Source organism: Phoenix dactylifera, chromosome 4, assembly GCF_051530095.1.
Source record: "Phoenix dactylifera cultivar Ajwa chromosome 4, Ajwa_hap1_PhDact_Kaust_v1.1, whole genome shotgun sequence".
Lineage (NCBI taxonomy): Eukaryota > Viridiplantae > Streptophyta > Magnoliopsida > Arecales > Arecaceae > Phoenix > Phoenix dactylifera.
The window spans coordinates 53,315,892-53,422,272 of NC_143193.1; the positions used below are offsets into that span (position 1 = coordinate 53,315,892).

At 40.1% G+C, this 106,381-nt stretch overlaps 10 protein-coding genes and 2 pseudogenes across 40 annotated transcripts; 5 read left to right on the forward strand and 7 right to left on the reverse strand.

Moving 5' to 3' along the window:
• Window positions 1-5,894: 5,894 nt before the first annotated feature.
• LOC103714310 (uncharacterized) lies at window positions 5,895-7,433 on the forward strand. The gene has a single exon (XM_008801516.5). The coding sequence runs from the start codon at window positions 6,351-6,353 to the stop codon at window positions 6,939-6,941; it is 591 nt and encodes a 196-aa protein (XP_008799738.4). The 5' UTR covers window positions 5,895-6,350; the 3' UTR covers window positions 6,942-7,433.
• A 7,777-nt stretch (window positions 7,434-15,210) lies between these two features.
• On the reverse strand, window positions 15,211-16,459 carry LOC103714309 (transcription repressor OFP13 pseudogene; annotated as a pseudogene). The gene has a single exon (XR_015977441.2). The product of XR_015977441.2 is annotated as a transcription repressor OFP13 pseudogene (transcript).
• A 5,342-nt stretch (window positions 16,460-21,801) lies between these two features.
• On the forward strand, window positions 21,802-29,798 carry LOC103714267 (mitochondrial-processing peptidase subunit alpha-like). 3 transcript variants are annotated; one of them, XM_039133277.3, is made up of 13 exons: window positions 21,802-21,948; window positions 23,791-24,051; window positions 24,465-24,761; window positions 24,851-25,018; window positions 25,137-25,304; window positions 25,407-25,487; window positions 25,607-25,673; window positions 26,073-26,170; window positions 28,826-28,898; window positions 28,997-29,067; window positions 29,156-29,205; window positions 29,304-29,416; window positions 29,518-29,798. In XM_039133277.3, exons 1-13 carry the CDS (start codon window positions 21,913-21,915, stop codon window positions 29,571-29,573), a joined length of 1,539 nt encoding a protein of 512 aa, XP_038989205.2. In that variant the 5' UTR covers window positions 21,802-21,912; the 3' UTR covers window positions 29,574-29,798. The 3 variants fall into 3 exon arrangements, with proteins under 3 accessions (XP_038989205.2, XP_038989206.2, XP_088576723.2); XM_088720597.2 differs by having other exon boundaries at window positions 21,897-21,948; window positions 24,484-24,761; XM_039133278.3 differs by lacking the exon at window positions 23,791-24,051 and having other exon boundaries at window positions 21,865-21,948.
• A 3,019-nt stretch (window positions 29,799-32,817) lies between these two features.
• LOC103714266 (putative CCR4-associated factor 1 homolog 11 pseudogene) lies at window positions 32,818-34,180 on the reverse strand (annotated as a pseudogene). The gene has a single exon (XR_015977442.2). The product of XR_015977442.2 is annotated as a putative CCR4-associated factor 1 homolog 11 pseudogene (transcript).
• Window positions 34,181-35,127: 947 nt separating this feature from the next.
• Window positions 35,128-40,895, reverse strand: LOC103714265 (ubiquitin-conjugating enzyme E2 variant 1D-like). Of its 2 annotated transcripts, XM_008801457.6 has the most exons (5): window positions 40,730-40,895; window positions 39,612-39,751; window positions 38,511-38,636; window positions 37,269-37,395; window positions 35,128-36,914 (listed from the first exon to the last, which is right to left on the reverse strand). In XM_008801457.6, the coding sequence occupies exons 1-5, from the start codon at window positions 40,761-40,763 to the stop codon at window positions 36,910-36,912; spliced, it is 432 nt and encodes a 143-aa protein (XP_008799679.1). In that variant the 5' UTR covers window positions 40,764-40,895; the 3' UTR covers window positions 35,128-36,909. The 2 variants fall into 2 exon arrangements, with proteins under 2 accessions (XP_008799679.1, XP_008799678.1); XM_008801456.6 differs by lacking the exon at window positions 35,128-36,914 and having other exon boundaries at window positions 37,068-37,395.
• LOC103714264 (uncharacterized) lies at window positions 40,882-48,900 on the forward strand. 12 transcript variants are annotated; one of them, XR_016400387.1, is made up of 5 exons: window positions 41,066-41,205; window positions 41,343-41,438; window positions 44,436-45,676; window positions 45,767-46,600; window positions 48,455-48,900. XR_016400387.1 is itself a non-coding variant. In XM_089930290.1 (5 exons), the coding sequence occupies exons 3-5, from the start codon at window positions 41,574-41,576 to the stop codon at window positions 46,458-46,460; spliced, it is 1,953 nt and encodes a 650-aa protein (XP_089786416.1). In that variant the 5' UTR covers window positions 41,066-41,205; window positions 41,343-41,438; window positions 41,534-41,573; the 3' UTR covers window positions 46,461-48,340. The 12 variants fall into 12 exon arrangements, 6 of the variants coding, with proteins under 6 accessions (XP_038989208.3, XP_088576708.2, XP_089786416.1 ...); XR_016400382.1 differs by lacking the exon at window positions 48,455-48,900 and adding exons at window positions 41,534-41,585; window positions 47,744-48,340 and having other exon boundaries at window positions 44,436-46,600; XR_016400386.1 differs by lacking the exon at window positions 48,455-48,900 and adding an exon at window positions 47,744-48,340 and having other exon boundaries at window positions 45,761-46,600.
• An 885-nt stretch (window positions 48,901-49,785) lies between these two features.
• Window positions 49,786-50,793, reverse strand: LOC103699976 (uncharacterized). Its single transcript, XM_008781961.6, has 2 exons — window positions 50,505-50,793; window positions 49,786-50,392 (listed from the first exon to the last, which is right to left on the reverse strand). The coding sequence occupies exons 1-2, from the start codon at window positions 50,703-50,705 to the stop codon at window positions 50,003-50,005; spliced, it is 591 nt and encodes a 196-aa protein (XP_008780183.4). The 5' UTR covers window positions 50,706-50,793; the 3' UTR covers window positions 49,786-50,002.
• Window positions 50,794-65,344: 14,551 nt separating this feature from the next.
• LOC103714263 (Pentatricopeptide repeat (PPR-like) superfamily protein) lies at window positions 65,345-68,196 on the reverse strand. The gene has a single exon (XM_008801453.5). The coding sequence runs from the start codon at window positions 68,066-68,068 to the stop codon at window positions 66,407-66,409; it is 1,662 nt and encodes a 553-aa protein (XP_008799675.3). The 5' UTR covers window positions 68,069-68,196; the 3' UTR covers window positions 65,345-66,406.
• Window positions 68,197-72,776: 4,580 nt separating this feature from the next.
• LOC103714306 (uncharacterized) lies at window positions 72,777-76,877 on the forward strand. Its single transcript, XM_008801512.6, has 10 exons — window positions 72,777-73,343; window positions 73,817-74,003; window positions 74,106-74,239; window positions 74,870-74,982; window positions 75,180-75,297; window positions 75,565-75,723; window positions 75,838-75,993; window positions 76,092-76,171; window positions 76,292-76,341; window positions 76,485-76,877. The coding sequence occupies exons 1-10, from the start codon at window positions 72,960-72,962 to the stop codon at window positions 76,613-76,615; spliced, it is 1,512 nt and encodes a 503-aa protein (XP_008799734.5). The 5' UTR covers window positions 72,777-72,959; the 3' UTR covers window positions 76,616-76,877.
• Window positions 76,878-85,917: 9,040 nt separating this feature from the next.
• LOC103714261 (B3 domain-containing protein Os11g0156000-like) lies at window positions 85,918-86,936 on the forward strand. 2 transcript variants are annotated; one of them, XM_008801452.6, is made up of 3 exons: window positions 85,918-86,494; window positions 86,578-86,773; window positions 86,879-86,936. In XM_008801452.6, exons 1-2 carry the CDS (start codon window positions 85,918-85,920, stop codon window positions 86,757-86,759), a joined length of 759 nt encoding a protein of 252 aa, XP_008799674.1. In that variant the 3' UTR covers window positions 86,760-86,773; window positions 86,879-86,936. The 2 variants fall into 2 exon arrangements, with proteins under 2 accessions (XP_008799674.1, XP_038989212.1); XM_039133284.3 differs by having other exon boundaries at window positions 86,578-86,936.
• Window positions 86,937-90,550: 3,614 nt separating this feature from the next.
• On the reverse strand, window positions 90,551-96,833 carry LOC103714260 (Pentatricopeptide repeat (PPR) superfamily protein). Of its 14 annotated transcripts, XM_088720611.2 has the most exons (7): window positions 96,593-96,833; window positions 95,852-95,916; window positions 95,650-95,745; window positions 95,453-95,539; window positions 93,383-93,451; window positions 93,146-93,254; window positions 90,551-93,000 (listed from the first exon to the last, which is right to left on the reverse strand). In XM_088720611.2, exon 7 carries the CDS (start codon window positions 92,713-92,715, stop codon window positions 90,775-90,777), a length of 1,941 nt encoding a protein of 646 aa, XP_088576737.2. In that variant the 5' UTR covers window positions 92,716-93,000; window positions 93,146-93,254; window positions 93,383-93,451; window positions 95,453-95,539; window positions 95,650-95,745; window positions 95,852-95,916; window positions 96,593-96,833; the 3' UTR covers window positions 90,551-90,774. The 14 variants fall into 14 exon arrangements, with proteins under 14 accessions (XP_088576737.2, XP_088576738.2, XP_088576728.2 ...); XM_088720612.2 differs by lacking the exon at window positions 95,453-95,539 and having other exon boundaries at window positions 90,551-92,994; XM_088720602.2 differs by lacking the exon at window positions 95,852-95,916 and having other exon boundaries at window positions 90,715-93,000.
• Window positions 96,834-100,678: 3,845 nt separating this feature from the next.
• On the reverse strand, window positions 100,679-105,793 carry LOC103714259 (cationic amino acid transporter 6, chloroplastic-like). The gene is made up of 5 exons (XM_008801446.6): window positions 105,168-105,793; window positions 104,390-104,612; window positions 103,393-103,744; window positions 102,088-102,319; window positions 100,679-101,484 (listed from the first exon to the last, which is right to left on the reverse strand). The coding sequence occupies exons 1-5, from the start codon at window positions 105,577-105,579 to the stop codon at window positions 100,919-100,921; spliced, it is 1,785 nt and encodes a 594-aa protein (XP_008799668.3). The 5' UTR covers window positions 105,580-105,793; the 3' UTR covers window positions 100,679-100,918.
• Between the last annotated feature and the right edge of the window lie 588 nt (window positions 105,794-106,381).

Sequence of the window (106,381 nt, forward strand, 5' to 3'; positions counted from 1 at the left end):
AATCCTTTCCAACCCTCTCTACCTTAAAAAGTCTCGTCTCGTCTCCTCTCCTCTCATTCAAAAGGGTCCCCACCAAGCCTGGCCAATGAAAAATTAACACGTCAGCTACAAAAGCTGTGTGTCGTATGAGACCTGCTAGTGAATCTTGGACCGAGGTTGCTTGCCACGGAAGCCACCGACACGATTCAAATCCGCGCTCTATAAATGGGAGGGGCGCGCGCATGGTTCCATCTCTGGTCATCTTGCGTTCCCTGCCTCCCCCTCTCTCCCCTGTTTTTGGGGACCTCACTCCCTTCTTCCAACAAGCTCGTTTTCCTCTCCGTATGTTTCCAATGCAAGAAGCTCAGATCGCGAGATTTTTGGGCTTGTTCTTCCCACCTTGGATCGCTGGATCTCCGATCGGAGCACCATCGGCATAGAGATCGTGCGAGGTTCTGCTCGGGCTTAGGGTTTCTTCGATGGAGGAGGTATGGCGATCTCCCGATTCCAAGCCCGATCTTGATAGTTTCTTATTTCTGCTACCAATCTCGATTAATCACTCCGCTATGTTCTTTTTCTTGGCATTCCTCTGAGAGTTCTGTAGAAATCTAGGGTTTCCTACCTCGATTCGTGCTTCATTCACTAATCTTTCCATCGGAAATAGACATCTACGAATATCATATTCCAGATCCTTGTTGCCTTGGGATGGATCGGAGTTATTGTTGTTAAAAATCTTTGTCTCTTTTTCTTATTCCACAGGTCGTCTGCTTCAAGCTGAACGACATGAATCCAAACAAGATGGATGCCGTCAATCCGTCTAAGGACCTGGCTCCTTTCACCTGCACCAGAGGCGAAACCGGCGCTTTCCTCTTCGACGAAGACGAGCTTCGAGAGATGGAGGACGAGGAAACCGATGAGATGAGCACCGATGAAAGGGGTCTCGCCGAGGCCATCTGGAACGACGACGGTGTTGAGTTCGTCTTTCTGGCCAAGACCATCTTTGGTAAGGCCTTGACTAAAGCCGATCCGAACGACGACAACGCCAGAGATGAAGAAACCCTGAACCCTAGCTATGCTGCCAGACTCCTTCATCTGGCTTGCAAGCTCGACTCGGTGGAATGCGCTCGAGTCCATTAGTTTCTGCAAATTTCATCACATATTTTTATTTTTTTAAAAAAAATAGCAATCCCGACGCTTTAAAGCGTCGGCCAAAATACATTTGCCGACGCTTTAAAGCGTCGGCGAAAACGCAAAACTGGATTGGGCTTTATCGACGCTTTAAAGCGTCGGCAAAAACCGCTTTCCCGACGCTTTAAAGCGTCGGCGAAAACGCAAACTGGATTGGGCTTTATCGACGCTTTAAAGCGTCGGGAAAGCCGTTTTTGCCGACGCTTTCATTAGCGTCAGCAAATCCCTGTTTTTGCCGACGCTTTCTCTTAGCGTCGGCAAAAACCGGACCCACGCCCACCTGCCCGACGTCTGACCCACGCTTTGGGTCGCGTGGGCTGGGAATTCGCCGACGCTTATAAGCGTCGGTAGAGACAAAAAAAAGCGCCGGGAGTTATTCCTTCTTTTGTAGTGAAAGAGATGACTTTATATTTCTGTTCCATCACATTTAGTACATCTCAGCAGTTATATATAGTATACAAAAAAAAATAATTATACGATCTCTAAAATCACCGTAACATGCATGTTCATTTTAAGTTTGGCTTTGTTTTTTCTACTACTGCAACTAGTTTCATGATAATAACAGTGCAGCGAATACTTGACTGCACTGTGCTGTTATTCTTCTCTCCCTGCCTTCTTATGATTCTTGTTGGACTGTTCATGACTGGAAAGTAGCATCATTTCTGGTAATTGATTCTGGCATTGGTAGGTGGTGCTTTGGCAAACAACAGCAGTGTACTACTGGCGGAGGAACTCTTCATTTGAATCTTTCAATTGAAACAAGTTATTTTGGACTGATCATAGCACAAAATCATAGGGTGGAATACACAATACAATACTGATATTTGATGGGAGTGAAGAAAGATTCTGAAATCTGCTACTTTTTCCAAGGGATGAACTGAAGCTCGCAAGATATTAAGGTTAGACAACCAATGGATGCATTGAATCTTGGGCTTATCACTCCACTTTTTTTCGAAAGGTGGCCCCTTAGTTTGACCAGTCATGGTCAATGGTCTACTCCTTCTATTAATGAAATGATGCTGCCTGGGACATGTTTAATAACAGACTAACTCAGGAGTCTGTCATTGGTATGAAACTTCGGTTTTCGAAGTTTTCAACCATGGTTTTGTGCTTGTACCTGATGATTTCTGTCATTCTATTTGTGTATAAAAGCTTGTGGATAACATCATGTATGTCCTACTGATTTTTCAAATTTATTATCAACTCTATTACATGAATTGTTCTTTCATGGTTAATTATATTTATAGTACAAACACTCATGATGGTGTTGGATCAACATTTTAAGCCATTATTTTCTCAGCAAGATGTGTTTAAAAAAAATATTTTCCCCAATTTCGCTATCTTTTGTCTTATTTTTCAGAGTAGGCGCTACCATTGTAGTATGACTCTCACTAGAATTTTCTGGAGATGGCCTTTGTTTAGTGAATGGAAAACCATGGCTACAACCAAGACTTCAGAGGCTGAGACCATCAAGATAGCTCTCAGCTCAAGCACAGAATATCACCAAATAAGAATGTAGCTGATAACATCATAAATTTTTAACTATGGCTTGTCTATTCGTGGCGCTGTTAATTTAGTGATGTTGGGTAATATCATAGGTTCTGATCATTTCGTTTGCAACCACACAGTCAACACGCAACTGGTTTTGTTCTATATAGAACTTGATCGGGTTAGTCGCGGCAGCTGCGTCGTTATGGCTAGATAGATGCTAAAAGGCGGAAGCAATTTAGATCATATCGTGCATTTGCTAAGCAGTTCTGATTTCCATCCAAAGAATTGAATATGAATAAGATTCTATATTAAGTGGCGCTTGGTTTCTGTTTTATGTCAGCAAGCAATGATGGCCGGATGTGTAGCCAAGGCAAATAATGCTATAAGATGCTTAAAGTAAAGGTTTTGCTAATCGTCCTTATAATGAGATTTCATGCATCTTCTTCAAAAATATAATGAGATTTCATTATACAAGGTTATTATATTGTCAGCCACCTCTCAGATTGGTACTGAGCCTGCTCTTCTGGCTGAACTTTAAAGCTAGTTGCGACACTCCATTTGGGGTGAGATAAGTGGGCCACAAATTATATACCAAGTTGGTCAATCTGTTCTCCAAGGTAATAATCATCTTGAAATCTGTTTCATTTTTTTTGGGGGGGAGGACTCTTAAAATCTTTTGTCTGATTGAAGAAAAGCTGCTACCTAAGGTATTCAGACATTTCACCTGTGGTGCTTGCATCATTCATAACTTACCCTACTACTCTTACTGTGTTTTGGTATGAAAGAAATAAAATGAATTCGGTCATTTTACATCATTCATGACTTACCCTCCACTTGGTGCTGCTGGTTGGTTGGAATTGATCCTAACAAAAGGGAACACCAATTCTGAATTTGGTTCCAAAACCGGTGGACTTGCTGTATTGCGGTGAACAAGATTGTGGGAAGCATCGGCATAGTCATGGCTGTCTTAACTCTAACCACTCCATTGTCTGCTGTGCTCCCAACGGCTACTCAACTATAAGGCAGCTAATATGATTGCTGAAGCTGTTCAAAAGTTCAAACTACGTACACTCGAGTTATGATTATGCTTAATGTCTGCATTCAGCTTATAAGTAGTAAATGGTGTGTCTCATAAAAAGGCCCAAGCCTGGACCAGGCATGGGGCCATTCTGGTGTTGTTTCAAGACCTTTGTGTTGTAATTAGGAAAGATAGCTCTTTTAGGTCTGCAAAAACATAAAATACATGTCCCATGGTCATTAATTTCCTTTGTTTAGTGACCAAGTGTTGCTCGAAATGATTTCCATCCTCAAAAACTTGGACCGAGATAATTATAGTGCGATCCTATTGGATCTGGCTGGGCCATTTGGCACCTTACCGAGCCCAAGTGCCAAAAACTCCTCACATTATTGGATTCTTGTTTATTGGATTTTAGAATAAACCTACAACAATCCAGAACCTCACTCAAAAAGACTAGCAAAAAGATATTTTTTCGATTCCTTAGTCCTGCTTAAGTATCCAAGATCTCTCCAACGAATAACCGATGTGGGATTAAACACTCCTGTTCAAGCTCTGACGTACTCATCAGACTAAGAATTTAAATTTATTCAAATCTAATCATAAGTACTATGATCGGCTCGCGGTCAGCCTTAATGAGCCTATGCTGCAGCCTCTCCTATTCCACATGGGTCATAGGTTGAGTCTATTCTGATACCATTTGTCATAATCCATGATATTTTCTAAAAAAACTAGTTCGAAAGTATTTTTTTGAATTTCTTAGTCTTGTATAAGTATCCACGAACTCCTTGGTGAACAACCGAGTCGATTAAACACATGGTATCTCAAGGCTCAAGGAGGTCCACCGAGTAGACCATCTCGTTATGACTGCCGCTGTGGATAAGGTGCTTCCCTCGTGAACACCCCTGCTCTAATTAAACCATTAATGCTTCTATTCCACCATTCAACGCTTCTATTTTTTACTGCAGAATTGCCAGAGAATTTAATCTCTTCCTCCCAGGAAGCCCATGAATGAAATGATACCGATTTAGACACATCCCCATTTCAACCAGCTATTCCTAGAACACCCAATATCCTCCTTATGATAACAAGTACTGATCACGCTTACAGTTAACAATCACATGTAATGCACCATATACACCTAATTTATATCCTATGAGCATGTAAACTACTGCTTTATTATATAGAATATTCTGTCACAGATAATGTGTCTCTTAAATTATCAACATGGTCTTCATAGGCTGCAAATCTTGATCACAGATGACGTGTTGGAAAATAAAGTCCCACATGACGTCTGGTATATGCATTGTAAGCAGCTTTGGATCCATAGATTTATACTTCAACTCTCTGAATAACATGAGGTTTTCAGTGTAATAGCGTGTACTCATCTGTAGTAAATAAGCCATTATTCTCTCAGGCTATACCAGCCGCAAATTTTATATCCTAACAACTCCATGAAGACTTAAAACCAGAAGCTGCATGTAGCTTTCTACCTTTCACGTAGCTTTCTACGATTCTTTCTCATTAAATTTCACATTACGCAATCAATTCCAGTGCGCCCCCTGCCAGCTGTGAAACTGTGATCTCTTTTGAATATTTTCCATGAATCTACTCATGAGTTAGTAGGTCTGTACATTGCCAGAGATATGACTTGACTCATTTAATTAGAAATTTAATAGAAAGACAAATCTTTATCATATATTGCTCGAACTTTGTGCATGGAGAGAAGTAGTTTGCTTCTATACTATTATTTCTTCACAAAAACACCAACACAAAACAATAATTCTCAAACCATCACTAACACATGCAATACACACGTACATAAAACCAAATTTCAAACCATGCATTTAATGACCAATTTCATATTACATGCACTAGCAGGCACCTATTCCAAAAACAGCCAAAACTTTAGGATGTATTTAAATATGCCTACGGTATTTAGCTACAAATTTTATAGGAATCAAATTTATTGGTCTATTTAGCTAGGATTTTTTAAAAGCACATCCAAATTTAGCCTAGACCCTAAAATTTGAGCCATAGATGAAGATTTTTTTTTCTTCTACAGAATTTGGACTAGATAAAATATAGTTGATACATGATCATACTTAAACGAATAGTTTAATCCCTATAGAAATAGCCAAATAGATTCTTAGTGCCCATAATATCCCCGCTGGTTCAAGCAAGCATGGCATGTAGGTCACCTAAGTTCACATGTGGCCAATTAATTTCAAGCCCCTCCTTGCCTCCTCTTCAGTGCTAAAATGCCAATACCCCCTCCACAAGACAACCAAACCTCCTTTCCTTCCAAACTCAAAAGCCACAGCCTCTCAACTCTCAACCCAACCTCACTTTCCTTTGCCTCCCTCCGATTACTCTCTCTCTCTCTCTCTCTCTCTCTCTGAGGTCCATCTACCTCTTTATCTCAACGCTCTCCCACTCTCGTTCCTTGTTACCCCATAACCCGTTCTACCAAAAACCTCCCCTGTTCTCTTTCCCTTCATCGCCAAAATCTCTCTTTTCCTTACCAAAATCCAATCTTTCTCTCCTCAAAGAGACCACAGAGACCCATACTTCGCTCATCCAACCAAAAGTCGTCATTTTTCTCTCCTCTCACCTCTCTTTGGCCCTCCCCTGTCTCCCTTGCCCATAAAAATCCCACCCTTTTGCGTCCATATCAATGTCTTCCAGCCGGAGAAGGTTCGTTGTGAGTCATCCGGTGGTGGTAGATATCGGCTGCGGCTGCCGGCGGCCAAAGCTCTCGTCTTTCTTCTCCTCCTCGTTGCCAAAATTCCGTCTCTCCAAATCCTCTGACCCCTTCTCCCCTTCCACCACCACCACCACCGTCTCCACCAACTCCCTCTGGGACACCAGCCTCACCGCCACCACCGCCTCGTCCCCCATGACGTTGTCGCCGTCGCTGCCGCCGTACTCCGCCGCTGAGAGCACGAAGCGGCGGCCGAAGAAGAAGACGGTGAAGGCGAAGAAGAAGGGGGTGGTGGAGGAGAGCGTGGTGGTGGTGAAGGAGTCGTCGGACCCTTATCTCGACTTCCGGGACTCCATGCTCCAGATGATCGTGGAGATGGAGATCTACGCGTGGGACGACCTCCGCGACCTCCTCCACCGCTTCCTCGCCCTCAACTCCCCTTCGCACCACCACCTCATCCTCCAAGCCTTCTTCGAGATCTGGACCGGCGTCTTCTCCGCCCCGCCATCCTCCTCCTCCGCCGCCGCCGCCTCCAGTTGCCGGCCCAGCCGCCGGCGGCGGTGACCGCACTCCTGCCCGCGCCTCCCGGCTCGTGACTCGGTCGCGGGAGCTAGTAAACGTGGAAAAAATTAAAAAAAAGACACTGGAGAGATCCTGCCACCACCTGGTGCCACGTGGATCGGAGCCCGGTGGGCCCGGATGTGGCCTGTGGGATAATCTCACAGGTGGTGTTAGGATCTCGAATCAGTTTTTTTTTTCCCTTAAAGCTACTAATGTGAGGAAGTTCTGAAGTTATTATAGGTAGGGGTTATTGAATGCTAGGTTTTTTTGAATGTTAGGACTGTGAAGGGTAATGTTGGGAGTGTTGGTTGTGTGTTTTGATGGGTGGGGTTTTAATGACATGCTGTGGGGTTGGAAGTGTGGATGAGTTTTTTTTTTAATTCTTGTACAACTTCCAACATTCACATTTACTGCAACCTTTTGCTTTCTATATGACAAGCTATCTATGGTTGAGGTTTTAATGAATGAGACATGGTTTCATGATATCTTTCAGTAGATCCATCTGCTTTTGCTTTCTCCAATATCATCTAATCTAATCTCTTTCTGGCTCTCTACAATGTGATCATAGCTGATGAGTGCGATGAAGCATGGATGGCTCGGTTTCATCCTTGTTTGATCAAAGATATTTTATGTTACCGAAATAATTTGATCAACTTACTTCTAAAACAATATGCTATTATCATTTCTCTTCCTTGAATTGGGAAGTAAATGAGCTACAGCTTGTCTGTCGAAGATTATTGGAGTAATTATGAAGTCGTTAATAATGGAGAGTTAGCTAGGTATATACATGGCCATCCATGGCATGCATAAAAACTTTTATGTTATAAAATTGGAGATTGCTCTTCATTTTACAGGTGATTGTTGAAATTGAACTTGTCCCACGGGTCACACCTCTCTGTGACCATCAAATATTCCAGACAACCAAAGTTCTGAGCTCTGTTTCTTGGACAACCAAAGATCTGAGCTCTGTTTCTTGATAGTGCATCTTAAAAATCTGGGCCTGAATAATTATACTGCCTTTTTTTTTTCTTGAGAGAGATATTGTGGATGTCAAATAGTTTATGGTCATAGCAAAGACAAAATTGGGATTTGAGTAGCCAAGGGTTCTAGCAAAAGAAAGAGAAAGTCATCATGATTGTCTTGCACCATGACAAATTCCATTACCACTGTCAACTACCTTATTCTTGTTAAGAAGAAGATAATGTTTTTCTCTTTTTTGAGCAATACCCAGATTTTGAAACCTAAACCTAGACAACAAACTTAAGAAAATATATTTGCATAATATTTATACCCATAGATAAAAGCACGATATGAAATCTTCTAGTCATTTCAAAAGAGAATGATAAGATAGATATAGTAGTACTATTGATCTTGATATTCCAAAGTGGGGATACCACCACCAAGTTTCAAACCTTGGATCTCTGAGGTTTGAGATGAATGCCCAGTAGCTAAGACATACCAGGCCAGTACCTCAAAATTATTCTCTTGTTATAAAACACTTTTAAATTGATTGCATATATAGAGACACTTAATGAGTCAATATCCAGCATGAATCCTATTGAAATATAGCAATGAAATTATTGCTTATTTTTTTCATTGATGTACAATATGTTCCAATAGCTATCTCATCCTAAATTGCTTGAAATTGTCATGAATCCTGCATTGTTGCAACTGTTTGGCAGCCTGAAACAAGATATGCAGTTATTTCCATTGCCAATTTCTCTCTGCTATAATAATGTTAGTGGATGACAAAAATACTAGTCAAATTATCAGAGTATAAAATTATATCAATCTACATCCTCTTTGTTGTAGGTTGATAGGTAGTCAGTCTTCATCAATTCTATCCTCTCACCTTATTCATTGAATTATACCCAAGCCTCACCTCTCATCAGATCAAGCACTCATTTTTGCATCACACATAGCTCTCACGTATTATGTGAATGCGAAGCAAAGCAGCGGCGGTGGAATTTGGCTTGAGAAATTTTTGGTTATTATCCTAGTCTCCTACAATAATTATTTATCTATCTTAGTCGCTAGGTAAGATTGGTTCAAGCCTCTAAAAAAAGTAACAGAAATAGTGAGGGCTTCAACCAAGCTACCGACCATTTTGATAAACTCCGACACGATTCATGTGCATACCTAATCCAAGAGAACAAATTGTAAACAACAAAAAAAAGCTTAGTGTTACAAGTAATCACCATTGTATGCCTGTACGATTGTTATCTTTAGTCCATTATTAAAAGAAAGATGAAAGCTAGTTTTAGTTGAGTTAGGTCGTAAAGATTAAGTTAATTTTAGTGTCACAAGTAATCGCCAAGACCCACTTAACGGCAATAACTTATTATAGCATACAATAAGTCGTGCCAACTGCGCCCTATCTTGGCTCGCATCCTTTGATTTGGTATTATGCTGAGAAGTATAATTTTCTCCCATTAAAATCATAATTCGAGCTCCAAGATCTTAATTAGAACTCTACTATTACAAATGACGATCGCATAAAATTCCATGGATCAAGATGGCTGGCGTCTTCTTTTGACACGGCTGGTTGTACTCATATGCGTTTAGTATAAGCAACTGGTCTGGATGCATGATTCGGAGCAGTTCCATCGGCGAATGAGCTTGGACTCGATATGGTGAGCCCACGAGTCGGAGCAGTTCCACCATCATTTGATGGTCGAGATCAAAGCATCTGATGCTGCCACTGCCACCTTGGTCAGCCATTGCGATTTACGACTTGCAGAGGGCCCGTTGGCAAAGTGTCTTCTTTATATCACAAGATATGGTCATGGGCTGTACGGAGTCCCCACTTCATTTTCTCAGCAAGCCTGGACACGGCAAGCTATTAACAACACTCCTTCCCCACTAAATCGAATACATTAAATTAAACTAAACATGATTAATTAAAAATAGGAAAATCGGCGGAAGAAACTATAATATTAATCATATCCATTCAGTTAGCAGTACTATTTGTCTCTCTGTAAATATAGACATCAATAAACAATACTCTTTCACTTTGAAGGTTTATGCACATAGGGCGGAAACGACACCTAACTACCATTTTATAATAATTATATATGGATTCTTATCAAGTTTCCGATAACTCCGTTGGAATGGAGTCGGATTTTTTGTAGGATCCAATTTTTTATCATATCGAACTCGGATATACCTATATTTGAATCCAAAAATCTAATAACCCAAACACATATAAACAAATTTTATACATAGTACATATATAGGAATATAAATAAAATTGGTTTCATGACTTGTGTTATTTCGTTTTTTTCGTATTTGGATTTATACATTTTTCTCATTCATGCTTGCCACAAACTCTTGCTCGCAACTATTTCGGCTCCAAAATCCTAACAGATACTTAGAATTTGATTATGTTTCAATCAAACCAAATACAAATAATAATTTATATATATATATATATATATATATATATATATATATATTTTTGCGAAAACCAATCATTCAATTTCCATGCCATGGTTCTTTTCTACCATAATCTATACATAAATATATACATGAGTACGTACATACATATATATTTAGCCGGACTACTAAATCATATGCTATATTGAACCTAAAAGAACTCGAATATGATTTAAGATCTGACTATTAATTGAGTCCGAATGTGAGTTTGAAACTTACTCATTTTTATTGCTTGGAATCTGAATCCAATCTCATATTCTTTTATCGATTTTGGATGCAGATACAACATGGATTGGTCTCAAATCAAACCTATTTATAGCCTAGTTATGGGATCATAAGAGGATGCGGTTGATCCACAATATTTGCCGCCTTCTAGGTGAATGTACTGCATTCAGGACTACTCATATGTATAGAGAGGCCAACTGTGCTACGGACTGAGTGGCCTCCTATGCGCTTTATTATTCCGAAGGTGTTATCTGGAATAGTTACAACTTTGTCCCATCTACTCTGCATTGTCTGCTTATTTTTGACTTCATGGGCTATACGCACACCCCTTGTGTGTGAGATGCCGATATACTGAAAAAAAAAAAAAAAACCTAAGCGTCGTTAAGGTTCCGTATACAACGAAAATGAAGTATCTTCATTTTTTTTGTTGGAATGTGATGCAGGATAGACTTTGTGATGATTCATATTCAAAGTTTTGCTCGCATTGCACCTAAAAGCATTACATCTTGTCCCTGCGGACGAATTTTATTCCCACCTCACAGTTGATACATAAATTGCATGCCCGAATGGCTCGTAACTGGAAATGTTTGGTTGATGCGTTTGAACTTTAACTTATCCCACTATGTAATAAATGAAAAATTCATCCCTTGTACATGTTTAGAATATGATATTTAAGGTCCCTCACTTAAATATCGTATAGATAATAAAACAACTTGTGTCACTCGCTTTGGAAATTCACTAGCAGTACTTGCCGGCACATAAAGTTCTTCAACTTAGTTTGTCACGGTGCTCTCAAATCCATTGTAGAATTAAACTCTCAAGGGTTGAGGGCTCCACTTGAGATAGCAACATGTTTGCAGAGCACATTTATTGCACATATCAAGACTCTACCATATGAAAAACCTTACTGCTAATCAGCACCTTTTGTTTTGCTCTCCCTGCTCTTAGAATTCACTGAAGGTCCCCCAGTTGCATGTAGTTAAATTTTAGCTTTGAACTCAAACACCATGATTGAGTGATTGACAACAGGAGGTAGGTAGTTCTAGACCACTCTCTCCGAACTAAACAATGAGGACTTGTTAGGCTCGTGAGACGAGAAAGAAGAAGAGTATGGTCAACGGAAAAAAAAAAAAAAGAAGCTTCATATTTGATTAGAGCTTTCAATGTAGAGAGATGGAAACCCATCATCTGAAAATTTGGATAATTTTTTTTCAAAAAATATCCTCAAGCTTTTAGATAGAATGTGATAAGTTTTTTCTTTACTAAAGATATAATAGGTACTTTATATAACTTTCTTGAAAAAGTAAATGCTCAATCAAACATAAGCCACTCTAAGATATTGTCACTTTTTTATGATCAACCAAATATTTAAAATTATTTTTTTGATGCATCATATATCCAACCATCAGCTTCTCACAAATCAAACAGGTCTAAATAGTGATGACTTATATTACAATTCATAAAGACAACCTCATTTCGACATTGTAGTTAAGTCCTGTTGGTCCATGGAGAAAGCGACCGACGACCTTCCGACACAAGTTGCTTGGTTGCATTAGTTTCCTTGTGTGTAACGCAATATGCTACAAGGTGAATGCAGACAAACAATCCAGTAGATGCATCAATTTTTTCTAAATTACTTCCTCAAGAGATAGCCATTCCTCCAACTTCCGGACGATTTGTATCTCATGGTCATGTGCCTCAATCCATTGCAGGCATTCTACGCAAAAAGCTAGCCAAGGGCCCCATTCTTTTGACGCCATCAGAGAAGGACCCTAGCCATCAACTGAGTGGGGCCAGATGAGGGAACTAGCTTTTGGTCATGGGTCCCACACGCGATGAAACCGCTATAAATGTCCACTTCTAGGTGCTCGTCCGACCCGTCCCAATCCCATGACCTTCGTGGCCAGTTCAAGTTTAATGAAGAAGCCATTGGAGAGCCGTGACACTGGCAGGGTCTTTGAAGAACTCACGGATTGTAATTGGGGACCGGGAAACTGGACCAGCCACAGGACCCACCTGCTCACCAACAAGGACCTCGTGAGCCAGCCCGAGTTCTTCACCTCGCAGCTCCTGACTGATCTACTGCTTGCATTGTTGCATTACATCACGACAAACCTATGGACCATAGTAGAATTAATTGGACATGTCACGTAATATAAGCATATTAGACATTAGATATATAAAATGTACTAGCTTAAGAAGACCTAGCAGGCTTTCAGTATTCACGTTTCGAACCTGTGACACTGCTAGTGCCGGTCCGGACGAGAAAGCCAGAGTTTGATATTGCATAAGTTGATAGTGGTAAAATCATATCATTCCAAGAAATTCATGAAGCTGACTTGCAGTAATTCGGGCGATTTTTTTTTTTACGGTTATATTTTTTAGGAGAAAAATGGAAGCATCAATATCTGTTAAATAAATAATATGACAGTTTATCTCAACCTAGACAACTCGAATGGAGCCGGATTTATTTGACCCGCAATGGATCTAAGATGGCATGGGTAACAATAAAATTTATCTTACACTGGACTCACATATATGTATCTCTTCACAAATTTCCTTCTCAAAGCAAAAAAGATTAAAAAAAAAATTGAACGGAAAAAATAATTTTTGTAATTTTTTTATGACCCATTCCGTCGAACCTGCCTTGTCTAACTCTATCCATCCCACCGTGCTTTATTATTCCGACTTAATATAAGTATAGGACAGGTAAGGATAATGACCTATTTGACCCGTTGCTATCTCTAATTTTGGTAAAAAAGTCGTGCAGCAAATGTTAAGCTATATCCCTGAGCAGCTGATCAGCACTCGGGGTGAAGCATTTGGCGGCAATGTAGGCCTACTAGAATACAATTAGATCATCTGGAACACCTGAGAATCATTGGGACACACCTCTAAAGCACCAGACGACTGTAGTAATGAAGAAATAAATGCTTGTGGCATTAGTAAGAACTTGTAGTTTAGTGGGAAGTTACTGTTTAAGAAAGCAGCACACAGATTGACTGAATAAAAAAAAACTTAAGCAAGGTTAACATTGGAGGATTCTTATTGTCAATCTTAATTAAAATGTCATGGAGTTTATGTTTCTGGAAGTCCAATGCATTAGGATACCAAAAATGTCAGATCTTGTAAACAACAATACCCTCAAATCCATATGGCATTTAAGTTTAAAACTTTTGGAAAGTGCAGGTAAGGGGGGAAAAAAAAAAGAAAATCAAAGTCTTGGGAGCAAGCAATTACAGTCCTCTTAAAACAATCTGATGACCACCTTGATCACAACACCAACAATTGCAGCAAGGGAAAGTCTTCTACAAACAAATTCCATGTATAAACCCTTGCAACATGACTCATTGAGGCCTATCCTCTCATCTGATCAGTAGAATAGTCATCAGATGGCTGCCACCATCTTCCTTGGGCACTGAAAAATGGGTCAAGAAGAGGTTAACCCGAGGAGTATTAATTACGAAGGAAGCAAGTGGTGCATGCAGCATGCTTTGCTATGCGTGCCACTGACTGAAAAAAGACACCCAAGACGCCCGGTTTAGAAGCTTCGCCTCAAAACCCAACAAATATGAGAATCTTGCACGGCCACCAAAAAAGAGTTTGGGTTGACGCATTTGATCCTTTTCTAATGAATTAAGCGTTGGGTGTCCGCACGCACAAACAAGTGTTCGCACGTGCTAGCTTTGCCAAGTTGTGTACAATGGATAAGCTTTGTGAAAACTTGGCTCAACTAACCCATCATCCTATGTCTGGCGATTAACTAACTCATCTTTGCGGAAACTTTAACCCCTTCGTTAAGACCATGATTAGTTTATTGTGAATAGGTTTTCCCTACAGCAACAGCTTTGGCTTCTCTGCTTGGAGATTTCTTTGACAGGGACATGAACAGGAGAACCATGTTGCTTAGAATTTGGGCAGAGGGAGAAAGGACAAGAAAAATATAAATTCCCTGGCTATGTACATGACAAGATAAATAATGAAGGAGGTTGTTGAGCTTGCAAGTGGAGACCTAGGCTAATTGGCTAACTATGGGATGGTAGACTAGAAATGTGATACATCTGGACTAATTATATTCGAAGTTATTCATACTCTATGTTGAATTAATTAAGAATCACTTCTTCATTGTCTCTCAGAAACTTTGAGTGATTAAAGATTATATAATTATTAGAATAGTTTTTCATAGATGATAGTAATTATAGGATTAAGAAATATTTCTCTTTTAACTGATGACTTATATGGGAGGAACAGAACAAGATAAAGACGACTGTAGGATGTGACGAGATGCTTCATGGAAGCATCACGTCTCTAAGCTGTGCTAATTCTCGTCGCGAAGCGTTGAGCTGAAGGAAGTGTCCAAATTATTCACCAAAAAGGAGGAAATATCCAATTTATTGATGGCGACGCTCTATCTCGTGCTTATAGAATTATTTAGGTGCATGTGACATGATTAGCCACCACTGTTTCGACTTATGGGCCTCCACTTGATAGAAAGGGACACTGCTGGCTCCTTATACTGACAAAAAACAAAACAAAACAAAGAAAAAAGCCGTTGAAGAAGAGATAGAGAAGCCTCATTTTGATTGCCTTCAGTCGATTACATAACATCATCTTTCATGCCCTTCCAAAGAACCGATCTTATTGCTCCAATGTGTGTATCCAAGAAAAAATCATGTAGTTCCAACTAAAAACCATATTGCTTTGAAGCTATGCTTCTAAATTTTATCAACATTAACCATCTTCACATTTGTCCTATCAAACAACAACAAAAAAAGTATCTTAAATCTTTCATTGCACTCCTGCGAGCATGCCTCAGATGTGCGAGCGAGAGAGAGAGATCGAGAACTCTTAACCATATATAGGTTTACTAGCATATATATAAGCCTACAAGTGTACATTGAGATGAAATATTATAACTAGCAAAAAAAAAAAAAAAAAAATGAAAAGGATCCATGTCGTTCATTGGATCAGAAGAACTCAGCAGGACTCACTTCCCTCCTCTTCCACCTCCTTAATTTGAGAAGACATGGAAGATGATGAAGAAGAGGAAGGAGGGGAGGCAAGGCCTACAAGCAAATCGACAAAGGCCCCTACTATATACCCATGAGTCTTCTTACCATTGACCCTTAGATACCATAGCAAGAGCTCCTCAAGGCACTCCCAGTCCTTGAGCCCATGAGCCACCACCATCTCCTCCATGGACACTCGGAAGTCTTTGTACGGGTCCTCCGACTCCATGGCAAGCGCGATGCTCTCCTTGAACGGGAACGCACCGTCCTTGGCCTCCTCCAGTATCGAGCTCGTGTCGCCGGGCTTGAAGAAGAGCCTGTCCGACCGGAGCCCCCGTATGACCGACTCCAATGAGCCGACACCCCCCGACTCCTCCGACGCCGTCGAGAAGCTTGCCGACTCCTCCGATGAGTGGGTGAAGCATGATTCGGCCGAGTCCAAGTAGACCGAGTTCACAGTCTTGTAGATGTTGTCGCCATCCGCCGCTCGGAAGGAGATAGTCTTCGGATGCTTACAAGAAGGCCAAGGCCATGAATAAGAAGGAGAGGGAAAAGAAGAGACATAAGGAGAGGTCCTTGATTTGTCCCTTGGTTTGAAGAAGAGAGAGGTGAAGCCTAGCTTTCTTCCCATTTGGTTTCTTTCCCTAGCTACTGGTGTTTGGGAACGGGGATAGAAGAAGGAGAGGTAGGTTTTAAATTCTTGATCTGGAGCCGTGTGGCTTTTGGTATGGCATTAATGGAGGGTGGGATAATAGCGTTGCTTGGTCTCCTTGGTCTCCTTTTTAAACCAAGGATGGGGTAAGGGAACATGAGAGGGAAGGGAAGGGTGGTGGGGGCACTCATGTGGGCATTAACTATAGGGTGTGAGACCTCGACAGTATTAAATACACATTGAATAGTACTTGCCAATGGAGAGGAGTTTAAAAACAGCACATATTCTAACTTTCGTTTTTTTCAATTAATATATTTATTATTATTTCTACTATTTGTGTCCTGGTCCCTTCGACTCGCAGGAGCATGCATTGATGCATGCACAAGTTATATATCCATCATGCTCGGGCAATCCATCACTCTCTTCTAAACTTTTTTTTTTTTTTTTCTTGTAATGTAAGTAGAAGCATTTCACTGGCAAATTTTTTTGAGTCTTTATGTATTTAAAGTTCTTTAATTTGTCATCTTGACAGACAGCATCACTTTTTTCCTCTTCACTCTAAAGTTCACTTCTGATGGTTTTTTGTATTACCTTTCTAATATTAGTGACCTTAGATACATAATACTGCAAAATAATAAAAGAATTTTATCAACCGAATTAACTAACTTTCTTACAAATAGTTTGCTATTTTAAGATATTACTAGCATATAACCTGCATGATGTGCAAGATGTAGTTTTCTCTCCTTTTTGAAAAAAATTATTTTGAAAATGCATATCTATCGATATAGTGAAATAATATATTATAATAAAAAAAGATCATAATCCTACCTTTAGATAGAAAAGTATTGCATCTTGGAGGTATTTAAATGCAATATAGTGGGACCACTAGTGACCGTACTTTTATTTTTAAGTAAGATCATGATGATCAAAATATAGTTGAAATTAATAAATATTAGTATAGTCTAATGACCCCCAATGGATATGGAAAGGGTATAGTACAAATAAAAATATTTTTTTATTAATAACATCATTAATTTTGTGATTAATTTAGTAAACTAATAAAAAATTCTCTATTTAATGTGACTTAATAAGCTAATAAGCTTCTTATCGGTGATATTATTTTATTATATTTTAATATAGAATTATATTAAATAAAAGTTTTATTTATTATCCGAAATAAAGAGCTCTATTAAAAATGCTATTAATATGAGCATCCATATGACAAATGAAGAGCTATGCAATAATGGAGCCTCAATTTTAATAGATATATAAATGCCACAAAAATTAATAAAGGAGGATATGGATAGGGCATAGTACTAGTAAAAATATTTTTTTTATTAATATCATCATTTATTTCTCTATCAATTAATTGGTAATGATAATAATTCTTTTTATTTAATATTTAATAAGCTAATAAGCTTCTCATATTATATTATTATATTTAATATGTAACTGTGTTAAATGAGAGTCCTATTTATTATCCAAAATAAAGTGCTTTATTAATAATGTTACTAATAAGAACATCCATGTGGTAAATGGGGAGCTCTACAAAAGCCAAGACTCCATTTTATTAATTTCTATATTAAATTATTAATTTAGTAATGTGAATAAAAATTATTTATTTAATATGGTTAAATAAGCTAATAAGTTTCTTCTCAATAATATTTATGTTATTTTAACAAAGAACCATATTAAATAGAATTCCTATTTTTTATCCAAAATAAAAATCTCTATTAATAATGATATTAATATGCATGTCCACATGGTGAATGGAGAGTTCTACACAAGCATATCCTTCATTTTAGTATGATTTGAGAATTTTTAACAAAGAAAGAATTAGTAAAAAATAGAATATATATATATATATATATATATATATATATATATATATATATATATATATATATATATATATATATATATATATATATATATATATTGGCTTTGATACGAAGTAAGAGATTCACGAGAGTTCCATGAAAGGTCACATCCAACTTCTCATGACATTCAAGCAAAAGACCAGTCAATCCTCTGAAGAAGATATCTAGAAGGCCAATATACACACGTCTGTTATTTGCACTCATCACACAACTAACTGATGGTAGAGTAATGGCGAAGCTTAGCTAACCACTGAGTCCTTTATACTCAAGAAGGCTATGTGTCTACTACGCTCATTAATTACCATTTGATCATCGCTTAAATGTCTGTGGTCTTTTGATTGCTGAAACTCAAACTGAATTCTTACTTGAAGGCATTACAATCTCAAGCCTGAGTTGTTAAGCTTGGTGAGTTAGGCTTCTGAAATATAGTTAAATTTCTAATATTATCACGTATCCAAAAAATGATAATAAAATTAAAAAAATATATAAAAAACATTATCAATTTCTTGCAATGGTTCTCCTTTTCCTTCTAAATAATAAGAAAGTTTTAATATATACAGATACCTTTAAAACACCCAACACTGATGCAGCATTATAGTAATTATTTAGACAACATATTTTTATCTCCCGCTGCTAAATGTCTTAAGAAGATATACGATATAAAACTCTAATTAATCATAGCTTTACAAAAAAAAAAAGAAAAGAAGAAGACTGGAACAAATCAAATGATTCGAACTTGTCTCCACAGTATGCATCTCCTGTGGACCATGTCATCTTATGATAACCCGAAGGCATCTTTCACGTATCCAATGGCACAAGGTCTACCCACCACTCATATTTGATGGGATCATGAGCTTTGAAAACATCAAAAATCGCGTGTTTCAGCCTGTAACAAGTAATTAGGAAGCATCGAGGTAATCCTAAATTGGTTTTAGATTTCTTTAAAGAATGAGTGAGATGCTTACTCCAAATTTCTTGTCCTTCGTTCTCCCCCAAAATATGAAAGAAAGGTTACAGAAAATACACCATTATGTTGTGCTACTTAGCTTATTACTTCCAAAATGTCTGCCATACTCCATAAATTCACATAGTTTTCACCTACAGAAAGGCGTTTTGGAGGTGTTTGTTAGTTTACAACAAGCTAATTAAGACTAGAGTTAGTATTGGTGCTTCCTCCTCTGTGGACAACCAGTACTGGCTATTGGCTAACCTTTTTTTTTTTCTATGTTAGGGCGAGTAAGGAGCAAATAATTCAAGGTGCCTCCATGATATGCCTCTCAAATGGAAGTTGTTACATGTTTGATTTTGTCGGTATAGAAGTGAACAGTATGATCCTAAGATGGGGAAGGTGCAGCTCAAATACTTCAATCAATCACATGCAAAGTTGACCATTGTGTTTTAATATAACCCTTGTCTGTGGATACCTATCTGTCCTCTTTCCAACTTGTAACATTCCTCAAGTCATTTGTGTACCATTCATTTTTTTTTTAATTAACAGGCGATGAATTCTTGTTACTTCTTAGAAATCAATACCAAAAGCTAGAAGGGAAGCGGATCCGATTAACTGATTCCAATCCAAACCTATTTGGACTTGGACTAAACTCATGAATTGGCTTCGAATCCTGAAATCTTGATCAAATGTATTCTCAACCCGGTCGATGTGGGGGTGCTTTAAATAGATACGGATGACATAAACTTGGCTAGACCCCGATGAGCTTGTCACATATAGGCTCTGTCTGCTCATTCTTGATTTGAATTAGCATCATATCCGCATGTAATTAGGCTATTTCATTGGTCTTATGTGTGTAGATTAAGCTTGTTATTAACAAATTTCTTTTGAGGAAGTGGAGTATTAGTTGGGACTCCACTCTTGATAGCTAGGGAAAATTTTTCTGATAAAATTTCCACAGGTGTTTCTTGGATTTGAGCAGGATTAATTATGTCAGGCATCAAGAAAAATTCTGCTACGATTCAAGATGGTATAGTTTAGGACACCATTAAGGACGGTTCGGCGGCACAGCTTAGGTCTAATTATTCTTATTTTTGTTAACAGGTCAGGTCCAACTTAGAGAAAATTTCGCAAAGTTGAGAATGGACATGACTCACCAGATGGATGCAAATTTGGTCTAGTTCAGGGGTGGTCTAGTGGAGAATGTATTGTATCCATTGTATAGTCCACCAACTCATTAGCTAAACCATTGAAAGGATACAAATATGCACAACTATCATCTAATTAGAAAGAAAGGAGGTTCTTCGAGAATAGTAAAGCAGCTTACAATTTGATGATGATGCTTCAATTGATTTGCAATGTTCTTGCTCTCTGATTCATCAATTTATATAATATCGAGCTCGTAACTGCAAATAATGGATGTTATTGTCATTTGTTTAAGAGTAAGAAACACTAAAAGATATGCTAGCATCCGACAACTAGCTTTGTTCTTCGAGGTGTTTAGTTAGGGTGCATGGACTCTACATCATAGGTTCTGACCATGTGCTTGTCTTAATAACCTTAATCTAAGGATCGAGTGTCTTTTTTTATTATTTATTTTTTCAACAAAAAAACTAGAACATGGCACATATGATACACATATTATTTTTATCTTTAAATAAAAAATAAAGTAATAAATGCTAGAAGAAGGACTTGAATTTTTAACCTTATAGTTAAAATATGGCATAGGGAGAGGGTAGGGGAAGAAACACAGACCGTCAAATACATCTTATTCATTAAAGAGTCCATGTTATGTAGTAATATCGGTTAACATTTAAGCATCAATTAGAATATAGAAGAAATTATTAGGGCCATTGAGCCCAATTGCCTCATAGATTGCTAGGCTAAACTCATTACATCTCTCTCTCTCTCTCTCTCTCTCTCTATCAAATGCATTTTTTCTTTGTGTGTAAACTGTGAATGTAGTTTATGTACCTTCTCTTTCATGTTTCCATTTATTCAACAAGAATGATTTTAAATAAGCATCAAATTGTTAAATTCTCGAAGTAAATCATCCTAATTACCAATTCAGTCCTTGATCAAAGGATCAAATATAAATACGTCTAACCATAGGATGGATGATGAATTTTGGAAAACAAAATCAATTTGGTAAAACAAAATCTGAACCTTGAATTAGACTGTACCATAACTAAGGATACATATTGCATTAAGGTCAGGACGGGCGTATAAACTTTACTTGAGATAAAATTTTACTCAAATGAGTAAAACTTGAGCTTGAGTTAAAATTCTTTTTTCATAATAAAAATGAAATATGTGCATGAAATATTCTTACTCCTTCAGCCTTGGTTGTGTAATTTCAGTTCTACTTTATTGATTTCATGTGATTAGAAGGACAATTTCTAAGACAACCACTAATTGCTAGTCATACTCTAAGCAGAATTTAATTATATTTATACTATTATATATATAGTTATATACACCTAAGCTAAATGTACATACTGGGCTCAAGCCCAGTTCCTAGCCGGGCCGGCCATTCCTAGCCCAAGCTCAACCCAATCCAAGAGAACACCGACCTGATATGCGGACACTGGCGATCTGCCTCCAGGGTGGATGGATGGAAAAACGGACGGTAGATCAAGCTTTCGCTCCAAAATGTTTATGCGGAACATCTGGATCTCATATATAAAATAATTCAATTCACCTGTTGCGGCATAAGGGTATATTGGTCTTTTAATTAAGGAGGTGGCATCACTGTAATTTTACCTTTCCCTCGACTTCTAAAACCCTCTCCGAAGTCCCAAGGAGATTAGGGTTTTGGTGGAAAATGTTTCCATCTTCGAATCGCTTTCTTCTTCGAAAGGTGAGCTTTCCCGCCGCCGAATCCTAGCCCTACCCTTTGTTCTCTTTTTACGTAATTTTTTTCTTTCTTTATTTGGTTATAATATTTTCAGAAATCATGATCTTGTTGGGATTCTTGTCCTTTTTTTTTCGATTTTTTCGTCTGTTTTATTGTTAAAAGAAATTCGAAAGGTGCTATCTTGCTGTTTAAGTTGTTTTTTTTTTTAATTTGCGGATTTTCTTGGGTGTTTAGGAAAGAATGTTCGTAGTTCTGCCAAGATTGTGGTGAGATTTGTGGGAAGGTATTGGGGAATTCTTCCTTCCATGCCCTAACAAAATACTTAACTTTTAAGACAATTAGTACTCTAGGTTAACAAATATTTTCAAATACTCTTGATGGAGATATAGAAATAAAGGTACGAAAAGGTGTCACCTATGATGCAAGCGAGTTGGTATTTGGTATTGCCTTAAAGGAATAGAGAGATACATGTTCTTCAAGCATAAGATAGTCCAGCCTGATTTTTGGGGGAGAGCTGTCTAGAACGCATAAAACATATCTACATTGATTAAATATATTAGCAATGCAGGCTGGAAAGTGTGATAAAATGATATCAAATTAATGTTCATGGACTGGAATAGAAATGGTCAATATGCTTGATAATGATAGCAGCTTGACGATTATACTCGACAATGCGGATTTTAGGCGGTTAAGGTGGCATGGGTTGAGTTGCTCTTCTCGGAAGCATATTTAAAATGTCTTTGTTTTGTCTTTGGTGAAGGTTCATGCACTTAAATGAATAACCATCTTTATGAGTCTCATCTCTGAGGTGTTAAAGGGTGGAATGTTGCAAAAATAAACGTTCGTTATGCATTGAAGATGGAACACTTGCAGTTTGTGCTAGGTGGGATACCTTATCCAAGGTTGTCGAACTCGGTTCTAGTATTGACCTTTGGCAAAGCCTAGGTGGAAGACAGTTAGGGCTCTGAGGTGGTGGTTAATGACTAGATGCTAATGGGCTAAATAATAATGATATTAGGTTTGCTTGTTTGGTAAAACCTGGCTGGTGGCGTGGTTCCCTTGTATCGTTTTGGAGCAGTAGGTCTATTTCTCCCAGACCAGTCTGTGATATAGAAAGGGGTACTGGCAGAGGTGCAAAGAGATAGAAAAAGACTGCTAAGAAAAGGAACTTCAAAAATGGAGCCTGTGATAGTTTATTGCATATCATATTCTGTTTGCATATATCTACAGTTGTATTATTAGCTACATTTTATTGATTATGATAATCTTTGTATTGCAGTGTGCTATGACTTGCATATTTATGGAAAACAATACCTTTTATCTCTGTCTCTTGAATTCTGTTCTATTTCCCATCAATATCTTTAGCTCCTTACTCATTGATGATGATGTGTACTCTTTCCAAGGACAGTCAGAAACTTGGTTAATTGCAGCTGTTCTTGGATATATAGATACATACACATGCATAAGTAAATACACATCTATGTATGTTAGTTATGTCCAAACGGTCGGTATGGTTATAGTCCTTACTGAACATCTTGTCCAGTTCATTACTTGAAAATGGCATTGGTGCACTTTTTAACCATGTAATGAATTCTTGAGTGTCAAAATGTTAGTAACAAGGTTCGCAGTACCGGTGCATATTGCCTCGTATCAGGCATACCGTACCATATCGGTACCAAAGCGAGCATACTAACATTGTGCCTGTATGGTACCAGTATGCAGTCCGATACCGAGATGGCGAACGTTGATTACTAACTTACGCATCATCTATTTTCAAATGAACATCAGTCTATTATATGGTTTTTAACTTACCTTTTCCTTACCTTTTCTTTCTTTCAATTGTAGCTCCTCGAGAATGGGAGTCATTGCAGGACGCACATCAATATGCAACCCCAGAGGATCTGGGTTCATGATGTTGCATCTCGATATTTGTCAGATAAGCCCCTTTCCTGGTCTGAAGGGAGCTATGTGAAGCACCTACCTCCACTTTTTCATCCCCTAGCTGGTCTCAAGCTTCCCCCCTTCCTCCCAGACTCCTTGGAAAGATATCCAACAAAGATCACAACACTTCCAAATGGTCTAAAGATTGCTTCTGAAGATGCACCGGTAAATATATTTCCCTCCCTGTTCTGTTGGTCAGATATGTTCAACCTTCTCAGGAAAATGGGAAACATAGTCCAGCTTGGCTATATCCAATCAAATCATTTGATCTTTTTGCTAACCCTATGACCAAAGCCTAGCTTGACCTTGGTTTTAATTCTATCAACCTTTCAAGAAAAGTTTCCTTGACTTAGTTTGTATTATTACCTGGTTAAATCCATTTCAAGAAGGGGTTCAGTGATTGGGAAATTTTTTTTAATGCAAACTTTATTCATTCTTTTTACCCCCACATCATTTCTAAAGCATATATGCTTGTGTTTTTTAGTTTACAAGCGTACTGCCTTCACAAAGTTCTTGGTGTACATAAGTTTTGGTTTTAGTCCAGATATGTGGATTCTCCTAAGTTTGCCGCATGACAGGGGCCTGCTGCTTGTTTAGGGATATATGTTGATTCAGGTTCTATATATGAAACTGAGGAATCGATTGGTGTTACCCATCTTTTGGAAAGATTGGCATTTAAAAGCACAAAAAATCGTAGCCACATGTGCATTGTGCATGATGTGGAGGTGACAGGAGGCAATGTGGGCGCATCTGCCTCACGTGAGCAGATGGGGTACAGTTATGACACTTTAAAGGCCTACCTGCAGGGGGCAGTTGAGTTACTCATTGACTGTGTTAGGAACCCTCTGTTTCTTGATAGCGAGGTAGAAGAGCAGGTCAGTATGATATTGGTATGCTTTGTTTGTCATGTCTGTTTCCTTGGTTCTGCATGATCTTGTTTTGGCCTTTTTCATTTGATTTGCAGTTGACTAAAGTTAATGGCGAAATAGGAGAAATCGCAAAGGATCCTCCGCAGTTTCTTCTGGAATCACTTCACCTTGCTGGTTATTCTGGTGCACTAGGAAACCCGTTAATGGCCCCTGAGGCAGCTTTAAAGAGAATCAATGGATCTATTATTGGGAAGTTTTATTACGTAAGCCTTTTCAGAGCCTCTTTGAAGCTAGTCAAGTTAATTCATTAAACCGCAATACCAAAACAGCTATACAGATGTGATCATGTGTACAAGTAATCGAAGATTATTCATTGGACAGGAAAACTATACTGCCGATCGCATGGTTTTGGCAGCATTTGGGGTGGATCATGAGCACTTGTTATCTATTGCAGAACCTCTGTTGCATGACTTACCAAAAGGACTTCCAGTGGAGGTGCCAAAGTCTACCTATACTGGTGGTGATTTTAGGCAGAAAGTAGACTCGGAGGTAATAGAACTTTCTGCTTATGCTGTGTTTTTTCCTTCCTCCCGCTCCCTCCCCCTCTTGTTTACTTTTAGACCTCTCTGATCTGCCTTCTCGTTGTAGTAGAAGACTCATGTGGCATTAGCTTTCGAAGTTCCAGGGGGCTGGCATCAAGACAAAGATGCAACAGTCCTGACTGTTCTGCAGGTATTGAAATGATTAAGATGGAGATGATCATGTTTTTTTGGCATCATTGAAGAAGCTCCAATGCCTTCTACTTTCTTTTTCCCCCCTTAACTTATGTGAATAACAATAATCTGTATCAGACTTTGATGGGTGGTGGTGGTTCATTCTCTGCTGGTGGTCCAGGGAAGGGAATGCATTCTCGGCTTTGTGAGTGCTAATGTTTTAACTCATTACACCTTCTCACTCAGCTGTTATTTATTTATTGCATCGATTAGATGAAATTAAGATGATAAATCAGCAGCCTATCTTGATGAATGAAGTGAGATAGTTCTGGTTGTCAGGAATTGTGATAGAGTCCAGCCAAAACTAATTTTGCTGCAGTCACAATATATGGATAATTTTATGAGGAATGATATGTTAATTGGAAAGCCACATGGTTGTTTAGTTATGCTTAAAGGAAGTACTGACTTCCGCTAATCTAGTCTACTATCATGTCTCTTGCTGTTACTTTCACATAAGCTGTTATATGGTCAATTTGTTTGTGGTATGTCGAATGTTGAATTTAGTACAATGCAAATGAATAAAAGCATATTGTCACTAATGCAGATCTTCGGGTCTTAAATCAGTACCAGCAAGTCCAATCCTTTTCAGCATTCAGTAGTATTTATAATGACTCTGGCTTGTTTGGCATCCATTCAACTACGGTAAGCTCTTTCTTGCAGATTCATATATAATTTTTCTGTTATGTGACAGTGAAATCAACTTTCATAAAAAAGGCTACGCTTGCTACTGTTTTCTTCTGTCCAGTGCTTTGTCTCTTCTGCTGTGTATGCTGTAATGCTTGTGGTGGATGAAGTGGCTATTTGATGAGAGGACGGTGACAGTCACCCCTGTTAATGTAATGATGATGACGGGACTGGATAAAATCAAGAGAATAGATAGGAAGAGGGTGAAAGATAATCTAATGAAAATTTAACTTGCTATTTGAATAAATTATGTTTTCCTTATCAAAATGCCTACACTATATTCCAACAACATGTCCAATTGTCCATTCTGTTTTCAATTTGAAGTGCATGATTTTCTATCAAAAATCCCTCTTTTATCATCTCTCTTTAATCTCTTCAATGTTTTAAAAGTCTGTTGAGTATGCGAGTGGCCAAGAAGTCCAATGCTTAGGTAGATGCTTAGTCGGATAGTATAAACAAATATTAAAATAGTAAAATCAATGTCTATAAATATATTAAAATAATTATATTTGAAGTAAAATAAAAGTTTTTTGAGTGTAGAAAGGTAAATGGGCGAAAGATTTTGATGTTTACTTCATGGCTTATTCTATTGGTTTGACATGTCAATTAAATAAAAAAATTGGCTTTTTTTTTGCCTGTATACCCTCTTAAATATACAAAATCATATGAATATCCTCACAAAGTTGCTATTTTCATTTATACCCTTATAAAATACCTTTTTTTTGCATGTATTCCCTTGATGTGATTGTTTTGTCGATGAATTTAGTTAAGCATCTATTTAAATTAAAAATTAATCAGAATTGTGAATTAACCTTTAATGGGTAATAGGTCCCAACCTGTCTCATTTTGTGTGTATGCCCTCGTAAATATATGGAATTGCATGAATATCCTAGCAAAGTTGCTATTTGCACGTATACTGTTATAAAATACTCTTAACATCACAGTTCTATCTATAACTTTAGTTAAATTAATATTTATTTAACATAAAAATTAATTAGAATTGTGAATTGATCTTTTTATCTCTGTCGTGGTTAACAAGTCTGACTCATCTTCTAGGGTCAAAAATTTATCCAAATGCTAGCTCGTCTCTCTTTCTTGCCCCCTCTCTATTAGTGCACTAGTCATCACCTATTGCTACTAGAACAAGAAATCTAGTAAATGGAAAAGCGTCGGAGTCTTTGGGCACAAGAATCTACATTTTTAAGGTCAGAAGTCTCCTATATAACATCAAAAACCTATCAAGCTCGACTTGTAGACAAAGAGGCCTTGACTTACCCTCATCCCGCATTAGTCAAATCTCTCTTTCTTTGATTTGAAACTCTAACCCAAATCCCTTAAGCCCTCAAATCTGCTTCCTCATCGGCAAGCCTCTGATTCTTTAGTAGTGGGCAAACCTAAAATTGAGAACTAGACTAGAGTACAACCAATTCAATCATAATAGTAAGGGTTTCTTAATGTGTATATCTTTTATAAATATTTGAAATTGCATAAATAGCCTCACCATTTCATTATTTGCATGCATACCGTCCAAATTATTTTTTAATGAATGCGTATACCCTCAAAAGTTTATTATCTGCATGTATGCGGTTATAAATTATTCCTTTTGCACATCTATATGTTAAGGGTATTCCAGTTATTTCAAGTTTAAACAGCTCATTTCTTCATGATGTTAGATGAGGATATCCATGCGACAAAAACATTTTATAAGGGCATGCATGCAAATAACAACCTTGCGAGGGGATTCACGTGATTTTGTCTACATGAGAGGGTATACACGCATAAAAGCCTAAATTTTTTTCAATGATCAAAGTTTCAGTACAAATTGTGTAAATATTTTTCATCCATTTCACTAAAAAGAATGGATAATATTCAAGCAAGCTAATCCAATAAGTAATTCTACCAAGAATAACCGATAAATATAAAAGAAAAGCAGCTAATCAAGAATTAAGGAAACTTGTAGTGTATCTAAGTGAAATGTTTGCGGACCACTGAGGATAGCATAAAATATTGCAATATTATCTTCTTGACATTCTTTGAATCTCAAATTGCCCTGGTTAATCCACAGCCTAGTTCGAACATATGGTCATAGCTGACCCAAGCTGCGCTGCCTAGGCCTTAGTTGGACTGCTTGGGCACCCAATAAGTGGCTAGATCTCTAAGAGCGGCCTAGGTGGTTGGCCACTGAATAGGGCAGCTCGGGATGGGGGAGGGGATCCAGTTGGCTGCATCTTTTGAGTGGTAAATCATCGAAGCTAGACATATAGACCTACTACAGCTTTATGAATCCTCCATTCTTATTGGCATTCGCTTTAACAAAGCAATCAAATATTTCTCATAGAAATTTGATTATTGTTAAAGCTAGATGCAATGTGTGACAACCATAAAAGGGACAAGAAGTGAAGCATCAGACTTGTTTCACTAATAAGATCTTTTGCTGATTATGAGCTGTTTCCTTGTATTGTTAAAATCTGTTGTGCTAAATGTCTCGGTGAGGTTGTGTTGTTTCTTGCATGTTGTATTGATCTATTAGCATTGAAGTAGGAATATTAAACAAGTCATTAGCTTTCTTCTTAACCAAAGTCTCAAATGTTCTTTAATGATCTTCTGATGCAGGGATCAGACTTCGTGGCTAAAGCAGTTGACATTGCAGCTAATGAATTGCTAGCAGTTGCAACCCCCGGCCAGGGTACATTACCATTCATAGCAACTTTTATCTTCAGAGAAAATTTAAATTGCATGTGTGGAATGACTCGTTCTACATCTATCTCGTAACATGATTTCCAGTTACTGAGGTTGAACTGCGTCGTGCCAAAAATGCCACAAAGTCAGCTGTTTTGATGAACCTGGAATCCAGAGTAACCAGAAACTTGATTCATCAATGCTTAAATTTCTGCTGTATTTAGTTTTATGAAGTTCATGCAAGTTCCTCTATGTCCTTCACAGGCAATTGTTACAGAGGACATTGGAAGGCAAATTTTGACTTACGGGTGCCGGTAATTTACTGATTTACAGAGTGCGGTTGTCCACGTGTTGTGGAAGAACTTCAAATTTCAAATTAGCTCATTTTGCGCATGTTTTGATTGTTATACAGGAAACCTGTGGAGCATTTTCTGCAATGCTTAGACGAACTGACTCTTGATGATCTCACAATAATGGCCCAAAAGATTGTATCTTCACCCCTCACCATGGCATCTTTGGGAGATGGTTAGTTTTCTCCTCTTCCTTTTTCATCTATTTCTTGGTCCACTAACTTTCAGCTAAGTTGAAAGTGAACATCTGACTTGCATCATGTTCTGGCCGTGCAGTTGATTGTGTTCCTAGTTATGATTCGGTCAGTCGGAGATTTCATGCACCAATCTGATGCAAAATGATAAATGCTCAGACTCGACAGTATGAAAAATTGTTAGTGGAAGTCAATGAAACTGGGGTCGGCATATTTTCATGTCTTTTATGATCATCTTTATCACCTGTTGGTTCCAATGTACCTTATCTTGGACTTCCCAATCAACAGGGCGTAGATGTGCTGAACATTGAAATATCGATACATGAATATGTCTTAGTATCATTCTTGATATTAACGCCTAAACAGCTTAGAATTTTCCTTATTTTCCCCATTCATCCCCCACACCCCAGGATTATATTGGTGATACACAGTAATGATATCCTGCATGTTGTCAATATATGTATGTCATCCAATCACCAAAATATCCATTTCTTTTATTATGCTATTTTGAATTTTTTTATTTGCCATATCTTAAGGTCACAGTCGTGGTCATGGTATTTAACAAAAAGTACATATTGGATTATGTTGCACGTTAGTGTGTTGTGGGAGGGTGGGCTTTAGCAAAATGGTAAGATTGGTTCATTATAATCTGGAAGCTATAGGTTTCAAATATCCAAACATTCTCTCTATGGGGAGATTAGGGTTGAGTATATTTGACATCTCTCACTTCCTCAGCATCAGATAAAGGCTAAGTTCCCAGGGAGAGTTGGGGAATTAAGTTTTCTAATCGAGTCCAGCGGCTAGCCTGATACATTAATCATATAATGGGAAGGCATGATTTATGAGAGGTATTCTTACACGGTTATCAGGTTTTCTGCATATTGCTCCGTCTGCGAGGTGGCAAAATTTCAATCGGCGCCTGCAATGGGTTCAAGGTGGACGTGCTAACTAATTGGGATAGCCTCCAGGGGTTTACTGAAAGCGTCTAACTAATTGGAAAGTGCTCTGGCGACGCTAGTGCTTTAATATTTGTGCCTTCTCTTGTCCATTTTGTCGAACACATTCCTTGTAGATGGTATGGGTGAACAAGGAGGCGACACAATGGAGGGCTCTTTGGGTGATGGAAGTCGTGCCCCAACGAGAAAGGCCGGGCGTGGGCGAAGGTGACATTGAGGTGACCAAAGGCACTGACATGGATGAGCCGCAGGATCCTTTGAAACTGGCAATCAAGGGATGCTTGGGAGTTGCGGAGCAAAATGAGCTCTGAAACTACCTTGGTGTGCTGCTAACTGGGCATAGAATCTGGAGAGCCGATTGTATGATAGTCGTGCAAGGGTGTGGGAGCGCCTGGAGGGGTGGCAATTTAGATCCCTGTCGATGATGGGTAGAGTGACTTTGATCAGATCCGTCCTCAGTTCCATGCCTGTTTACCTCCTCTCTGACACAATACCGCCGAAGACCCTACTGGCATAGCTTGAGCAGATATTTAAGAAATTCATGTGGGGATCTTATAGTGGTCAGGGTGGGGTGTACCTGGTGGCTTGGGGTTCGGTCTGTCAGCCTCTTCGTGATGGAGGTTTGGGTATTTATTCTATCACTATTTGTCAGAAGAGAGACTATGATTGCTAGACATGCTGTGAGGTTCTCGCTTGAGCCAGAGAGCCTCTGGAGCTCGGTGATGAAGGACAAGTATGGCTCGTTGACCCTTGATGCTGGTACACGGGCTAGTTGGAGTTGCTCGTTCATCTAGCGAGAGGTTTGCGCCCATGCACCGGAGGTCTCCTCCTGCATTAGATGGTTGATTGGTGATGGCAGATTAGTGGATGTGATGGATGATGCCTGGCTCTCTGACGTTCCTTGGAGGAGGTGGCCAACTATGGTTTGCACTGTTACGGTGACTAGTTTGAGAATCTATGATCTGCTTTAGTCTGAGGAGAGGAGGTGGAATATGGAGCTCGTGCCCCGTCTCTTCGGTGAGAGATGGCTAAAAGGGTGTTCTCTATAGCGATTCCTTCCCATGGTAGCCCTAACATGGGAGTCTAGAGGTACTCTTGCAGTCCAAAGGTGAAAGCGAGGGACCTCTACAACATGTACAAGACGATGCACCTTGGAGGTCAGATAGGGCGTGGATTTGGAGACTTGGTGTTCACCCTAGGGTTAGCTTTTTCATTTGGAAGGTGGCTTGGGGTCGCCTTCCCACCAGGAGGTATTGAGGGATTGAGGGATGACCATCCTCCGACCTGCCCTTTTTGTGATGATGTAGTGCAGACTGTGGATCACGTTCTTTTTCGTTGTCAGAGGGAGCTTCATGTGTCAAGACTCACTGGCCAACCCATGGGCTTCCTCCAGTCAGCTATTCTAGCCCTGACCTTCCTCGAGTCTTTGCAGGGCAGTATCAGCAGTATGCGGTCCAGACAGTGGGGCGCCAAGGCCTCTTATATTGCCTACCACATCTGGCCAACTAGAAATGCCTATATCTTTGAAGGCATTAGACAATCAGCTAGGCTCGTGTTGGAGAGAGCCATGACTTAGGCGACTGAGGTTCTTCATCATACCTTTGTTGGAGTGACGACTGCAGCTAGAGACACCTGAGACCCTTACTCTTGCAACGATCCGGTTAGTTTTCTTTACAAGGGAGCTCTCCTCCCTTCGAGTTTTCTCAAAGTCAACTTTGATGGTAGTAGGGCCGGCTTTGTGATCCGAGGTTTGGGCTTCATGCTGCTGGCAGCAGGCGGATCTACGATTTTTGATACCTTGATTTCTCGTGCGGAATTTAGAGCAACCTGGACAGACATTATCTATGTTATGTAGTTGAGGGTACGCAACCACTATAGTTGGTTGGATCCAGAGCTGGGCAGAGGTTGCGGTCTCACGCTCGCTTTTGGTCAACATTTGGAGTAGCTTGAGGGAGTGGACTTCTTTTGTAGACCGGCACACCTATCGCGAGGCGAATGGTGCGGCGGATTGGGCCACCTCTATGCGACGGAACAGTCGGAAAAGATTTTATAGACCACTTCGTCGGTTCTCCCAATCGCGCTTTATGACATTTTATTTTTAATTTTTTTTGGATATATTCATATTAGATTTATAAAATCGGTATGTCCCATTAAATAAAAAATCCGCATTCTATTTTATCTTTATAGTCCTTTATTAATTAAAGGCGTGAAAGGTGTGCTACGAGCACAGTTTGCTCACATGCAGTCATGCGTTTGGGTTTCACCTTAGTTTTTTTTTTTTTCCGGTACATACGTGGGGAGTAGGCGCATTGAACGTAATCTGGAGCCTATTGGACTGGATACCAGCACATTCAAACTATAATCGTAAGCGGAGTAGCATCATGTTAAGAGGATTTGGTATTCATCTTTTATGCTCCAAAGAAAAATAACGGCAAATATGAAAAGTAGACAAGTAGTAAATTATCAAAGACATCTTTTGAAATATTTCTCGCTTTGCGCGTGGATATGCGTAGTCATCGCCAATCTGGGATGGGATGAACAGCGGTATACCATATTCTTACGCTAACTTCCTATTATAATCAAATGAACTAATAATAACACTAATTTAATATCTCAGCTGACCTCACTAATTTAATGTCTCATATGATCTCCAATCCGTAAAGCACGCCCGCGTGCTTCTCCCCGCCGTCTTGTTCGAAGTATATCTCTCTCAACCTCCGGAACGCCTCCCACGTGAGCAGGCTATCCGACCCCGCCTGGTGGCAACTCCCCGCCGGCCGATCCACCTTCAAGATGCTCGCTACCTGATCCAACCCTCCGTACAGGCTATCGCAGTATCTCATCATGTGCTTGATGTCGAACACCCTATCCCCGAAGAAAACCCTAACCACCCGGAGAAAATCCTCCAACCTCGCCGGCAGATAGGAGCCGGTTAGGGTTTTGATCAGGTACCCGAAGTCGTACGCGCTGTGGAAGCTCACCCAGCACACCTCTCCGTTCCGGACGAGCCCGGACGAGACGAAGAGCTCGGCGAAGCGGCGGGAATCGATCCCCCGGGCGCGGATCTCGTCGAAGTCGATGCCGTGGGACCGGAGGAGCTCTATGGACTCCGGGGCGTGGCGGTCGCGGCGGAGGTCGAAGTCGCGGAAGTTGAACTCCCAGACGACACGGTCGGCGCCGGCGACGGAGTCGGAGAGGGTGAGGCCCAGCTGGATGAGCTGGAGGGCGTCCACGTTGATCTTGAGGAGGGCGTAGCGCTCGTCGGGGGAAAGGACGAACGGGTGCTTCGCCGACCGGTAGACCACGCCGGGGAACTCCGTGTCGAGGGCGGCGTACGGGAACCGCCGAGCAGCCGACCGGATCAGGGTGAACTCACGGTCGAGATTGTCGGCCCACACGGACCGGATACGGACCGGCGGTTTCGAGCCCATCGTCGCCGTGGCCGTGGCCACCGGTGGTCGGGAGAGGCGTCGTCCTCCTCCTCCTCCCATGGCGTCGTCGCCGCCTCTCTTCTGATGGAATCTTTGGGAATAAGACGAGAGAACTGTTGAGGCGTTTGGGTGTTTATATAGATGGAGGCCGGCCGCCGCCTTTGATCTTCTGGGCGAGCCCCGGGGAATCATGCGGTCCCCGTGCTCGCGCAGCGGCATTGGGATTCGTGCAGGCCGGGATATTTTGGAGTCCTTCTGGGAGAAGGAATAAGGGGCGGAATATCTTTATTCTTCCATTGGAACTAGGATTCATCTCCGGGCATTGAAGGACACCGTGTCTAGGTGGGATTAATATAGAAGGTCTCTCCATAGGCTGAGTACAATATATTGCAGTAACGGGTATAACGGGTATTTTGTTTTTCTTTGTGTAAATATGAAACTTTTCTTCTTTCCAAGCTTTAGAATAACAATACATCCTATTTCTCGTTAACTATAATAGTGTGCAATGAATGTTTGTACATAGAGGCATAATTATTTAGTGATGTTCAATAAAACAAAATCTTTTTTTTTTCTTAAAGTTTGTTTGCTTGCCTACTATCATGAATTCTGCCACTTATATAGTCATGAGAGGAAAATTCTGCCAAAAGGTGATAAATATAGTTTCAACATAAATAATTTGCAAAACCTTATATATTTTCTTAAGATGGAATCACATATGTTATAAGCAACCCTTTTTATTTTTCAAAGTTAATGTCAGCAGTCGTGGTAAGATAAGAGGATGTGAGTGCTAGTGTTATTGGGAATGATTGAGCATAAAATATCTATAGGCGGCTTCTTTTCTAAGTCCATCAAATCTCAAGACTCAATTCTGAACAAATGGGGAGAACTACCAAGCTAAAGTAAGGCATAGAAATTCCCCATGGAATTCGATGAAGCCCACTTGGCTGTACCCAACCCACCACTGCTCTTCCTTTCTTTCCTTTGTTTTAGTTGACATAGCGAAACCTCTAATATGAAATTCACCAGATATTTCTTTGATTAACGCAAAAAACTTCGCAAACTCAATACCACATCTAACTAATTTTTGGTGTTAAAATAATTTTAGAACTCACATTACAATCTGCATCACTCATAATATTTTTCTTTATCAGTGTGATTCTATGTCAACCTATATTAATTTTTTTGTCATTAGAGTAATTTTAAAAATCTCATGACAACCTGTATTATTTATAATATTTTTTATTATTAGTGAGATCCTATATCAGCCTATATTATTTTTCATATATGAAGTCTGTACACGAGTATATATAACCTCTCAGATATACTAAATATACTGAATATGAAATAACAGAAAAATAAAATCATTTTCCCCTCTCTCTCTCTCTCTCCTTTTTTTTTTTCTTTTTCTCTTCTCCAAATATTTCAACATTTGAAATGCTAATTTTACATCCTTGCAATGTTAATTGCACTCGTTAGATTCGTGACTTCATTATTTAGCTGATCTCTCTTTGGAGAAGTTGGCTAGCAAAGAGGTGACAAGCTTGATTTTCAGGTCCAGGGACAGAATTTCTCCCTGATGCTCACACCCACAACGTAAAAATGTCGGTACAATCAAACATTATAGCTCTTGCAGCAACAGTCAACTCATCATTTTTGATTCAACAGCCGCAAGAGGGGGGCGAAGCCTGACCGGGTTCTGAGTACCCCATCTCTGTAATCAAAACCTCCAAGACAAACCGTCCTTTAATTAGCACCATCTCTCAATCGAGTCAGGGTTGTATCTTTCGCATGATAAAAGGATTCACCATCCATACCCACCGGTCATTTTGAGATTTGAGCAGTAACATGATTGATTGACAGAATTCTGAGCACTTTGAGATCTATGTAGTGGGTGATCCAACAGTGGATTTGCACGAAGGAAGGATTCTCGTTCCTTGGTGCGAAAGATATAATGCTGCAACCTCTCAATCTCACCATAACCTGGTCATTCGAGACTCCAAACATGAGGGAAGGGTCAATTGCCCTACATGATTTAAGGGAAGCACCAACCTGACCAAATTATGGGTTCAACTTCTGAGCATATTCCTCTAGTAACAAACTCAGAAGAATGCTGATTGAAGTACCCTAATTCTGGCGAGTAATAACTCATCCCTCAGCTCTTGCTCCATGTCATCTACATTTTTTTTTACAAAAAACCCATGATTATCCAATCCTTTGTAGCATTAAAAATTGGATTGCTTCTCTCTGCACATATATCATCAGTGTCAAGCAGGTTAAAAACTGCCGGATCGCAGAGCTTCGGCCGATGGTGCAATAACTCATGCAAAAAATACCTGAAATGGTGGTGTTGATCGCACAATGATTGAGGAAATGATGCTAGTTTCAGTCGTAGCACGATCACAAGCTGTAAAGCTTCTTATTGAGTGTTGGTCCTCTTCGATGATTGAAGATAAGAAATTATGGCCCCATATATGATTGCTTGTTTTTCCTTTTAATAACAGGACTCTTGGGTTGGAGCAAACCAACAAAAGCAAGCTGGATCCACAAGCCATCCATCACGTAATTAATATTGCAATCCATTTGTGAGGTCAAATCCACTGATAAATTTCGATGGTCCCTCACCTCTTAATGCAAAATGCCTCCCAGAAGGTCCCTCACCTCTTAATGCAAAATGCCTCCCATTAGCCGACTAATAAAGGGGCCTGTTCACCAGAAGATCAGGCAACTCTGAAGCTTGGCATGGAGGACAAACAACTTAAAAATTTAATTAACCTCTGCGCATGTATAGATGAAGCTGATCATAGATCTTCATCCAGGCATCACGGAGATCAGAAATGTAAACTGAGCTTCTTCTGGCTCCATTTCGAGCAACCAAGTCAATTCAAGCATTTGGTGGGTAAGCATCCAAAGGCACAAGAATTCAACATGAAACCGCTGGCAACTTGAATCAACCTGCAGAACCCAACTTCAATAAACCTGATAACAACAATTGGTGCGTTTGAACTGGTTGTGCAGCCAGGTCAGGTGTTTGTTCTGGGCCTTCTCTTCCAGGTAACTCGAGAAGACTTTTATCCAAGTTGAGATTGGCTAACCTGCATCAGACATGGTGTCAATGCCGCTGTGGAGAGGCAACAGTACAAGACATGAACTTTGGCCGTGAAGGAACATCCCCAAATTGATGAGGTCTCTTTTTCCCAAGGAAACTCGCCCAATTAAAACCGAGATCAGGACATGAAAAGGACTCATGGAAAAGTTCTTGGTTATGAATTTTATTGTGTTTTTCACTGGTAAAAGCAATCCCATTTAAAACATCATGACTATAATGCAGTTAAAACATAAGATGAAAATGGCAAGAGATGAATACAGGGATCCACAAAAGGCAGCCCTTGAGTCCTTAACTTTTGTAGGATAAGCAATGATTGTACTCATCCACTAGAAGAAGGTACCTTCCGGGGGCTGAACCAGCTTCCGGTTGGGTGGTGCTGCCATCTCCTTCTTTAACTGTACCAGTATGTCTTCCATGGTGTACCCTCGCTGCCACTTTGCAAGAATCCCAAATTTCTTTGGCTCAACCTAAACATAAACCCATGCATAATCCAACATTAGCACAGAACTGTGATATAAGGATTTTTTTTTTTTTTTAAACTATGTCACCCCAAAGTGGCAACGATGATTCTTTCTGACAACCAGAATATTCATCAAAACCTGCCACCAATCAAATCCTACAAATCTAACAACCTGTCTCACATGCTCTGTCGTCTTCTGGCCAGCTTACTGCATGGTTTAAACATATGACATGTGCATATAATAGTTTTACTATTTTCCGATCTTATTCTTATAAATTTTAAAGGAGACTGAAATTGATTGGTTTTTGTGGTGGTTTTCTGCACCAAGCTGCTCAGTGCCTAAAGAGGCAGGAATCGCTGAATGTATAACTTTCTCAAAACAGCAAAAACTTTGACCATTTATAAAAGTAAATAAATTCATGCCTATCAATCAAAGTTTAGTAACTGTTCCTTCTGCATAGAATTACTGCATTGAGATGGAATTTAAGTAATATTCTCTACCAGGCTGGTTATTTAACCAAGCTTGAAACAAACCAATGGTGTAGAAAGTCTTTTAACAGTAAAAATGAAATTACGACACAAGCTCACCAAGATGGATACACCACATTCTGGTACCAGCTTACCAAGCTAAAGTCTCTTGGGATTGTCGCAAAGATCAGGGTTGAAATCCTGGTTCAAAGATTTAGGGTTTTGGGGGAGAGAGATACACCTTGAAATGTAGACCACTGCCTACAAACACATCTACTCCCCACAGAAAAAGAAATGTTTACAATAATTACTGCTGCCACTCTAATTACTATTTCATCCTGCATATTAAATCATTGGCCATTTTGTCATTTCAGTAATTGTATAATATCTTGAAGACAGATGAAGACCATCTCTTCGAATAAAGCAGAAGACTGTAAACAATTTAATAAAAAAAAGGTAGCAACCACACCTCAATGCATTTTTCTAAAAAAAAATCTTGCCACAATGCCATCAATACTATGCGACATACCACTGGCACAAACAACGGAGGCTCCATGATCACAAAGTCATGGTTCATATGAATGGCAACCATCATTGTGACAGGAAGATCTTTGAAATCAGAGTAACTACAGAAAGAGAGAGAGAGATTATTACCACTCCAGTTTCATGGTTAACACATGTTATATTGATCCGTGAGTGGAAGCGAACGCTTGGAGGTTTGTCAGGGTAATCTTTATCACAGAAGAGCTTCAACTGATAAATACGATTTTCATGCACTGACTGCAAAAGAAATGAGATAAAGAGGACACTAATAAAGCTGTTACTTTGCAGAAACATCTTTGCTCTATAGACAAATTATTCTAAAGACTCAACTAGCTGAACCTGGTTTAACTCATTAAGTCAGGTTGCTTCTTATGCCTCTGCAAATAATAACTCAGACTTGTGTAAGTCTAAAGTAAACAACAGAATGCATGTGTGAAGTGTCTTGCAGGGGGACATTTCTGAATGCACAAATAGAAGAAACATCAATAAATACTGACTGGTTCAGAGGAAACTAGCAATACTTGGTAAGGGCAGTCACAAATCAGATTGGCAAAGCATAAGTAGCTATCTCAAAATCGTTGTATTTCTTATCAGATTAACACTTAGAATAGTCAACATGGGGAAGCTAAAAGCAAGTCAGTGCATTTCTATCAAGGTAAAATACACTAGACACTTTAACAGATACATACTATACTTTGTACTTTGCAGATGTGAACAATAAACAACAAAAAACAACCAAAAGACATGCATATATACAAAGATATGACGACCCCCCCTAAAAAAAAGAAAACATGGGCTACAAGTGCTCAAAAAGTTGGCTAGAAGCATTTACTTAATTTAAGCAGGATTTAATATGTACAAGATTATACTGTCCCTCATAAGGCTGATGGTTTAGATCACCATGTACAGCTTCTATTTTATTTCATTTACACACTACATATAGAACCCAATCAACCAAAAACATGTTGAAGAGATAATCAGAAATGTTGACCACTTGACAAACTCTAGCAAAAGCTGACAAACAATAGTACTGGATGAAGAGTATTTTATTGTTTTAACAACTTGTACCTATTAAAGTCAATTGTCAATATTAAATCTCCAATAATTAAATGGAATGAGTTAGGCCACATATAATATGCCTCATAAACATAAAAATGCCAATTTGATTTGTTTTTGAACAACAGGCCAATGGTCTAAGAAACAGGGACATACATTATGTGGACCAATTATGGTACCCGTCCAAGAACGCATGTAAATGTCATCTCCATCATCTATTCCATAGCTAACCGTGCCATCTCCAATACCTTTCTCTCCACGTTCAAGTTCCTCCAGCAGTCTAAAGTTCCGAGGTACTGTGACGCAAGATAATTATAGAGAAATTTATCATTTTCTTAGAGAATGTAAAAAATGCCCATTTAGATGGAGCAACTTCACAATTTATAGGCTTTACTAAAATGCTGCTTCAATAAACGTCACTATCCATGACAAATTTATGCATATTATACAGAATATACAGCTCGCAATACCAGAGAAACTAGTTAATCAAGAGAAGAATTTACCACACAGCAATGCGATCATAATTTGAGGTAACAGAGCCAAGGGCACCTTAACAAAATTTCTAAATCAATTAGTTAGATATATATTCGGCAGTGGAAATGGACTACAAGTGCCCTAAATATTGTCTAGTAGTGTGCCAGTTCAACCATGCTAAGATACAAAGACCCTATCGAACATGCTCAAAGTTACATTTAACAAGATTGTTAAAGATACCTTCAAACTGATAGGGGTGCCAAGTTCACCAGATACCTTCTAACTTCTTCAATCAATCTTCTCAAAGCTTTCCATGGGTGAGAGAACACGAGAAAACGTATTCTATTTAATCATTATATTTAGCATCGATTCTAACTCATTTCCAGACACAAATAATGTAAAACAAAATTCAATGCTAAATATCCAGCATCCACGATGCTGATACTCTCATCATTCCAATCGAAAATGATCTTGCTCAAACTAGCCTACTCCTATCTATTCAACCGCTGTCAAAACATGGACGCCAAATTCCGCACTAAAACTTAGGATTTGTTCTGTAAGAGAGAGAGAGAGAGAGAGAGAGAGAGAGAGAGAATCCGGATATTGAATACCCCAAATTACGATGGAAAACCATCAAGAAATCTAAGACACATGAAACCCAGCATTCATCTATGAGTGACCTTTAAGGAATTTCAAATACAATCCACATGACAAAGCATGAACATCAAAGAAAGAATCCGCATGCCGATCCAAGAAATAACCAGCAGTAAAAGAGGAGATCAAGGTTCCAAAAATCATACCCACAATACTCGATCCTCCGGACCCCATCGTCATCGGCGACAAAGATTTCAGTTCGCCGAGATCGAGGGGGGGTAGAGAGAGAGAGAGAGAGAGAGAGAGAGAGAGAGAGAGGAAAAAGGGGTGATAAAAAGCGCAAACGAGAGAGTGAATTGGGCCAAAGGATAGGACGAAATAAAGGTAAGGTCATTTGGTGTACGTCTTAGAAAGCTATACATTGTATTGTCCCACTCGCGTGTAGTGTTTTCCCTAGATCTTCCAATCCACCCGCGGCGCGCGTGTATACAAAGTTATACAGTGTATAAAACACACACTTGGGTAGCAAATAGCCAATATCCTCCTGATGGTGGCGATGCATACCGCACTAGTTCCGCGAGTGGAAGAGAGAAATCTCGAGTGCCGAAGGATGGCGTCCCGATGATTCGATCCAAGTCTAGGGTTTTGGATGGTTTTTGCTGATTGTTTTTCCTTGTCCCAGGTATTGCACTGACTGATCTCTTTTCTCGATCTTTTCGCTTGTTTCTTGGCCTCTTTTTTTGTTAATCAAGAGTAGATTAGGGCATTTTTTGGGTGTTTGATCGAGATTGGTTTTGATTTCGTCGAATACAACGTCAGGTGGACTAGAATTGTTGTCGTGAAGTGAAAGAAGGAATATTGAAGGGCTTTCGCCGGTGTTGACGTCTTCCAAGAAGCGGATTGGAGTAGTTCTTGGTGAGCTTCGAATAGTTTTCTTCTTTGATTCTTGCTCCAGACGCTGTTTTTACTAGTATTTTTTTTTTGTGTGTGTGTGGAAAAATGTGGTGCAGATGGAACAAGAAGCATGCTTTTAGTGTTTTTTGCTTGCCGATGGTTGATGAGGTATTCTTGATTTGGTTTTAATGGCATTTCAGATTAACTGTCTTGGTTTTCTCTACGTTTTTCTGAAGTCCAAGAAGTAGAAGGTAATGCACGTTAGGGTTTTTGCTAACTTGGGAAGCATTTTTGGTGCATTTAACTTTTTAGCTGCTTTCTTTTTTATGCTTTTAAGATTTACTCTTCCTATCCTCATCTGAAGCCAACTTGATTGGATGCTGATATTGGGAACTGTGACAACTGAAAATGTAATTGATATTATATGTTTCCACTACTCTAGAAGAACACCTGAGCCATGTTGAATTCCTTAATAGCCACAGAAATTGCATTGGTGATACTATATGATTGGGTTGTACGCGTGCACCAATATCAGAGAATATAAATTACAGCAGAAAATTGGTTGATGACTATGTTTTAGATGCGGAAACAATTGCGTTCATATGAGGATGTTAAAAAAAATACCCCCATCATTTATCCTAAAGTTTGAGTGTCAGTTATCATCTTTTGTTTTATTACTAGGTAAATGATAATTGAATAGAGATAGAATTGCTGTTCCCGATTTCCTATAAGTGACTACATAGCTCCCAAAGCCAGCTATTTCAAGGTGTAAGATCTAGCACTTTGTGTTTCTATTTTTGGTGTAACATATTGAAATATCAAAATACCTACTATGTTTGTGCATGAAATATGTGCTTCATAAATTTTATTTTGCGCTGGAGCTTGTGTATGTATTGGAAGAAAATTTTTTGTCGATGTTTGCCTATATTATAACACATGATGGATTTAAGTAGGGCAGGACCATGTATGGTTTCTGAAGGGGTTGCTTGTAATATAAAATTGATTACTGAGAAGTTTAAGTGAGAAGTCCCAAATTTGGACAAGAAAATTGGTGGATTGATGTTAGATGGGCTACATAATACTAATTCAAATGTTGCATGTGAACAAACGGCAGTTAAATCTTCTTAATCTGAACCATATAGGTGAGTTAAAGAAAAGCCTGAGGTGGAGTGTACTGCTTCAGGGATGGGACAAAACTTGATTTGTTATTTGGTGGATTCTATACATTTGACAATCAAATGGATTAGGAATCCATTGAGGTTGTAGACTGGCATTGCATAATGAAGGAATCACTGATCGCTACTTGCACTCGTGCAGCAAGGTGCTTGTGCCGTCACTTGGATTTGCATGTTCAGTGATACTGGTTAGAATAAATTTGTTCTAATGGCAGTTCGTGTGGTGGCAGCAGGTGATGACCTGCTATTTGAAGGTTATAATGAATTTCAAAGAAGCAAGCGGTTCCATTTAGAGAGAACATTTATTAGGCCAATCAGTGATAATATCAAGAGTAATGTGATGTTATTGCCTGTTGTGGACAATAACAAAATTAGATTATTTGGATCTGATGGTTTTGGATTTGTTATAAATAAATTTTGCAAGTCAGAATCTTTGAGGAAGACAGTTAAAATCTCTTCTGAATTTTATGTGATTAAGAGTTAGAAATTAAACTTCTGTGATAAACTTGATAGGCATGAGGATTGCTGATTATGAAGTACCGATATCATATGCAATACTGACTCATGTTTGTGAGAGGATTGCATATCTATATTATCGTTCTACTCTGTAATTGGCAGTACAGAAACCCATTTTTTTGAAATTTATGTTTTTGTAAATTGTTCTTTTAGTAGTGTTTGTGATCTTGTTAGTTTATACATTTAGGAGCACAACAGAATAATTCATGCTTTGATCATGCATAATATTCATGTGCTTAGCTTGAAAGGGCAGCACATCACCTTTATATCATGAGCCAAAGATAAGGCAGGAATTGATTGATAAATATCCTGTTTGTGAACAAAGTGTTAGCTGTCCAAGAACTTGAGTGGTTAATGAATGAATGAACTACTAAGGCTACATGAAGACTTGAATGAATGGTGATGTGTCGAAATGGTTATTTAAAAGGAAGCACATAATTGCAGTTTTCCATGTTACGCCTGACTCCTTAAGGGCCTTAAGAAGATCTAATACTACAAAGAATATTCAGGTAGAAGAAGCAAGGATGGAGACTCAACCAAAACATGAGATTACATCAGGACATAAACTGATATTTACGGTGCAAATGCTGATGTGATTGTATTTTTTGAACATAATTCTTCCCTGCCACGCAGTTGAAAGAGCAGCTTGTAGAAGCTGTGACTCCTTAGAGCTGCATAAACTCTTTGTACAAATATCTATCATTTTGTGTTATACATAACTAATTGCTAATATCACACGTTTAACTTGTAATATTAGCATTTTAGCATATAAAGTCCAAGTTCCTGTAATTTTGTCTTATTGAAAAAATATAAATTGCACTTTTGATGGAAAACAAAAACTAAATTGGATGGTATGGCTTCTGGTACCGTTACAGTGAATATAGGCATTGTCACATTTCCTATGGAAATTGAGTAGATCAAGTACATTGATATACTAAAACCTTGTTATTTTGTGTCATACCACTTTGATTTACATGTCAATGATTATGGATAGAATAAATTTGTTCTAATGAACTGGCAGTTTGTGTGGTGGGCAGCAATTCATGATGTGCTAATGAAGGTCATAATGAATTCAAAGAAACAATCAGTTTCATTTAGAAGTAACACTTATTAGGCCAATCAGTGATAATGCCAAGAGTAATGTGGCAATACCTTCTTGTTTGTTTGCTCTACTGTCAAGGAACATTTTGGAGTTTAATTTATGTTATCAAACAAATGGTTTTTCATATCCACCCCCTAAAGGTTAATTATTGATTCGGCATAGCACTTTTTTATTAGTTTGGGCTACATATATTAATGCAACCTTTTCTTTTTAACGAGTTTGCAGATGTCTTTGTATGTGGGCCATCTCTCTCCTCATGTTCGACGAGAAGAACTTGAACAGGTTTTTCGGAGGTTTGGTCGGTGTAGCGTACAACTGAAAGATGGATATGGATTTGCAGTCTATGAATATACGGCGAATGCAGAGAGAGCTTTGCGAGCGCTGCAAGGCAAGAACATTTGTGGGGAGCACATATCTCTTAATTGGTCAAACAGGCAGCCTAGGCCTCCTCAAATATCTGCAAGGAGCACCAGATTTTATGAACCCTATCGTGGATGGAACTTCAGGGAAGACAATGATAGTATCGGGATCAGGGGTTCTCGAGATCAAAGGGATTTTTCTACTGGTGCAGCTCGTGTCCCAAATAATCATGGACAGCATCAATTGGATATGACACCCAAAGAGGCTGGTAATGTGCACGATATTAATGATATCGAAGGGGATAAAGGTGTAAATACGAATGAGGGAGTAATGAATGAAGGTGGTACAATTGATCTAAATCCCTTGGAGAATGATCGATGGGGTGAACCTATTAATGATACATTGGCCAGTAATGGAGTTGAGAATGGAGGTGATTTTGACCGCTATGAACCTTACCATGGTTACAATAGAAGCAATGATAATGGAAATGTTCAGATAGATAGCTCTTATGGCTCTCCAGACCGAGGAAGTTCCAAGGAGAGAAGATGGATAGAGCAATCTGTTGGCGATGATACTCATAGGAACTGTGATAAATCAAAAACTCAGCAGACCTGCTATAACTGTGGACTGGTTGGTCACATAATGCGTAACTGCCCTCAAGGGGATGCTCGACGAGAGGAGTTTGGCAAGTTCAACTGCAAGAGAGATGAAATAAATTGCCTAGATAAAGGGGAGGGAAGGCTGAAGTGGTTCAGACCCAATTCATGGGGAAGGTCAGATTTTAGTAGAGATCCTTTGATATCAAGGCACCATATGCAGGTACGAAAGGAACCTCATCCTGATAAAGCTAGAAGAGCATTCAGGGCAGGGGACACCTCTCTAGAACTTAGGGAAGAACGACGTTCCAAGCTCAGAAGTAATTCTCAGGCAAAGAAAAGGAGCAAGCTGGAACATGAAGCCCCCAAAAAAGTTGTGAAAAGAAGTAGAAGAAGACGAAGGAGATCTCGTACCTCATCACTTTCTTCTGATTCTTCTACAACTAGCTCGCAATCACATTCACGGTCCCAAAAATCCATATCCAATACTTGCTGCTCTTCACGCTCAAGGTCTGCATCTTCTCAGTCTCAATCGGCATCTTCTATTTCAAGATCTGCTTCTTTGTCACCCTATTCTAAATCTGTAAGTTCTAGATCCAGATCAAGGTCAAGGTCGAGCTTTCCGAGATCATTGTCTTTATCTGTCTCATTGGAACGGAAATCTACTCCTTCCCCAAAGAACAACCAAATTGATGTTTGCATGAATACCTCTCCAAAGGGCAATGTGAAGACTCTGACGAGCCCTGAGTCCAAGCATTTAGAGAATGCCAAACCAAAAGTTACATGTTCAACAGTTGATGATGAAAATGCAATCACTCCATGCAAGGCAGATAATGAGATTAATGGTGAACATATTGGACATAATGGTGATGATGTAAAATATTCTGCATTTGTGGCTCATTACAATGAAACCAATGCATGCACAGATCTGCATAAATATGCCGTTGTTACTAATGAGAATCATGAACAGAACAATGACTCACAGGAAGCTTCATTTGTAAAGCTGAATAGGCATATTCCCTCTGAATGTGAGACTAGCAAGTCTAGAAGAATACCAACACAGGAAATGTTCTTGGTCCTGCGACATTATGGACTGGCAGCACCAGAAGAGGGTTGTCCTGATATTTCCATAGAGGAATACTTTGGTGCTGCTCACTTGTGGCCGTGGGAAATGATCTACTATCTTCGTTCGAAGAAGGGTCCCATTTCTACTGAGAACTATGCGAGGCGACTTGAACAAAACAGGGAATTTGGCATTGTGGATAAGTACATCAGAAGCAGTAGTGGTTGGTGAGAAAGTCAAGATGATACATGACAAAGTTCCCTGATGCTGTCTTGTTCATTTTTAAGATGCACACGGATTGGCATTTTTGATGATGGCAATGTTTTCATGCTAATTTTCTTCTAGAATTTGCTGTCTTCTCCCATGATCAGGTAAAATGATTCATAATGCTTTATTTTGATACTTTTAATCTACAGAAATTCATGTAACACACAAGTATATTTGTTAAAAATGCCCTCATTCTGGAAATGAACATAATTACTTTTATGAGAAACTTCTTTACTAGTTGGGAAATTTCTGTTTTGAAATTGATGCTCTGTTGTAATATTGTGCCTCTCTTTTGCTGTGGTAGGTTCTTGAGCATGATCCAGAGATTCAATATTTGTGTTTCATGCTCTGTGATTCTACTCTCTGTGCTGCCCGGACTAGCCTGCAGTATCATCTTTGTTTTCTTTGCCTTTATCTTCAATGGGCGTGATATCCTCATTCTAATTCATGTAAAAAATCTGGTTAGATAGTTCACATACGGACATGTTGTTCATGGACTAGCTATTTTATGGTACATAAAGCCGATGGATCATCAGTGTTCTTTGCTCATTCAAATTATTAACAAGTTGGCAACAGTGTTTGAAGGAATTAATTCCAGGAAGAGTAAAAATCTACATGATAGTTCCTCAATGGACAAAGTTAAGTCTAATATATGAAATATGGGGAAGCAAATTATGGGGATTATGCTGGTAATTGTTTTTTTTTCCCTTATATTGCTAATTAGGGTATGTGAAAAATCTCAGAGTTAACTACTTATTCTCTATCTTGTTCTCAGAGTTTGCTCTGTTACTATATGCTGATTAGTTTATGGTATGTGATTTTGTAATATCTATGCATTCAGAAGTTGGAGTGTGTACTGTTACATAACCACCAAATTATGGAAACACTGTTGGATGGTTGATAAACTTACGGTATTTCTTTTGCCTGTAATATGAAGGATAATATGTAACTTTTTGATTCATTGTGCTCATGTGAATATCTGTGGCTTTTGTAATCCATGTCATTGCTTGAAGCTTTCATATTTCCAGTCCGTCAGATATTTATCATTAAGCCCAGAAACCACTTCTTTTAACTTGTTTCCTATTATGAACTAATGTTTTTAATGATGACACATCATGCCACAAATCTTCAATTGAATAGAATTCCTTAATACCCTCTTCTGGGCTTCATTCATGACTTCTCTTCTACTATTACTATGCTCTCAATTTACTCGTGTGTTTGTGTCTGTGCATGTGTACCAAGTTTAGACTGCAACCTACTGCGATTGCAATGGGAAGTAGAATTGTGGATAAGAGGAATTAGACAAGATTCAGCCCCACCACTCTATCTCACCAATTCCCGAGTGCGATTCATGGAAACAGTGCTATACATCAGGGGCAGCAGCTCTTGTCTGATTACTTGGATCCACCATTTGGCATCCAATTTATAATCATGGTCGTCGTGATCTAAACAGCTTGCCTCACGTGCTTGTGTTGTTTGTCATTATTTATACTCACCCATGCTATATATGTAAAAGAGCTGGCAAAGCCGCCATACTGATTGATCAGCTACCAGCATTGAAATTAACTGGATGATGCAAGAGCAAGCGTCGGCCCAAAAGCCATGCATGTGTGAAGATGTTATAAAGTGATCTTCAAAGATTGCTGGAAAGCAGACATCACTTGTGGTGATGTGGCTTTTGTAAGCCATCAGTCTATAAACAGGATGATAATTTGGTTTTGCTTGTTGACTAGTTGTATATCAGATTATATCTTTCTCAAAATGCCTGTCCCATAGATCTAATTGTAGCACCCAGACTTTCTAGAGTTGCAGCATATTGAATGCTCATTGAAACTCTGATGCCATCTTCTTTTTTTTTTTTTTGTGGTTGTGCCTTCTGTCTTCTTTTATGTGCTTATCTGAAATATTAACCATTTAATTTGCTCACCTTTGTTCTTCTTCTTTTTTAAACCCATAAGATGTTTGAGGAGAGAATAGGGGGAAAGGAAATCAAGTGTTCCCCAGTCTAGCTCCCATCTTTTTGTCAGCCAGATACCTTTATAGAGTTCCTACGAAGAAGAGCTTAAGGGGCACAGAGCACTCATCCACATCAGCCGGCCATACACCTTTGTCTCCCTGTACATCAATTGATGCTGATATTTGATAATTGATGCAATGTCAAGCTCATGTTATCAATTTCTTTATGCGGCACCTTGATTTCTGTGAAAAATGAATGATCCAGCTCAGTCCTTCAAGGGAAATCGTTTGTGTTTCATTTGTATCTACTCTAGTTTGAAAGGAAGGAGGGGGAGGGGGCTTTAGAGTCAACATCCCTTGGTGTAACAACTCTCAAACTCACATCTTTGTTGCTTGCTAAACTTGTTTTCTATTCTATATATGATATGTCAACCTGTTTGTTGGTCAATGATGTCCGCACTTTCCATTGGACGACTCTTATGTCTCTGCCAGGGGCCAACTCAGGCGTGGAAGCATCCAATTGGGGCACGAGCAATTTGCCAATAATGAATCCAGGGGACTTGTTTACGACTTTGGGAATTCTCTCTTTCCCCTTTTCATTTGCTGCTTAAAAGTTTTCCGAGGGAGGAGCAAAGCGCAAGCTCGAGGTGCCGAGGCATGGAAAAAGAAAAAGAAGAAGAAGAAATCGGTGCATCGAAGACCAATTGCATTTAGTGGGTGCCATGATGGCGTGTTGGATGTATTCAAAGGGCAGTAAAGGGTGAAGAGGAAAGAGAGGGAGGTGAGGAGGGTGGAAATAAATTGGTATTTATCACCTGACGTAATCCCACCATTATTCTCAACCGTCTCAATTACTCTTGCATTAAATTGTTTTTTATGGTATTTCAATCCAAAATAGTCTTCCATCTCTCTCTCTCTCGCATTAAATTGATTTTTGTGGTATTTCAATCCAAAATAGTCTTCCATTTCTCTCTCTCTCTCTCGCTCTCTCTCGCACGCACGCACGCACGCACTGACGCACGCATCCTTGAAGTTTTTATATTTTTTAAGTCCCAATAAATACATGGATACATACATACATAGATGCATGCACCATGGAGCTTGTACACTTGCAAGGGACTCTCTTCACAAATTGACGAAAAGGCCCATCCCCAATGATTAAGGATTACTTATCCTCGAGATTAGATTCTGCTTTTTGTGGGCTTCATCCTATTTACCACCTTCCTCTCTGTCCATTGCTCGTTGCTCATATATATCTAATCCAAGTACCGATATGAATAAAAGAGCAAATTACGCATCAGGCAATTGAGAAAGTATTAAGACAGGAAAAAAAGGAACCATCTATACGACCATGATGATTATAGAAATTTGGGCTGCTTATGATAGGCCCGTTTTACATTGTCTTCATCATAGGAGGGGGAACAACCAAGAGATAAACGAGAACACAACCTATGTCTGTGGAGCCATATATAAAAGTGGATCAGGAGGAGGAAAAGGAGGGAGAAAACCTATGATTTGAGAGAGGGGATATACTAGTACTAACTAGTACTTCAGCTCTTCCTGGTCTTGCTATTATTGTTGTTCTTGCTGTTGCTGTTGGTGGTGGTGGCGGCGGTGTTGCTGCCATGGAAGAAGTCGAGGAGGACGGCACTCTTGCACTTGGGACACCTGGGGTCTTCCTCGGAGAGCATGACATACATGAGGCACCGGGGGCAGCCCGCAAGCACCATGGATGCTGCCTCCGGGCTGTTCGAGCATGACGACAAGCAGGAGCTCGGCGGAGACGAGGAGGAGGATCCCTTCGGGGAGTCGTCCTCAGCTGCCACCCTTCTCGACGTGGCCCCCCTCGTCGGCAGGGACAAATTCAGCTTCAGGTCCAGCTTTGGGCTCTTGCCATTGTTGCGGCTCATCGCTGCCCTCCTGTAGAAGATCCTCCCTGTCTGCATGCGAAAGCAATAGAAATTAGTACCACAAGGCCCATCCGGCGTTTGAATTGCTGGTAGCTAGCTAGAATGGTTGCTTCAAAGAGTAGAGGGAGGGGGATCGAGGAACCTGGAGGTGGAGGCACCTCTCCCAACCTTTTGGGGCAGGGAGTGACTCGTCGAGGTCGACCGGAGTGGAGCCGAGGAGCCCGACGGCCACCGGAGAAACTCGGTGTCGGAGGAAGCTGGCACCTGGTAAGCGGTGGTAGCGGCCAAAAGAAGAACCTCCACCGCTGCAAGCATGGTGGTGGTGGGGAGCCTTGCATGCCATTATATAAGAGGACCCAAGGGAGTGGTCAATGGTTTTCTTTAATACAACACAACAAATACTTTAATTCTTCTCTCTCTCTTTGACGCACTCTTTTGTTTTCTTTTGTTATTCTTATCTTTTCTTTAGTTTGCATGCATTGAGGACGATGGGAAGGAGAGGAGGGTGGGATTGAATGGAATTGAAGGATATGGGTGGAAGAAGAGGAGTGCAATATTGAGGCCTGGAAATGAATTAATGGTGGGAAAGAAAGGAACGGGCTTTGCAGTAAACATTTTTTTTTATTTTAAACAAAAATGCACCAAATATTGCGACTACAAAACGCAATGCACCATGGATTAGTCGGTCAAGAGCCAAAGAATTCTGTATGCTGGGGAAACCATTGTAAATATAAAAAATCTTTCTATAAATAGTGTGAACAAAACAAATACAGCTCTCTCTCTCTCTCTCTCTCTCTCTCTCTCTCTGTGTGTGTGTGTGTGTGTGTGTGTTATATCTCCTAGGGGTGTGTTTTCTATTTGAATATATATTATACTGTTGGAGGGCTTATTGCATATTTAATTCAGAACAGATGCCTGAGTGTGGATTTTCCAAATCGCTGCCATAAATACAGGCTGCATGCACTGATTAGAAGACTTTTGGGAAAATTAGCAGGATTATCACGAAAATTTGGAGGGAATAAATTAGACTTGTAAGGCATTAATGTAAGTGACTCTTTGGCTTTTTTTTTTTCAATTTCTTATTTTTGTTTTAAAAGTAAAATCGCATAAACAAGGATAAAGAATAAGTTTGTTGCTATTAATTTTATATTTTATTTTTTGAAATTATTTTTATAAGGTAACAAGATGAAAAATTCATGTCATTTATCATTATCCTCGACATCACTTCCATTGTTATCATTACTCTACAATCGCTTCCATCATCTCTATTACCACCATCACCATCTCCAGCATTGCCACCATCACCATCACAATCTCCACCATTAAAATATTTGGAGAAGAGGAAGAAAATAAAATAAAAGAAGAAAGAGAAAAGTGATTTTATTTCTCTGTGTTGCTTCTTCACATATTCGGTACATATCCGAAGTTATATATACTCGCGTCTAGATTCTATACATAGAAAATAATATAGGCTGATATAGGTTGTCATGTGATCTCTAAAATCACTTTAACGAAATTATACTAACAAAGGAAACTAATATAAGTTGACACAAAATCATGCTGATAAAGAAAAATATTATAAGTAATGCAGATTGTCACGTAATTCCTAAAAATATTTTAATATCTACCATCATCGTCGCTGCTGCCACCACATTGATACAATCTTCATTATGTCTGCCACCACTATTGTTATCTCGGCCATCATTATCATATTTCCATTCTTAAAAATATTTGACTCTACTAAATATAATCTTATTTTTATTAGAATTTAAAAATAAATTAGAAATCTATTTTTGAAGATAAGAAAAGTGACAATGATGCCAAAAGGCACATAATTTTTAATAAATGAGCAGGATTTGTAGACAAAAAAAATAAATAGAATGAAATGGATTCTAGACCTGATCGTGGGTCTATATGCACTTGGTCAAGTTGTCATAATGCTTTGAGTTATAATATAAATCATACAAAATACTCAGCTATTTCAAGGAAAATCTCACATCAGTAATTTTGCATTGAATAACTAACAAATTCTGTTTCTTTCATGCTATAATCTTTAGTTTGGATCTGATGATAAATAATAGTCCAAGTAAAAAAGTATATTAAAAGTTGATCCCAAGAAACTTCACCCACATTTCACTTTGTATTCTCATATTATTTATTTTATTTTCTACAAAAACTAATGTATAATGAGAAAATGATTAGTTGGATTACCGCTATTAGTCATTTTCTCTTTGTATGAGTGCCTTTTAATTCGTAGTGGATCATTTCAATATTTTTCTATAGTCTATAATTCAATGTCCTGCAATGGGATTTATGGTTGCAATGGCTCCAAGGCATCGTAGCTAACAAAGTAAATGGAATTAAATGTATCTCTGGTTATTTTAATAAATGAGTCTTAAATATATACTACTTCACGCAAATGGGGTCTTTATTTCCAATTTAATGAGAGATACCTGACGTGTAGATTTGTAACTCATTTGTCTTGCTTGGCGACCGACGCGATGAGAACACATTAATATCACTTGTTTGATGCATCTAAGGGCTATTCCTCCTTATAAAACACAACCATTAGATCTAATTTGTTTTCTTTCCCCTTACAACATTGATTTGGTATAAGCTTACCAAAATAAAAGGCTGACTTTATCCACAAAGTGGTACAAATGCAAGTCACATATTCCAAGAAGAGATTTTCTTACCCTAGTTTCAGAAGAAAGGCCGCTTCCTATTCCCACCAGGTACTAATGACACAAAGAAAAGTGCATTCAAGTGTTTTTTTCCAATATGTTTCCCAATTTTTACTTGCATAGGGACAACTAACTGTGAAAACTCATACGGGCATGTATTTAGTCTCATATTACTTATTCGCTGAGAAGATCTTGGATACTTATACAAAACTAAAGAATCCAAATAATACATTCCGACTAGTCATTTTGGATGAGGTCATGAATTGTTACAAATGGTGACAGCGAATTCGGCTCATAGCCTATGTGGACTAGAAGACACTGCAGCACGGGTTAATGAAGGCTGACCACGGGCTTATCGTGGTGCATGTAATTAGATTTGAATGAATTTGAACCCTTAAACTGACAAGGACATGAGGGTTTAAACGGAGGGAGTATGTGAGGACTCGTGCGGGCATGTATTTAATCCCACATTGCTTATTCGTCAAGGAGATTTTGGATACTTATACAAGACTAAGAAATTCAAATAATACTTTTTAGCTAGCCATTTTAGATAAGGTTCTGGATTGTTACACTAATAATTGGTAAAACTAGAAACTTAGTAGGATTTGTGAAGGAAATAATTCATGCAGAAGAGTAACGGCGTTGTGGATGCTAGGGTTCCAAACCAAGTGTTCTCCTTGTTTACAATGAAGTAGAGCCATTAATGCCCCCCAGTTGCCCAAGCAATTGTGGTTAGCAACCCAAGTTGGAGTCAATGTTTTTGAGCTCGAGACTTGGATGGGTTGTTTTCTTTAAGTTTTCCCATCATCCATCACGATTCCATTTGTAACATTTAAGGCAAGGATTAAAGCAGCCTCATGGGTTACATCATATATACAAACTATTTTTGACTCTTGGCTGTCCTCATTACTCAAGCACTAGGTGGGTTAGTGTAAGATATGGTTAAATAATGAGTTATTTTATATAACTGCAATTAGTTGGTATTGGGGGCAAGCCCATGTGGCTCTGATATCTCGGCAAGTCCATGGAAGGATCTGAGGGAGATTAATTAGAGGAAGGGAAGGATTAATGGTGGAAAGGAATAGAAAAATGTCTTAACATTAATTGTGGAAGACTAAGTGCCTCATTTATCATGAACCTTGAAGGGATATATTTATACGAGCATTCAATAGAAAGTGCCAACTTTTGGTGGGGAAAGGTTATTTCATGGCTCCCAAGAGTTGAGCATTCAAACATTTGGTTCTTTGGCTTGATTGATGAGGAGTTCTCTTCTAGCAATTTGGGAAACATCTTTTGAAAAATTCTAGCGTTGAATTCTAGATTGTAATTTGTTGTGGGGGGGGGGGGGGGAGGGGGCCTTGAATTTAGTCCCACATCGGCTAGAGCGGAAAGGTTCCGTGCCTTATAATGAGGAGGGCGAAGCCTTTTCCTCACGAGGGCCCTTTTGTGGGACAAAACCGTGAGGGCAATCCCCCCGTCAGCGCTGGACGCGCGGGCCGGAAACGTCTCCCTCCGTCAGCGCTGGACGCGCGGACCGGAGCGCCCAAAGCGGACAATACCTCGTGGGGGACGCGGTCTCTTTCTGCTCGGCTCGGTTGGGACTAAGGCTGTTGCCGGGGTGAAAATCCCGCAACAGATGGCGCTAGAAGGAGGGCCAGCCTCCTCTCTCCATTGACTACCCTCCAGGACTGTGGGGGCCCGTTGGGGTAAAACCTGGCCGGAACCTTCCCGCTGGGGGGGCTATGTTGTGGGGGGGGAGGGGGCCTTGAATTTAGTCCCACATCGGCTAGAGCGGAAAGGTTCCGTGCCTTATAATGAGGAGGGCGAAGCCTTTTCCTCACGAGGGCCCTTTTGTGGGACAAAACCGTGAGGGCAATCCCCCCGTCAGCGCTGGACGCGCGGGCCGGAAACGTCTCCCTCCGTCAGCGCTGGACGCGCGGACCGGAGCGCCCAAAGCGGACCTCGTGGGGGACGCGGTCTCTTTCTGCTCGGCTCGGTTGGGACTAAGGCTGTTGCCGGGGTGAAAATCCCGCAACATAATTATCAAGGAACTTTTGGACGAAACCGAATGTTAGGATTTATACATCTGTGATGACTGGATTAGAAACCAAGTTTATGGCCAGAATCCTCCTGGGAACATCGACTTCTTTAGATTCTTGCTTCCTCTAAACATCTGTAAGCCCATGCAACTTGGTATCAATCATGCCGACACACGATCAAGTTCATGATTTCTATGTCCAATTTGTGCATCATTTAACCATAAGATTTCGACTTCAAGCCATGGTTCATAATTCGCAAACTTACTCAAACAAGAAATTTGGATCGTCCTGCTTGCATCACAAAGTATGCTTCCTACGGTGTATCAGCATATTTCAATGGCATTTCTTAATTTACAAGAAGCCCCCTCACGGAATTTGAATACAAGAATTCTATTCGAGAGGCAGTTCCCGAACCAACTCCAATGATTTGAATATTTTGTTTTCTGATTTTCATGGAATGATGTTTTTTTTTTTTTTTTTCCTGATTTACCTCCCTAAAAAGAAGGATTGTTCAGCTGATCGTAACCAGTAAAGTAGAGCAAGCTAAGGTACGGGCTCAATCCATCCAACACAAAATAACAAGTAGAGAAAATTAAGGATTCCACTCTAGAGATACTCTTTAAGTTGGAGAGAGGAACTTGCCCAGTGCATTCTAGGATCTATTATTTTTTGATTTTTTTAGTTGTATTCATATCCATATACTGTATGATACATCGATCTATTTCATAAAAAAAAAAAAAAATTGTGGACTCATAATCGACCTAGCACAAAACAAGTCAATGACTTGAAACTGAGAAGGCAGATAGATCCGAGGAAAAGAGGATCTGATGACGCGGGTATAAATGTGAACAGAGCAAGGTGCAAGATACCAAGCCATCATGAAGCCAGAACGAAAGGTAGATCCACCTCCCATGCAATCCGAGATTACAATTCTCCCAACACCGGAAACTACCGTGAAATGTCCAAACCTTGTCCTCGCCAAGCGCGTTGAATACAAAAACATCTCCAATGAGTCGAAGGAGATCATGCTCATTAAATTCTAACTTAGATTGCACAATCTTTCCGTACCCGTCACAGTTAAGCAACATATTCCTACAACCTCTCTTCTTGAAGGACAATTATGGAATAATTTTGACATTTCATTCATGTGCAAGATCTTTCGGTCAAAAAGTTGATACTTCTATGCTGATTGTAGGCTAGCTATTAAGGCCTAGGAAAGACTGGTTCTCGCTCATTTATCTAATCTATCAACGAGCACATATGGCTGAGGATTTGATCTTATTACCGTAAGGAGAGAAAACACAAACTACCTCCTTTAAATCTTACCTAAATACTTGGCTACATATGTGAGGATCCATACGAGTATTTATTTAGTCTCACATGGATTCGTTGAGAAGATTTTAGATGTCTAAGAAACCTAAAAATATACCTTTCGGCTAGTTTTTTTTGGATTGTTACAAATGGTATCAGATCGGACTAGGCTGATTGTCCATGTAGACTAGGAGACACTACAGCATTAGCTCATTAAGGCTGACAATGGACCGATCGTGATGCTTATGATTAAATTTGAATAGATTTGAATCCTTAGCATGATGAAGACGTCAGAGCTTAAATGAAGAAAATATATGAGAGCTCATTCGAGTGTGTGTTTAGTTCTATATTGATTACTTGTATGAAAGATTTTCAATACTTATACAGAACTATACAATTTGCATCGTGTCTAAGAAACTCCCACCATCAGTCGGCAAAGGGCAAAAGGTACAACTCTTTGAAGCAAACGTACTAACATTTATAAGGTTTTAATTGCTTCCACATGAGAACAAGAATCCCGTGCCGAGACCGGTCCTTAAAAGTTATCTGCATTCAGACTCGGCCAGATCATGCTTAGGTGTCCGGATATGGTCCCCAATTCTCTCCCACATTCTCATCGCACTCGAGCCAGGACCAGCCAAAGTGGTTAAGACGAAACGCGTAACATATTCTTCGCACACCAACTACGCCGTATCACCGAAACTGCGACCTTATTTGCAATAGGGGTTGCCCCACGGGATTTTGATGGATGAGTCCTTTGGCTTTAACCAATTCCATAACAGCCCTTTTTCTCGTAAAAAGATAATTAGAACCATAATTTATTTTTAAGGGGGAAGAGTATTCCTTGTTCTTCGATTAGCAATTAACCCCTTTAATATGTTTTTATGTTAGATGAAAATATAATATCGATTTTCACTATTATAAAAATATAAGCTCCTCTAATGATCTGCATCTCAACTCTTCTTGTTTCAAGTTATAATAGTATAACAAATTAACATTATATTTACTGTTCAAATATAAAGACAATAGGACTATTTGGCCTCATTTATAAATAACAAAGATTCTATTTATTTATTTTTGAAAAAAAAGAGAGGATAATATTGGAACTGGGTTGAGAAAGGCCTAATATATCAAATTCCCATACCCGAGCTCATGAAATAGAGAGAGGCAACACCTACCTGATTTGGATCCATCCCAACCCCCTAAGCGTCAATAAGCTTGATAGGATTTCACAAAATTAAACCCAACCTAATCGTGCCTAGTTCGGCTGGAGCATATTTGATCAATAAGATCCAAGTTTAGCCTCTTAAAATCCGACACCAAGCAAGACCTGAAAGGAAATTGAAGTCAAATCCACCGAGCTATGGATCAAACTTAACGAAGCAATCCAAACCCAAGGTCAACAACTGATGACCGATCATGTAAGACTCGGACCTAATTTTAGGAAGTATAGGTTTGACTCTTAAATTTGACCCAAACGGACCTAAGATGAGACCCAACCCAAACTCGCCAAGTGATGGGTTGGATCTGTTAGGAAATCACCAATTTATCATATGCAGAATTATTGAATACCAATAAGAAAGATATAGAGCCGTTGGAAACTAATAAGGAAGATGCAGAGTTATTGGAAACAAAGAAGAAATCTTTCTAACATTCTAATTGAGTTGTTAAAATCTTTGCAATTACTTTTCTTCCCATTCTATTGTTGTAAGTTTTCCTATTTATAATCAAATACAATCACCTCTCAATTCAAAGAGAGTTTCACCCAAAAAAAATCATTAGCTTTTTAAAAAAGTGGTGATTTCAACTTGGTATCAAAGCAGAGGTCCTGAGTTCGAACCCTGTCTCCGCACTCTTTAACCCCATTATTAAAAATTTCACATGTTGGGCTCACCCATTAAAGGAAAGTCCGATCCACATGTGAGGGGGAGTGTAAGAAAATATAAAATATATAAATAAATCTACCTCATCCTATCAGCTTAAGCTTTTAGGACAAATGGTGATTTCAACTGGATCGAGGTCTCACCGGCACAGCCAGTCCCTATCAGCATCCAATAGGGTCAAGCTTGATCCAACCCACCTGCTGCCCCGAGAGAGGAGGTGCTATAAAGGGCATTGATGCTTCATATTTACAAGGGGGTTGGGACTTGATACTTTGGTGCCAACCAAGCTTCTATGGCCATACGTCATGAGAAATGAACACCCATTAAAGGACATTGAAGGCCTTCTTTCAGTTCCATCCTTATGGATGAGAAGGTCATGTGCTTCGAAGCAAAGGTTGCTCATCTCTCGCTCTCTCTCTCTCTCTCTCTCTCTCTCTATTCTATTATCAGAATCCCATCAGTAAATATCGCCCCAGTTTTCTATGAGCCCTTTTTTTTTGCTAAAGTTGAGCCCTTTCAATGCGCATTGATTCCCCAAGTACAAAAGAAAAAGAAAAAGAAAAAAAAAGAAAAAGAAAGATGTGCATCATAAGTTACTTTGCTTCAGAGTAAAGGGCTTGGGGCACCCTATATTTCTGTCTGCCCACTTGCTGAGACAAGCCATATGGGATGGGATATGGAAATAATAAGAACAATTCAACAAAATACAAAATAACAACAAAAATGAAAACAAACAAAAAAAAAATCATATAAATGCATTACTAGATAAAAGTAAATAAATACATCTAAGATGCATGCACCCTGGGATACCAGTTCCAGCCACTTCTTCAGCAAGGGGTCCCCCAGTTTCTTCTTTGCCATTCATGTCTGTAGCAAAACAAGTTTAAGGTTTCCTTGAATCTTCCAAACTGCTTCCCACCATCTAAACTCCCTTCCTCTAAGCATTGCAATCCATATCAATCTTATTAGCCTTCTTCATACCATCTATCTTGTTGCCATAATCTCCAACATACTTAAATTTGTACTCCAATGAAACACGTTCTGATACCATATAGATAAAGTGGCAAAGCAAACTCTAAGAGGTTACGTTTCAACTTGCATGTACATCTATTTAACTGTCAATTTCAAATGCAGTAGGTCATGCAGCTACCATCACTATCACAAGCATCCATGTAGTAGAAGTTCCCGTTTATTAGTGTCATAGTGTGCCAATTTCTTGTATATATCTTCATGCATGTCTGTTTTGAGCAATACCCTCATCCGCAGTAGCATTAATCTTCAGCGCTAATTGCTTGAGCTGTTCCTGTCCGGAACTCCCAACCACCTCGTTGCCATTTACAAACAGCCCGGCTGAAATGATGGGCTACCTGAAGTCATCATTGTTCCTCAAATTAGGAAACTCCAGGACAGGGTTTTCAAGGCAGGGTAAATGTTTCTGAAAGCCTTTTGACAGCAGAAGTTTCAGAAGGCCCATCAATCTGGTTCCATAGCCATAGGGGTGTCCTTCCATTCATACTCCAAGTACAGAGCAGCCAATTAAGACAAGAATCCCCTGCAAGAGTTGAGATGATCTGCACAGCTTCTTAATAAAAAGTTTCTTGCATTGAGTTAACCCAACTGCATACAAGAGGATGAAGCCTTTGAGCCGCCAAGCAATGAAGTGATCTGTTTTGCTTCTTCATTTGTCTGCAAACCTGTACTAGCTAAACACAAGATATGTAAGAATAGGAAGGGAGAGGGATTCTCAGTAATAGCTCAGAAGATATCAACCTGTCGTAGTTGGACATAAAGACACATTAGCTGGTACCATGGGAAGAGCATGGACAGATAGCCTGGTCTATTAACTCACGAAGGATTGGAGAAATGAATCATGCATGCACACAAATTACTACTGGTTCTGTTAGATGAAAGTGCACCCATTCAAACACTTGAGCAAGTAGTTTTAACGATCTTAGACAGGCCAAGAAAGGTTACATTGTGTAAAAATGCCACAAATTTTAACTCGTTGGCCAAGTTGATCTCTGCGCGAGTATTCATTGCTTTGCTCACTAAACCACACCTAACTTTTATTTTGTGCACATAGTCAAAATCCATGACCTGAATTCTTGTATGGAGCTGGCAAGTTTCCTTTGAAAGCTTGTTCTTCAGACTTCTACGTCACCTAAAATCCTTAAATAGAAAACTTTCGGCCTTCTTTAATCATATAATCGCAAAACAAAGAGAGATTTTGCTCTGCTTACTTCATCAGGTCAGGAAAGTGATTTCTTTTTTCAAACCCTAGTTTTCCAAATCCTTCATGCCCATCTACACAGACCCATGCACTAACTTGAAGAAAGTCTGATGCTGCAGACAAAGCATTATCTTGTTCCAAAGCCTAGCGATTCCTTCGATCGTACCAGAACTTCTAATATCGGAATTTCAATTTTTTTTATAAGAAACAGTCAAACTCTCTCATCCTTAGTAGGCAAAGACACACAGAAGATTCCCTATGAGGTGAAGCAGAATCATTGAACATTTTTCATGCTAGAACTGCCATGTGAAATGCACGTAAAGTATAAAAGGTTGTTAACATACAAGTAAGATAAATAAGGCTAAAAATCCCTAGTAATAAATATGAACTAAGCTGGTAACCTGTACAGTGAGAAGTAAAACGAACTGTCTTCCAACAGAATGCAAAGCCATCGAACATTTTTCATGCTAGAACTGTCATGTAAATGGATGCGAAGGGTAAAACATTATTAATACATGCAATCATTTTCAAACAAGCTAACCAGAACAGCAACGTACCTTCGAAAGTGTGTATTAAGCAACTATAGGACTTGCAGATTTTATATATTTGAAAAGACAAATCATGGATAAAAAAATGAGGATCAAATAAAATATGATGCAATAGCAGGAATAGCAGTAATAAGACAGCAATGCTATCATGCGGGCAGAGCACAGATAAATATAAAGAGAACATAATGGCAGAACATTCAGAGGGCATGCAACATTATGCACAATCATATCTAGGCAGCAGCTGCGTTCCCAGTGATGTTGATCTGAACTTCAAACTTTTACAGTTGATATGAATTACAAGAACCTATGTGTCTTCCTCGCTGCCATTGTCACCATCAATGTCATAGAGTACAGCACTGTAATTGCTCATATTGCTATAATTGTTGTTGCTATCATCGTTGCTGCTCAATTTATCAAACTAATATATGATAAATCGGTTCGATAAATGGCTCAAAGTGCCTCCAGGGAATCTAAAGACTCGGTGAAAAATTTAAAGGTTTGATATCTAGAGATAATTATGTCAACTGAAATAATCAATTTCGGAATAACTAAGCATATGGACAGAAGGCCATCATTTCAAAGATGAGCTGACATGCTGCACTGAGTTATTCACCTTGGCAGCCAGCTTCTCTGGTGTTCAGTGACAAAGGCATCACTTCTTTATTAAACATGCCAGGGATCCAAATCTTGTGCTGGTTTCAAGCTGCCTGAACTGTTTCACTACTGACAATTCTGATAAAGAGACAGCCATGACTGCCAAGTAATTTCAATTAGTTCCAGCTTTCTTAATCTTCCACATTTTGCTGCCTCTCAATCTCATTAACTTTTGCTGCCAAGGAATTTCTGGCGCCATTTAGTGCAATGTTACTTCCATGGCACTGCAGCAGCTGTTGCTGAAGGCTCTGAACAAGCTCATTCAGCCTGTGAATATTCTTTTCTTGAGATAGGATTATCTGCAGCAACAGATTAGATATCCATTGCTTATACAATGTTGGAAATTGTGGTATCAAGAAGAACCTCATATAAAATTTCAGTAATTATGTGTCCATGCCCTTATGTAATCAAATAGATGGAAAACATCTACATGCATGACACTCTACACTGTACTCGTTCTTCTCAACAATAAGAGAATAGGTGGAGTTTGCACAAGAGGCAGTATGTGGCATGCACCATAGGTGTATTTCTAGAATTTAGGTAAAACTCGATGTCATGTTGCACCAGAAAATACATGACATGCCCTCCAATCCGTTTGCAGGTTGTGCTCATTATCTATGGCGAGGTAAACCAATTCCTAATCTATGGAAGGGTACAGTGGCTTGGGCCCGAGAGTTTGACGTTGAGATCAACTGTTGGGCTGAACTTAGTCTGAGAGCCTGTTTATAAGTGGGCTGAGCAGGGGCCAACTTTACTTAAGTGGCTTTAGCCCTTCTTGGGCCGAAATAGCTCGGGCCTTTTCTCTTAAATTGATTCAAGTAGGAACTTAGTTTAGTTCTACTTTGGGCCAACCAAACACCCAAAGAGGGCTCCCCTAGCCCGAACTGATTTCCACGTCCAATTACGGGCAACCAAACGATCCCTAAAACAAGAAGGCTTGAGATTAAACAAAATTAAGGATAAGTTAGCAATCCAACACATGACCCCATGCTTTGACCTGGCTTAGCTCCACAAATGTTCAAATCTTGCACGCTTGCATGTGCCAACCTCTTCCTTTCCCTCGCTTCTCCACCTCCCTCACCCTGTCATGTCCTCAGTGCTCTGTCACCAAGATGATTCGAGGGCTCGACGACTTAGCCGGGCATTAGCGAAGCGGAATGAAGCGCTTCTATAGATAGGAACGTCCTTTATGCTGAGCCTCGGTAGTAAAGCACTTAAGATAAGAATAGCAGGCAAAGTCAAGTCCTTGCTACGAATTCCGGGGAACATTTTGTATTCCTCAAGATCACAGGCGAAGCTGACTTCCTGCGGTAGCCCCTAGGCTATGAGCTGCTTATCGTTGACTGCTTCTTTGAGGGCTCTTACCCCTAAGCCGAGCGCTGGACTACACACCTCATATTGATAAAAAGTTCAGAGAACCATTTGAAATGGAAATCAAGAAAAAAATTTGGTCATAAAAAACTCCGCCCACAAATTACACCAAGCCAAGGCCTCGAAGCGTCGGTAGCAAAGCTGACAATGCAATGCATTAGCGAAGCGTCATTCTCATAGCGAGGCGCTTCTCTAAATTGCTTGTCTTTCCTTATATAAGATATTTATATGTATACACATATACATATACATGTATATAGTGCATTACGTCACCACCTTTAGCACGCCATAGAAGATAACGGAGATCGAGAGAGCTTCAAGTTGCCACAAGCAAGCACACAGCCTCATCCTCCATCAAAAGGTGGTAATGTATATTCCTTGCAGACTTTCATGTTAATTAAGTGCAAATATGGAACATAGTATAATTCACCTATGGTGGCTCTTATTGCAAGTTAGAAGGAAGGCGACTGCCGACTATTCTCCCAGCATGGTGCCAAGGTCTTGATTGCCGGCATCCTCTAATGACCTTCGTCTATTGCGATGTCTCGAACAAAGACGATCTCAAAAAAGCTATAGACTTTGCGAGCTCAGTGCCATGTCCAATAACGCAGCCATCATTGACCCTGCGAGATCGAGAATCGCTGATACTCTCCGTTCCTTGGGCGTCAACATGACCGGCATGTTCTTGAGCACGAAGCATGCAGCATGTCTGATGGGGCAGGGAGAGCATCATCAAAAATGGAAGCTTGGCATCAGTGATTGGAGAGGCTGCAATGGATATGCATGTATGGCATCGAAGCATGCAATGGTGGGACTAGGAATGCAACGGAGGAGCTCAGGCAGCATGGGGTACAAGTGAATTGCTTGTCGCCATTCTTGATGGCTTCGGCCATGTCAATGGGAGAAGCATAGAGCAGTTCATGAAGATATTCTACCATCTTATTAACTTACTAAAGAAAGCTGGAGATTATAAGTATCAATAGTTGTTCCTAGAGGCTTCAGTCTTTGTATTTTCTCAAAAACAAATAGAAGGAAAATTCATCAAAAAAAAAAAGAAAAAGAAATAGAAGGAAAGCCATAGCAGCATAGCATGCTATTCCAAATATAAGGCGAACCAGTCTTAGCTCAGCTGGTTGGCACCCCTCTTGGCTGAAGGTCTTAGTGTTCAAACCCTAGTTTCTTAAGAAAAAATGTTACAATTTTCTTCAGGCTCTTAGAGAAAGCTATTACAAATTTCTGGACCTGAAATACTTTTTTGCCCAAAAGATTCAATTAATTTTTTAAACAACCAATGGAGAACACATTATGATCTAAGACCAAGGGCAATTGCATTAACAAATGTCCCGTTTAATTCTGTCATCTATAGCATAAACAGTAAGTGGTTAAGTGCCCTTTGGTTCAATAAGTGTGCAAGGCTAAACATGGGGTTTGGACCAAGTTCAGGACAGATTCTCATCTGCAGAAGCTCCCCCTAGTCTTAGAAGTCATCTACCATGAAAATCTATAAAGAACATGTATGATATCACTTCAGTTTCTGTGCTTGTAATTTTTTTCAATATATGAAGCGTGGCCATGCATTGTACTTTTTCGATGCAGCTTCCTCACGGTTTTCCTTAAATTCACATGATGGGAAACAAAAGAGAGTCAGTCAGATGAATTATCAAATTTTGATACAGACAGCCTTCTTACATGATGAAAACATAAATTTCCAGCACTCATATGCTGATCCATTATTTAGCAGAAGAAATGAACATATGAAAGAAATTACACCAGAAATCAAATAAGCTCAGCTAAGATACTGCGATATATAGAAGTTTTCAGCCAAAAACTTGGAGCTAAGTCCCATTAGATTGATTGGTTCATAGACAGCAAAGAATAAAAATTGGCAAAAGAGAAAATATCAAGATGGAAGAATAGCACCTTAGTTTATATATTTACTTAAAGAACAGTGTGAAGCTTTTGAATAATAAACTGCAACAACATTGCATTAGTGAAGAAACAAGTCATTCCAGCAGCTGATCAAGGCTTAACAATGAACCTGTGACAAAGATAAGTCAAAATGCACCTAGTGTGCACAGCAAATATAAGCAAAAATCAAATTTTGTACTGATTATGCAGAAATATAACAATTTACATAGCGCAAAGACTGAAATTCTGAAAATAATTGATGACAAAATGACCGCCGATGCCAAAACATATCTTTTAGAAATTCAACGAAATGGGCATTTACGGCTATCAGAAATTAGGATATAGTTTTCAGAATTTCACAAACAGAAAAATCTCAAGTTTCATATTCATAATACTGTTTTTTGAGAAAATTCACATTCATAACTCCCCTTACCCATTGTTTCTTTCTGTTTCAATGGGAAAAGGCACTATTTCCTTAAAACAAGAATGCCTGATGTTGAATTGGATACAGTAATCACAATTTATGAGTATTGATACTGCTGCAGGATAGCATGGAAACCAATAGAAATTATGTTCTTTCTAAAGTACAAAGCCATACTACTCTGTTCCAAATCTCTCTTCACAGTTCCAGCTGTAGCTAACGTGCCATTCTGTCCTCTGTCTACAATACTGTTGGTTGAAAATATCACTAGGTTCTCTGTTGGAATTGCCAAAATGGAACATATGCATCAAGTTCTCACATTGCACCCAAAAATCATGTCCAGTGAAGCATGGGTGGCTTCACTTTTGTCTTTGATTGATAGAAGTAAATGTCTCCAATTGATTGGTATTGTATTTGTGATACTGGATTGTGAGGAAAAGATGCATATCATCAAATCCAGTACATAGATATGCTTACAATCCAAACTCTTTTCATGAGTGCAAAATCAGGCAGCAAACTAGAATCAACAGATTCCCAGCAGCCATCGTTTTTCATTGCTTTGGTGGAGCAAAGAAATCTCATTGACAAGGCCAATTGTCATATAAACACAAAGAGGTTCACCGTTCAGGAGACTTAGATTCAATATAACCCCGAAGCCATCATCCTTAACTTCCCTTGGTGGATTCTTTATCTTATCACTAGAACAGGGAATAACAGGGCCTGTTGTCCAATAAATATAACAATCTCCAATTATCCAGGTAATGGCAAGGGCACAATGCCAATAAATATAACAAACTCCAATCATTCAGGTAATGGCAATAGCATGATGCTCCAAAATTTCAGTTGCCACTGCTGCAATCGCTTTTTGAACTGAGATCTCTGAATGTTGCCTTCTAAGCATCTAAATAGGTTATGCAAGCTCTTCAGACCACAGATCAGCAGCAAGATTTGCATGTTCTGTCAATAATAGGATGATACCAAGAATATGCTTCTTTCTAAATCCAAGTACAACCAGGAATCTTCCTAATTCCTCTCCCTGTCATTATAGTCCTTATCTCTGACACCTCGGCCCACCTATCAGCTGCTGCATAGATATTTGATAACAACACATAATTACCAGCATTCTGTGGCTCTATTTCAAAAAGTCTCCTTGCCACAGTCTCACCAAGTTTGATATTGCAATGAAGCCTGCAAGCTCCTAGCAATGCACCCCAAGCTCCAGCATGAGGCTCCACAGGCATTGATTTGATTAACTCATAAGCCTCTTCCAACCTCCCTGCCCGACCAAGGAGATCCACCACACATGCATAATGATCTGGCAAAGGAACAACAATGTAGTCATTCTTCATCAACTCAAAATATTTATACCCTTCTTCAACCAGCCCAGCATGACTACATGCTGTGAGGACAACTGTGAACGCAACCTCATCAGGCAAAATCCCTTCTCGAAGCATCCTAGAGAAGAGATCCACCGCCTTGGCTCCAGCCCCATGAATAGAATACCCTTGCATCATTGAAGAATACGAGATCAAGTCCCTCCTTGGCATTGACTCGAACAGAAGAGAAGCTCTTTTCATGTTCCCACACTTTGCATTCATGTCTATCAATGCAGCCAAGACATGGGCCCTTTTGACATTGATTGAGCTATGGGCAATGTATGAATCCACCCATTTGGCCATCGTAAGGCTACCTAATTGGGAACATGCGGACATCAAGCCCACGACAACAAACTCATCGGGTTTGATTTTCCGATCATACATCTCGAGAAAGATCTTCAACGCCTCACCAGGGCGGCCATTCTGGGCATATCCTGAGATCATCGCTGACCATGAGACAACATCCCTGTCCTTCGACTGCTCAAACAAGAGCCTAGCCGATGCCAAGTCCCCAGCTTTCGCATACCCATTGATCAACGAAGTAAAGGAGACTGCATTCCTTTCGGGCATCTCATCAAAAAGCTTGCGAGCACTAAGCAAATCTCCAGACTTGACATACCCATCAATCATGACATTCCAAGTTACCACATTTTTCTTCGGCATTTCATCGAACAGAGCCCTAGCTGAACCCACATCGCCAAAATTTAGATATCCAACAACCAGAGCCGTCCAAGATACCACATTTCGATGTTGCATAGAATCAAAGACCCTCCTGGCGGCCTCGATCTCGTGGCATTTGCCGTAGAAGTCGATGAGCGCGGTGCGGACGAAGATGTCGACCTCGAGGCCGCAGCGGATGACGGCGGCGTGGACGGAGGCGCCGACGGGGAGGGAAGCGGGCTCGCGGGAGCAGGATTGGAGGAGGGAGGGGAAGGTGAAAGCGTCAGGGGGGAGGGGGGAGAAGCGGCGGAGGCGGTTGAAGACGGCGAGGGTGGCGGACAAGGTCGAGTGGCGGGCGTGGGCGGCAAGGAGTGCGTTCCAGAGGATGAGGTTGGGGCGGGAAAGGCGGGCGAAGGCGGCGGTGGCATAGGCAGGGGCGGCGAGGGTGTCGCAGAGGGAGAGGAAGCGAGTGGCGAGGAGGTGGTGCTGCTCGAGTCCCTCGCGGATGATGCGGGCGTGAATCTGCTCGAGGCCGCGGAGGGTCCAGCAGGAGCTAAGCAGGGTAGCAACAGAGGGGTCGGAGGAGGAGGTGGCGGATGAGCGGCGGCGGAGCAAGGTCATAGGGCGGGGGAGGTCGGGAGGGAGGACAAGGAAAAGGCATCAGTGTGACGGCCGAATTCTCGCAGTAGAAAATTTGGTACGTAAAGTACTTGTAAATGATATCACTCTTATAAGGGTTTATAAGAGAAATTTTACGTCTGAAGATTGAACTACTTCGGAGACCGGAGTCCCGTCACACCTCTTGCCGGGACTAGTTGAAACTTAAATATTGGTACTGTTTACAGAAAACACCCTATAAACTTACAAATCAGTCATACGTCTCCTGTATCGGCTATGGACTTGCCGGTACTAGTTCGGACTTTGGTCACATTATTACGAATACCCCCTGTCAAACTGCTGTTGTTAAAACTGGATCCGAGGCTTCGTTGTGAGATGGCCTATACAAGTCCGAACTAGTTCCGGCGGTCCACTTGCCGGGTCTATATCAAATGACATGCCGCCATATGGTATAGAACAATAGTTTATAAAACTTGACGGTCTAAAGCATCCCTGCATTCTCAGTTACTACTCTAAGTTACACACATGGATATCTATACCAGGATTGCAAGTGGATTGAGTTGATTGTTTTCCATCTGGAATCAACTTGAGAATAACATGATTCAGCTTGGAGTGAAGTTATCTGATTCATGTTAGGATTGGAAAAGTTTGACCTTTTTGAATATAGATAGGACTTGGAAAATCAAATCCCATCATCAAAACATGAATAAACCCGAAAATGATAATGTTATATATTTCAAACCTTCTTGAGTTAAGAAATTATTATTTTCAATAATATGTTTCATATAGTTTGTCATTTATTTATGTTGTTGAATATAATTTAGACGTGGTCATCAATCATACAATGAATAGGTGCATGATAATGTCTTCATGTTATTTATTATTCTTTTATTGATTTGATAATCGACTAACATGTTTATTTACTATGGTTTGTGTTTGAACAAAGTCCGCAAAGCTGGTAATGAGAACCATACCAGTATATTACCAGTTCGGTGTGGTATGAGAGGCACTCGGTACCAAGTTAGGCTTTCTAATATTTTTTTCCCTTATTGATATGGTACCACCCAAATTGGACAGTACATATCAGTATTAGGTGTTATAGGACGATTTTGCTTGGTTCAAACCGGTATGAACTGAATCGATTCAATATCAAATGAACCTCGGTACCACACTGGTACCTTGCTGATATGGTATGGTAGGTACAGTTTGGGACGGGAAGGGTCACCGAGACAAACCTTGTTTTGGATTATTCTTGATCCAAATAACTCAATAGAATCATATACTTGACCCAAACACCCTAATAAAAATTGATTAGATTTGGTTCCAATTTTTTTAACCTAATTCAAATAACGATTGGATTTAGAATGTGTTAGCGACTAACCATATTTGAGTTTTTTTTTTAAACTACATAGAATCTTGAAAAAAGAAAATAATGAGATTAAGATTATGATGTTAGTAATATCCTAAAGGTAGGAGTGGTATCTGAAGGTGAAACCACAAGTGATGCCAGAAAAGACCAACAAGATGGAGGAATGATTTTCCTTTTTTTTAAAAAAAAAAAACATGGTAGAGGAACCGGAAAATTCAAATTTTAGCATATTAATTGAGTTACGTTCATTTTTCTATGGTTCTTCTCATATTTGGATATCATTGTTTAGTGGTATCCAAGAATTTGCTTAGACTGTCAAAATTTCTTAGGATTCTTGTTGGTGTTGATTTTGTCATTCTTGTGGTGGGTGAGGGAAAGTTGAACTGGATTTTATTAAAGCACAAAGATAAATGCTTTGTCTATTGGGTGCCACCTTAAGACGGCATCAAGCTGCACAATGATGGAACCTACCAAACAACAATAACACCTCCAAAATTACACAAACCCTATGCTAATGTCTGTACCCATATAAAGTTCTTAGAAAATTAGACTTCATATTAGAGAGTATAAATGTTTCTGCTCTTTTTCTTATTAACAAAAGGAAACATTTCCCGCACCTACAACCTAAGTTGCAGATTTGGTAGGTAAAGAAAATCTGGTTGAAAAATGAAATACTCTTTCCATTTGGCCGCTTGTTTTCCCCGAATTCATTTCTCCAATGAAATGAATTATGAGTGGTGGTCCGTCACTGTTTTGATAGACAAAAAGGATTTGGCATTAAAAGAATTTGGGTATGTTAGGAGCTTGTAATCAATGTTAGCCTCATGTAAAGGGTTAGGTATAATAAGGGAAATCTTAAGCTTGAGGTCACACTATTTTACAGGATTACATTTTAACATTTTCACTACTGTAAATAAGTTCCTATGCATCCACTTGTCCTAATGCTCTCTCTCTTTTTTTTTTTAGTTTTCGATCTAGCATCGGCGTTTCATTTACTAGAACTAGGAGGGACTTTGAGATCACATTACTACAAGTAACACGCTATAAAATATCAGCATTGCATACGAAGATTCCATCATAGATGGCCTGCAAGTTGAAACTAGTCACGACAATTCAGGCAATTAAACTAATTGAAAATTTTATATATCCGTGTATGATACAACAAAAAAATTAACAATATGGAACATCACCATTGAGCTCATTCTTGAATAGGATCGATATTCTTTGCCACCTAGGCAAGGAGTTAGAGTTCGATTCCAACTAGAGTCGGCCTTCTGATCGTAAATAGCAATCCTCCAAAATTAGGGCCACATTAGCTATCAAACACAACAAGCTTATATTTAGTTAATTGTGTTAATTAATTAATTACTCTTTAGCTTACATTAATTAATTAATTACATTTAATTTCATGATTTTTTCATAACCATGGTTCTAGATGATCGATTGACACTCCTTTCGACTGCCTCAGAAATTTCCGGCCAGGGACCTATCTTTTTTAAACTCCCTTTTCATTTAATTAATTTTGTTTTTATAAAACTTTCATCATAAAATGATTTGCCAAGGATTGTTATGCTTACCCGATAGTTAGTCAAGTAGGCATGGAAGTCAATTTCCGAGAACCTTATATTTTGCTTGATGAGCAGAGAATGGAAGTCACTTAATTTTCAGTTTGCTTAACAGCCATGGTTGCACCACGAGGTTTATTTTCACCCAATACATCCATGTATAGAGAGATCTTACCATCATTATTCTATATGTTATAAGGAAAAGATTATTTTCTTATTATTTTTAAAATAAAAAATGAAGGAGGAGAAAGAAAATCACATGTGCACCTCATATATACTGGTCACACTTTTTACTTCTAAACTATCATGGCATTAAGAGTACTTTCATTGGTCTAGTTATATATTCCAACCAACATGTAATAATAATCTGTTGGAAGGATTGTGATAACAATTTTATTTTAGACATTTGAGAGAATAAACCAGCCTACCACCAATTCAGTAGACTAAGTCAAAAAGCTGGTGTAGGCGGGCAAAGAAAAAAAAAAAAATTTTAAAAAGGAAAAAATTTGGAGAAAGAATAGAATTTTTTTGAGAATAAGAATTATAGGTGAAAATTTGGCCTAATTTATTTGGGTTTAAATTATAAATTTCAAATTCAAATTTAAATACAAGATAAATGGTAATTTTTAAATGTCACGCGATTGAGAGAGAGAAGATGATTTAAATTTGAAATGCACCGGAAACAACAATCATGTTGGCATATCTTGTAAACAACAATCATGTTTGAAATTCAAATTCAAATTTAAAATATATTATAAATGGTAATCAAGTTGGCATGTCTCGTGATTGTGGTTGGCATTAATCACTATCATAAAGAACAATACTATAATGACAATTTCTATGAAGAAAAAAAAAACCTCGGTACTCTCAATCTAGAAACTCATCACATGCTAGTGTTTAATTGTTAGAATGTGATGTTTCTTGGCAAAAAGGGGTTGGGATTTTTGGATATTCTTTTTCTGAAAATGTGAAATGCGATCAAGAATGATTCCCATCCCCTCTTGTCATGGGGCAAATGGAACGTAGTGGTGCTTGATAGCATCACTATTTTTAACAAGAGGCTCGTCAACGTAGAATTATTGAACATGCCAACTCCGTTTTGATGACCTTCGCATGCACAACCTCCACGCTACGTTATGAGATGAGACATAGAAACATACAGAACAGCCAACTATATATATAAATAACGGGAAATATGAAAGGGAATAAAGAGGATAATGACATTGAATACAGGGAGGATGAGAAGGTGGGTAGGTATTTAAAGACTTTTGAAAGGGGCTCAACGAGAAGCGATATATATAACAATGCTCTTAAGCCAACTCTATGTAGTGGTGAAAGGTTCTGAGGCCATTAGTTTACCATTTTTAGATGCATTCCAGTTGGATCACGAATCCAAGCATGGATGCCGGTTGATTGAATTGGACTCTCCACCTCCCAAGACAAATTACAGAGAATTCAGCGCCTCCTAGACTCACTCATTTCAGATAAAAAGAGTATTTCTTTCTTTCTTCATTTTTTCTCGACTTTTTTCTGTGTCTCTTCATAAGATGTTGAGGGGAAGGAAGCAAACAAATCCAGTAATAAATAAACTCGCACGATTAATTTGAAAGATGGTAAAATTCTTGATAGCTAAAGTCGTTATAATTAATCATATCCAATGGCCGGCTTGGAATCATCAAAGAACAATGAAGTCTTTGCTAACACCGTAATGGTCGGATCTGTTGCTGAACTTTCCTAGCAACCTCAACCGTAACAGTCCAAGTCAAGCCTGTAACTTATCGAACCTTATTGGATGTTTCATGCAACTTCCTGTGAGGACTTAATTCAATAACGTATCCCCTCAGGCATCCATCTATCCATCATACCAATCCTCCATAAGTCTTGCAAGTCTTAAATAGTAGTTGTCTCTCTCTCTCTCTCTCACACACACACACACACACACAAAGTCTCTCAAAAAACTATGGAGATGGAGACCTGGAGACCCGTCCTTGTCTTCCTACTCTTTCTTCCTTCTGTTCTCCTCTTCTGCAACTCGGCCAATGCTAAGCGCTCTCCTCTCTTCCCTGCCTTCCTTAAAGCCGGACTCAAACAGTCTTCAGATTCTGGTAGGGGGCTATATGAGACGAGGTACTTCACGCAGGGACTGGATCACTTTGACTTCACCCCGCAGAGCTACGGAACGTTTCAGCAGAGGTACTTGGTGAACGACACGCACTGGGGCGGCAAGGGGGCGCCGATCTTCGTGTACACTGGGAACGAGGGCGACATCGGGTGGTTCGCGCAGAACACAGGATTCATGTACGAGATTGCACCTTACTTCCGGGCTCTCTTGGTCTTCATCGAGGTAATTAATTAAGCTCTTTGAGGCGCATGCGTGTTGTTTGTTCATGGCTTGGTTGTCCATGTTGGCCTTCCATTACCAAGGTGCCCTTAGCCTTTCTCTCTCCCTCTCTCTTTTTCTTTTGAGCAAGGAAAAAACAAAACAACAATTCAAAGTACCTTAAAAATAAATTTTGTTCTATAAGCGATAAAAAGATCAAATAACAACCGAATGATACAAGGTTGATGCATAAGATAATGGCCATCATTTATCTGGTTGGGTGGTACTACGTACTGTTATGTAATCTGGTTAAAAAACATCACTACATCATGGTTCTCATGAGTGATGGAATATAGGATCTCCTCCGAGATGTATTAATTGCAAAGAATTATTTTGTTACTCGATTAAGTTTTGAGAACTGTCCAGTTGATGACAAATACAAAGCTTGTGGTGGGTTGGAGTTTGGCTGCCTAACATTATTTTGGTCGTGGCTGCAGCATAGGTACTATGGAGAATCCATGCCCTTTGGTGGCGAAGAGGTGGCTTATAGTAATGCAACCACTCTGGGCTATTTGAGCTCAACGCAGGCACTGGCGGACTACGCAACGCTTATCATTGATCTGAAGAAGAATCTGAGCTCAGAAGGGTCTCCTGTTGTGGTCTTCGGAGGTTCTTATGGAGGAAGTATGGACTTTTCCTTCTCTTATATGGGTTTAATTTTTAATTAATTAATGGTGTGGGACAAGATATTTATTATTTATTTTGTCTGTGATTTTTTGAGGACAGTGTTGGCTGCTTGGTTTAGGCTTAAGTACCCGCATGTCACCATTGGAGCCTTGGCATCATCTGCTCCAATTCTCCAATTTGATGACTTGGTCTCCCCATACACCTTTGACGACATTGTCACAAAGGACTTCAGGGTCTCTCTCTCTCTCTCTCTTACTCCCTCTCTGTCTGTGTCTGTCTCTCTTTAAGTGTGTGTCTGTTCTCTGTGCCCACGCACATGTGTGACAGCATGTGGGATTGTGCACGTGCTGCTCATACGTGCATACACATCCCACACACGCATGAGACACGTGTGCAATGCGCATTAGACATGCAACTCACACACAGATGAATAATGAGCTCTGCTCAGTTGTGCATCCAAACACGCAATTAATGCACGCTTAATGCCATATAAGATGATGGAAAGATCCAATGCATGAAATAGTTTTAACATATCACAACCAATAGCCATGGAGCCTCTATTTTCCAACTTTTTAGATCGGCGTCATGTCAAATAATATTATCCATATGTATGTTTATGTTGCAATTTTCTGAGTAATATTTATGTTGCTATTTTCTAAATCAATGAACTCAATTGGATATGAGAATTATTCGGTTTGCAGCTGGTTAAACTGGGATCTGCATCATACATTTCTGTTGTTATTTGTACTGTGCAAATAGTTTAGGTAATAGTGTTACAATGCTAGATAGATGATAATGCTTGGCTTACTTCATCATTTTGAATTGCTTCATTTTTAGTCCTAAGTATATTCTGATTATGCCAGAGTGAGAGTGAAAATTGCTATAAGGTGATCAAAAATTCATGGAAGGAGATTGAGGATACTGCAAGTCAACCTGGAGGACTTGAAAAAATTGAGAAGTCATTTAAGTTATGCAAGTGAGTACTCTGAAGTCTCAACTGTAATCTATTCTAGAGATAGAGAGAGAGAGAGAGAGAGAGTGTGTGTGTGTGTGTGTGTGTGTGTGTGTGTGTGTTTTATCTGAATTTTTATCTTCTCTTTAAAACTCCATACGTTGTGGAGAATCTCTATGAATGGATCTGGTTAACTTGAAGTCCTTACGCTATTTCCACAGAGGCCAAGGTCAAGGAGTGGAAAATTGGATCGGAATTGCCATAGTCTATACCGCCATGACAGACTATCCCACAGCGTCGAATTTTCTTGTTCCTCTTCCAGCTTATCCTGTGAAACAGGTGCACCTTCCCCATCCACCCAATGGAGATAGTTCCTGCATTAATATTAATAAGCAGAACTTAGTTTAGGAATTTTCCCTCTCATCTAATGCCTAAACAGACTGCAACTTCATAAGCAGAGCAGCAAAAATAGCATTTTAACAAAGTTTACTGAAATCTAGCAACAACATACTTAGGCTTTCTGAACTAACCATTAGATTTTAGAGGGTCCAAATTTTGTTTGGGATTATATACGAGTACTTGACGCCGACCTTTTTAATATTGCAGATGTGCAAGGCCATCGACAACCCAACGGCGGGCAATGATACATTCGCAAGATTATACGGGGCGATGAACATATACTACAACTACAGTGGGACTGAGACATGTTTAGCTGCCGGTGGTGATTCAGATGAGCATGGCATGGCTCGTGGATGGAGTTGGCAGGTATAAGTATTAACAGATATCATTAGTCTCCTGCCTTCACAATTTAATTAAGCTTTGAAAAAAAAAAGAAGATATAGCATTTTCATAGAGTGCTTGGAATGAGTGTTAATGCAGTCATGCACCGAGATGACTATTGTAGAAGGGGGTAGCAACAATGAGAGCATACTTCCACCAGCCACGTACAATTACACTGAGCAAGCTGTGGCATGCCAAAATTATTACGGTGTGGCACCCAGGCCTCATTGGATCACCACAGAATTTGGAGGACATGTAAGTAGCAAATATGATTTTTGTCATGATACAGTAAACAATTCGTTTTTAGTTACTCGAAGGTTTGGTCATGTCGTCTCCTTAACTCCTCGTGGCAGGATATAAGAAGGGTGCTGAAACGGTTTGGGAGCAATATCATTTTCTTCAATGGACTAAGAGATCCATGGAGTGGTGGAGGGTATAGAATTTACCTCCCTCTTCATCCTCACTCTTCCTTTTATTTATGTTAATTTCATGTTTAGTTTTGTCTATTTATACCAGAAGAATGACATCGCTTGATAAATTATTTCTTGGGCAGTGTGTTGAAGTCTCTTTCCAACAGCCTGATAGCCATAGTTGCACCTGAAGGTTGGTTAATTTTTATTGTAACTCCAGATTGTTGTGTGTACTAATGTATGATGGACCAATATCTAAATAGTGTGATTATATCTCACAAGAAGTTTATCTTATGGCTGTTTTTTATTTGTTCTTCTTCCTCATAAATGTGGCAGGGGCTCACCATGTAGACCTGAGATTCTCAACGAAAGAAGACCCCAAGTGGCTCAAAACCGTGAGGACGAAAGAGACCAAGATCATAGCAGGGTGGCTTGAACAATACTATAGTGACTCAAGGAGCACCTAACCTTATCATTCCTCTTATTAGTCAAATCTCTTTTTCCTCATACTTAGCTTTATTTTCTGAAGCTTAAGCTCTACCATATCCTCTCAATTTTACACAAGAACAGTAAGTGTCAAATTCAAATAATCCTTGGTCTCCATTTTCTTCAAAAAAAAAAAAAAAAATCAAATAATTGCTATGAGGCACTGAGGTTAGTGTTTAAATCGGAGCTCTATTATTAGAAACTTATATTTTGGTATGGAATGCAATTATATAAAGACTTCTTGAACTGTTGTGATAGACTAAATTGTCTCAGTTTGTGATCCAAATAATCTAAAGAGCAGCAATATTGCATTGTGCTAGATAAAACACGTACAAATCAGAGAATATAACAAGCCCTCGCATGCAGGAATAGTACACAGAGCCTGAATAGGGTGAGAATCTACTAGATGTATTCCTCAATCCTTCCCTTGAAACCAATCTGGCCCAAGGTGAGGCAAAGGAACAGCCCCAGGTGCCACAAGACCATCCACAACCAACAACGGCACCAAATTCCAATCAATAAAATGTTAATTGGTTTGAGCAACATATGAACTCTATGGATGCCCTGTCGAGCGGATGCCACTGATCGCCGGAATACTCGACGGTGCAATCCACCCAAGTCCCAACCAAGCTGAAACCAATCACATTGACATCGGTGCGGAGCCAATCCCTCTCAAAGATTTGTCACAGTGATGCAAAAGAAAGCATCCATCATTGTTTCAGACTTGCCTGCTGGTTTGTTTAATCATGATGGTGAATATATCCCTTACCAGGTGAGCCTTCCACTGAAGCCAGATTCAGCTTCTGAGGGCTTCTTGAAGCCACATGAGGCCTCATGAATCCTAGTGATGATGTCCAAGGACAGGGCATCCATACATTGCATTAGAGACTAAAGAGAAACCCACGCGGGCACTGTGAGCATTGCAACCTTTTGTTTGCATTACCAGAAGTGAGAGATGGGTTTGAAGAATGGCCTGCAACACTGGAGGTGGTGGCCGTGGCTGCCATTTGCCTGGGCTTTTGTGATGTGTACAGCTCTCCATGCATACATGTGCATAAGATATTCTTTATCATTTGCTCTCCTTTCCTTTTCTTTTATATTTATCGATATCTCAAACAGGGAACCGTTATTTTGGGCATCATATTTGCCTTGTCTGAAAAATCTTTTGGTCAGGAACATCCATGGTGTGGTTGAGTCCATAACCTATAGCAACAAGCTATATTCCACTGATTTTAAGCGACCAACATCCTTGACCAAACAAAGAAAGTCGAGCCATGAAACCAGAGTTAGAGGCAGCAAGACAAAGCATGATACCTGACCAAAGAATTCATATATTCAATCATGCATTTGTTTGATAGGCTATGGACGAGTCCCTCATTTTTTTCACCAATTCGAAAAAAAAAAAGTCCTTCATAATTTCAGCACCGACAGACCAACTTTCAACAAAATGTACGAAATTGAAGCACACATCTTCTATATGTTTGATTTTAGGTTGTCGGTTTGGTCTGCATTACCTTCAGAGTTAACATACTAATTTCCAGAGAAGACATTGTATGATAGCAATCGGTAGAGAATTCACTTTGTCATTAACCAGATAACTGATAAAATATTAATCGACACTACAATTTTGTAAATTGCCAACACTGTCGATAACGCTACAATGATTCACAATGATGGAGTACCACTTGGCCATGAGTTATTGTGTTCAGTCTAGCGAGGGTGTTAAATTTCAGATATCCTTTGGTGCAGTTGAGTCCTTCAGTTCCAGTCAGACTTAAGAGGAAGCTCAGTAGGTTGATGGGGGTAAACTTTATAAATAATTGTTGGAATTATCTAGGTGTTCCCTTGTCTGCCTCTCTTCTATTCGAGTTTTATCTGGTGTCAAATGTGGTTATTCCTCTGCAGCTAGTTGATTCCATTGAGAGAACTTGCAGGACGTTTCTTTGGGACCACCCTATGAGCCAAAGAAACTACATTTATTGGCATGGGAAAAGATCACTCTCCCTAAAGCTGCCGGTGGATTAGGCATGACAAGAGATTGGCTTTAATGGGTAGGAATGCAGGGATTTTGGTAGTGCATCCATCCTCATTTGGGAGTAGAATGGTTGTGTCCAAATATCATTTTCCAGGAACTTGGCAAACTTTAATCTAAAGGGGTGATTTGCTATCTGGCGAGCTATTTTTCATGGCGCCACCCAATGTTGAGTAATTCTGATGGATTCTTGGAGATGGGCAGATGATCAGGGTATACAAGGATCCATGGATTTCTAATGATCCATTGTTTCAATGTCCAGCTAATATCAATATGGAAATACTTATTGATGACCTCCATGTTGCTGATCTTCTGACTGAGGACCGGACCTGGAATGCGAGCGCTGTTAGTGAATTGTTTTCCCCTGATTTTGGCACAAGGATTACTAGGATACCTATTTCTCAGGACATTTCAGTGACTGTTTGACATGGAGAAGTTAATTAGGATGAGGTAGGCATATGCTTGCGTTCATGGAGTACACCCTTCTTCTGATAACGCTTAATTTCAGTGGATTTTGAAGGTGCCAACTTCTCCTAGAGTTTCTTTGCTCGACAAGCGTGCATGGCAAGTTGTCTCGTAACTTGATCCCTGTGCAAACTACATCTCACAGTGGAGCAGATGATTCAGGTGTTAAATCAGCTAATAGAGCTAACTCATTTGTAACAACACGGACTTAAACAAAAACGCTAGCTAGAAGATGTTATTTTAAATCTTTAGCTCTATATAAATGTCCAAAATCTTCTTAATGCATAACCGTTGTGGTACTAAATACGCACCCCACGGTTTCTCATATATCATGAGGATCCGTATGGGCATATCTTTAAATTTTGGAAACTTATACAGGATCAAGAAATCCAAATAATATTTTGTAGCTGGTCTTTTTTGGCTGTGGCCTTTGAGATGTTATATCATTTTAAGTTTCTTTCGTATGATCGGCACACAAAGGAAACCTTTGCTCCATCTGTCATCTAGTCTTCTGGCACGCTGGATTCGTGCTGATGAGGAATGAACAAGGGCAGGTCCTCTATGCCTGCTTCAAAGGATTGACACCCACTTCTGTTTCATGCATGGAGTACTACTTCTCTGCTAAGTGAGTTCTGCTTGAGGATGACTCTCATATTGTGATTTGTAGGGATCAATCATGGGAAACAAGCTGGTAGTGCAGAACTTTCTGGTTTACCAGCCTATTCTACTGGACATATGGGACTTAATTGATAAGCTTGACTATTTCTATGCTTCTCATACTTCCAGAGAGGGGAACGATGGCTCGCTAATTATGCTGCTGATAATGATGCATATTCTGCACGGATTGAATCCTTTCCTTCTTCTCTGTTTTCTTTGATTACTGGAGATTCTATGGGTGTTTCCTTCATAGCTGCAACTAGAGGCTTCGGCCACTCCTATAACCAAAAAAAAAAAAAAAGTACAATAGGATAGTGATGCAAATTGTTGATGGATTATTGCGCAAGTGGTTCGGATGTGGACCCTAAGCAAATCACAAGATGTTGGATGCAATAACCCACAGCACATGGAGAAAGTTTGCTTTCTCTCCCTCTCTTTTTGACTTTAGCTGGTGGAGATCCATCGAGGTTCTCAACTCGAAAAGAATCATAATTGGATTCTCTCTCTCTCTCTCTACTAAGGGAGGCAAAAGCCATCCAAAATTTTATTAAAAGAATTGGTATTTGCAGAGAATGTGAGTTACAGGAAGAAATTAAGTATAGAGTCTGTCAAAATGTACAAAACCCAAAAGAAGATATGAAGATATCAATCTGCAACTGTGTAGGAGTCAAAATTAACTGAAGTATCGGTTGTTAATAATTGGACTCATTAACACCACTATAAACGTGCAAGCCCAGCTAGATGCTTGAACTCTGTACTGAAGCATGCTAGGAGAAAATTAAATGGCCATTTTGATACTTCGCTAGCTAGGGCCATCAAGCTAGCATGAGAGCCCCGAAAGAGAGATCAAATTGGAGCGTGCAACCGATCAGCACGCATCGATGCAATTCCCATCTAATGGGTGACTAAGCAGGGTGGATTGTTTAGCAGTCTCCTTTGGTAAACACAATCCTTATGAGCCAATATGTTACTAAATGATTGTCTGATATAGCTGTTGAGCCAATTTGCTTACTCGCCTCCGACTTATAATTTGCATCATTATACCTTTCGACCGGTAAAATTCTATGTTACCAAGGATGACCAAGTTGAACCTCTCTAGCCAACTCATGGTAAAATCATGTAGCAATGTATTTACGATGCGAAAGGATGGTCTCATTCGACCCGAACCACCATTTGTCGAAATGAATGATGAACATGATGCTCGCCGCCTGACAGGTGGAATTACATCTTTTTTTTCCAAGAACCAATGATCGATCTAGCATGTGCTTCTAATAATTAATGAGAAAAAAAAGAGGCATGATATCTGCTGTGGGTCGGAGGCTTCTCTACTGCTACAGCTCAGTAGAATCAGTGGGCTACTTCATCATGGACCACTTATGTGATGCATGTTGCACATGTTCAAACGAGTTCCAAGAGTTGGAAGTATGCAGTTTTGCTGAGCCGGGAAGGTTGCAATGGGCCAGGGCTCTGGTCCATCTCATTTGATGGCCTCGGCTCTTGTCAGGCGTGGATCACTTCCCAAGGACAGAGTTGTAGGGACCAGGCCCGGAGCATGCGGCCTGACAACCACTCTCACAGGGCTGGCTGCTTCCTTCCAACCTCCCTCGGTGTAGACTCTGAACCGAGTACGGGGACATCAGGTGTCACCTGAGACCAACTGTTTCATAGCAGGGTTAGGTCCAATGGTTTCTGAACTGAGGCAAGTCCGATTCATGGACAGCCCCATAATGTGTCTTGAGGAGCCACAAATGTACAGTTGCTAGATTGAGACATCCAGTGCTGTAATCTAGGTGAGGTGAATGTAATTTTGCGACTTTCATGTCAAGCAAACATCCCACCCATGCATGACATGAATCATGGCAAGTCCAAGAAACAACAATCCCTTATACTCGATTTAACAGTAGCCAAGCGGCATATATGTCATTATGAGACTATTATTCAACCTTCTACTCGATGAAGTTGCAGCACGAGATTAGTGGTGGAGAAGGTTGATGCAAGGAGGAAGAGAGAACAAAGGAGCGGGAAGAAAGAAAGGTTGGAGGAACCGCACCAAGACGGAGGGCCAATGCCTCACAAATTTCCATCCAATCATGCGTCCCGATCTCCGAAAGAGCTGTACCTCCCCTGCCCAAAATGAGAAGTCCCTCTCTCTCTCTCTCTCTCGCTCTCTCGCTCTCTCTCAGACTGGAAGATAGAGTGGGGACCGACCTTGCATGCCTTACAATCACGTAAATGGCTGATGCAGGGATGGGTCCCACTGACTGCTGGACGGCCGATCGACACGTGGAATCCGTACTGCGTGCAGATCCCTTTGGCCGTAGATTGGTGGGCTCCTCTTGGGGAAGGGAGAGGAGCACGCTTCCCCCTCTACGTGGCCCCCACCCAGAGTTATCTGAGAGGGGCTCGAACCACGCCATCACTCCCTCCACTGCGGCCTGGTTTGGCTGACAAGAAGACAAAGGCGCAGACGTAGGCTCTATACTCGCTGCCTCTCTCCACCTTTGGTTATTTAGTTCCCTTTTTTCAATTTTTTACGCTAGTACTTGGTAGGGTATATTAGTAATGACAATTACAGCAATATATTGCTGCTTGCTTAATACTCTATTAGAAAAAGGTTGTCATCACCACTACAAATTGATTATAATTTTATACAAGTAGCTATGTATATATGTACATACATAATTCATGTTTTACCATTACAATGATCATTATGATGATGCTAAAAGAGGTTGTTGCTTAAAACCATGAGGATGAGGTAGAAAAAGGAATACATAAAAAATATGGTAGCGATGTTGGAAAACGTGTGAGAATCGGTGCATACATTAGTTTTACTTTGTAAAGTTAATATGATTTTGTTCAATGAAAAATAGATCATATAAATTAGTTTACAATCAAGACTTGCTGATTGGTACATTTGTTCAGCACGTAGAATGCTTTTTCTTTTTTGAATAAATAATAGAAAAAAATGATTCTCAACTTCCATATCAATTATCTTTATAGTTGATAAGAAACCATATTAGCACATGTTAGCATAAAGAAATAGCTCTCCTTTGGATGTGCGCTATATTGAGAATGCTATCTTTTTGCTTCTGCAGTCTACTATTTTCTGTAACATTCAAGTATTCAATCAAGTAGTCCATTCCTTTTTTTTTTTTTTTTTTTTTTTTTTTGGGGGGGGGGGGGGGGGGGGGATCTTTAAAAAAGATAAAACAAAAAAAATTTCAAGGAGGTTTTCTAAGTTTTCAAGATCCCAATTCATTCTATCTAGCGGTACAGTTTAGCCAAGCCGAGTTAAGTAGTTAGAGACTCAAGCTTAACTCGATTCAAAATATTCAAACTTGAAACTCGACTCAAGATCGATCGAGCCTTGATATTCAAGCTCGAGCTCTATTCGATCAAAAAAAAAATGCTCAAAATCGACTCGGCTCGAATATCAACCGAACCATACTGAGTTGAGTTCGAGCTGAAATTCGAACCTTGATCATAATTAAAAAATATGATTAAAACAAAATATAACATAATATTATTTTTATATTATATCTTTAAACAGATATACTCAACTAGTCTCGCAAGCCTTCGAACCAAGTATGTTGCTACTCGAGCTCGACCTGAGCTTAGTAATAATCAAATCGAGTCGAGCTCGGACAACTAGCGAGCTGCTCGGCTCATTAATTTGCACCTTTATTCTATAGATGCCCTTGATTCTTTCGTCTCTTCCGTCTTCTTAAAGAGAGTGGTTTAAGCACATGTGCTGCCATCCAAGTTTGTTGCATTATAATTGAATTGATAATTAAAGATGCAAGCAGCAGACGTATGAGCACCTTTTGACTGAACGGAATAAAGAGCAAGATGATACCTTGTCACTTTGTTGGTCTTTGATTGCTTCAACTTAAATTCATTCACATGTAGCTCATACAATCTCATCAATACTTGACAGCAATTTACTTCTTCATCTGGGCCAAGCACTGACATAAGTTTTTTCTTGGAAGTATTTAAGAAACTAGATACGAGTGGACAATGAGAAACCACGGGGAAAAGATGCCTCAAGAATTCCTGTATGGATACCTGGCCTCACGGAGAAGATCCTAATAAGAAGAAAAGGATATTCTCATGCGTTTCCGTAATATAACGCCATATCAAACTCTCAGAAGATGCCCATTCATTCATGCGAATAGAAAATAGATAGGGATGGGAGTGGGGTTGCCAAAAAACCAAGTGGAGATAGGGGTTGATTTGTCCGGGGGTCTACAGGTGTGTTATGATGTGCGTCAATAAAGAAGGAGCTCGTGGGTTGCATGATGAGGGAGGGAAGAGGAGAGGAGAAGAGAGCGAGCACGCTCTCACACACGCACAGAGAACATCAGGATAGAGAAATGGGAGGGCTGCAAGGGATGTGAGGACTGGCTGTGTACACGACAGCAGCTAAAGGGACTTTGGACGCATCTTATCTCCTCGGGGTTGATGGAAATTGGTGAAGGGATCCTTGAAGGGCCCATCCGATCGATCCCACCTCCTCCTTATAAAAATAGTTGAGTTGGGTCCTCATCAGAGCCACAACCAATAATGCCTCAAGCCACGTGAGGAAATAGCTCCATTTCCCTTTCCTACAGCAAAATAACCCCTAAAATTTTCTTTCTTTCCTTTCAAATACAACAGCCCTTGATATATATTTTTTTTTGATGGAAAAGACGAGCCTTGATGTTAGGGTCTCCGAAAAGTTATCTTCTTAGGTAGCACTATATACAGTTAGAAATCCATAGTTGAGCATGCTCGGGGGCAAGAAGTCCTAGGAATAAAGCCCAAGAACAAACAGGGTATTAAGGTTGGCAAATAGTAAGTCATGGCCACAAAGAGTTAAAACATTAAAACAAAGCCTGACTTTTGCATCCACCTTATGATTGCGACACCAAAGTTCACAATGCTCAAAAACAAGGGTTAGAGTCGGATGGAAGCTGCTTACATTTGGTCAAGATCAATCTATACGTTGCTCGAGTTCTTTCTTGATACGGTGTTGCTTGAGTTGGTTTCGCACATAGATTTCAGTTCATGAAACATAATGAATTGTTTCGAGTAACCGACAGAATCAACAGAATCTAAGCATATACCCTATCTGAAGTGCAGTAGGGTGTGGAGGATCTGAGTTGGTTCTAGCCAGTCAGAACCATTACTTTGTTGCTTCTAAGCGCAGTTACGAATTCCTACCAAAAGGGTGAAATTGAACAGAGAGCAAATCCAGCAGAACTCAATGCATATTTGGAATGTTTTGAAGTCAGTGAGATGGACGCAAGCACCCACATGCAGGATTCTGCTAAGATAAGACTCTCTTGATTGGTAGCATTCAATGCGAGGACGCATGCGGGTGGTTCGCGCATCCAGATCGATCTCCAGATGTGAGTGAGTTGATGCCTTCCAATACTACAGTGAAATTCTTAAAACACCTAATGAAGAGAAGCATCAGAATACTGCTGTAGGGATGATATATATCTGTCGCAGCAGAACTTGCACCGATCTTCAGACAAATGATGTCTTCCAATACAGAAGATAACCTGACTCCTCTGAGCCAGATGCACCAGTTAAAATGCCTGTAGACAGCCCAACAACCAACATGGAATCTATTGCCTGGTCTTCTCCCCCTGGATGGCTGTGATGAGGCCAAACACCATGGTAGCACTCACTACTTTTAAGTACCACCACCTGATCGTTCCTCATCAACTTACTAAAATATAGTAACTTTAGGAACTTTGAACCTTTGATTCTTCCTGTCCACCCAAGTTTAAAAAATATGCAACTAAAAGCCCCCCCTCACATGTTCAGATTAATTGAACCAGGCGCCCCATTCTCTCTCTCTTTCTCTGTCTCTCTTTCTCTCTCTCATACAGTAATATATGAACAACCAAATAAAAATCTAGCTAGCTAGTTCTTTGGCATTTTCTCTTAACCCTACATTGAAATTTCTCTTGACATGTTATAAATGCATAGCAATAATATCTACATGCTTCTCAACACCGGCAGCATCATCACCACCATCTCCAACGCCAACTTTCCACCACCCTCCTTTTCTCTTCCTTTCTACTCTCTTCCATTCTCTTCCCTCCCTCACAAGACTCGACTCCATTCCTCAAGTCGTAAATGCCCACAAACCCTGTAAGCTACCATCCTCCACGAGCTTGGTCTTGGGAGTCACCCATGAATCCTCACCACCACGACCAAGTAGAGCAGGAGGAAGCCCAGGATGAGAGGGAGCTCATGTTCGAGAAGCCCCTCACCCCGAGCGATGTAGGCAAGCTCAACAGGCTAGTCATTCCCAAACAGCACGCCGAGAAGTACTTCCCCCTCGATGGGGACTCGGGCGAGAAGGGCCTGCTTCTGAGCTTCGAGGACGAATCGGGCAAGTCATGGCGGTTCCGCTACTCCTACTGGACCAGCAGCCAGAGCTATGTACTCACCAAGGGCTGGAGCCGCTTCGTGAAGGAGAAACAGCTTGACGCCGGCGACGTGGTTCTCTTCGAGCGCCTGCGGGCTGGCGGTGACCGCCTCTACATCGGTTGCCGGCGCCGCGGTGCTCCCGAGGCCACGCCGGCCCGCGCCGTGATCAGGCCCAATGCTGCACTACCCTGGAGTCCAGCGTACTACACCACAGCGGCGACTTCCTACTTGTACGTTAGCTCAGTGCAGGCAGTGCAGCAGGACTGTCTTCTTCATGCAGGTAGATTCGGTGAGAAATTTAAGTATCATGACTGAATTAAAGAACAAGGAACTCATGAATCCTGTCCAATTAATTGTACGTAGGTGATCAAGTGGAGGAAGAAGTCCAGAAAGCCGCCCCATCACCGGCACCGGCCAACTCGAAGCGGCTGAGATTGTTTGGCGTGAATTTGGACTGCGGACCGGACCGGCCGGAGCCACAGCCGGTGCAACCGGCACCATGGTTCATGGGCCAGAGCCCCGATGCCTCCAGCTCCCAACTATAGTAGACCAGAACTTGGTTCGCACTATGTCTAGAATTAAGCAAAGTGAAGGCGACCATCTCTTTTGTTTAAGGTGATGCGTCGCATTATTCTAGCTTAATGGTTTGGTTGTTACATTACAGGATGGGCTCTCAGTCTCAGATGCAAGCCAAAAAAATGTTGGTGGAAGGAGATGAATTCGGTGGAGAGAGAGAGAGGAGATCTGAGGCCATGTTCTCAAATCCCACCCACCAACGCATCCTCTACCAGGGGTGCTTTGATTGACTTGTGATGGAACCGCAGGAAGGGATGGAAGAGAAAAGAAGAGCTGGGAGGAAAAAAACAAAGGAGGGATGGGAGGGCGTGGAAAAGAAATCCCTGGTTTTCCGGGCAATCTCCACTCCCTTTTTATTTTCTTTCAGAAATTCCACTGTACGGCCCCTGTCGGGGGATGGGGCAAGGTCTCAGGAAACATCAGCTTGAAAAGCAGTAGATCTGAGGTGGGGCCCGATAACACGACCCACGCCAACTCTTTCTTAACTTGTAATATTTTTGAAGGGGCAAAAAAAAAAGGAAATCCAATGAGATTTTTGTTCTATTTTTCCTTGTTATTTTCCTTTTTTTCTGTTGATCTTTGATGGCCTCCGTGAAGTGAACAGTGCTGTAATGAGGTGGGTTCTGGTACATGGATACAGTGAAAGATCATAATAATGAAAGAAAGAAATATCATGGTGGGGTGGCGCATGCAAGAATGAGAGAAAAGACATCTGCGGATTTCCATGTCCTTCGCTTTTATTTCTATATTCATGGTTTTGCCTCCTCCTCCTGGTTCCTTTGGAAGAGAAGTCTAGTTTCAAGTTGCAAGTGAGCTCGCACTCCAAATAGGATGGGAGAAACTTGCTTTGGCCATTGGCTCGGAGACAGGTTTGGGCAGAGAGGGCCACAGTTTTGAAGCAGAATAAGCTAGATTCTCAATAGTTGAGACTTCAGACCTAAGCTCTGGAGACCTGTCTCCTCTGAAAATTCAGTAATATTGTCCCCACTAACAGCTAGGTTTCAAATTTACACAGGGAAGACCTATAGAAATGACCGAGTAGAGTGAAAATTGTGGGCTAAAGAGCTCTAAAGCGAGAGGTTTACTCTAATGAAACCAACATGTACCACCATAAAGAAAGGGCTACGTGGGTGGACTAGAGCGAAAGCTCTCAAGATCTATGGCGGTCTAGATTAATTAAGGACCAAGCTTTACATGTCGGATAGATGCATTTGGAGTATTAATTTGGGCCGCAACAGTGTGGCAGTAAAGATAGGAAGCTGAGAAAGAAACGAAAAGATGCCGCCTCACCATTTCGAAGGGAGGTCTCTCTGCAATTCATTATTCATAACAAAATGGTGCAAGGATGATCGAGTTTGCCAGATGATCGCCCGAACCGTATCGAAAGAAAGATTTCCTGTCCGCTAATGAAACAAGGATCCATGCGCCGCCGTATTATTTTACTTGCGATACTTAAACACGTAATCAAAGGGCACAAACCTAACACATCGATACCTGAGCTAGAAGATTAGCATATCCTTGTATGGCCTCCCATCAAAGGTGGTTCAGCAACTTTGAGGAGAGAAGTCTGCTGATCTCTGTCTACAAAATCAAGTGTTTCAATGTTGTTCCGCACCAGCTAATTGTGCTTCATCTTTCTTGCAATCAACCATTAAGCGGTCGGTCTCTGCCTTCTTTTTTGCCTGCTGCGGCAGCCTTCGGGTAGTATCTTTCTGAAGCTTTCTTTCGTTTACATCGTCTCTATTTTTGGCTTTCATGTAATAAAGGCCGGGTGGCACTTCTCTAGGCCTTCTTTATCATCAAACACACACACACACATAAAATAACTAATGCACTGGCTACTGAGGATAAGGATTATGTCCATTGGCACCAAACTCTGTCCTGATGGAATGAGTTGTTAAACGGCAACAATAACTACTAATCCCCATGCACCTCACACAGAGGGCATCTCCTGCCATTGGAAGTGAAAGGGAGAGCACCTAAGGATACCGTTTGGATGACAAATATGACACTGACGCGACCAAGAGCGCACAGTGGGAGGGATCACAGCAAAGATAGACCTGCCACTGAAGATGATGATGCCTCAAATGATACACCCACCAATCGCCGTGGCAACGAATTCACTGGGCCCTGCAGGATGCTCATTATGATATGCCCCGTCCGCATCTTTTCTTCGAGAAGTCGCTGCCTTCATCAACCCCACCTGCAAGCGTGGTCCACCCAAAATGGCTGACCTGATGACAGTTCATCTTTTTCTTCAGCAGACCTCAAGTGAGTCATTCCACCTTTCCATGTCCCTGCAAAGTTCTGAGGCCCACAGCTTTTCGTATTTCACAGCGGTGCATCCTGAGAAGGAAATTTACTAGCAGAGAAAGTGGAACATGAAGTGAAGCCAGAGATCCATTATTATCAGACAGTGAAAGCTGGGAGAAATTCTTCATGCTGGTTTAGCCTGATGCATGAAATCTATGAATGGAACAGCAAACGGCCACACTCTTCCCGGATGATGAGTTTCATTTCATGTTTCAGTTTGGACCAGTTGAGCTGTATCCTTTGATTGGGAAAATTCTGATTTATGGAGGTGGGGGTGCGAGCAGGACGGTGCGATCCACCTGTCTGCATTCTACTCGTGCGACCGCTACCCGTCCACCGGTGAGTGGACGGCAGCGATCAGCATGAGAAGAGGTGGATGGTGGACCACCGAGGCATGTGGCACTGTCCATGAAACAGCATCATCAATTCGACTGGCAAGGGACTCAAGACCAGTACTTGGGTGTTGATAGCATTTTGATGATCATTGGAATCCAATGGCTAGCAAGACCAAAAACAAAATGCAATCAGTATCTGTATCGACATGAGCAGGAGGGGGAAAAAAATCAAGTTTAACGAATGTCGAACACCTTGGTTGGAATAAACATGTCGAGATAAATAACTAGGATTCTTTCGGAGATTAAGCTTTATATCGGATTAGGCAATAGAATAATGAACTTGAGTGAAGAGCAAAAACTGAGAAACAGAGTGAACCGACTATTCTTATTCTTGTATAACATTGTAGTTTAGGATGATCACATATTATAATATAAAGCATTTCAAAGGGATAGAGAGGACAGAAAAGGTAATCAGAATATCAAATTGTCTGCTTACCACTCAGCAGGTATGTAAGTTCGCAAAACCAACCCACCACTTTGCAACTTTTCAGTTGTTTATTTAAGCCAAACTTTGATAAAGATGGCGTAGCTGAATTTAAGATCAACAGGGGCAAACTTGAGCAAAGGGCAGGTCATATGTCCCTCATCATTGCATGACCAACTTTTCTCCTTAGCTTGCTATAGGATATGTGGCAGTTGGAATCTTGTCCCTTATTCAGATGCAGTATATTCTGCAATTAAAACAGGAGCAGAATGCTCGAAATGATATGCACCAATATAAGATAGATACGATATTCTGGATATAGTTTTGCTGTACGAATACTCAAACAGCATGTTCCTGCTCCGATTCCCAGTCTTCAGCACCACACTCTACCAAAATCACTCAAGAACCCATCTGTAAACATGCTTTGATATGCTCCTGGAGAGGCACTAATAGGCTATGAAAGATAGCTTGAGTGTAGAGACCACACGACCTGCCTTTCAGCTGCTGAACGATAACCTTATCAATCGAACAATTTCAGCATGGTCCGGTGACATAATTATCCAGAGGCATGAGTAATATTATCGAAAAAGAAATGATCATTCTTCACATCAGATATCCCACAGGAATATACCAATAAAATGGTGAATCTCTTCGGTCTCTCACTGATGCATAAGATAAAACCATCAGTGGACTTGTCGAACCATATCTCAGGAGAAATGAGCGAGGTGGCTCATGTACATGGAGGAGGATATGACAAAAAAGTGACATCAGAATCCAGCTGATAGTCCCCCCCCCCCCCCCCCCCCAAAAAAAAAAAAAAAAAAAAAAAAAAAAAAAACAGATGTTTCAGTATCACCAGAAGTCCCTGCAGGAACAAATCCCATCCTTAAAATGATGAAACCGATTAGTATCTCTGACAATGATTTCCCTACCAGTGATCCTTGAGGCTAATTTAATAAAAGAATGGCAGTCTCTGCAGATTCTAAGGTTCTTGTTTATCCTGATCGGCATTCCAGGAGGCAAGCTAATGAGTCCGAAAGCAAGTGCCAACTTCTCACTGTGGTGCTTCAACAGCTCCTCCTTTTGTTCTTCCCCTACATCATGAAGATCACATTGAGTCTCGGCTTTATAAGACAACTTCTTCAGCTCATTCCCAATATCTTCCAATTTAGCATAGATCTCGGTGGTTCTGGCATGGTTACTCCCCCCGACAACAAAAATGTGGACCTTGCCCTTCACTTCTATCCAACTCTTCCCAATCTCCTTTTTTGCACCGCTATCTTTCAAAAGCTTCCTTGCCATTGAAACATCTCCCCATTTTTTATTCGTGGCATATATATTTGAAAGCAAAACATGATTTCCTGCATTATTAGGTTCAAGCTCAAAAAGATGCTCAGCTGCAGTTTTAGCCAATTTGAGATTGCCGTGGATCCTGCATGAACTGAGCAGAGATCCCCACATCGAAGCAGTAGCCTTAAATGGCATTTTCTGAATTAATTCCCAAGCTTCATCAATGTGCCCAGCCCGGCCAAGAGCGTCGACCATGCAAGAATAGTGAAGGACATTGGGCTGCACATAGTTATCTCTCATCAATAGATCAAAATAATGATGACCCTTTTCAATTAAACCAGCATGACCACATGCAGATAGCACCGAGATGTAGGTAACCTCATTTGGATGCATTCCCAGCTGCTGCATCTTCTCAAAAAGAATCATGGCTTCATGGAACCGAGCATGCTTGGAAAATCCGGCGATCATGGCATTCCACAACACAATGTTTCTGTCTTCCATATATGCAAAAACTAAGTAAGCCTCCTCTACACATCCACACCGGGAGTAGACATCAATAAGAGCGGTGGACACAAAGACATCAGTACTTAGACCGCTTCTTATCAAAATTGCATGTAACTGTATCCCTTCAATTGTTGCTGCTAGGCTTGCACAGGCACTAAGAATAGCAGACATTGTATACTGTGTCAACTCCACTCCGATCTGCTGCGCTTTTTGGAATAACCTCAACGCCTCCTCATGAAGATCATTTTGCACATAACCTGCAACCATTGAACTCCATGTGACCGGCGACTTTTCTGGCATTTTTTCGAAAACCCGGCATGCATCATTGATCATATTACATTTTGCATAGACATCAAGAACTGCAGTTCCAACGAACACATTGGAATCCATTGCAGTCTTAAGCGCCAAAGCATGCAATTGTTTGCTCTCAGTAACAGCACATCTGGAAGCACATGCACAGAGGACACTGGATAGAGTAAATTCGCTCAGCATCGTCCCTTCTCGATGCATCTGCAAGAAAAGCTTCAGCGCCTCTCTGTCCTCTCCATAATGGGTATGTCCAGCAATCATGGTATTCCACGAAACTATACTTCGGACAGGCATCCTATCAAACACACGACGAGCGGATCCAATATGGCCACATTTGGAGTACAGGTTGATCAGGATGTTACATGTCAGGATATCAGTGAGCTGACCAGCCTGAATAGCTAAGCCATGGCAGCTCCTCCCTAACACAATTAAATTTTTCTTTGCACAGAGATGAAGGAGATCTTGCAATCCCAATACATTGATGGTGTTAGTGTTAACCCAGACAAGCTTTCTTCCTTTATGTGAGGGTTCAAAAGCAGCATCACCATAACTGAGTGCACCACCAAAATTATAACTGATACCACAAAACATCCTGTATGTGTAAATCAACATTTTCATACTCCGATTTACATGAAAATTGTACTTAAAGAAGCCCTGATAAGTAATTTTTGTCTTTATGAATATTGTCATAATGAATAACAAGAGCAAATTACTTGATGACTCCCACTATGATACATTTGTTGCTGGATACCCTGGCTTTTTTGGAATGACATGTACAAAAGTTAATAGAGATACCGAATTTATTTATATCAATATCATCTCGCTGTTGAGACATAGCATCTTCCATTTCCTCCATGAGTTATTCTATTTCTCCCTGATAAACTTGTAGGTGGCATTTGACTGTATCTTGTATAGGCAGTGGAAAGAGCCACAGGTGCCCACTGCGAAAAAGGCCTCCACATCTCCACTCTATAGCTTGATATCATCAATATTTTTGCATTGAATGCACAAAATGGAATTGTCAAACTCGAGCATAGAAAATAGCAAATTATTTATTATGTACAACCAAGTAACAGGGATGGAGAATAAGTATACAAACAAAATATTAGATTGCACTTACAAGGAAAGGATATTCTTGAAATTACAAGAAATTTCATGTTTGTTTCCTGCGAGTAAGTTCGTCACTGACCATGTGCCATTGAATGGGCATGCCATAGTATCAAATCATCCTATACATTAGGACAATGGCAGCATAAGAAAAAGGTTGGTGTAAATGCATGATCACTTCATACGCTACTTGAATCAGTGAATGGTAGAAGAAATGGTAATTTAAGTGATGCATAACTAAGATGCTGACCAGATGAATTACAGTAATCTAAATCTGGCATGGGACAATGCCATTGCATGTGACTGAGCGCTTCACCACCTACATGACCAAACAAATCCATACAAATGTGCAAATTAGATGTCTATGATTCGCAAAAAAATGTGGTCATGCCTATAAATAGAAGAAAGCGGGTTAATTTTTTGATGTGGTGCCTCTTTTCTTCTTTCATTTGAAAAAAGATAGTGTGGTGCCTCTTATTAAAGGACTAAAAGGGGAAAATCATAAGATACTGGTGTAGAAATTTCAAATAAAATTACTAAGAGAACTGAGAAATATTAGAATTTTGCAAGAGGATCTTTCCAAGCATTTGCATCTCCACAGAACATTAGCAAGAAAATTAACTAGAAAAGAGAGTAAAAGATACAGTAATAGCAATTGGATCGTATATGCCATGAAATTTGCATGAAAGAACATTTATCAACTTAATACCATCCCAGCCTTCTTAGTATAAGGAACGATGTAGTCATGAATAATATGATCATTGGTATCTGAACCAGTCCTTCAAGATTTGAATTTATCCCTACATAGCTAGAAAAATTATTGTTCAAATTTTTCCGGTAATTATGTATGCATCTTTAGAAGTAGCATTTTTATACAGGGATTGCCAGACTGAATCATGTAAGTCTAAATATTTTGCTCAAGCAAGGCAAGTGTGTGATTGCATTCTAAAAGAGAGATATCTTAACCAAGGGGATCCAGAATCCTCTTTTCCGGTGCTTGTTTCCGAGGCACTGCATATAATTCCTAGCAGTGAAAAGAGGTTTATATTTGAGACAGGTATTCTTTTCTTCTTTTTTCCCAGTCCAATCATTTTCTAGATGGTAAGAGCTTTGTCTGGCTTCTTCTCATATGATGTGACCATCTTGATTCAAATTCATTGAACTTTCTCCCAATCATTTATAAATTCCAGACTTTGTGCCCAATACAATGGATGTATTCTGATTTTTGACTGGCAGCTCCCTGATGCATCATCTTCTTTTGCAAGGACTGAAGGACATACTTTGTTTCCTTATTCTGAGTTCCTGCTATTCCTGTAATATGGACCATAGCAATTGTAATTATACAACTCTTTCAACATCCGTAAGCATTCTTAAATCATGTGATATTTGAGCTCCGGTTGTCATACTTGACAGACTTTTAATCATGTTGATATGACTTTAAGCTTGAGATTGTATAAAGGGTAGTCTAGTTATAATAGGACAAACTTTTTTATACAAATGCACCAGGGGAAGATGATCTTTCTGCCTCAGCAAACATTATAATCCTTTAAATCTGGACATACTCATCAGATCAAAACCACTTACCCATGGGAACTTTGTCAAAGAACAATCTAATAGCTCTATATTGTTAACAAAATTCAAACATTTCCCATACCATCCTTACAATAAAATCAGACTTCAGCAGGGTTTCCAGAAATACTTTGTTCACCACAATATTGCCAAGCTGTAGAGACATTTGGAAAACAATTATTTTTTTCAGTTAGAAAAGTTATTTTTCTTTCCTACGCAAGATGTCAAAGCCTAATATCAAACCTTATCTTTCTGACTGTACTCTTTTTTGGATCTTTGCTAAACCGCTCTCCTCTATTACCACCCACAGAGATTTGTTAAACCGCTCTCCTCTATTACCGCCCACAGAGCTTTAGCTTTTAATGTGCCAGTCTTCTTTTTTTTTCCTTTTTTTTTGTGGGGTGGGGGGGGGGGGGGGGGGGGGGGGGGGTTAAAAAGAAATAGCAATCCGCCGCCAGTTCTTCACTATTCTACTGACTTCGCAAACACTGTACTCTCCATAGCTAATGTGATGGAAGACCAAGTTTTGAATCAGCTGCTCGCTTCACTCAGTTTATGTCTTCTATTAAAGGCAACTCCTTACTCCTAAGCTTCAATTAAGGAACTTATTTCCACCTTTCCTTGCTTATTATCAAAATCATTTGATCCTTGTCAATTCAGCAGATTGTGCAGCAATGCAACCTAAAGTCTCAAATTAGTGCATCCTTAGATGTAGTTGAAGTAACAAAGTCAGGCATCATTAATCACTGACCTTTAAGTCTGACCAATTCTCAATCAGATTGGTCCCAAGATCTAAATTATGAACTTTTATGTTCCGTGCCAACTCAGCAGGCAGAGCCTGGGAAATGAAGCAAGACATGGTTACAAGTGACAGAGACTAGCTAGGACTAGGTCAAAAAAATAAAGCTGTGACAACAATTACATGTATTTTATGCAGGTAAAACATACTGTAATCTTGTTTTGAGCAAATCTGATTGACTTCAAAACCACACATGACGTGAGGGAAGATCCAATTTCTTGAATTTGACAATGGGAGAGAGAAAGCTGAAATGAGATGTAAGTTAGAAAAGCTGTAGCAACTTCTGATATAAATGATCATAGTTGCGAAAAAAATGAAAGAATTAAAACCATATCAATATTTAAATCTTACCTTTGTGATAGATGCCAATTTCATCAAAGAGTCACCAATCTCATGAATTGGACTTCGTGAAAGAACTGAAGAGAAAAGATTTAGGAAGAAAGAAAATAAATATTGCCATTTTTTAAAAAGCATTTCTCATCAATGCCCAATATACTGAGTTGGTATTTGTTGACCAAGAGTATGCAATAGAACAGCTAAAAGTTAAAAGGAGGATATCGAAATTATAATGAGAATTGTACATAATGCATTACATCTAAAGCAGTCCAAAAAGAATCAGAACACTATGAGAAGTCTAATGCGAATTTAACATTTTAATATATCCTTGGATCTAACTGAAGAAAAATAATCAAAGCTTATTATTAAAAATATAAATAATCAAAATTGCATTAAAAAACAATCAATTTCTGCACTATTGAAGTTAAATTCCCATAGTGAAATGCATGAACCTCAATCTAAAACTGTAAAAAAATTCAAGAGAATATGGAATCCCGTAACATCATTAGGATGTCAGAACTACTCGTTCGACAATTGTTGTTTTATAATCCGAAGACATTAATTTACAAACTAAGAACAATAAATTCATCAATCCAGCGAAGTTCCCATCCATTTCCCGAAATAGATAGCATAAATTCCACCACAACAGAGAAAGTATCAATTTATCTTCACCAAATTACCACCTTTATCGTTTCCATTGAAAAACAATTCCATTAAGTAACAAAATTTAGATCGAGTAGAGCTCAAAAATCCCACCATAGAAGGACCGTAAGCGCAGAGTATCCGTCTCGAAGCGGCGGATGATCCCGCCAGCCTGCATCCGACGCACCTCGCCGGCGAGGGCATAGAGCAAGAGGCAAGGAGAGAAACGCCCAAATCTCCCCTCGATCTCTTCTTCTCTTCCTTCGAGATGGTCGGAAATGGGAAAACCTAGAGGACCGGGGACGAGGACGAGAGCAGAGGACGGGGGGCCAAAGTCGGACTGAGATATAATACTATCATTGTTTATGACCTTTTCTAAAATAATACCAACCATCAATTTTTTAAGCTAGTCTCGTCATGTTGGTTGCAGGTTCTAGATCAAAAGTTGAAAAAAATTATTACAAATGACTTTCTATTTATAGTATATATTTCCGTTATGTGGCTTAACTAAGTTTGACTGAGTCCCTGCAGGCCGCATGATTCAAATTTAAGGAAGAATCTATTACATATTAACCCCTGTCATAAATAAATATTGTGTGGAAGTTACAGTGTTAAGTTTGGATATTTCCGGCAACTGGGCTGCCGGAACTAATTTGACCTAGTCCGAGCAGGCATGAGGGGACAAATTCAAAGTTAACAAATAGATTTGATATCAACATTGATATCAAATCTTTTGTTATGTTATGCTGAAATATGAGTATTTATTGCATATACCTAAATAAATATAAAAAATTCATGAGAATCAAAGATTCATATCAAGTTTTGATTCTTTACTGAGTTGGATGCATGCCTAAAGGTTAATGGATGGTCAACATGTATCTTTAAGGAGATATCTCATCCGGACCCATTACTTTCTTCTTATTCTTTTCATGTTGCATGAATCTGGCCAACCTTCTCCCTCTCTCTCTTTTCATTTTTTTTTCTTTGATACATAACTTTCTTCTTCTCTTTAGTCCGCAGCCTGCAAGCACTAATGATTTCAGTACATTTCACAGCTTGGTAGAGTGCACGCACATTCCTCTTTTTAGAGTATCCTAATCTTTGAGAGAGAGAGAGAGTAGGCAATGCCCAGAAGCCCAATCCTAGAATCATTGGCATGGGCCCATAGCATCATGCAGGTCAAATTGAGGTGGCTCAATCTAGCTAAAGTCAATTACACATGAGGCTAGCTTAAACCTAACCTAGTTAGCAGGACTTGGATCTACTTCTCAGCAATGCCTCTGTAAAGCATAAGCTGTCCATGGAGAGGTTCCAAGCCCAAAGTCAGAGAGGTGACACCCCATTGTTATTATTATTAAAAAAACAAGGTTCCATGCACACCTGTTATACTAAGACATCAGCAGAGCTTATTAAGTCTTTTTTCTTTTGGTGAAAAGAGCTTATTAATTTATTTAATGAATGATAGATGGCACGAAAGATACATCCACTTTCAAATAATGCCTAACATCTGAAGGCACAATACATGGACGAGGCCCAGCCAACGCATCACCATGTTTCAGGTTTCTTGGCCAACTCAAGGTGGTCTAAGCTGAACCCTACAGTCCAATCAGGCAGTCACAGAGAGAGGAGAAGAGAGAGGGAGAGAGCAAGGCTTATGGAACAGCAGGAAGTTCATTAGAAAGGACAAAGGTAGGTGCGTATTTTTTGACAGAGAGAAATGCAAGCAAGTGGGAGCAGACGTTGCTTAAGAGAGCCGAATCTAATGAGGCTGTCGAGCCCTATTGCTTGTCCACGCATCAAGTGGGAAATGACCTGAGCGTAGGATAAGAAGCGATCTTTAGAATCTTCCCATGTCCCATGGCCAATCCTCTCTACTGTTGATGCTTAGATGACACCCACGACTTAGGAGTCAGACGAGTGATCATATAGTACTAGAATTGACCAATGGAGATAAATGAAGAGAAAGAGGGACAGCAAGTAGTTAGGTGGATGCGGGAATAAAGAAATCCAATTTGGAAGGCTTTAGCTTAGCCAGGATTTGCGCTATATATTTAGTCAAGATGTGCACTGTTTTTGCAGCCATCTGAAAAGGATACGTACTATACTGGCAAAGTGCACTACTTTGATGCTAAAGTGTAACACCTCGGCTTAAGTACTTCTTCCACAATGGATGGATATGCAGAAGTTATTTGAGTTTTCTCGCTTCCTGCTATCTCCTCCTTTTGTTTTCATCCATTGTTGCCACTCCTGGGAATGGATGGTGGAGCCAATGTTCAAGATAAGCTTGAAAGACTATAGGTGAACGAGTAAAAGCTCTGACTGGAATTGAAAAATGTCTCTTCGGCCTTGTCTAATCTTTAATTACTTTTGTCGACAGATATCTCATAATTCTCTTGGGGAATCCCTTTTTGTCCTTGGAAAGCTTATCTAAATTCATCTTCCAATCAGGTTTGTAGGAACAAATGAATTGAATCAAGAGAGAATACCAACTTGTGCCTGCCAAAGAAAAAGTTGCATGTCTCGAACGCAATGATGCGAGTATCAAGTAAATTGACTCCCATTTATCCTCTCTCTCTCTCTCTCTCTCTCTCTCTCTCTCTCTCTCTCTGTGTGTGTGTGTGTTTGTGTGTGTGTGTGTGTGTGTGGAAAAAGGGACTCCAACTTGTATGGCCAACTTCCTTTGCATAATAAGCATTTGCTACATAAAAGTCTAAAAGCTAGATAGGTATCACAATATGCAGGCTCGAAGTAAACATTACATATTTATTATTTGAAAGAAAGTGCCACCTTTGATCCAATGACATCAATCAGACTCTAAAACAAATAAGAAAATCGAGGACTCACATGCCGACATACCACTTGCCATGATATGTGCTCCTCTTTGCCTAAAGTTTACCTCTTAACTACCATAGAAAGTGAACTTCTTCTCTTTTTCAAAGTAGGAGAGTAGGAAAGAAGGGTCACCCTACCTTTCTTCTATTCCTTATAAAAGATATCACGAGGTGAGGGTAACAAATAGGGCGGTGGATATCTCGTTATTATCATCTTATAATGCTGACCAAGACACTGTTGGGGCCAAACCTAGCTATCACAATTTAGAACAGAATAAGTTCATGGATTTGGTGGAGGAGGTCATTTTCCTTTCTTCCATTTTGTGTGGTGGTCCAGTGATTCTGATACAGTGCAGCCACCTTCTCATGATAATTTTGCAACAGAAGTGGCTGCAGATTGCTGCAATGGTGATCCCTAATCACACTCCATCATCTGATTCCCAACAAAAGGGGTTATGATTTTTTACATCAAGAGCAGCAGGGGGGCTGGATGTTGTTTTGACTCGCATGCGAGAATTGAAATGATTGCAGCCATCTCATGTTTGAAAACATGTGGGGATTAAAAAATAAAGAGTGGATCTTGATCGGGTGCAATGTCGCCATGATTCGATTCTCCTCAATCCTAGAAAAGTGCTAGGTGATTTTCATCCAATCCCATTTAGAGCGAGTGCTCGCAAACCATTGAGATTGAGAAAGATCGCATTTTGACATTATAACTATCTAGCAACCATGATTATATATTTCATAAAAAGAAAAAAAAGGTGAGGGTGAGGTATAAAAAGTGGAGATAACATATAGACATAAGGAGGGTAACAAATAAAAAACACCCGACAAACACGGAAGTTTGATGCAGAGAAGATGGAGCTGCCATAAGTTTTATCAGAGAGAGTATTATATGAAGTTGTGAAAATGCTCTAGTAAGAGCAAATAATCCGAATGTATTGGTTGAAGTATAAAATACAAACATTATTTTGTTTCAGGTGACAGTTCTCTTTTATTATTATCGAATAACTTTCTTGCATATGTTGAATAGTCTATATAACCAACCGAAGATATGCAATATCTCGCTAATAATGATATGTAAGTTATGAACATAGCTTTGTAACTTAACCTGGCCAAACATTTGAAATACTATTTACTTCCCAACATATAACCCAAGCTTGGAATTGATGACTTCTTTAATAATGTCTATCATCAAATATATTAATTGAAGATGAAGTCTCGTAGACCATTTCAATTGGAATCGGACGCAATGGATGTCTGAACGAAATTAACTACCCTGGCCATTTCAAATGTCCAAGTCAGCCCAGACAGACACCAACACAATTTTACTGAATTCTAACTCAACCAAGAAGCTGAAGGAAAGAGATGTTGAAACCAAAATACATAAAGGAAATTAATTCAAAAGCCATCTATCTTACAACTTGCATGTATAAAAAGCCTTCCTTTTCTTTTCTTTGGCATTTTGCCAGTTAGAATTTCTTTTTGGCCCCCATTTAACTCCCCAAACCCATTGGAAATAGAAAGGGAAAATGGAAATTGGTAAAGAAAAAAAAAACAGAACATAAGAAAACAGAACGAAAGCTTTGATCCTTTTCTTCAGCTCCTCTTACACCCTGAAGCTTCCATCATTATTTTCCTCTGGATAGCTCCGGCTATCTCCAGCTTTGTGCAGATCACCATTCTCTTCGGCATCAACACTTGCATGCACGCTATAGAAAACATAAACCAGTACTGCAAGCACCGAGAAGAAGCCGAACCGCACAAACGAAGGCCGATCGAGAGAACCCAGCAAGAACAAATTCAGGAATACAGAGATGGAGGGTATCCAAGGCATCAATGGCACACCCCAAAACTCAGGCTTCCGAGCCTGCGGCACGAGGAGTTGGAAGGCTTGCAGGATGGCAATGGCCGACACAGCGCACGCACCAAGCAGCAGGGCCTTGGTCCTCCCAGGCGGAGCGAAGTTCCATACAAGGGTGAAGGCAAGGGAAGCAAAGGAGAAGCAGAGGAGAAATGAGATGGTTGGCCATGGGTTGGTGGAACCGGCCGTGACATAGCGCCTGTAGATCACGGCATTGGCTACCATGTAGAAGACGAAGAGAGTGCCGATGGAGACGAGGCTGAGGAGGACGTCGAGTTCGGTGAAGAGAGCTATGGCAGCCGTGAACACACCTAGACAAGTCAAAGATGGATCCAAATATGCGTCAAAAATGTCCAAAAATTACAGGAAGAAGAAAGCTACTTAGCACCAGAACTATACTGAAGAACTAGTAGCGAACAGCAATTTTGTAGTTAATAATTCTTCGAACGTTACGCATGGCCTCCCAATCCTTATCAAACGTTTCCTGCTCAATCCGGCAATAACAGGCCTAAGTCCTGTTCATCTTTTGTCTCTCGGAGTTCAGTTTCTTTCATTAATTAGGAAGAAAAGGAAGAACAAACTGTCTCTGTCTTCATCAGCGTCATTCTGTGAAATGACTTGTAAATTTACAAGACTTAAGACTCATTCTTTTATTTAAGAACACGATCACCACCCGTATACAATTAACAAAATTTGGTATTATTTATGATAAAAAAAAAAAGATGACAAGCAATCTTAACTCCTAAATTTCAGCATAAACTTCTACAATTTGTTTTTCTTAAAAAAAGAAATATATTTATCAAAATTGAAAGCTTTTTTTTTAAAAAAAAAAAAGAAAGTAAAAGGGAACCAAAAAAGGAAAGAGAAAGGGATGTTAGTGGGCCCCAGGGAGAGTTGAAGATTGCAAGCCGTACCGAGGAAAGCGGAGGCGTTGACGGGCGTGGAGGTGGAGGGGTGGACCCGGGCGAGCCATGCTGGCACGACGCTCGACCGTCCGATCACGCACAGATACCTCGCCTGCCCCAGCATCGCCACCAGCAAGGACGTCAGGATCCCGAACACCGCCCCCGCCCCGATCACGTTCGACACCCATCCCCAGCCGTCCGATCCCCTGAACGCCGCCGAGAACGGTGCTTCTATGTCTATCTGCCAACACGCAACACCAACACCCAGTCAAATCAAATGGATATGTACACGTGTACGCACGTGGGACCCACAGCAACACCCGATTATATTTCTTGTCACGTAGATATCAGGGTCCGTATCTTTGAATCCGGTCAGAGTAGACGGTAGGGAAGGGGATAAAAAGGTGACATCGCACGTTCCTCCCCAACCGAACACATTAATTTCACGACGGCGATTCGGGTCATGGTACGGTGGGTCCACCGCCTCGACGGTCAGGATAGGACTTAAGAGAGAGCGACCAACAACCTATTTAGGTTGTGGATTAGAGAGTGAGGAGGAGAGCGGCCAGCTACAGCACAAAGTTTGATGCAGGACAGTAGGCGGAACGGAATGCAAGATTTCTTATACGTGAGAAAGGTGACAATGGTCAACTGCTGTTATTATTTGCTAACTATGCAAGCAATCATGGCGAAATATGACACAAACTTACTTAAACCTGTCGTACTCGGCCTGTGTGGATGGAGAGCCCTTAAGGGTTCGGGTCTTTTAACATCAACATGGGCATAAAAGGACAACTTAATATATTAAAAAAGGAAATAACCTGTCCGGGCCTCTCAATTTCTGTTGCTAGAAGGTCAGCCACTTGGGCATATAATAACCCCTCGAGTATAGGAGGAGGGAAATATGTTGATCACAAATGACTTTAGGATGATTCACACACATCCACACAAACCTACGTGGCTTTCGATTCGAGTAACATTAAGCAAAAGCTATGAGATGTTGTTTTCAAATGATGAATGTCCGATAAGCCATGTAAAAAAATATAAAAATATATAAATAAATCTATCTCATCCCACCAACTTAAGTTTTTGAAGCAAGTGAAGTGGTGATTTAAATATGGTATCAGACTATAAAGTAGGCCCTAGAGATGAGAGGCCCAATTTCCTCTTCACAGTGGACCTAAATCTCACCCTGTAATCAGAGTCCAGACCGATCGACACAAGGTTCCTATTCCTACCTATGATGTATAATTTAAGATGGAAAGGGAGAAGTCGGGGGGGGGGGGGGGGGGGGGGGGGGGGGGAGGTTCTTACAGCATCGTAGGGGAGGAGCATGACCATGGAGGCAGCCATGAGGCAGTAGAGAACTGTGACAAGGACGACAGAGCCCGAGACGCCAATGGGGATGTCACGGGTGGGGTTCTTGACCTCCTCCGCCATGGTGGACACGGCATCGTAGCCGATGTAGCTGAGGTAAACCAAGGCCGCGCCGTTGAAGACCCCTGAGATGCCGTAGGGGAAGAACCCGCCAGGGTTCTCTTCTGGGTTCGCTGGGTGCGTGAAATTCTTAGAGTCCCCTCGCCAGAATCCCATGACAATTATAAACATGATGAAGGCCAAGTGCACCGACGTCAACACCAAGTTTAGAACCGAGCTCTCTTTCGTACTGCGATGCAGGGGAAATAAATAAGCATAGGATTATAAGAGAGCACGAGCACACTGGAGAAAACAGAGGAACGAATTCATTTGACATATAAAACAAGGAAGAAAACGAAAAATAGATGCCGAATTCGTCATACTCAAAAGCCAAAAAGAAAAAAGAAGTACGATAATTACAGAAAAAGGAGCCGCCCTTGAACAGAAAAGATTGAAAGAACGGTAAAGAAAATCGCAGTGAAATAGCCATTAAGAGAGATCGAGAACATATTGAATAGAATAGAATTGGAAAAAAAAAAAATCAAGTTTTTGGTTTTTTTTTTTTTCGTTTTTTAGTGATCCCTGAGTGGAATAAAGATTTTAACCGGAGGCGATGAAAGGTAAAAGAAAAGGTGAAAGACACACAAATTTTTGATGCGAATGTAAAAGGTTTGATTTGATGACAGAAGAAACAAAAGAAAGTAATGATGATTGGAAGCGTGGAAAGGTGAACAAAGAAAGCCCCACGAAAGCGAGTTCTCTTTGTGACAGGTGACGACCAGAACAGAGCTCCACTTCGAAACGAAGAATGAGACAGAACCATCCAAAGATTGGATTTTGCTTCACCCTCTCGCCCTCTTGCTCGCTCTCTTTTTTGAAAAGCGGTGGTGGTTACCTGTAACAAATGCACACAGTAATGATCAAAACCACGGCTACCGCCAGGAGATCGATCTGGTTGAAGCCTTTGGGGAGGCCGGAGACGGTGATCCGCCACCTCGCCGCCGTGTCCACCCCGATCACCGTCCCAAGATATGCCGTGAAGCTCCGTGCCGCCGCCGCATTCGACAACACGTACTCCATTATTAGATTCGCTCCCGTCAAAAAGGCCGCAAATTCTCCTGGAAAAAGCAAAAACAGCAGAGGATAATAAACGAAGCAGAAGATTGCGCCCATTCATCGCCCTAAAAGGAGAAATGAGGGAAAGAAACCTCAAATGTTCAAAAAAAAAATGGAGCAAAGCAAAGAAAGAAATCCAGACGGATAATATACCAAACTAGAAACAGCTCCAGTTGCTCGGATTGTCATTCAAAATTCAGATAGTTGGTAAAATAAGTATTAGAAAGCTTCCAATATGTTGTAAATTAATCTCGGAAAGTAGCGAACGTCGTAGAAACGAAGGAAGAAATTAGAAACAGAGATGATTGCTTGGAGAAAAAGATCGCCTCTGGATACGTTAAGCAACCGAGTTGATCACAGATTTCAGCAACAAATGCCCTTTTTTCTGATTTTTAAGGGAAAAAAGGAAGATCAAAAACGAGAAAAGCGGCTCAAGATCCCTTTTTTTAATTTTGAGTGAACTGAAATCCTAATTTTATCTTTTGACCGAAAACAAAATCCATTGTTTAACTTGGAAAAAAGAGATTTTTTATGAGAGAGAGAGAGAGAGTACGGACCAAAGGTGACCCTGAGGTAGCTGAAGGCGCCGCCGGCAACGGGCATGTCGACGGCGAACTCGGTGTAGCAGAACGCCGACAGGAGGGCGCAGAACCCCGCAATGGCGTAGGACACGACGATGGCGGGGCCGGCGTTTTGGCGGGCGGCGCGGCCGGTGGTCACAAAAACCCCGGCACCGACCATCCCACCAAGCCCCAGCCCAACGAGGTCCGGCCACCGCAGCGCCCGCGCCATGTCCGAACCGGACCGCGCCCGCACACGGCTCATCTCCTCGTACGTCGTCGTCACCGACCCCACCCGCCGCCGCAGCCGTCGGGGGGTCTCTGCTAGCGCCCAACCGTACGCCCTCAGACTCGCGAACGACGACGACGACGCCGCGGCGCCGCCGGTCGAGCCCGCTGGCTTCTCCATCTCTCTCTGCTTCTCGTTCTCTCTCTAGAAGAAGATAAGAGGGCCTTGTGTGTGATTTGGAGAGAACCAGGGGGTGTTATAAAGGGTGAGGAGCGATGGATGGAGATAACGGCTGGAGAAAACGAGACGGAGGAGAGAAGAAGCGGAGTGAGAAGAAGGGCGAGTAAAACGGCCTCCAAAAGCTGGCAGGGAAAGCAGGGGTACTTTGGCGTCTTGGGAGCCAGTATTTAATGCGTTATTAATTATTTGATAAGAGGAGGACTGGATTGTACGAAAATAAAAACTAAGATAATTTTTTATAGCATCCCAAACGGACCGAGTTAGGTGGAAAATACGTGGTATTGAAGAAGCAGCGCGAGGAGAAGGTGGGTGAAACGGCCTCTAAAAGCTAGCAGGGAAAGCACGGGATCTTTTGGCGTGCTAGGAGCAAGTATTTAAAGCTACTATAATTATTTGATAAGAGGAGGACTGGATTGCATGAAAATAAAAGCTAAGATAAAATGACACGTTTTTATGACCTCACAAATAGACCGACTAAGTTATGTGGGGAATACATGGTTTTGGACTTGGGTGATAGGGTGGGTGAGTCGTGGGGTGTGGGGGAACGCACTCGACTGCTGGCGTGACCCTTGCCTTCTTTGTCATAATTATTTCTAATTAAACTTAACTATTTTTATAAATTTTGATTTAAAGTTATCAAAGTTCCATCGGAAAAAATAAATTTATAAAAAAAATATTTTGAAAAAATTAAATACTAAGAGCTTATTTGGATATTTTTATGAAATTAAACTGAAAATCTTAT

Coding starts and splice junctions, on each gene's coding strand:
- LOC103714310 (XM_008801516.5), top strand. CDS start 6,351: ATGTCTTCCAGCCGGAGAAGGTTCGTTGTGAGTCATCCGGTGGTGGTA.
- LOC103714267 (XM_039133277.3), top strand. CDS start 21,913: ATGTTTCCATCTTCGAATCGCTTTCTTCTTCGAAAG. Junction 26,171..28,825: donor TTGGCATCCATTCAACTACG/GTAAGCTCTTTC, acceptor CTTCTGATGCAG/GGATCAGACTTCGTGGCTAA. Junction 29,417..29,517: donor CATGGCATCTTTGGGAGATG/GTTAGTTTTCTC, acceptor CTGGCCGTGCAG/TTGATTGTGTTCCTAGTTAT.
- LOC103714265 (XM_008801456.6), bottom strand. CDS start 40,763: ATGACGATGGGGTCCGGAGGATCGAGTATTGTGG. Junction 39,752..40,729: donor CGGAGGATCGAGTATTGTGG/GTATGATTTTTG, acceptor CTTGCGTCACAG/TACCTCGGAACTTTAGACTG. Junction 38,637..39,611: donor CCATAATTGGTCCACATAAT/GTATGTCCCTGT, acceptor TTTCTTTTGCAG/TCAGTGCATGAAAATCGTAT.
- LOC103699976 (XM_008781961.6), bottom strand. CDS start 50,705: ATGGCATGCAAGGCTCCCCACCACCACCATGCTTGCAGCGGTGGAGGT. Junction 50,393..50,504: donor AGAGGTGCCTCCACCTCCAG/GTTCCTCGATCC, acceptor TTTCGCATGCAG/ACAGGGAGGATCTTCTACAG.
- LOC103714263 (XM_008801453.5), bottom strand. CDS start 68,068: ATGACCTTGCTCCGCCGCCGCTCATCCGCCACCTCCTCCTCCGACCCC.
- LOC103714306 (XM_008801512.6), top strand. CDS start 72,960: ATGGAGATGGAGACCTGGAGACCCGTCCTTGTCTTCCTACTCTTTCTT. Junction 75,994..76,091: donor CCACAGAATTTGGAGGACAT/GTAAGTAGCAAA, acceptor TCCTCGTGGCAG/GATATAAGAAGGGTGCTGAA. Junction 76,172..76,291: donor GATCCATGGAGTGGTGGAGG/GTATAGAATTTA, acceptor TTTCTTGGGCAG/TGTGTTGAAGTCTCTTTCCA.
- LOC103714261 (XM_039133284.3), top strand. CDS start 85,918: ATGCCCACAAACCCTGTAAGCTACCATCCTCCACGAGCTTGGTCTTGG. Junction 86,495..86,577: donor GGACTGTCTTCTTCATGCAG/GTAGATTCGGTG, acceptor AATTGTACGTAG/GTGATCAAGTGGAGGAAGAA.
- LOC103714260 (XM_088720612.2), bottom strand. CDS start 92,715: ATGACAATATTCATAAAGACAAAAATTACTTATCAGGGCTTCTTTAAG.
- LOC103714259 (XM_008801446.6), bottom strand. CDS start 105,579: ATGGAGAAGCCAGCGGGCTCGACCGGCGGCGCCGCGGCGTCGTCGTCG. Junction 104,613..105,167: donor CTACCTCAGGGTCACCTTTG/GTCCGTACTCTC, acceptor TGCTTTTTCCAG/GAGAATTTGCGGCCTTTTTG. Junction 101,485..102,087: donor CAACGCCTCCGCTTTCCTCG/GTACGGCTTGCA, acceptor TGACTTGTCTAG/GTGTGTTCACGGCTGCCATA.